We start from the raw sequence: 144,179 nt of genomic DNA, 5'->3' as shown, positions 1-144,179 counted from the left end.
TGGGCAGAGCGTCCACCCTGATTTTCTAACGTGGAAGCTGAGACTTACAGAGGCTTCCTGGATCGCCCAAGCTCACAAACCAGAAGAGAGGACTCGGGCTCTTGCATGTGACTTGTAAACCCACGTACTTTTCCTTTTGCAAAACCGTGCAGTGGTCTCTCAAGCTGGCTTTTCCTTCTTCTCCCACTTCTTGAGGCCCCTGTCTCACAAACCCAGCCAAGCCCTGGGATTCTCGTGGGTAGGACACAGTCTCTTCGCAAGGTGAGTCTGGGGTCCACACCCCGGCAGAGCGGCAGAGGGGGGTTTCAGCCACACTCTCCGACCCCTTTGGAAGCCCACCGTGGTCCTCTGGTTGCGTGGCTATGGCCCCAACGTGTGGGGAACCAGGCTTGTGGGAGATCTGGGTACCCAGGCAGCCTGGCATCTCCTGTCCAGCTGTAGGGCCTCACCTAGCCTGGGCCTGGCCATTGTCACCTGTAAATTAAGCGGGCGGGGCCAGTGATTTCCAGAGACACTCCCAGCTCCCCGGCTTCCAGGGTTCCATGATGGACAGGGGACAAGGGTGGAGAATTTCCCTGGAGGGAGCCTGTGCCTCTGAGACCCTTCCCTCCAAGCTTGTCCTGCTGTCAGCCTGGAGCTGGGCCGGCCCTGCCTGGCTTGGGGACCCCTTTGTGCAGCATCGGTTGAAGGCTGGGTGAGGGCGGGCTGGGGCCAGCAGGGGGGAGACCCACTGGGGTATTTTTTTCAGATGCATATGTCCCCTCTCAGGCAGCCCTTTCAGCGCTTGGGACAATGTGCTCTTTTTGTCCCCAGCTCTTTCAGCCGCCTGTTCATTCTCTTTGCATCTGCTGTCACACAGGACATCCCGGCTGGCAGGCGACCATGGGGACACATTGTGCTCCCTTAATGAAGCATGGGGCTGGGGATATGGGGGTGGTTGGGGGCCTGTGAGGGCTAGGGGTGAGCCAGGGGCGCCCCATCTTTCCACTCCAGGCTCCTCTAGAGGAAAAGGACCCTCAGCCCCTCTTTTACCTCTCACTGCCCAGATGGATGTGACTAGTTCCACATCAGAGGCTTTGGAGATGGGATGCTTGGTTTCGGGGGGTGGATGTGAGCCGGAAGACAGAGGGTGCCGCTTCCCCTCAAGGAAACTGAGGCACAGCTGGGCAGGTAGGAGGGAGGTCCTGGGAGAAGGGGGGTTCCACCAGGAGCACGGGGCCTCCATCCTTCCCACAAAGAGATTCCCTGCGCCGTCCAACATCCGAGCAGGCAAGACAGGACGCTGGGTGCCCTCTTTCTTTCTTTCAACCCACCTGGGGTTAGTTTCCGAGGGGCAAGCTTTGAAGCCAGGGTGGTCGGGGGGATGCTCTCTTGGGGTCCCCTCAGGCCCTCATGCGTTAGAGTTGGAGGCCTTCTCCATCCAGGTGAAGAAGGAAAAGCGGGATGGCTACAGAGTTTGCAGGAAGTGGCCAAGGGCCGTACAACGTACAATAGCACACAAGTGGGCAGCTGGGGGAGATGGCAAGGTTGTGCATGGGCCTTCCCCTCACCCCCAATGTTCTTTCAGAAGGTCCTGTCATCGCGCTCCGCACCCCCCAACAGTAAAGAAAAATGAAATCGCTGAAATCCTGGGGGAAGAGAGGCCTTTCTCCCTTTGTGGCTTGTAGACACACATCTGTGATCTCTGCACCAGAGATGATGATGCTACCAGAGCCTGCGGCTGTCTGCACGGTGGGCGTGGCCAAGGCACCTCCCCGTCTCCCATCCTGGTGCCAGTGGGCAAGGCAGCCCCGACGTTTCCAGACAGGGCTCCCCTTGGTCGTCTGCGGCTCTCCGGGCCAGCAGAAGTCCCTTTCCCCAAAAGGGAGCCCCTCACTCCAGGCCCTGCCCTACTTGCTAGAGTCACCTTGCGTACGCCAGGCTTCGCTACGACGTTCTGGCCTGTGCAGATGGCTTCCGGAGGGTTCCTGCAACTTCAGAGTTGGTCTTTCTGGTGTGTTTCCCGCCCCAGTCCACCCCTCACTCCTCCTGGCCTGCTTCCCCGCCGCCCACCACCCTAAAGAAAAAAGCCTGGGCCTTGTCCAACAAGGCCCCCTGTCCCCTTTAACAAGCAGAGTGTGCTGGCATTGCGATTGGTGGTCTTCTCCCTGAAGGTCGTTAATTGGTACAGAATGTAGACTTTAGTTGTCTTGCCAGCCCCGATGAAAACGCAGCTGGCAGGTAGCCGAGACAGAGGAATTTGTCATAGGTTAGATCAGCCCAAGCTCTAAGAACCAAGTGTACGGCTTATGCAAATAGTTTTGCTTAGCATGGATCCTGTGTTCCTCTCCCCCTTCGCTCCCCCCCCCCCCCCCCCCCGCAACGTTTTTCCAACTGAGGGTGGGAGGGGTACAGGGGAAGGAGCAGAGCAAGGACTTACTTGCCAGATCTCATTCTACATCAGAAAGGAGCAAATTGCTTTCCCTAAAAAAAGAAAAAGGCAGGGGGAAAAGAAGACAAAACACCCATCCTTTGGGCTAATGTACAGAGCCTTTGAAAGCTGAATGGCTCAGTAAGAAGGGCCAGCAGTGGGTGTATTTGGAGAGAGACTATTATCCCCCATCAAAACCCATTCACGCTCTCTGGGAGGCCTGCAGAGCACCTGGGTGGGGACTTGGAACATGGGGACCTCTTCTTCCCTTGGCCACGATGATGTCACCTCCTCAACCCAGATGCTGACGCCAGCCTCACTTGGCCAGAGCATCTGGGCACCTGCAAATCCCAGCAGAGAGAAGGGTTGCAGTGGCTACTCTCAGCATGTGTATCCAGCAGATAAGCCAATTCCAAGCTGTGTGATTTGGGATACATCACTTAACCTCTCTGAGCTTCAGCTTTCCCATCTGCAAAAACAGGGGTAGAACCCTTCCCACATATTGAAGTACTACACCTGGCACATAGTAAGGGCTCAGTTAATACCTAATGAGAATGAATAAAGCAAGATAACAAGAGGAAGTAATGAGCTCGCTGCCCTGTAAGCCATAAACAGTAAAATGTTGGCTGAATCGTGACTGGCTCCTAAGGTTGGTGAAAAGGCCAAAAACTAATCAAGAGAAAAGTTGAATTTCAAGGTGTCAAGTTGGTTCAACCCTGGTTGTATTGAAGATGGGGGCGTGGGGTGTGATTGGGGAAGAAAACTGCGAGGTTAATCTAGGACAGGGCTTCCCAGCCTCAGCTACTGACATCTGGCTGCATGGCTCTTTGTTAAGGGGGTGCTATCTTGTGCCATTAGGGTGGTTAGTGTTCTCTACCACCTAGACGCCTGTAGCAGCTTCCCCGGTGGTAACAACCAAAAGGGTCTCCAGACATTTCTAAACGTTCCCTGGAGGACAAAATCTCTGTCGGTTGAGAACTACCACTGGTCTAAGAGAATCTCCCCCAGGCAAGCAGATTAGTGAGCTGGAGAGCCCCTCGGACGTGGCCATGTGATGCTTACACTTCTGCTGCTACCTGACACTACGGCAGAGAGAGCAGCTCCTTGGTTAAGGACCACCATGAAGGTCAAGGAGGGTGTGAACTGGATTTCTGTGCCTGCCAAGGATGGAGAGGGTATCGTCGACTCCCAGTATCTAGTCTGTCCTGGAAAGAGCTTGGAAGTCGTCACTCCATCCAGCCAACAAGTAGAAAGCTGAACAATGAACAAATCTTAGATCCATCAGAGAGGTGAAGTCAGAAGGCAAAGCACTGCCCCCCAAACTGGAGAGACAGACAAGTGAGTACAGAAGAGCACAACTTAGAGGACTAGAAACGCACCAGCCAGGGCAGGAAAACCTAAACTGTAACTGACGGATGCCGGAGCCTCAGGATGGACAAGTCTGAGACTCCGGGGGGAGCCCCTCCCCATTTTTGTCAGTTCTACCTCCAGGATCTCTACCAGGTTCTCACGGTGATTACTGAGGGAGGGGGGAGGGAAAAGGAAGAGTGTTCTGCTCTTCTTAACAAGGTCTGGACTCAAGAGAAACTAGTTTACTGGAATCTATCCTACTGGGGTCTGATCACAGCCCAACCAGTGGGGGAAGGGAAATACCTACAGTCCACTCTAGACATCGTATCCCCCCTAAAGCATGGAGGTGGAGGACTGAGAGGTGCTTGTGGAGCTCACATTCCAGGAACACAAGCTCACTAAAGGACTCAGATCTATTAGAGGACCATAGAAGTCTTCCTCTCCCCCTAGCCTCACCACTACATCCCTAAAGTCTTTGCACCCAGGATATCATGTCCACTCAGCAAGAACAAATTACAGGGCACACTAAAAGGCAAAGACAAAGTTTGAAGAGGTGGAGTAAGCATCAGAACCAGACTGGTATGTGGCAGGGATGTTAGAATGATCAGACTAGGAATTTAAAACAACCACGATTAATAACCTAAGGGCTCTAATGGATAACATAGATGGGCAATGTAAGCAGAGAGATGGAAATTCTAAGAAAGAATCTAAAAGAAAGGCTAGAGATAGAAAGCACTGTCACAGAAATGAAGGATGCCTTTGATGGGCACATTAGATCCCATACAGCTGAGGAAAGGATCTCTCAATAAGCAACAAGGTCCTAGCACAACAAGGTGTAGTATGGGGAGCTGTATTCAATACCTTGTAATAACTTACAATGGAAAAGAATTGGAAAAAGAATATCTTTCTATATATATCTCAACTTGAGGATATTTCAATAGAAATTTCCAAAACTGAAAAACAAGGAGAGAAAAAGACAGAGGAAGAAGAAGAAGAAGGAGAAGGAGAAGGAGGGGGAAGGGAGAGGGGGGAGGAGGAGAGGGGAGAGGAGGGGGAGGGGGAGGGGGAAGAAAAAGTGGCTAAGACCTGTGCGACAACTACAAAAGGTGTAATGCCTGTGTAATGGGAATACCAGAAGGAGAAGAAAGAAAGAAAGAACAGAAGAAATATTTGAAGTAATAATGACTGAGAATTTCCCCAAATTAATATCAGACACTAAATCACAGATGCAGGAATCTCAGAGAATATCAAGCAGGATAAATGCCACAAAACTATACCTACACAGATCACATTCAAACTGCAGAACATCAGAAATAAAGAAAAAATCTGGAAAGAAGCCAGAGGGGGGCAAAAAAACCCCCCTCATCTATAAAGCAACAAGGATAAGAATTACATCCAGGGCTTCCCTGGTGGCGCAGTGGTTGAGGGTCCGCCTGCCGATGCAGGGGACACGGGTTCGTGCCCCGGTCCTGGAGGATCCCACGTGCCGCGGAGTGGCTGGGCCCGTGAGCCATGGCCGCTAAGCCTGTGCGTCTGGAGCCTGTGCTCCGCAGCGGGAGAGGCCACAACAGTGAGAGGCCCACGTAACGCCAAAAAAAAAAAAAAAAAAAAAAAAAGAATTACATCCAACTTCTCAAAACAACATGCGAGCAAGAAGACAGTGGAGTAAAGGCATTTCAAGTGTTGAGGAAAAAACTCACTAACCTAGAATTCTGTATCCATCAAAATTATCCTTCAAAAGTGAAGGATAAATAAAAACTTTCTCAGACAAACATTAAGGGAATTCATCGCCAGCGTATCTGCCTTGGAAGAAGTGTTAGAAGAAGTTCTTCAGAGAGAAGAAAAACAACATCAGTCAGAAACTCGGATCCACATAAAAAGAGGAAGAGCATTAAAGAAGGAATAAGTGTTCTTAATTCATCTAAAAGATAACAGTTTGTTCGAATTAATAGCAAGAATATATTCTATTATGTATGCTTATGTATATATATATATATGCTTATATATAAGTGAAACGAAGGACAGCAAAGATACAAGGTATGGGAGGGAGGAATTAGGATTATTTTGTTAGTATAAAGTACTTATACATGAAGCACTACAGTGTTATTTGAAAGTGGACTTGGATTAGTTGTAAATATATATTGCAAACTCTAGGGCAACCAATAGACGAGTTTTTTAAAAAAGAAGTATTACTGATACACTAAAAAACTATAGAAAATAGAATCATTGTAAAATGGTCAATTAAGCCCACAAAGGCAGTGGATATTACACTGAGATCACAGGAAATAAAAGCAAAAACTGAGAAACAGAACTACATCAAACTTCAGCAGAACAAAGGGGCTCATTAGCAGAATTCAAAGGCAATCTATAGGATGGGAGAAAATATTTGCAAACCATATATATGATAAGGTATTAATATCCGAAAAAAAAAGAAACTCCTAAAACTCAGTGGCAAAAAAAAATTTTTTTACCTGATTTAAAAATGGGCAAAAGACTTCCATAAGCATTTTTTCAAAGAAAGCATGAAAATGGTGAATAAGTACATGAAAAGATGCACCACGTCCCTTATCGCCAGGGAAATGCAAATCAAAAACCACAGTGAGAACACCTCACACCCATTAGGATGGCTACTAGTTTTAAAAAACACGCACAGAAAATAACAAGTGTGGTGCCGAAGGTAAAGGAATTGTAACCCTTGTGCACTGTTGGTGGGAATCGAAAATGGTGCAACTGCTATTGAAAACGGTATGGAGGTTCCTCAAAAAATAAGAATAGAACCCCCGTATGATCCAGTGACCCCACTTCTGTATATTTACCCAAAGGAATTGAAGGCACAGTCTTCTCCTTTTTTTTTTTTAATTGGAGTACAACTGCTTTACAATGTTGTGTTAGTTTCTGCTGTACAATGAAGTGAATCAGCTATCTGTACACATATATCTCCTCCCTCTTGAACCTCCCTCCCACCCACCCCCATCCCACTCACTTAGGTGATCACAGAGCACAGAGCTGAGCTTCCGGTGCTTTATAGCAGGTTCCCACTAGCTATCTATTTTACACACGGTAGTGTATAAGTCTTGAAGAAGTATCTGCACTCCCACGTTCACTGCAGCATTATTCAGAATAGGTAAGAGGAGGAGACAGTTTAAGCAGCCATCAACAGACGAAGAGACAGAGAAAATGTGGTAAAATGTGGTATATACACACAGCATAACATCAGCCTCAGAAAAGAGACTCCTGTCGTAAGCTACGACATGAATGAACTCTGAGACGTTATGCATGGTGGAAAAAGCCAATCACAGAAGAACAAATACGGCACGATCCCGTGTAGATGAGGTGTCTCAATTAGTCAAACCCACAGAAGCAGAGAGTAGAAGAGTGGTAGCCAGGGGCTGGAGGGAGGCAGATACAAGGAGTTGTTGGTCAATAAGTATAAGCTTTCAGTCACACAAGATGAAAAAGTTCCAGAACGGTTTGCATACAGTTAACACTTTCATACTGTACACTTAAAATGGCTAGGATGGTAAACTTTATGTTAGGTATTTTTTACCACAGTAAAACACACACATTCACACACCATAAAAGAGAGTGGAAAACAAAAACAGGAACAAAGAATAAAGACAAGGGATAGAAAACAGTAACATATATGGTAGGTTTTTTTTTGGGGGGTTCACGGGCCTCTCACTATTGTGGCCTCTCACTATTGTGGCCTCTCCTGCTGTGGACCACAGGCTCCGGATGCGCAGGCTCAGTGGCCATGGCTCACGGGCCCAGCTGCTCCGTGGCACGTGGGATCCTCCCGGACCGGGGCACGAACCCGTGTCCCCTGCATCGGCAGGCGGACTCTCAACCACTGCACCACCAGGGAAGCCATATGGTAGATATTAATCCAACTATATCTATAAGCACTTTAAATGTCAGTGGTCTAAATATACCAATTAAAGACAGAGATTGTCAGAGAGGATAAAAAAGAAGACCCAACTATACGTTATCTACAAGAAAACCATTTTAGGGGCTTTAGATCCCACATGCCGCGGAGTGGCTGGGCCCGTAAGCCATGGCCGCTGAGCCTGCGCATCCGGAGCCTGTGCTCTGCAACGGGAGAGGCCACAGCAGTGAGAGGCCCGCGTACCACAAAAAAAAAAGAAAACCATTTTAAATACAAAGACACATGTAGATTAAAAGTAAAAGGATAGAGAAAGATATACCATGCTAACAGTAATCAAAAGAAAGTGGTGCAGCTATATTAATTTCAGACAGAGCAGATTTCAGAGCAAGATAGGTTATCAGGGATAAGGAGGGGCATTACATAATGATAAAGGGGCCAGTCCTTCAAGACGACATAACAATCCTAAATGTCTATGCACCTAACAACAGAGCGTCATACTGTGAGGCAAAAGATTGAAAGAACGGCAAGGAGAAGTAGATGAGTCCACTACTATAGCTGGAAACGTCAACACCCCTCTATCGGAAATGGGTTGATTGAGCAGAAAGACAATTAGCAAGGACAAATTGAAATCAATGGCACCATCAATCAACTGACTATGATTGATATCTATCCACTATTTATCCAACAGTAGCAGAAGGCATATTCTTCTCAAGCTCACAGGCAGTGCTCATGAAGATTACCACATCCTGGGCCATAAAACACGTACTAACGTATCTTAAAATACAATGTCTGCTCTCAGACCACAGTGGAATTAAACTAGAAATCTGTAACAGAAAGGTAGGTGGAAAATCCCCAAATACTTAGAGAGCAAACAACACAGTTCTAAATAACAGAAGGATCAAAGAAGAAATCTCAAGGGAAATTAAAAAAAAATTTTTTTAACTAAATGAAAACGAAAATACAACTTGTCAAAATTTGTGAGATGCAACAAAAACCATGCTTAGAGGGAAATTTATAGCAGCAGATACATATATTAGAAAAAAAAAGATCTAAAATCAGTCATCTAAGCTTCCATCTTAAGAAACTAGAAAAAGAAGAGCAAATTACCACCACTCCCCAAAAAAAACAGAATAAAAGAAACAAGAAAAATTAGAGCAGAAATCAATACAATTGAAAACAGGAGATCAATAGATAAAAACTTGTAAGCCTACAGGCAAAGCAACTGCACATAAGCCCTGTACTCCAGCTGATAAAGTCATTTCCTATGGGGGTATGAGTAAACAATATGATTCTACTATAACTGTGTCCTGGAAATGGACAATCAAGTAAATGGAAGGTGGGGAGTGGGGGCCAATTGTTCACTGTTGGAGTGAGAGATTACAGATAAGCAAGGGGCGGAGGCTAGAATAAACCATGTGGTAATGGATTAGAGTTGAAGACGTTAGCATGAACTCATGTTCCCACATGGTTACACCTAGAAATCTTTACTGATATGTGTACATATGTGAGATAGTGCACACACATTTATCGCCTTGCTTTGCCAGCTGAAAGAGCCTAAAAGCAATGGCACTCCAGTAGCAATGAGCACAGCCAGTACCCAGATCTTGGTTTCTAACACCATCCTCCAGTGAAAGGGACCAGGCTTCTCAAAGAAATAGCTGATTCAAAGACTGGGTCAGGAAATACACAAAACAAGTCTGGAGCACCTTGCATTTCCAGAAAGTAAGGAAGTCCTCAAAAAGTAAAGTGAGTGAGAATTAAAGTGAGATAATATAGATGAAAGCAGTTTATACAGCATTATGGCTTTTAAGAATTGTATGTCAGTAAGAACAAATGGATCTGAGTAAGGTCTGTGAGTTGCAGTGCATGGGCAGTATGATATCTGCTTTGACTGCTCTGAAGGTTTCCTGGTTCTAGGATGCTGAAGTTGTAGAATAGGCAAGTCTGAATAGAAGAGATATCACTGTATTTAGAGAACAGGTCCTTGTTTTTGTAAATATCTTAGTACACAAATTATCCCATTCCCAGTTCACATAGAGATAAATAGCTGCTTCTCTTACATGTGCATGTTTTAGATTTATCAGGGCTGTGAAGCCTGAATCATAAACTCTAAAAAGCCTGGAACCTTCGGCAAACATCCAAGAGGGGCGTCCTGCATTCTAAGCACCGTGGTATTTTCTTTCTTGACAAGGAAGCCAATTCATTGCCCTCAGTGTCCCCCATCTAATCCTGCTCCACAAAGATCGACATGAAAAGGTACAAACATTCTGTTTTCTTGTCTAAAACTCTATACAGTAAGCCCCCTACATACAAACGAGCTCCCTTCCGAGAGCGTGTTCGTAAGTCCAATTTGTTCACAAGTCCAACAAAGTTAGCCTAGGTGCCCAACTAACACAATCGGCTATATAGTACCGTACTGTCATAGGTTTATAATATTTTTCACACAAATAATACATAAAGAAACACAAAAAATAAAGAAAACTTTTAATCTTACAGTACAGTCCCTTGGAAAGTACAGCAGTACGGTACAACAGCTGGCATACAGGGGCTGGCATCGAGGGAAAAGGCAAGAAGAGTTACTGACTGGAGAAGGGAGAGGAGGTGGGCGATGGTAGAGCTGAAGGATCGTCAGCAAGAGGAGATGGAGAACAAGCTGCAGTTTCACTCACGTCTGACGCTGATGGCACAGGTTCTGGTTCCTTGCTGGATTCAATTCTATCTACCCTCTTGAAAAAATGATCCAGTGATGTCTGGGTAGTAGCTCTTTTTTTCTCATCATAGATGACGCGGTAGCCCTGGATTGCATTCTGAATGGCTGCTGCAACCTTTGTGCACCGTTCTACGTTCGGGTCCTGTGCCTCAAAACCTAACAGTGCCTCCTCAAATAAAGAAAATCCCCTTGCCATTTCCTGTATCATGAATCTCTTCAGTTCTTCAGTTACTTCTTGTTCCTCTTGCCTCTCTTCGTCCTTTTCTCTGGGCCTCCAATTCCGTCAGGTCTTCGTTACTCAGCTCCTCGTGTTGCATGGCAAGGAGTTCAATGAAGTCCTCCTCCTGCAGATCTAGCTTGAAATAAAGACACTGTACTGCGGTACTCTACACAGCACTGTACAGTAAAGTATACAAAAGCACAACCACTTGCAGAGGACGCACGCACGTGACAATGTACGTCAGACACGTGAACAAACTTACGTGATTGGACATGCAAACGCACGTTTGGATGTTTGAAAGTTCGAAACTTGAAGGTTCGTATGTAGGGGACTTACTGTAATGGCTCCTTGTGGTCAAAAGAAGGGCTTTTCTAGACATTCCTTTGAACAGCAGCACAGTTTTTCCACATGAAATATTCACTAACCCATTAAATATAACGAGTAACAGCTGGAAACAACCTGCTCCACCACCCCCTTGATCCTAGTAACTGCTCTTAAGGTACCTCCAAAGGATCACTGGCTTCACATGACAGAGCTTGAGAAACAATGGCCTAACAGACAAGATGCCAACTCCTTAGCATGACACAGAATGCCCTTCACAATCTGGCCCCAAGATGTCCAGCCTTCTGCTGTGCTACATCTCATACCCTCCCTCCACACATGTGAGCATCTGTGTTTCCTCATCATTAAAATGGGGATGATAAAGCTGTTGGGAGACTCAGTTCAGTTCCTACACTTAAAGTGCTCAGATAGTGCTTGGTACTTAGTAAGCACTCAATAAATATTAGTCTCTATTAATTTTTTACATTAACCTTTGACACAGCCCTACAGAACTTCTTATTGTCTCCAAACAAATAGTGTTTTTTAGAGCATCTGTATTTTGCATATGTATTCCTCTACCTAAAACCTCTTGTCTCCTTTCTTTCCTTTACGGCCTAGCAAACTCTTACTCATCCTTCAAAACCCATCCCAAATATTTCATTTGGGATGCTCTTCTAGTTTTCAAGGCAAGAGTCAAGTTGTCATCTTTTGTTCTCCATAGCACCCAATACATACCTCCACCATGGACTTGCCACACAGTACTGAGGGTCAATCCAGGCCAGTAGTGACATATGCATCCACTAACCATGAGTTCTGACATCCAGCAATCATGCAAGAAACTTCTACTGGGGAGAAATGCAGTGATAAAGGCAAAATGGGGCTTCCTTAGTGGCGCAGTGGTTAAGAATCCGCCTGCCAATGCAGGGCACACGGTTTCGAGCCCTGGTTCGGGAAGATCCCGCATGCCGCGTAGCAACTAAGCCCGTGAGCCACAGCTACTGAGCCTGTGCTCTAGAGCTCACGACCCACAACTACTGAGCCCATGTGCCACAACTACTGAAGCCCGTGCACTGCAATGAGAGAAGCCACCACAAGGAGAAGCCTGTGCACCGCAAGAAAGAGTAGCCCCCTCTCACCACAACTAGAGAAAGCCCGCGTGAAGCAACAAAGACCCAACACAGCCAAAAATAAATAAATAAATAAATTTCTTAAAAAAAAATAATAAAAGCAAAATGGCCTGGTCACAAACTGGGAAAGGATTAACTTTAGATTTTACTGTAAAAATATGCCCACAAGAGGGCAAGAGGTGCTTAAGAATGATTTCTTTAAAAGCGGCTTTGAGGACTTCCCTGGTGGCGCAGTGGTTGAGAATCTGCCTGCCGATGCAAGGGACGCGGGTTCGTTCCCTGGTCCGGGAAGATCCCACATGCCGCGGAGCGGCTGGGCCTGTGAGCCATGGCCGCTGGGTCTGGGCGTCCAGAGGCTGTGCTCCACAACGGGAGAGGCCACAGTAGTGAGAGGCCCACGTACCGCAAAAAAAAAAGCGGCTTTGAGGGCTTAGCTAAAAGGGCACAACTGAATGTTTTAGCGCTGGAATTATGACCCAATGGCAGCTTAGCAAGGATGCTACTCCCACTGGCTCAGAAAAGCCCTCAAATCAGTAATTTGGGGTCCACTGCCTTCCCTCCTGGAATGTCTCTCAGCTGTTTGGATGACCTTGGACACCCAATGCCCACATTCCACTGCGTGCTCATGGAACCCTCTGCTCGAGACCTACCTCCTCAATAATGCTCTGACTTGGACCCTTCTCTGTCTGCTACTCATCAAAACTTGTTTGATACCCCATCTATTCAGAGACTTTGAAAGATCTAACTATAGTTTTTTTTAAACAACGTTACTGAGATAACTTTGACATATAAAAATTGCATATATTTAAAGTGTACAACTTGATGTCTTGATATATGTGTTCACATCCACAGAAAAGTTTAAGAGGAGGAGGGTGTGGAGCAGGTAGACAGGACCACGGGCAGCCCTTTGCCGGCACGGGCTCCTCTGGTGCTCTTCTGTCCGTGTACTGGCCTCACCCATCCTGCAGGACACCCTACTTCAGGAAAGCTTAGAAAGACTGCATGACAGTGGCTTCTCCGTATCCCCACTCCTAAGCTAAGATGTGACTAAGCACTCAGATGCTGACCATCTTGCTGTTAGTAGCCTAGTCAGTCCCGGCCAGGATCTGACCACCAGTTCTGGTCAGACACGTCTTACTTACATGTCCATTGATGGAAAACCGTATTGGACCCCAGAACGGCAGGGCCTGTGGACTCATTCGTATCCTCAAAGACTTCTCAATCTTCTGTTCTCTTCTCTGAGTACTTCTGGTGTCTTTCTTCCCAAATCCCATGGTCTGCCATTTGGTCATTTCCAGAGCTTTCTTCTAGATCTTTACACCCTCACCCTTGCATGTAGTTGCCACCCCTTCCACTGCCTTAGGACAAGCATTCCATCCATTCATCACCACATTGCCTACTGCCCCCTCTCGGCTCCTCTGCTGATAACCTATCGAAATCATCAACAGAAGTTTAACATCTTTATTAGAGTATAATTGCTTTACAGTTGTGTGTTAGTTTCTGCTGTATAACAAAGAAGTAGGTTATCCACTCTGGGAATCTGTTTTCTTTGACTCTAATCACCCTGGTTGACTTCTCCTTCTCTGACACTACAAGACTTTCTCCTTTCTCTCACAGCCATCAATCGATTTGTCATCACTGATGCAGAATAATTCTTCTATGAGTCTAGACAGACCGTGCATGCACACAGACAATTCTTGCCAACATGACACTTAATAATAATAATAATGACAACAACATCACCAAATGGTGCCGCCTGGACTTTTTTTTTGCGGTAGGCGGGCCTCTCACTGTTGTGGCCTCTCCTGTTGCGGAGCACAGGCTCCGGACTCGCAGGCTCAGCGGCCATGGCTCACGGGCCCAGCCGCTCCGCGGCACGTGGGATCTTCCCGGACCGGGGCACGAACCTGTGTCCCCTGCATCGGCAGGCGGACTCTCAACCACTGCGCCACCAGGGAAGCCCTGGACTTCTTTTTTATGAGGAGGGAGAGACAAAAGTAACCAGCTGATATCATAGACTATTTCGAGTAGACAGAGGGTTTTTATCTATTTCAGTAGAAGCCTTCTGTGAGCGCTCACTCCATAGTCTGTCTGCTCCCAAAGTAAAACGGTTCTGTGTATTCCAGTGCCTGAGAGAGGGGCTCGAGGCAGGTGATTTAAGACGACAGAGCCAGACCCAAAGGTGCCGGAGCAGGAACTGGTTCCCCTTATGCTGTCTCTCTTCCTTGGGGGAGAAGCTGACAGTGGCTGACCCTAGTTGTGACCCAGGAAGAAAGGCTGAGCAGAGGAAGTGTTGCTTCCTCTCGAGGTCTCCTTCCTTGGACAAGATGGAGCAGATTCCTTTGCCTGTTGTTCTCCCTTGGAGCCCCGCAGGAAGAACACCCCAAGTGTGAATGCTTGGGTAGGAGGGACCCAGGCCTATTGTGGAAAGTCTGTGGGTGTGGGGAGATGGGGGGGGTGTTGAGGTAGAGGATGGGGTGGGGAGAAGCAGGGTGGAGATTCAGAGGAGATCAAGTGTACAACCACTGCATGGGGTGGTTAGAGAGGAAGTGAAAGGCTCTTTGCCCCAAAATATGGCTTCCCCAAGCCTGAGAAAATAGCTGGAATGCCCTCATTACACACCCTGCTTCTTTCATACAGTAAGAGTTTCTGATAAAATGCAAAGATTTAATCGAAAAGAAGTAGCATCTTTTAAGGCTGAGCCAAGCATAAGGAAGTGAGACAGCAGACAGGTAAGTTCTGACAAGGCAGGAAGGATGGCTCAGAAGAGATGCCCAACGTGAGGAATTGCCCAAGTGATGGATGCAATGTGATAATAACATGAGCCCAAGTGGGGGGAGATGGTGGCTTTAGGAGAGGTGGAGGGACACCTATGACAAGACTCACCCATTCCCCTACTTTGCTTCAGCCATCCCAAGCCCGATGTGAATTTCACTGTGCATGTCAGTTACTCAGGGGGACCCTGAGCACGCATCTGGGTCAGGTTCTCCACGCTCACCTATGCTCGGGGCACTCATCTCAGACTGTGGCCACACACTCAGGAGGGAGAATGTTGACTAATGTCTCTCTCCCCTGCTGGCCTGTGGCCTCAGGAGAGTTTGGAGGGGGTGGGGGGTGGTCTGGTGTCCCTCCTCACTTTATTATCAACATCTGGCATGGGGCTTCCTGCACTGCGATTGAATGAAAGAATAAACAAATATGCCAAAAAAGAACACACAACATGGAGAAGCAATTGCCAAGTGAGAGAAAAGGTAAAACAGCATAGGAATCTGGAAAGGGGAAGATATCTGGAACACTCATACTGTTGTGAAATCACAGAATTACAGAGCTGAAAGCGCCTTGGAGACTGAATGTGCAGCTCAGTATATAACTTACTACGACAAACGCTAGCCCTGTCCATTGTCAGAGAACGTTAATCTTTGGAAACATCCTTCTCAAATTGAGCCAAAGATTGCCCCTTTACTTCTACCTGTTGGTCCCACTTCTACCTTCTGGAGTTAGCCATTTCATAGTAATAGCTAAATGTATTAAAGTTTATGTGTGAGACCTTGTCTTAAGAATTTTGTATACATTACGTCAGTTAGCCCGCAAAATAATCCTATTATTATCTACATATTACAGGTGAGAAACTAAGGCTCAGAGAGGTTAAGTACCACATGCAAGGTCACACAGCTAAGTAAGTGGTAGAGCCAAGATCCAAACCCAAGCCTGACCGATTAGGTCTCTCTCTTACCTTCAACACCTCATTCTGTAAGAGTGATTTCTTTATGTGGCATCCCAAATGTGTGTTGGCAGTTGTGATATCTGTCCTATGACAATTCTAACTATGTCGTCGTTGCTCCATTGTTCACATGTCAGAATAATAACAACAACTTATTTTTGTATTTAATCACATGTCAGGCATTGTAATAAGTTCTTTAATATATTATCTCACAACAAACTGTAGAATAGATATTCTTCTTCTTCTTTCACAGATGAGGCTAAGAGACACAGAGCGATTTACCCAACATGAGACAGATAGTAAATGATAGATTCAGGATTGAAACGTGACTCTCTCTCACACCAAAGGGAAGGTTTTCGTTTATTTTTTTAATGTTTCTCCAGTTACCATCTTGACTTGGCCAAAAACTGAGATCCTCTAGGGAACAAATTTTTTAAAACCATAAACTTAATTGATAGACAAGAAATATGGTTACTGAAAAGAACAATAAAATAAATATTTGCCAACTATGTTAAAGAAAACTATATTAAATATTTCTAGAAACTTAAGAATGAGAAAAGAAACATAACAAAAGATATACTGATATTTTTTAATTGCGAAAGAATACCATATATAATTTTGTAACAACTTTAACTTAGATGAAATAAATGATTTTCTAGGAGACTTATTCAAAAGATGTAGAAAACCTGACTTAGAGCAATAATGACAGCAAAACTGAAAAGGTAATGAAAGATGTAACTCTTAAAATGGCATCAGGAAATGCTCTAACCTTTTTACTTTCAGTAATGGAAGCTTGTTCCAGCCTGTTTTAGACCAAAGCTGTCCCTGAGAACAAGTAGAAGAGCTGGATTAAAAGTTAAATAAATAAAGAAATAATCTACTCAAGGCACTGGAGAGCCACCAGGGCAGCAAATATTTGTAAGAACAAGATCCCAGAGGGAAGTCCAGATTGGTGAGTTCAACACTCGATGTGGCTCTTCCCTTAGCGACATTTGATCAAAAATTGTGGCTGTGAAGCTGAGAGCACTTTCACCACCTGTCAAGGTTTGGGGAACAAAGTTTGGAGATCAGAACCCCCACAAGAGGAAAAACCTGGTTAGCCTCCCTGGTTTTCCACTGAGATCCCAAAAGACTATACCTTAGGGGTAAGGGTGAACCAGAACCATACTGACCCCCACCAACACGAAAGCCCACTTCAAATCTCTAGTTGGATTATTGATCAGCCCTAATCTAACTGTCTACAGAAACAACAACAACAAAATTCTATGGAAGAGGACACTACATAGAAAATCAAATTAGCTCTCCAATATTTTATATAAAATATCTAGATAAAAAAATATACAATGAAAACACTAACCCAAACAAAACTTGCAGCTGTATTAATATCAGACAAAGTAGATTTTAAAGCAAGAAATATGTCTTTAGTAGAGACGAGGAAGGTATTTTAATATGGTAAAGGAAGTCATTTCACCAGGAAGACATACAACTTGTAAATTCGTATTTACCAAACACAAAAAAACCAAAAAACCACATACCTTCAAAATGCATAAACAAATATTGACAAAACTTAAAGGTGAAATGGACAAATTCACAACCACAATGAGAGATATTTAGTGAAATTCTTATCAAAATATAGCATATACAGAAGAGTACAAAAATTGTAAGTGTAATGCTTTATAGTGGGAGATTATAATATGTTTCTTAGGAACTATAGAATAAGCAGACAGAAGTCAGTAAGATTATAAAAGATTTAAACAACATAATTAACAAACTGGACTTAATTTACATATACAATGTATGATACCCAACAAATGCAGAATTCAAGTGCATATAGGCTTGACAAAATATATTTACCAGAACTGACTATATGCTAGTTCGTAAAGCAAGTCTCAAAACATTTTCAGATTATGCAGAATATGTCCTCTGATCACGGTAGGTTAAACTAGAAATCAATAATACAAAGATGGGGCTTCCCTGGTGGCGCAGTGGTTGAGAGTCCGCCTGCCAATGCAGGGGACGCGGGTTCGTGCCCCAGTCCAGGAAAAGCCCACATGCCGTGGAGCGGCTGGGCCTGTGAGCCATGGCCGCTGAGCCTGCGCGTCTGGAGCCTGTGCTCCGCAACGGGAGAGGCCACAACAGTGAGAGGTCCGCGTACCGCAAAAAGAAAAAAAAAAAAAAAAAAAAAAAAACAAAGATAACGAGAAAATCTCGATGTAGTTGGAAATTAAGCAACATGCTTCTAAATAACCTGTAGGACAAAGAAGAAATAGTAGATATTTAAAAATTAAATTATTATGAAAATATGACAAATCAAAATATATGGGATACAGCTAATCTAGTACTTACAGGGTAAAGTGTATAGCCTCAAGTGCATATATTTGGAGAGCTAAGTTTTTAATCTAGAACTCAATGATCCTACACATAAGGAAAAGACAACTAAGTGGGGAAAAAAATAGGTAAACATCCCAAATAGGCATTCACAAAAGACGATATCCAAATTGCCAGAACATGTAAGAAGATGTGCTCAACTCAGTTATCAGGAGCAGCAAATTTAAACCCACTGAAATACAACTGAACACAGACCACAGTGGCTAAAATAAAATTTAAAAAAAGACTCATAATCAAGTGTTGGTAAGGATACTGAGCAACTAAAGCTCTCATGCGCTACTTCTGGGAATATGAATCTATACACCCACTTTGGAAAGCAGTTGGTGGAACCTAGTAACGGTCGACATATGCACATTCACTGACCCTATTTTTCCACTCCCAGTAGAAATGTGTGAGTGAATGCCGCAAAGACATGTGCAAAAATGTTCAGAGCGGGGTTACTCATAACGCCCTAAAACCGAAAATCATGCAAATGCCCCTCAACAGCAGAATGAATAGATAAATTGTGGCATATTTTATACAGTGAAATACTAGACAACTAAAATGAACGGACTCTTGCTTCACACCGCAAAAGAACACAAGAGTATATACACTGTATGATTCCATTTATATAAAATGCAAAATCAGGCAAAACTCATCCAAGGTGATAGAAGTCAGGGCAGCGATGATGTCTGGGGAGGAAAGTGGGGGGCAGAGGCTGGGAGGAGGCAGGAAGGGGCTTCTTGGGTCTAAGTCATGCTCTATTTCTTGGGTCTAAGTCATGCTCTATTTCTTGGGTCTAAGCCATGCTCTATTTCTTGGGTCTAAGCCATGCTCTATTTCTTGGGTCTAAGTCATGCTCTATTTCTTGGCCTGGGTGGTGGTCCTAGGAGAATGTTAACTCTGGAATAATTCATCAAGCCAAAACTTATGAATTGAGTGCTTATCTCTGTGTATGACATACTTCAATTAGAATGTTTTAAAAAAAATTTAAAGTCACTAGACCCAGATGTATCCATGGATAAACTCTACCTGACCCTAAAAGTTGCAGATAATCTTTGTGATATATAAATTGTTCCAGAGCAGAGAAAAAAGGTGAAGGACACAAAACTCATTTAAAAAGTTTAATGCAATCTCAAAGACAAAATCTGACAAAGAAATTATAAGCCAGCCTTACATAGATGCAAAAAACCTAAACAAAATATAGGCAAATCAAATTCAGCCATATAATATAAGGATAATAGCTCATGACCAAGTAAGATTTATTTCAGGAATGCAAAGCTGGTTCAACACTAGCGGCATAATTTATATATTAACATCATAAGAAAAAAAATCCCATTTTCAAACTAGGAATACAAGGAAATTTTCTTCAGTGTGTGTGGGTTATCTACCAGGAATGGTGAAAACAGAAGCCTACCCGTCAAAATGAGGGACAAAAAAAGCATACCTCGATTACTGCTGTTACTCAACATTTTACTGGAGATCCAGACAAATTCTGTACACACAAAAATATACACAGAAATAATAAAAAAGACAAAACTGTTGTTGTATGCAGATTGCATGGTCATCTACCTTGAAAATCCAAGATTATATATATATATATATATATGTAAAATTATCCCTGGAAGTCCAGTGGTTAACACTCTGTACTCCCAATGCAGAGGGCACGGGTTCAATCCCTGGTCGGGGAACTAAGATCCCACATGCCGCGAGGCACGGCCAAAAAAAAAAAAAAAAAATGGAATCAATAGATGTCAGATAGTGCTAAAAATATACAAGAACTAATTGCTTTCCTATAAATCTAATAAATAATAAATCTAATAATAATTAATAATAAATCTAATAGCGTTTACTATAGCAACAAAGTCCTAAAAATAGGCACATACTTAATAAGAAACATATAAGATCTATAAAGTGAAACTATGACACTTTCTTTACTGAACAACATAAAAAAGATTTGAGTAAAAGGAAGTTTCTGTGCCACGGTAAAAATGTTCTATATTATAAAGTTAATTTCCCCAAATTAATTCATGAATTTAAAAAAAATCCCAATGAAAATTGCAACAGATTTTTTTAACGTTATCTTGACAAATTAATTGTAAAATTAATCTAGCAGAGAAAATAAACAAATAAAGGCAGAACTTTTTTGATATAGAACAATATTACAATAAAGGTGTCAATGAATTTTTTAAAAAATAAATTTATTTATTTATTTTTGGCTGTGTTGGGTCTTCGTCGTTGGATCTTCGTTGCTGCACATGGGCTTTCTCTAGTTGCGCGAGCAGGGGCTACTCTTCGTTGTGGTGCGTGGGCCTCTCACTGCAGTGGCTTCTCTTGTTTCAGAGCACAGGCTCTAGGCGCGTGGGCTTAGGTACTTGTGGCTCGCGGGCTCTAGAGCGCAGGCTCAGTAGTTGTGACGCACAGGCTTAGTTGCTCCGTGGCATGTGGGATCTTCCCGGACCAGGGATCGAACCCACGTCCCCTGCATCAGCAGTCGGATTCTTAACCACTGCGCCACCAGGGAAGTCCCCCGTCCATGGATTTTAATTAGGCCTGTTAACTGGTTGGTTAATAACTTATAGTTTATTGAATCCCCTAATAATTAAATAATGTGGTTTACAATAACAAATACAATTGGCATTCCTAGGTTTGGGAATGGAACCGACTGGTAGGATACAGTTCAATGGGCAGGAGCGGAATGATTCAGGTGTCCTAGACACCTAAATTCAGTGAGTATTCAGTGTATCACATACTTAGTATACTTAACAGAATGGAAAGGGCAGGTTAATCAGGTAAGTGATCACTTCCTTTAGTGAACTCCTACTGTTCAAAATAATGGTGTTTAAAACACTATGGGACCTCCCCACCCCTTAGGTATGGGCTATGCATAGTAACTGTTTCCAAAGAGATCAATATGGAAAGAGCGGAGAAAAGAGTAAGTTTACAATGAAGAAACCAGAGAAACACTGTTACAGCCAGGTGATCCAGGCCAACGTCAGCAGTTACAGGTAATGTTGATAATATGCACATTGATATGATGTGAGGAAACCGGCACTTTACTTCTGTGATCTTCCTCCCCAAATTTACAACCCCAGCTAAATCATGAGAGAAACATCAAACAAATCCCAATAAAGGGACATTCTACAATATACCTGACTATAGACCCCCACAAAACTGCCAAGGTCATCAAAAACAAGGGAAGTCTGAGAAACTGTCACAGCCAAGAAAAGCCTGTGTGACATGATGACTAGATGTAACGAGGTTTCCTGGATAGGATCCTGGGGAAAGGACGTTAGGTAAAAAATAAGGACATCTAAATAAACTGTGGACTTTAGTCAACAATGTATCAGTATGGGTTCATTAATTTCAACAAATGTACCACACTAATGTAAGATGTTAATAACAGGGGAAATCGGGTAAGGTAGTATATGTGAACTCTCTTTACTATCTTCTCAATTTTTCTGTAAATCTAAAACTGTTCTAAAAGGTAGTCTATTTTAAAAACAAATAAGCAAAAAACAGTATAAACGATATTATTACAAATGACCAGAAACCTCTCCCTGGGTGATGGACTTAAAGAGAAGGTTCAAAAAGCTCTTCTTTGTGTTTTCTGCATATTTAAAAGTTTCCACAATTAACATGCATTACTTCTGTGCATAAAAAATACAATTTAAAGCCAAAGCAAAGCAAACTAGTATCCTTTTGTCTCCTTCCTCCTCGGCTCCCTCATCTCCCCTCAGTCCTTCGCATATTCAGCCTCATCCTAGGCTTTGAATCTGTACCAAACCCCAGCAGAGGGGCCTCGAGTGAGGCAGTAAAAGGGAAAGCTTGGCTGGAGCAGAGGGTTTATCTTAAAAAGAAATTGTGCAAACAATGCCCTTCCTTGCATGCTCCTCACAGCGCAATTCACAGTGGCCAAAAGGGGGAAATAACCTAATGCCCACCAATAGATGAACAGATAAACAAAATGTTGTCTATCTATACCATGGAATACTACTAAGCCATGAAAAGGAATGAAGTTCTGATCCATGCTACCATAAGGATGAACCTCAAAAACACCATGCTCAGTGAAAAAGCCAGACACTCTGGGTCACACAGTATAGGATTCCATTTATGTGAGATACCCAGAACAAGAAAATCCATAGCGTCAGAGCAGACTGCTGGTTGCTAGGGGCTGGAGGGAGGGGGAAAGGAGGACTAACTGCTTAATGGGTACTAGTTTCCTTTCTGGGGTGATGCAAATATTTTGGAAGTAGATAGATGTGGTGGTTATACAACACTGTGAAGATACCAAATGTCACTGAATTGTTCACTTTAAAGTTGTTAATTTTATGTTATGTAAATTTCCAATAAACATTTTAAATTCTCTATAAAATTTTAAAAGAAGTTGTGGAGATGAGCCTCTCTGGGCCCTCTGTTTCCCTGGGGAAGTGGTACCTATTCCGGTTTTGGAAATCCTGGATGCCTCTCCAGGGAATGTGCGTGAAAGGCAGAACTTCTGACTCAGTCTAAGGACTTCACAACCTACCCAGGAGGGAAAGGTGAGTGAATGTAGTGGATGGAGTCAGAACAGTGGGGATGCAGGCCCGTAAACAGAAGGCTGCAGAGAAGGCTGAGCTAGCTGGAGGGAAGGAGGGTCAGTCCCTGGTAAAAGCGTGGGCTCCAGGTTCAGAAAAATCTGTGTTTGTATCCCAGCCCTGCTCCCAGCTATTGGAATCTCTTTACCTCTCTGAGCATCAGTAACTTAAGAATACTGATATACCACAATCTCTCATCCACAGTCCCCGAATCCCAACAGGAAGGTCTACCGTAAGTTCAGTGCAAACTCATTTGGTTGCAAAACCGGGCTTGACCAGAAGTAAAGCTATTTATAGGCTTTATTTATTCCACTTAATATGAATATTCATACATTTCATTTTAGACATATTAATGCATTTGATTAAAGAATGCTCCCCCCGACCCAGCTGAGGGTGTCTTATTCATGTACAGTGCAGGTACCTCATTACCTTTCTTATATCTGCAAAATTAATTAATAAATTAATTCCAAAACTCATCTGGCCCTGAGGGTTTTGGATAAGCACTGAGGACCTGTAAACGATCAGATGTATTACGTGTTTGTTACAGGCTCGTTCAGTGCCTCACGCTTTGCATAGGTTTTCTCATTTGATGCAACAAGTTGGAACTCAATAAATATGAGCTGCTCTTATGCAGTGGCATCAACATGGGGAATCTCCATAGAAAAAGTGAACATTAAGGATTTAAAGGTGGCGAGTTGGGAGGGGAATGGTGGATAGCGTGGGAAAGGCTTCTACAAAAGGTGGGAAGAGGGGCTATTTCCATTCTCATTTTTCTCTCATCTCAACCGCTGAGAAAACAAAACAGCTGGAGACAGTCAGGAACCCATGGCAAGGAGTTTGTATTTGCTAAGGAAAGGTGGGAGGGTCTGAGGAGGAATGACCATGTATTACGGATTTCATAGTCCAGCTGGAAACTGGATTTCCTTCATTTCCCCTCACTCTAGTGCTTCCACATAAAATCAAATGAAGATAAAATGTAGACACTACCAGGATGTTTTGTGGATGGAGGAAAAACATATGTGGGTAGTTCTTTAAGGATATTGAATTCAACGGCCACGTTCGTGTAAGACGTGTTGCAGAAGGTGTCCTTCCTAAAAACCTGAAAATATTTATACCTTAGCGCTTGATGGAATATTCATCAAGGTATTCCTGGATAATTGAGCGAAGGCACAAAGAAAAGAAAAATCAGAGTCAAGATTGAGGACAACAGATTCAATTTCCAGCCCAAGGTCACAGGTCTGCCTAGAATAAGGCCACGGAGGGGACTCAAATATCCTTCCTTTCAACAACAGATGTATTCACTGCTCTAGGGTACACTTAGAAATGGTTGAATCAAGGACAGTTCTGGGGAGGATTCACCAGAGAAGCCCCACTCTTAACACCAATCCCTAGCAGCTGTTCTAAGTGTCTTCTTTTGTCATAGGTTACATTATCCAAGTTTAAACCAGACAACGAAAGATCCAGAAAGATCTCAAAGGAGAGCCCACAGAACGATTGGCAATGAAAAGCAAAACGGTTTTGCCTGTCTCCCTGGATTTATGGCATGCGGCAGAGGTAGTGCCCAGCCTAACCCCACCACCAGCCCCTTGGATGTCCTCGGGCAAGACCCCTACCATCAAACAAGAGGATTTAACAACTAATCGCCAAGACCTCTTTCAAAAGTCCTTAAAATGTAACTTCAGATATATAGAAAAGTTGTGAAAATAATACAAAGAATCCATCTACACTCTTCATCCAGATTCCTCAAAGATTAACTTCTCACTCTGGTTTATCCTCTCGTGTGTGTGGTGTGTGTGTGTGTGTGTGTGTGTGTGTGTGTGTGTGTGCACTGTGTGAGATTAAATCGCAGACATGAAGCCCCTTTACCCCTATTTACTTCAGACTGTCTTTCCTAAAAGTAAGACATACTCTAATACTACCATAATACAACTCTATAAATCAAGAAATTAGCATTGATAACAATACTACTATCTGAATTACAGACTTGACAAAGATTTCACCAATTGTCCCAATAACGCCCTTTTATTGAAAAAGAAAATCCAGACTCGTATTGTGTTCATTTATCATGTCTCTAATTTAGTCTCCCTTAACCTGGAACAGTTCCTCAGTCTGTCTTTGTGTTTTCATGCTGTAGACATTTTTGAAGAGTAGAGCTCAATTTGTTTGTAAACCGTCCTTCAAGTTGGGTTTGTCTAATGTTTCCTGGTGATTAGATTCTACCCATTTGGCAGGAACTCCGTTTCAGACAGCACATAGTCAATGTGTCCCATTATTGCTGACGTTAATTTTGATCACTCATTTAAGGGGGTGTCTGCCAGGTTTCTCCACTGCAAAATGACTATTTCCCCCCTTGTAATTAGTAAGTGTATGATGGGTAGACATTGAGAGTATATAAAATTTGAATAGTCCTCAAACTTTTACCGATCGGTTTTAGCATCCATTGATGTTTCTTGCCTAAATCAATTATTATGATGGTTGCCAAATGGTGATTTTCTAATCCTGTCATTTCTTCTACATTTATTAGTTGGCTTTCCATGATAAGGAAGAGCTTTTCTTTCTTTCTGTTTCTTTCTTTCTTTCTTTCTTTCTTTCTCTTTCTTTCTTTCTTTCTTTCTCTCTCTCTCTCTCTTTCTTTCTTTCTAGTGTAGATTCATGGATTCTTAATTATTCCCTTAGTACTATTATTCATTTTGATGTTCAAGTTGTTCTAGATTCTCTAAGACCTTCTTTAATATTCTATAAGAAGAGAAGGATGAACATTATGTGTTTGTAAACACTCAGTTATTTTTAAGGGTGATGTTTAAATTATAAACCAAATGTTGAACCACAGCCTAAAGTTCACCAAGGAAAGAGATGCCATGGTTGAGTACCCAAGCCTTAAAAAAAAGGATTGAATGCTTTGAACCTAAGTGTTTGTGTGGGGCTGGGAGAGAACAGCTATGGGAAGGGGGCCCTTGAGTACAGCTAAGTCCGTGAACTGTGGAAACCTCTCTGATACAATGGGAGGTTTGAGTTTCCCGTTTCACTCAGGTCATAGCTGAAGGTTATTTACTTAAGCTTTTCCAGGAGCTGAGTCTGATGGGCCATGCAACCCATCCACTCTTGTATTTATTCTGACTGTATCCAGTTGGCTTAATTTCCTCCCACTTCTTCCTCCACACCTGCCCACAACTAGCAGGAAATAGAGCCTCTGGCCATCACCGTGATGCTGAATGAATTATTTGGAAATGGTTTCTTCAAGCACTTGGAATGGCATTTGTAACTTCTGGGTTTGGTTCATGTGAAAAATACGAAAAAACTCACTGGGTAGGAGAACCCAAAGGTAATCTACAGGGCTACAAACTGTGTGCCCCTTGTGTTGGTCAGAACTTGAAAGTGTCATTCACGGTCCACCCTCATCCCACCCCAACTTTAGATAAATCTACACATACGTTGGTTCAGGCTGGAAGGGAACGGTTCTCTTCTCAAACTGGGCTCCACTAGGAAATAACGGCATGCCTGAAAATCACTTGGAAAAAATAAATACCTCTGCCAAAACCCAGTCATCTAAACTGGTTTAACATCTTTGGGCCGGGGCAGAGGATGACTAGTCGTAGGCGCCTAGGTAACCTGCATTTTCTGGACTCTCTGGACAGGATAAAGAGGTGGGGTGCGTGGGTGGGGGCAGCCTCATTCCCTCTTGGTCACCCAGCTTAGTGGCCAGGCAGCACAGGACTCTGCACACGTGCTTTCAGGAGACCAAGGAGCCTGTGCTTCAGTGGTGGCATTTAGATGTTCCTCTGAAATGCTAATAAAGACTCAATTTGGGGATTGCTGACAAAGTTCTCAGACTTGTTAATGGATCACTCCCTCTGAAGGTCAGAGACAGCAGCGTGAAACAAATGGCTCAAAGTACGCAGAAAGGAATTACTGCCTCAGCTGAAAGACTTCCAGGGAAAGACACTTCCTGGTTTTCATGACGGCACGTTCTGCTCACTCAGTTTTCTGGCCGCCAGTATGTTGGCTGCATCTACCCTCCATCTCTCCAGCTGATTTGAACCTAATTCCCAGCTCATCACCCTTCTAAAGAAATATCCAAATGCTCTCTCTCCTTTCATGCTATCTCCCTCTTCTCAGATTAAGGAGAAAAGGAAATTGAGGGGCAGGAAGGACATGGAAACTGAGACAGAGTGCTGCTAGGGTCCGGCTGTTGAGCGGTTCTTGCATTTAATCCTCACAACCAATGAGGTAAAGCTAAGGAAACTGAGACTTGGAGAAAATATGTGATTTGCCAAGAGCTCTGAGATCCAACCCTCTTTCCGGGTGCTGAGCTATGTCTGATGAGTCAGAGGACTAGTCTATGGTCATAGCTTGGCTACAGGTTTTCTGTACAACTTTAAGCAAATCATATAATTTCTCTGAACCTGTTTTCTCAACAATAAAATAGGGATTTGTTTGTATGTATACAAATGTATATAGAGAGATAGATATGACTATCCAAATGGATATCCATACATATCTCCACATATATTTGTGTAAATATATCTATATATCTATCTCTCTCTATATCTCTATCTATCCATCCATCCATTCATCCATCCATCCATCCACCCATCATCTATCTATCTAACCATCATCTATCTATCCATTCATCCACCCATCATCTAACCATCCATCCAGCTATCATCTATCCATCCACCCATCCATTATCTACCTATCTATCCATCCATCCCTCATCTATCCATCCATCCATCCATCATCTATCTATCCATCCATCATCTATCTATCTGTCCATCCATCCCTCATCTATCCATCCATCCATCCATCATCTATCTATCTGTCCATGCATCCATCATCTATCCATCCATTATCTATGTGTCCATCCATCCCTCATCTATCTATCCATCCATTATATATCTATCTGTCCATCCATCCCTCATCTATCTGTCCATCCATCCCTCATCTATCCATCCATCATCTATCTATCTATATATCTATCTATCCATCCATCCATCCATCTCTCTATCTCCCTCCTAGAAAGGATCTGCAGAGCCTCCATCTCCTTATCTCCTACTGCCTAATCAACCCACTCCAATTTGCCTTCCTATCCCATCACTCCAGGAAACAGCTTTCTTTAAAGTCATCAGTGACCTCCAGGTTGCTAGTTTCAATGGATATTTACAGTCCTTAGTTTTTCATTATATTAGTTTCATACAACACAATGATTTGATATTTGTGTATACTGAAAAATAATCACCACAAAAAGTCTAGTTAACATCCATCACCACACACAGTTACAAATTTTTTCCCCTGTGGTGAGAACTTTTAAGATTTACTTCCTTAGCAACTTAGCAACAAAATATATAATATGGTATTAACTATAGTCACCATGCTGTACATTACAGCCCCAGGACTTATTTATATCATAACTGGAAGTTTGTGCCTTTTGACACTTTCATCCCTTTTGCCCACCCCCACCCACCACCTCTGACAATTACCAATCTGTTCTCTGTATGTATGGTTTCCAGTTTTTAGGTTTTGTTTGGTTTTTGGGGGTTTTTTTAGATTCCACATATAACTGAGATCATATGGTATTTGTTTTGTCTGTCTCACTTACTTCACTTAGCATAACGCCCTCAAGGTCCATCCATGCTGTCACAAATGGCAAGCTTTTCTTCTTTTTTTACAGCTAAATAATATTCTGTTGAATACATATACCACATCTTCTCTAACCATTCATCTGTCAGTGAATACTTAGGTTGCTTTCATGTCTTGGCTACTATAAATAATGTTACAATGAATGTAGGGGGTACATATATCTTTTCAAGTTAGTGTTTTCATTTCCTTTGAATAAATACCCAGTGATGGAATTGTTAAATCATATATGGTAGTTCTATTTCTAATTTTTTGAGGAAGCTCCATACTGTTTTCCGTAGCGGCTTCACCAATGTGCATTCCCAACAACAGTGTACAAGGGTTCCCTTTTCTCCACATCCTTGCCAACACTCGTTATTTCTTGTCTTTTTGAGGATAGCCATTCTAATAGTTGTGAGATGATATCCAACTGTGATTTTGATTTGCATTTTACTGAAGATTATGATGTTGAGCATCTTTTCCTGTGCCTCATGGCCATCTGTATGTCTTCTTTGGAAAAATGTCTATTAAGATACTCTGCCCGTTTTTAAATTTTTTGGTTTTTGTTTTTTGTTTTTTGGGTATCAACTCTCTATAAGATATACAATTTGTAAATACTTTTCTCCCACTCAGTAAGTTGCCTTCTCGTTTTATTGATGTTTTCTTTTGCTGTACAGAAGCTCTTTAATTTGATGTGGTCCCACTTGTTTATTCTTGCTTTTGTTTTCAAATCCAAAAAATCATTACCAAAACCAATGTCTAGGAGCTTACTGCTTATGTTTTCTTCTAGAAGTTTTATAATTTCACGTCCTACACTCAAGTCCTTAAGCCATTTTGAGTTAATTTTTGTGAATGGTGTAACATAATGGTCCAGTATGATTCTCTTGCATGTCACTGTCCTGTTTTCCCAACACCATTTGTTGAAGAGACTCTCCTTTCCCCATTGTATATTCTTGGTTCCTTGTCAAAAAAAAAATTGATCATATATGCATGGATTTATTTCTGGGCTCTCTATTCTATCCCATTGATTTATATGTCTGTTTTTATGCCAATACCATACTGCTTTGATTACTATAGGCTTGTAATATAGTTTCAATGAATAGTTCAATGAATAGAAACAACATCCACCCCGTTTTACAAGTCAGAAATTAAGTGTCATCCTCGATCAGTCATCACCCTCCCTCCATATCTAATCTATCACCAAGTTCTAAGTATCCTCTTCATGTCCATCATCACAACCCAAGTACACTAACAGCACGTCTTCCCTGGACTACTGCTGATTTTCCAAACCACTCTTGTTCCCCTCCAGTCTGTTCTCCACACTGCGGCCAGAGTGATCTTTATGAACTGGAATCTGATAATGTCATATTTCTTGCTTAAAATCTTTGGTAGCTTTCCTCGCTCCCATTGCAAAACCCATAATCCTTAACATGACCCATAAAGCTTGCCAGGTCTTTCCCTCCTGACTTCTCTGTGCTTCACACCCCACGATTCTCATTCTGTACGCTCCAGCTACACCACCTTCTTTCACGTCTCTGAATCTGCTGTAAACCCATCCTTCCACAGGACCTTTGCACATGCTCTTCCTACAGCCCTGATCATTCCTCTCTCTTCATCTAGACAACCCCTACCTTTATTTTTATTTTTTTAAGCACTCATCTCAGTCATAACTTCCTCGGGGAGGACTTCTATGACCTCCTTGGCCCAAAGGGAGTTGAATCTCCCTGTTATGTGTTCTCATAGCATTAATAACAGTAGAAATTCATTTAACCAACCTCCCCTTAACTGACTTTCCAGATTCACTAACACTATCCACCTCTCTGTGTTTGGTACCCATGATACTCTGAATGCTGGAAGCTGGTAGGCCACTCTTTAACGTGATTGAATATTTCTGCTTCTCTCTTGTTTAGAGTTTGCTTATCAAGGGTCATTTGTATTTGTTCCCAAATTGGTTCACGCTAGCTGTGCACGCTATTGTAATTTATGTAACTGAATTAAATATTATGCAAGCCAATGAAATGTGAGTACAAAAAGTATTCATCTGTCTGAGAATTCAGTTGAATCATTTGGGAAGACTTGATAAAGGTAAGGCACCAAAACTTGCTTAACAGTGAGTGAAACAACTGTAAAAAATTGGGGAGGGCATTATCAAACTACAGAAGAACTCTGCAGATTTCTTTTCAAGTCTGTCTTTAACTTCTCCCTCCCCTTTCAAGAAATGAAAACAGGAAATCATGGACGATGCATTAAGGGTGTGTTTTATACAAGAAAGATGACAGAAAAGGCATTAGCTCTGAATCAAAAGATTCATGCAGATGTGTGTGTGTGTATGTACACACATATATCTTTCATGTTAAAATACATATTCGTGGTATATATCTTTTCTTAGAATTCCTTCCTCCAGATCAAACCTTCATACAGGTAGTAACACTGGAACATCCCCATCAGGACTCATCATAGAATTCAGAGCCCAGTGTAAATGGAAATATGGGCTCCTCATTCAAAGTGTATTAGGTATTTCAAGATGGCGACAGCACAGCCTTCAACCAAGTGTGGCGCCCTGTGATTCAGCAAAGGTCACATCCCCATGAAACAGGCTCTGGTTCCCATCTCCTAGCACAGAATTTGGCATGTGATAAGTGATTCTTTCACTCAGTAGGTATTTATCGAGGGACTTCAATGTGCCAGGCGGTGCTCTAGACTCTGAAAATATAGTACAGAACAACAGAGAATCAGTGATGTTTGAGCTACAAATTTGGCTCTGAGCTTCCTGGTAACCAAAGCAAAACATGAGATACCATCAATCACATCATTCTTATTATCAGAAAGGAGGAAGCAAACCAACGTCCCAGGGATAAAAAGAGATAGCAGTCTACCTCTTACTCCCTGACAGAAGCAAATGAGATGGCAGCTGTGAAAATACCCTAAAGAAACAGAAGGTGCTATGATACACAGGGAGGTATTCGCATTAGAATTCTTTCTTTCTATTTATTTATTTATTTTTGGCTGCGTTGGGTCTTTGCTGCTGCACACGGGCTTTCTCTAGTTGTGGCGAGCGGGGGCTACTCTTTGTTGCAGTGTGCAGGCTCCTCATTGCAGTGGCTTCTCTTGTTGCGGAGCATGGGCTCTAGGCACACGGGCTTCAGCAACTGTGGCACGTGGGCTCAGTAGTTGTGGCTCACGGGCTCTAGAGCACAGGTTCAGTAGTTGTGACACATGGGCTTAGTTGCTCTGCAGCATGTGGGATCTTCCTGGACCAGGGCTCGAACCCGTATCCCCTGCATTGGCAGGCGGATTCTTAACCGCTGCACCACCAGGGAAGCCCCTAGAATTCTTTCACAGGATGAAAGGGAAAACTTTTCATTGTGACATCTCTGTTTTTCCTGGAAGGGTGCTCGGTAAATTCATCTTCGTAGGCAAAGAAACTTTCAAGTCAGCTAACGTTTTAATGTTGGAGCCCAACCATCACTTCAGCCTACAAAACTTTCAACCAGTCTGTACAAGTTTCACCAGTCTCCCTTCCTGACCCTTACAAGAGGAAGAAGGCTGCCCAGTGCCAGGCGGGCAGACATTAAAGATGCCCTGGGTCTCAGTCCTCCCCTCCCCTCCTCCTCCCCCACTCCAGGAGGATGGAGGCTGGAGATGCTGGAGTCTTTTCCTGCTGCTCAACCCTCATAACCCCAAGGCCCCAGTGGGTCCATCCTCAGTGACATAGACAGGACTTGTGAACAGACAGACATGGAGCCAAGACAATGTTGCTAAGGGCAGAGAAAAGGAACCTCTGCCGTCCTCACCTTCCTGCCATTTCACTTCTCTCTTCCTCTCCTCCTGGCTTGCTACCCATTTCTTGGTGTTTCTGTGCTCTCTTCTCACCACCATCACCACCATCATTGACTTAGAGGAAGTCCTATGTAGTCTATGTTTCACAGAGACAGACAGTTCGGCAGGACAGACATAGGCAGGCTGGCTTTGCCTTTCTTTGTGGTTGTTACCCTGGTCTGTGTATCTCTCTCCCACACACAGACAAACCAAATAAAGACCTGTGTGTACTTCAGAGAGAGAGAGAGAGTTTGATGGGAAACCAACAAATAAAAAATACCAGCTATCTTGACTAATACACTATCTTTTATCTAGATGGAAAAAAAACAAACCAAAAACCTCATTAGGTCAGAAACACCTTAGGACCCTAAATGGGGCTCAGAGAAGTTCATTTCGTGACTATTTGAAACGTTAAACAATGAGCCTACAGATTCCCTCAGCCACCTGTTTTAGGCTTTTCAATACCAAACATCAACCCATAGAGACCAGCTACAGCCAGAGAGAAAAAGATCTGAGCATTTCCACCAAAGATGTCACCAGACTATGAATCTACTGCCCTTTGAAGTCCCCCATAAAATGTGAAAGAGAGAGCATCCTCACCAGCCACTGGCGTCAACAATTGACACAGGCCCCTTCGATGGGTACCCACTTAGGTATCAAAGAGACACCTTTAATGAGAGAAGAGCTTGCTGCGGGATTTCTATTTTAGGCCTCGTGCTAGTAAATATAATTCTGTTTACACAGTCTTGGGTCTGGGACCAGCTCGAGCTGCAAAATGACTGTTTGAAGTGCACCTTAAGTGTGGTCTTTGAAGCTCTGAGCTGTGGTACATGTGGTCGTGTCTCTTTCTTTTTCTCCACCGTGGCAGAATTGTCAACTGTTCTTCAGTGGCTTATATAACATCCATGTGAACAAGGCGAGGACCTGGGGGCTGGGGGCCCAGCCCACTGGAATTGTGGGTGGCTGTCCTTGGCATTGGAAGAGAGCAGCACCCCTGGCCTCCACCCACTAGATGCTTGTAGATCTGCCCATAGTCGTGACAAACGAAGACATCTCCAGGCGTTGCCAAATGTCCCTGTGAGGAGCAAAACTGTCCCCAGTTGAGGACCACTGCTCACAGCACTTCTTCACGACATCCCTCAAGCTTTATGAAGTAGGATTTTAAGTTTTGTTCTAAGGCTCACAGATCTCGAAATCAAACTTATGGTTACCAAAGGGAAAATGTGGGGGAAATGATAAATTAGGAGATTGGGATTAATATATATACACTACTATATATAAAATAGATAACCAACAAGCACCTACTGTATAGCACAGGGAACTCTACTTAATATTCTCTAATAACCTATATGGAAAAAGAATCTTAAAAAGAATCGAGATATATAGATATAGATATATAGATATATCTGATTCACTTCGCTGTACACCTGAATGAACACAACATTGTACATCAACTATACTCCAACAAAAATTTAAAAATATATATAAATAATAGATTTTGTTCTAAATATTTGTTCATTGATATTATGCTTTTTTCTTTAACCTATGAATCAATTCGAAAGGTTTTAAATTCTAGACATATCTTGCTTTTTTTTTAGTTACCTTTTGTTGTTCATTTATAACCTAATTAGACTGGGTCGGGAAGGTGGGCTCTACAATCCTTATTCTTTTGCATTTGTGGAGACTTGCTTTGTGGCTGAGTACCTTGTCGGTTTCTGTAACCATCTCTTCTGTGTTTGAAAAATGTGCATTCTTCAACTGTTGGGTACACGATTCTACACAGGTCTGTTAGATCAACTTGTTCATTGTGTTATTCAAATCTTAGACAGTCTTGTCAATTTTTATGCCTCCTGACTTATCAATAACCAGAAAGGTGTATTTTAAAATCTCCTGTAACGATTTGTCAGTTCCTCCCTGAAATTTGGTCAAATTTTTGCTTTTGTACATTTTGAGGGTCTAAAATAGGTAAATACAAATTTGGATGTGTTATACCCTCCTGATGAATTATTCCTTTTATCACTATATAATGACCTTCTTTTTGCCTTAAAGACATTTACTCTGCTGCAGCCTTCTAGTTAGTTTTGTTTTGATTCGTATTTGCCTAGTATACCTCTTTTTATCATTTACTTTCAATTGTTTTGAATCCTTCTGTTTTAGGTATCAATATGTATTTTGAAAGCGGCATAAGTAAGTTTTCTTTCTATTTTTTTCACATCGAACCTGACAACTGTCTTTCAACTCGTGAGTATAATCCACTTAGATTTATTGTGTTTCTTAATATATTTAGATTTATTTCCACCATTTCTTGCGGGACTTTCTATTTAGTCTGCTTTTTAATGCCTTTTCTTCCTCTTTTCCTGTCTTCTTTTGGATCGATCAAGGTTTCCATATTTCTCTCTTTCCCTCAATTAATTTAGAAATTACATGTTCTGTTTCTACTCTTCCAGGGGTTATCCTGAAACTTTTGTCAAGCCAGTTGGACCTAAATTCTAAAGTTACTATTACTACCCTCTTCCTAAATAATATAAGGAATTTAGAATATTTTAACCCATCTTACATATTATCGCTATCCAACATTTTAGATAGTTCCACTTTAGTTTTATACCCTAAGTGTTATTATTTTCATTATTGTTGGCTTTGAGCAAATTAATGCATTTTTTGGCTTTGCCTAGATGTTTATCAGCATCTTTAATAACCATCCCTTCTTGCCTCTGAATCTTTCCCTCTGACTTCAATTTCTTCTTTCCTAAAACACATACTCTAGAAGTCTTTTCCATGAGTGTCCTTGAATCATACATTTTTTTGGTCATTGCTTTAGAATATCTTTATTTCCTTTTTTTTTTTTCTTTTTTTTTTTGCGGTACACGGGCCTCTAACTGTTGTGGCCTCTCCCGTTGCGGAGCACAGGCTCTGGACACACAGGCTCAGCGGCCATGGCTCACGGGCCCAGCCACTCCGTGGCATGTGGGATCCCCCTGGACCGGGGCAGGAACCCGTGTCCCCTGCATCGGCAGGCGGACTCTCAACCGCTGCGCCACCAGGGAAGCCCCTTTCCTTTTGTTTTTAAATGATAGTTGAAGATGGTAGAAATGAAGACTGACCATTTTTTTTCTCTCAGCACCTTAAAAATATTATTTCATCGACTTCTGGCTCCACTGTTGCTTTTGAGAAGTCAGTTATAAGTCCAATTATGATTTCTTAGTGAGAATCCATATTTCTCTCTTGCCGCTTTTAAGATCTATTTCTTTTTGGTTTTCAAAAGTTTTTCTCTGATGTTATGGGTACAAGTTTCATTCGATCTTTCTTAGGACTCATTTCCTGCCTCTGAAGATTTGTTTCTCTCATAGGTTCTGGAAAATTCTCAGCCTTTTTCTCTTTGGTTGTTTTCTTTCCTCCTTCTCTTAATATTCTCTACCTGAAGTTCTATTACTCATACGTTTCCCCTCTCTCTATCCTCCATGTCTCTTAATCTTGCTTTTATATTTTCTATTTATGTATCTATGCTGCATTTGGGGCAGTTTTCTGAAATCTGCCAGTTCTTAAACTCTTACTTCAGCTATGTGTAACCCATGTCATTTACTGCACTGTGTTTTTCTAGGTTCTATTTGTTTCTTCAAATCTGTCTGGGTTTCTTTTGGTAGTGTCTTAATGATTTTTTTCCCTTTATATATATCTTTAATGATTTAAAGAAAACACTAATTTCTAGTCTGTCTCCAATAGCTCTATTTTCTGAATGAAGATTCTTGGTGGTCTACACCTATTGTTTGTTGTATATGCCGATGTTTGCCCGTGGGGGTTGTGAGACTATAACTTCAGGGTTGAGAATTCACTACGGTGGGAATGAGGATTCTGAAGGGGCTGCACTGAGCGTGTGTCCTGCAAGGGCCATCTGTGTACAGTTCTCCATGGGATCCCTGCAGCACTGTCCAAAAGATGGCTTCTCGTTATTTTGTTGATTTGAGGGTTCCTGGACCACTCAAGTAATGTCAATGCAAACCCCTGCTCCACGTGAAGGTCAGCGTGTAATTATGAGATTACAGGGGACACTTGTTTTCCTTCCACTCGTAGCCCAGGCTCAACAGACAAGCTTATATGGCATCTCCCTTTGTAGCTGAGCAGAATGTTTCCTTATAAACCTCTTCCTCGCCTTACGTGAAAGCCTTCATTCCAACTCTCCGTCTGGCACAGACCCAAGGCCTCATATTCAAATTTCTGTGGACCTAAAACCCAAACTAAATTAGAAAATTTAAAATCCTAAAAGCCTACAAACCCAATCCTCCCCATACCTGCCCCAGCATGCAGGGTCGCCCCACATCCGTTCACTCATTTTCAATTCCTGCTTGTTTTCTCCTGGGGGATCTTTCTTACTTTCTGTGAGCTCCTCTTTGCGTGTAGAAAAAACAATTTTTCTATATATATATTTTGTTCAGCATTTCTAGGAGTTTTGAGATAGGAGAGTTTTCAGGTCATCTAATGTACCATATTGTAGAAAATAAGGATCCCCCCCTCAGACATAACAGTCAAAAGCACTAATCTGATGATTCCCCATTACACAAACAGTAACTACCCAGCTCATTAGCATGACCTGGAGAAAACAGTCTGGCTCATATGTGCTTCTCCCGTTCCGTTTTCCATCTCTCTCTTCTTTTTAAAAAATTCTTTTTTATTTTTACATAATTTTTAAAGTTTATTTTCCATTTACAGTTACTACAAAATATTGGCTATACTCCCGTGCTGTAGAATACATCCTTGAGCCTGTCTGACACTCCATAGTTTGTATGTCTAAATTCCCCACCCCGATATTGCCCACCACCCCTCCCCACTGGTAACCACTAGTCTGTTCTCTATATCTGTGAGTCTGCTTCTTTTATGTTATAGTCACTAGTTTGTTGTATTTTTTTAGATTCCACATATAAGCGATATCATATGGTGTTTATCTTTCTCTGTCTGGCTTATTTCACTTAGCATAATGCCTTCCAAGTCCATCCATGTTGCTGCAAATGGCAAGATTTCGTTCTTTTTTATGTGTAAGTAGTCTACTTCTTTATCCATTCATCTGTTGATGGACACTTAGGTGTCTCCATGTTTTTGCTTCTTGTAAATAACACTGCTATGAACAATGGGGTGCATGTATCTTTTTGAATTAGTGTTCTGTTTTTTTTTTTTTTTTTTTTTCCGGATATATACCCAGGTCCATCTCTTCTTAATGCCCTATATTCTAGCCACACAGACAGCTCATGGTTCTACCAACTTCCACACACCTACAACTGCCAGACTTAGGCTCTGCCGCATCCTTCTCTCATTTCACAAACTGCTGTTTTCTGGCCAGAGCAAACCCCAAATATTGGCTCCAACACCCCAAAACATAATTAATCAAGCCCTCCCCGATGCTCCCACTACATACGTACCTTGTTTAGAATCCTTATCCCATAGAACAAAGCATTTTTACATCTTTAGCTAGATTCAGATCTTTTATGGGGCCAAAGCAAGATTTTATCCATCGCCCCCAACATGTAGCACAATACCTGGCACATGGTGGACACGCTAAGATGCTCTAGCAATTGTCTTGAATTATGAGGCTAGAGATATATAACTTGCAATTGTGGTAACTTTGTGTGTCATAAGCAGCCTTATTTTTGAAAATTTCTGCAAAACTGCTAATTGTCACTGGGGCTAGGTTAGTCACAATACAGGGCAAATAGGCTCGGTCTAGCCTCTGCCTATAACTTTTATTAGATATTAGTCCTGACTCATGACGAAATTCCATTTCGATAGCTAAGTGAGGGGTCACTTAGAATCTAGGACAGACAGTACAGCTGCAAGACATGAAAACAACAATACAAAAACAGAACCAGGCTGTCTTACTCACTGTTGTAACCCCACAGCACAGTCACTGACATGGAGCAAGTGTTCAATGAACACACGAATAAACACGAATGAGTGGGCAAGAGATTATGTGATAAAAAAAGAGAAACTTTAGCCAAGTGGCAGACAGAGGAAGTTAGAAGGTATGTCTGACCACTGGACTTATGGCTTGGATCGCATCTTATTCGTCACGGTATGCGTCTCGCATGTACAACACACTGAGTTGAGTGTGGACCGAGCCAACACTTCGTTTGCTTGGATGGATGAATGAATGAAAAACTTAATTATGTGCAAACTGAATGAATGAGAAACTCCCAGATCTGGAGTTATGGAGAGAGGGAAACCAAAAGGTCAACATGTTGGATAAGAAGGAAAAAAATAATTGTCATAAACCTTTTGGGTTTGGCCTCATCCACGCATGCTAGCCTTACCTGCTTGACCCTCCTGTCCACCCATCCATCTATCCATCCATCCACTTATCATCCATTCACTCAAGAAACATTTTCTAAGCACCTACTGTGTACCAAGCACCGTGCTTGGGGTTTACAGATTTCAGTTTTGTATTGAGAAAAACTTGCTGATTCTCTAGCAGTACAATGGTCCCACCGGCATGCTGGGAGCTGATAATTCTCAAAATTTTCATTCATTCCTCCTTCATTCATTCATCCGGCAAAAATCTTTGAGCACATCCTCTCTGCCAGACACTGTGAGGCACCAGGGATTCACTCCTTATTTTATGTATTTATTCATTCAATAAACAATGTGTGAGCGTCTAATGAGTGCCAGCCATAGATGGGGCCTCTGCTTTCAAAGAGCTTAATGTTAATAGTATGAAGACTCAGGCAAGAGACAAGTAAACAAATAAATAAACTAGTTGAGATAATGATAAGGCAAAATAATAATGAATCAGGATGTGCTAGAGAGTGATGATGTCATATGCATAGGATATGAAATCACTGTGGCCCCTGCCCTCAGAGGCAGAGACTTCTAAGGAAGCAGAGCTCTCACCAGATGCTCTGGGTGCCGCCTACCTGGATCCTGCGGACAGGCAACCCTGATGTGAGCACACGGCGGTGTGACCTGGCCTGGGGGCAGAGAAGCGGGGTCTTGGAGAGAATGGACCACAAGGACGAGCCCCGGTAGAGGCCTCTCTGCCTGCACGGCGTGTCACCAGGGACACAGCTCCTCGCCCCGTGGCCCTGGCCGACCTGCCTGCGCCGTCTTCTGAGAGCATGAACATCTGCCTTCAACCCATTCAAATGAACCACCACGGCCTCCTTGGTCAGGAACTTTGACTCCCGGTGCACCTGGTTTAGAACTAGTGGGTCTGGAGGTGAATGACACCATATCTTGTTACTAATTCCCTACGGCCACCACTTCTTCCTGCCAACCCCTAGCAGGAGGGCTGGGCGGGGACGGGCACAGAAGTTCAGCCAGGGGTCCTGGGCGTATCAGTCCACCCAGCTCTGGCCCCCGCCATCTGGCCTCCTGCTTCCCCCCTCCCCCGGCCCCAGTGCTTTAGCCTGGCCTGACCGCGCAGGTTTTGGAAGAGGCCAAGGTCACAGTGGGCCGACCTCCCCAGATGGATGCAGCCCTACACCGCAGCTGTGGTCCAGCCTGACCACGGATGCTCGGGGGCACTTACGCCAGATGAGGGCTGGGCCTCCACCAGTGAGGCTCTGATTAGACCTAGAGACCACGGCTTGATTCCCCTCCTCACACACACTCCCAGTTCCTTCCGGACCCCAATCTCCTTACTTCCCAGCCCTGCTCCTTTTCCTGCCCCTCAAGACACCATCAGCCCTTCTCTGAGGTTGGTGTTCAAGGCAGAGGCCCTCCACCCAGGAACCATCATTGGGCACCATTCCGGGGGATCAGCAAGTGGTCCCCTCAGTTCAAGGGGCCATGGAGGAGCCCGGCCCTCCTGGACTGCAGGCTGGCCAGTCTCCTCCAAGGGGCCAGGCTGCAACGGCTGGAGGCTGAGTCGGGTGGTGGTCTGGACCCCAGAAGCATCAATTCTTGTTCTAATGGGCATATTTGCTCTGTGCTTTGACTGCACCCATACAGCTTGGCCTAAAATACATTCCTTTTTGTAGGGGCTTATGATCCAGGGAAATGGAGGTGCTTCGTCTTTTCTAAAAATTACAGCCTTGACCATCACCCTTTGAATACGTCTGTAAGCGCATGTATCACATTGCACTGAGATATTCCCCTTGTACATCCATTTCCTCCACTAGACCGTGGACTCCTCAAATACGAGGACCCCTTCTTATTGGTCCTTGGCCCTCTCTTTGGTGACTGTGGAAGGAAATGGTGAGGATGACAGCTGCGTCACTAGCCCAGAGCGAATCCAACTTTCATTCCAGGTCTCTTTGGATTTACCTTGGAGTTTATTTCAACTATGGTCATATCCAATGGTTCAGACACTAAAAACAATCTGGCATGAAACAATTAAAATCAACATTTGCTGGAAAGATAGATTAGGGTGTGGTGTCTTAGTTTACAACAAATTAATAAAATGGTGAGACAAACACTGTGTGATATCACTTGCATGTGGAATCTCAAAAATACAACAAACTAGTGAATTTAACAAAAAATAAGCAGACTCACAGATATAGAGAACAAACTATGGTTACCACTGAGGAGAGGGAATGGGAGAGGGGCAACATAGGGGTAGGGGATTCAGAGGCACAAACTACTAGGTATAAAATAAGCTACAAGGATATGTTGTACAACACAGGGAACATAGCCAATATTTTATAGTAACTATAAATGGAACATACCCTTTAAAACTGGTGAGTCACTATGTTGTACACCTGTAACTTCTATAAAATTGTACAGCAACTATACTTCAATTAAAAAATAAAAAATAGGGCTTCCCTGGTGGCGCAGTGGTTGGGAGTCCGCCTGCCGATGCGGGGGACGCGGGTTCGTGCCCCGGTCCGGGAAGATCCCACGTGCCGCAGAGCGGCTGGGCCCGTGAGCCATGGCCGCTGAGCCTGCGCGTCCGAAGCCTGTGCTCCGCAACGGGAGAGGCCACAACAGTGAGAGGCCCGCGTACCGCAAAAAAAAAAAGAAAGAAAAATAAAGAAAACTATTCTATCAATAACTACACATTTTGTCTGGGAATAAAGATTATCTTTTTTTCAAAAAATAAAATAAAAAATTAAATTGCAGTGAAAAAATAAAATAAAATAAAATGGTGAGCTTCAAAACTGTGTATGATTCTGTTCAGATAAAGTTAACTGTGAGTGAGATTTTCTTCTAAGATGCTCTTCTCCTAAGATGCTCTGCTTCGGATTCCCTTCTACTAAGGTTTCTCTTAGAAATCGGGTCTTTTCTAAACTGAGAGGGGGCATCAAGGCTCCATTGGTATCCCTTTTCTATCTGGGCCCTGGATTTAGAGCGAGAACCACAGCTGGAGAAACAACACGTGACTTCAAAAAAGGGGGCCTCCTGGGGGCCTCTAACCAACCATTTCTCTTTACCTGCCAAGGGCAGATAACCAACCACTGAGTAGGCTGAGTGACGTGGGCCGATCCCACAGCCCTGCTGAGCCAGGGCAAGCCGTCTGCCCCGAGAGGCAGCTTGTGTCTGGGCTGGTGGCAAAGCTGTCTGCTTCTACACCTTCCTAGTGTGGGAGCCGGAATCTAGAAAGGGACTCTGACCGGAGGAGCTTGAGTCAGAACAGCTTCCTTCGACTGGAAGCTTCTGTAAGTCCAGAGATCATCTCCATGCTTATGGACAGGCTATGGCCCTGGTGGCTGGTTGTCTGCTGAGCTGGAGAGCGGATGTTCCTCCCGTGAGTTCGGCTCTAGCTGCTGCTCCCCGCTGCCCTGAGGAAAGATCGTCCTCACCTTCTCCTTACCAGGCACAGTGACTCAGGGGGAGGCTTGGAACCAGACCCCAGGACACCGATTCCCAGCACACAGTCTCACTGGCAGAGGGACCTTGGAGTTTGCTGTGAAAGGCATGGACTTTGGCGTCAGGCAGACCTAGATTCACATCCCAGTTTTGCCGGTTACTGGCTGTGTGACTTTGGGATAGCTATTTGATCCTCTCTGTGCTTTGGTTTACTCATCTGTAAAATGGGCATAATAACAGCTACCTCGTGAGATTGTTGTGAGAATTAGGGATATAATGTTTCTAAAACACTGAATAAGACACCAGAAACACAGTAAATGCTAAATAAATGCTCACTAAGTAATTCCGTGGTGCCGTCTAGCTCCCTGGAGTCCTGAGATCTTTCCCAGGAGTTTAAGAGCCCCTTGGATGGGAAAGGGGGCAGGGAGGAGAGAACAAGTGAGCTGGTTATCAGCCCCCCTTTTGCTAAAGCAAATGCTCTGTTTCTGTTGTCTCTGTCTGTTCCACTTCGAAGTCTGATGCGTCTACTCTAATCCAATCCCCTCACATGGCAGATGAAGAAGCAGAGGCCCAGGGACCGTAGGGATGTCCCTTGGCTGGTCCAACATGAGGCTGGGAAGCAACATCCCGTGGTGTCTAAGAGCACAGGTTCTGCAATGATGCTGCCTGGGCCAGGTGTCTGTCCTATCACTGCCTATCTTTGTAATCTCGAGCTTGTTTTGTGCCTCAATTTCCTCATCTTTAAAATGCCTGCTTCTATGTGGTACACACACGCGCACGCGCACACACACGCACACACACACACAATGGAATACGACTCAGCCATAAAAAAGAGTGAAATAATGCCATCTGCAGCAGCGTGGGTGGACCTAGAGACGATCACACTAAGTGAAGCGAGTCAGACAGAGACAGATATCATATGATATCACTTACATGGCATCCAAAATATGACACAAATGTACTTATCCACAAAACAGAAACAGACTCACAGACATAGAGAACAGACTTGTGGTTGCCAAGGGGGAGGGGGGTGAGGGAGGGAAGGACTGGGAGTTTGGCATGAGCAGATGCAAGCTATTATATGTAGAGCGGATGAACAACAAGGTCCTATTGTATAGCACAGGGAACTATATTCAATAGCCTATAATAAACCATAATGCAAAAGAAAAAAAACTGTAAAATGCCTGCTTCTAAGGGTTTTTGTGAAGATTAAGTAAAATTTCATATCTAAAATGCCCAGAATGTCATCTGACGTAGTGCTAAGCCTTAGTGATTATTGTTAGAACACCTGACCCTACTTCACGGTCTAGGAAAATTTAACTGTGAGTCAGATACTGACTTTAATGCGTGCTCATCCTTCATGGCAAACAGGATGCTTCCTGAGGTGAAGAGAGCTTCAGCAGGCTGTGACCAACACAGAGGAGTGTCATGTCTCCTCCAGCCCTGAAGGTTACTGACTTGGGTCAGACACTTTTGCTCAGAGAGTGAGTGGACAGATTTAGTTTAATGAAGAAGGAAAGCCCGCGGAGGGCAAAAAAAGGAGCGGCTGGAAGGACAGAGGCTCTATTCTAAGCAATTTCTTGCTCCACCGTGATCTCTGGGGATAGGTTTGTGAAGTAGGGGCATGTGGGACCATTTCGGTGCTATTTTGACCACTAGAGATCCGTGGAATGCTTGCTATCCTGAGAGGGTGGATTCCCAAGGAGAGGTAATGTCCACAGCAAGATTAGCCATGGTACCACCACCCCCGTTCCCTTGCTGGACCTGGGTTTGGTCTGTTTTCCAGGAATCCAAGTCATCCACTTCTGTTCCCTGGTTCCTTCTGTGACCGGGTAGCATTGGCAAGGCACAGACAGCTCTGGGCCAAGGATGGAGAGAGGCTTTTCTCCTTTAAAGCAGGCTTCCCAAATGTTCAAGACCATAGGTGCCCACATTTTCTAACCAATACAGTCCAAACTCTTCAAGGGCCTCCCGAGGCTGCCTTCCCTGAATTCCATCCTCCCATCCCCAACGTCACATCACTCGATCCTCTCTGCCCACCTTCACTCTTTCTCCGCTCTCTCCTTCCCCATCACACACCCATCCTCAAGATTCTCACCCGTTCTCCAACGCCTGCACTGAACCCCATAATTGGATGAGCTCCATACCGGGTATCCTATAACACACTGTCCCTCTCCTATACCATTTACCACGTACTGCGAGCGAGGAGGTCGGAAATTTAGCCGAGGAGCTTTCTAAGCCAATGTAGAAGCAGCAGCTTGATTCCTCCTGACTCTCTACAGCAAAGAGTGAGGAGACAGAGAACACGAAGAGAGGATTGTAAGCCAGGAAAAACCCAAAAAACAAAACACAGAACTTGGAAGTCTGGGAGATTCCCAGCCTGTCCATACTGCAAAAAATAAAGTTTGTTCTGAGGAGAACACTGAAGGCCGGGCTGGGCGATGACGCGACAAGGAGGCGGTGAGTGGGACTCACAGATTCACCCAGCCTGCTCAGGAGAGGCAGCATCAGAGGTGGGATCATGCCAGCAGATACTCCAGTATGAACCAGAGGGGGCAGAGGAAGAGGCGTGGGGTAAACAAAGGCTGTTAGACGTCCTGGATGCTACAGGCTGGGACCATAGAGCTATCTGGCTCTATGTGTGCTATCCTTCCAGAAAAGGGGGGAGGGACCCCAAAGGCAATTCAGAGATGACCAGGGCTGCCACTCCCACCACAAGGCCCAGAGAGCACAGGCCAGGGGCCTGAGGGGAAAGGGGAGGGAGAGGCTATCTCCCCCTCCGTGTCAGAGGAGAGGCCTGTGGCCCTCAGCAGAGGCCCACAGTGTGGGCTGTCCCCCCATCCCCCAGACAGCCACCTTACGGACAGGGCCCCACCCGGAGCCCCTGCACCGTTGTGGGGATGATGTTGTCACCCTGATGGGGCTGGAGGGCAGAGCACTGAGTCAAAGAGGATTATTCTTGAAGCCTCGGATCTCATGGAATTTGCCCTGCTAGGTCTGGGACTTGCTTGGGACCCATCACCCCTTCCATTTTCCCTACTTCTCTCTTTTGGAGGGAAGATATCTGTCCTATGCTTGTCCCATCATTGTAGTTTGAAATCACATGTCTTGTGTGGTTTCACGGGTTCACGGCTAGAGAGGAATTTTGCCTCAGGATAAATAACACCTCAAATGTTGTTCATATCTGATTTAGAGGATATTTAGATGAGACTGAACTTGAGACATAGGAGCTGATGGTGGAACGAGCTAAGAATTTAGGGGCTGTCAGGATGGAATGTATGTATTTTGCATGCAAGAAGGACATGATTTGGGGAAAGGGAGCAGAAATCTATGGACTGAATTGTGGTCCCCCCATTCATGTGCTGAAGTCCTAACCCCCAATATGATACTATTTGGAAATGGGGCCTCTGGAAGGTATGAGGTCATGAGGGTGAAACCCTCATGATGGGATTAGTGTCCTCATGAAAGGAGGAAGAGACCAGGGCTCGCTCATGATCTCTCTTGCTCTCTCTCTCTCTCTGCCATGTGTGGACCCAGCAAGACTCCGCAACTGTGAGAAGTAAATGTTTGTTGTTTCAGCCATGCCATTGATGACATTTCATTAGAGCAGCCCAAGTACATGAATACAACAGCCAAAAAGGTTTTGCTGGGACCCTCACAAAGAGAACCATGGGCTACACAACTTACAGTAGAGAAATCAACAAATGACATTCATGGGCGGAAATTCAAGAAAACACATGGAACTTGGAAGAGAAATCAGAAACACAAGTCATGATCTTTATAGGGGTCAGAGATAACCAAGGTATTTCGGTTTTGAAAAAGGGGGGTTAAGTGCCAAGGGATTAGGCATCTCCGATGTTTTTCAAAATCACTTCCTTTGGGAAGTCTTCCCTGGTCTCCTGCTGGTTTCTCCATGAAAGTTTAGCAACTTATTCCACAGAGGTATTTCCAGGACAGCATCATCTACCCAGCCCTGTCTGCGCAGAGTGAATGGATGCGTATCCTTTTTCGGTCCCCACTGAGTGCCAGGGAGAGCGAAAGCAAGATGCTCCTGTTCACTCATCCGAGGATGCTGTGTTGGCAGCAATAACTGAAGTGCTCTTCACAGTTTTTATGACACTTTTTATTATCTTCATCGATCCTCATAACAAACCCTGGAAGGTGGTTGGTGTCATCATCCCATCTTACAGATAAGAAAACTGAGGCTCAGAAAGGTGAAGTAACTTGCCCGAGGTCATTCCATTCATAAATGGAAGAAATGGGTTCCTAGCCCAAAGCATCTGACTCTAGAGATCACACACTCATCACTGTGCAGGACCGTCTCTCAGGCATGTGTGTGTGTGTGTGTGTGTGTGTGTGTGTGTGTGTACACAGGCACACAAGTGAAAGAAAGGCATGTGGTGGAAGGACGCGGGAGTCATTTATTTCTGTCCTTTCAGACTCTTTGAGTGAGAGCTCCACACTTAAGGGGTAGATTGCAATTGCTTATTAATAAAATAAGTTTTATTAATACATGTGTTTATAAAATACTTTTTATTTTGAAAAACTCTTTCTTCCAGAAATGAGGACTGGGGAAGGGGTGTGACACAGAGGCAGCTGGGGTGGTCATGGACATTCATTCATTCAGAAAATGCCAAGTCCCTTTCCTGAGCTAAATTCAGTGCAGGTGGCGGAGGCCTCTCTGGACATCAGGCCCTGTCTCTGCTCTGGCCCACTGTGCTCCAGGCCCCGCACTAGGGTCCTCTTCCCGTGATGCTGACTGGTGGTCAGCCTCGGTGGGGTTGCTGGTACCTGTGCAGACAGTCTCTGATGGAGACTCTGCCCAGGCATTCAGCGGCGACAAGGAAGGAATGTGCTTTCATTCTTCGCAGGCTCTACCTGGGTGCGCTGGGGCTGCTGTCACCAGGAGGCTTCTGTAAGTAAAGCTGCTTAATCTCCTTAGCCGGATGGTGGTGTCAGCCGCCGGGAGCCGGCAGGAAAGCAGCATCGTGCCTCGGATTCCCCAAATTGTTGGGAGCGGTGGGTGATCCCACACAATCAGAGGGGCCTGCACTGGCTTGTCCGAGGGAGGGGAGCTGGGTTCGGGGTTTTCTCTCCGTCTGCTGCTCCGGGCATGCTCCGTGAGGCGTCTTCGCCAGGCCAGAGGGGCTGGGCAAATTCCCTGGACGTCAGGCAGCTGGGTGGTTTCCAGAAGCACTAGCACTGCCACTTCCTCCCACTGGTGAGCTCCCCAGGGGCTTACACGAGAAAGCCCAGCTCCCCAGCCCAGCCCTTGAGGCTCATCACCCTATAAAGTACCCAGAGCTGTGCATCTGTGGGTCTCTGAGGCTTTTGCAATTTGTGAGGCCCTCTTTAAGAAAAGGGACACCGACCAGATAGCTGGAGCCTCACCAGGTTTGGGGAGGGGTCCACGGCAGCCAGGAGGCCTGAAGCTCAGCTTCATTAGAACCATGGAAAGACCCCCATTGCCCACACTTGCCTTTTCAGTCTCTCTCCTGACTCCTACGTGGACCCCTCCCACCCAGCTGACATCTGTGCTCAGCGGGCATCCTCCATATTCTGTCCGGCATCCTCACTCGCGCTTCTGTGAGATGAGTAGACATGTAAACGCCACTTAGCTCCTTGAGATACCAGATTAACGACAATTACGATCAGAGTAACTATGCTTCTGGGTGCGTCGACTTCGTGCTGGATGCTTACACCCCACAAGGCAGGGAGAGATTACAGGCCACTCTGTTCCCAGGAGGCGCCACACCTCAGAGACGTTAAGTCACTTGCCATGGGTCCTACGGCTAGTAAGTAGCCCAAAAAAGGCGTAAGTTAAAAACCACATCTTTCCGACTTCAAAGTCTAGGCTGTTTTATGCACACCAAACTGCCTTTATTCTGTTCCGTGTTCTCTGTAACGTCCTCCGTGAAGCCCAGTGCCGGACACACAGTAGTATTTTCCAAATCACTTACACCTGGATGAGAATGTTCCTTAGAGGGAAACAGGGCCACATATTTGCAATTGGGTCCCAGAAAAATTCAAGTCTTAGTGTTACCACTATACTAGACTCCTAAATGTTGACTATTTGATGCTTATTCACTGGCTTTTCCATCAGGCGCCCCATTTCTGCTCTTCACATGCAGCCCTTGCCTACATGTACTGAGCAGCTATATCACCATAATGGCGAGGGGGTGGGGAGAATCCCCTGAAATTCAACAGTGTGCAGCTCTAAGCATCTGCTTCCTGCTCTCGCCTCCGTGGCTCAGCTGGGCCTGGCTTGATTTCTGCTCGGCTCCATGTGTCTCGCTTCCTCCTTGGGCCAGTGGTTTCCCAGGGTCAATGCATCTCAGGGCAAAGAAAGGCACACAGAGGACCAGCCCCATCGCTAAAGCACATTCAAGCCTTTGCTCGTGCTACAACCTGCTGACCAAAGACGGTCATATGGCCAAGATCAAGGTCCAGGACAGGGAAGTCCACCCTGCCTACCATGAGAACCCACAAGGGCAGAGATGCCTGACATCACTGCAGGGAGACCAGTGATCAAGGACCTCCGCGCAAAGTCTAAGAGAAAGATGCCCCCAGCTAACCTTCAAGCTCTCAAAATAGGTTTCCAGTCCATTCAAAGGGTGTCAGGATAATTCCTTTCAAAATTCTCCAAATCACTTTAACTTCAAGTGCCAACAGATCTATGCTATGAAGTATTTTGAGAGAAGAGTAGGAAGAAAATGGCAAGCACTGAAAACTCAAAAATGCTGGGTGACCCAGCTTCCAAGAGAGAGCAGCCCACAGAAGTTGAAAACTACTTTTTAGTAGGACTCCAAAGGCACATAACTGGGGAGTAACTCAAGCTCATTTCCAAGTCTCTTGGTCTCGAGTAGGTGGGACCATAGTTAAAGGAGAGCCCCCCACCTCTCCACCTATAAAAGTTTCTGCTGAGGAACTCTTTCAGTCATTTGATATCAAGAAGGGAGGCAATTTTCATTCTTTCCCTGCACCGGGCTGTGATTAAAAGTTTGGTGTCCTACCTGTATTTGAACTAGCAATCTGTCTGTTTAGTTGGACTAACTCTAGCCCGGGGGGGATGTCAGGTAAACAGAGGAAAGCAACTGGAATTCACTCACAATAAAACAAAGGAACAAAAGGTAAAAAAAAAGCACTTTGGAATTCGCCAAGAAGAACCCCACACTTAAGTTGTCAGGGACGCATTCTCCTTTCAAACTGTTCTGTCATTGTTCCTGGAAATCAGTGCCAGTGATTACTTTTTAAAAGTAGAGAGGGATAAATTAGGAGGTTGGGATTAACATACACACACTACTATATATAAAATAGACAACCAACAAGGACCTGCTGTACAGCACAGGGAACTCTGCTCAGTATTCTGAAATAACCGATATGGGAAAACAGTCTGAAAAAGAATACATATATGTATATGCGTAACTGAATCACTGTGCTGTACACCTGAAACTAATACAACATTGTAAACCCACTATAGTTCAATAAAAAAAAGAAATAAATAAAATATCTTTTGAGAAATATGTGTAGTAATTATGCATCTTTTAATGCAGAAACAGATGCAGCAAAAATAGTCAGGGGGTTATTTCTACGCATGGAATCATTAAAATAAACAGCTATTTATTTATGTAATATATGATGTTATTTCTCCTTTATTTTCTGTTTCTTCTCTATTAGCCATGTGTTAATTATATACTAAAAAGAGGAAAAGGTTAAAATAAGAAAAGGAACAAGCTTACAATTTTTCTTCTTTTGGAAATGGCAAGTCATGGAGAAAATGTGTTTATAATGTGTCCCGAAGTGTGTTCTGCAGACACTGGTTCTTCATGCATTAATGAAGGTCCTTGATAATTAATGGGGTCCTTGATAGTTAAATTTGGAAAGATCTGTCTTAGACCAAATTAAAACCTTTAAAAACTGCAAGAGGGAATAGCCAACAAGAGGGCAGAGTAAGCAGCATTCCCAACCCTACCAGACCAGTGATCCTTTTTCATCAAGAAGCAGCCCTCCAGAGTAGTGCATCTTGGGAATTACTATTTGAGGCCATCAGTGCCGAAGCATCAGTTCTGGTGTAGAGACAACAAACCATTTAGCAAGACTGGTGGACTGGACCGCTGCTAGCCACGATGCCAAGCAGGTCTGTGTTGCCCTCTCCTGGGTTTAGTGGACCCTACCCTACCCCGCCCCAATCCCATCTCCCGTCTTCTCCATCATGCACACGCTGCCCTCTGCCCCGCAAAGCTTCAGTGTCAGAGCCAAGATGGGAGAGTGGACACGTGAGAACTCTTCCGTCGAGGCGAGATGCCGCCGCTCTGCGCTCTCATGGCAACTTGGGCTGTGCTTTTGCATAATGATAATACATCTCATCTCCTTCAGCCTTTCAACCCCAGTGTTCATTCAAAACCATGGGCTTTACATGAGCAAGATGCTGCACTAGGCACTAGGGATGCAGTGGTAAGAAAAACAAACACTCTCTTTACCTTCCTGGAGCTTAAGTTCTGTCGAAGAGAATGAATAAGCAACAAAAGAATCTGTAAGATTGGTCCTGAGTTAATGATTGTTCAAACTGGGTGGTGGATACACAGAGTTATTTTTACTATCCTCTCTACTTCTGTATATGTGTGAAATTTTCCATAAAAAATGTTTTTGAACATAAATAACAGAATCACACAACTAAATGCAAAATTCCATCAGTGACAAGTATTCTGAAGGACGGAGACAGATGGTATGATGTGAGCACTTAAGGGAGAGAATCACGGTAGGTGGGGAAGGTTTTCTCAGAGGAAGCAATGAGTGAGCTGATTTCTCTGGAAACCGGGTCACCAAATAGCTACAGGACGGGGGAGGAGACCTCCAGCAGAGGGGACAGCAAGAGCACAGGGCTTGAGTAGAGAGCATCACACACATGGGACCCAAGGAAGCCGAGTGGCTGGAATCCTGGGGTAGAGAGGATGCTGGGGGAGAAGCCAGAGAAGTGGGAGTGGCCTGGCCAGGGCTAGTCTGGGACCACCCAGGAAAGCAATAAGTTCTGCTCATCTCTAGCCCTGCGTAGCCTCTATGTCTGTGGAACAAGTCTGCAAATGAATAAATAAAGCATGAGTGAAATGACCAAGGTGAGACAGAGGAGGGGCCAGGGCCAGGTGCAGCCAGGTAGTCGAGGTCCTCAGATGTTCTGCCCTTTAGGGACCCACTACCCTGGTCCATCCATTCCCGCCTCTGAGATGAGCCGTGGTTGGAGGAGAGTATCTTCCCGCTCTGACACTTCCTTCCACCTGGAGCTGTCACTGGCCTCCCTGACACCCCGCCTCTCCACCTCCCCACACCCACTCTGTCCCAGGGAGGTGGAGGGTGTATTTCATTGGCAAATTTGGAAGGAGAAGCTGGGCAGCCCTTTCCTCGCTTCTTCTTTTGGAAGCCGGCTGCCCACACAAGCCTGCGTCCTGCCCGCTACTCTCTGCTCTCAGTTTTCCCAGAGGCCTGGCCCCAGAGAAGGCAGCACAGCCCTGCTGCGGCTGAGCGGACAGTCTGCCCAATGCTGGTGTTTCATAGCGTGAGCCCTCTCGCCCATAGACATAAATCGCTTTCTCCAATTTGTCAATAATGAAAAGGACAGTTCAGCTCCCATCACTTCCTCCTTCGCCTTATTCCCCTGATGGCTCTGAATCAGGATGGGACGGAGGAATGTTATTTACTGAATCAAGGCTCCCACTGTGTCTCCTAAAGAAAGTCACCCTGGGGGGCTCCCAGCATTGGAGGGGTCACCTGTCCAGGACCCCCCAGGTCACAGTCCTTGCTCTCCTGAAGCTTCTGCTTACACTTCCTGTTTCTTTGCTTTTAGTCCTTGCTGGAAGATCTGACTCTCATTCTTTTATTCATTATTAAGTAAAGTGGAGAAGGTTCCTTCTCCCATGGGGCTTACAGTCTACTGAGAATCCACAGAAAGAAACACAATAAAAAGCCAACATAGGGAATTCCCTGGCTGACCAGTGGTTAGGACTTGGTGCTTTCACTGCTGAGGGTCCGGGTTCGATCCCTGGTCGGGGAACTAAGAACCCACAAGCTGCGCGTCATGGCCAAAAGAAAAAAAAAAAAACCAAGATAATTTCAGAGAGTAACAACCACTATAAAAACAATCTAAGGCAACATGATAGAGTATCTGTGGGCAACTTTAGATTATGTAGCAGGAAGTGGTATTTAAGTGTAAAAGCAAATGACAAGAAGGAAGTAGCCATGCAAACTTCTGGGCAGAGGGAACAGCATCTGCAGATGCCCTGAGGTGGGAATGAGCTTCATGTGTCTGAGGAAGAGAAATAATGATGTTACGGCGCAGGAAAGATGGGGGCAGGATGCAGGCTGAAGGCGGGTTGGCAGGAGCAAGCCACATGGGGTCTCGTGCGCTTTTTTTATAACATATCAGGAAGTACCCTGGGCCTTTCCCACAATTGTCACTGTGTCCATGATGGGTCATCCCTCTTATTCAGTAGAAAATTTAGATTATAAATGAATAAGAGCTCAAAGTCTGAAGCGCCGCCCTTTCAGTCATATCCATGGTTGCTTGTTGGGTTTTTGTTTGTGTTTGTTTTGACTTTTAAGAATTACAGTAAAGGGTCAATGCTTCACCCAAATAAGTGAGTCACTAATAGTAGAATTTCAGGCAGTTCTGGGGAAAAACTTGGAGATTCCTTCAAGTCTCCAGACTAGGGTCATAGGCAGGGACAAACTAGGACTGAAAAAATGCAGTAACAGTGGGAGGAAAAAGCAAAACAGAATGCCAATTATTTCAGTGAAAAAGCAAAGACACGAGCAGTGCATCCCGCAAAGAGAGAAGCACGTGGTGACACCTCTGGGGAAGTTCCCTCCGTCACCTGCTGAGCGCTTGGAGAAGCACACCTGAAGAGCAGAGGGGAGGGTGCCTCTGTAAGCTGCCTTTGGGGGTTCATTGTTCAGAGCCGGTGCTGTTGGGGAAGATGGGTGTGGGGAAGATTCTCACGCTCAGGATGGAAAATATCCCACCCGAACTAAAAGCGCCGTTTTTCTCACTCTGCCCTGCCAAGAACCAATCTCTAGGCGCTGCAGACACACAGGAGAGGGGCGCCCGCAGGCAAGCCCCCAACCCTCCAAGCAGCCAGAAAGCAGCCTTGCACCCAGCTAACCTGACGGGCTGTGGAGTCTTCAGACTCACCTGTCACTTCCTGCAGGTGCGGATGAGGTTTTGTTTCTAGTAACCAAGTCTCCCCACCGGGAGAAGCCTTCCGAGGTCACGGTCTGTGTCTATCACAGGATAGTTGGGATTTCCCCTCATCTTAAAAAGCCCCAGCATCCCGGGGGTCTCTAATTCCTACATCTGCAGAGACCTTCAGCGAGGTGCCCTGTACTCTTCTCTGAGCTGCAAACCTGCTAGATTCCCACACTCCCCAAATAGGCAGAAGTTCCCAGCGTGCTTTGGAGCACTCCGTCCTTTGACCTGGGTGCCGCTGTGCTCTCAGGAGCAGAAATCAGGAAGAAGCGCTCTGCTTTGCCACACAGCCAAATGAACGAGCACGAACTCCCCTGGACGGCCCCCTTGGCTTGCGGTGCTGGGGGCGCTGATTAGCAGGGAGCGCAGGAGAGCAGCCTGTTAGCCTGTCTTCTTCCCTCCTTGGTCTCTATCTACAGATTGAAGCCTGAAACCTGCCCTACAGAGAGGGAGAGCGAGCTCACAGGGGAGACCCGCATCAGGCGGGAACCAGCGCCATCAAAAGCGAACAAATCTATTCCGAAAAGCCAGGGCGGCGGCATGCAGGGCTGTCCCCCACTGTTTGAGTTTAGTTCCTCTCTGAGCGTGAGGCCGGAAGGGCTTTCTGAAAACAACCCCCCGCCTCCTTTCCAAGTTCAGTTCATTTCCATCCAGCAAACTTCCACTGAACGTCTGTAATGTTCCAAGCTGACTCTGATACGCTCTCCCCTCCGGGAGCTCCTGGGGAGGCGGAAGGGGCAGCTAGAGTGAGGTTTGCAAACTGGTGCTTCCCGGGCCAACGTGGTCCAAGGCCTGGTTTTACAGGACCCGCCAGCTTCTTACTTGGTTTTGTAAAAATCAAAAGAGGAATTGTATGTGGGGGCATGTGGAAATTGGATGAAATTCAGATCTCAGCGTCCACAGGTAAAGTTTTATTGGGACACAGCCCTGCCCTTGGTTTCCCTGTGGTCCATGGGTGCTTTGGTCCTAAGGTGGCTGCAGTGAGTAGTTGCGACAGAGGCCACATGGCCCACGAAGCCCAGAGTGGTTGCTCTCTGGCCCTTTACCGAGCAAGTTTGCTGACCCTTGGGCTAGAGTTCTGTCTCCAGCAGTAATAACGTAAGGTCATTTCCAAAGATAAGAAAATTCCCATGCCGTCGAAGCGTTCTTGGGTCTCTTATTATTTATAACAAATGACTTGATGACTTGGTGAACTGCCACTCTGCTATGTGGACGTGGGGTTTCTACTAGTCTGGGGGGAAAGGACTCAGCCTCTCCAAAGAAGGTTCTGAAGTGAGATTACAGGAAGTACTGGAGAGGGAAGAGTGTCCTGGGTGACACTCAGAGTCAGACCTCCTGGGCGCCAATCTGAGCCCCACCACTGGCCAGAGGAACCTTGGCCAAGACGCTTAACTTGGCTGCTTCAGTTTCTTGACCTATAAATTGGGCATAAGAAAAATATTTACCTACTAGGGCTTTCCTAAAGATTAATTGAAAGATATAAAGCATTTAAAAGATTGCCCATGATTCTTAGTGAGAAATGTCACAACTCTTGCATTTCTCTAAAGCTTACATGCTCGTACACTGTCATTTAGTGACTAGTGAAGCTGGCTAACATCTGCTATGCTCTTCTAAGGAAGTTGGTTTGCTTGTTTGTTTTGAAACAATCTTTGGCTGGAGAAAAGGGGCTCCTCGTGCGTCGTTGGTAGTACTGTAAATTGGAACAGCCGCTATGGAAAACACTATGGAGGTTCCTCCAAAAATTAAAAATAAAACTGCCGTATGATCCAGCAATTTCATTTCTGGGTATTTATCCAAAGAAAATGAAAACACATATTTGAAAAGATATATCCACACAAGTGTTCACTGCAGCATTAGATACGGTAGCCAAGATACAGAAGCAACTTAAGCGTCCATTGATAGATGAGTGGATAAAGAAGGTGTGGTGTGTGTGTGCGTGTGTGCGTGTGTGTGTGTGTAAAGGAAATACTACTCAGCCATACAAATAGCTCTCATTGTCACAAATAGCTCTTACCATTTGTGACAATGTGGATGAATCTAGAGGGTGTTACGCTAAGCGAACTGAGAAAGACAAATACATTAGGATCTCACTTACCTGTGACATCTAAAAAACAAAACAAACAAAAAAACAAAATGAAAACAGTCTCCTAGATACAGGGAAACATCAGTAGTTGCCAGACGGAAGGCGGAAATGGGAGGGCAAAGAAGGTGAAGAGGTACAGACCTCTAGAGAGAAGATACACGAGGCACAGGGATGTAATATACCACAGAAAGCATACGCTCAATAATATTGTAATACTTTCTATGGGGACGGATGGTTACTACATGTATTGCGGTGACCATTTCATAATGTATGCAAATGTCCAGTCACTATAGTACACCTGAAACTAGCATCATATTGCCAACTATGTTTCAATTAAATAAAAGAATGTAAACAACCTTTAGCAGTAAGTTAAGGGAAGTTAACCGGTTGTACAATGAAGCTGAAATGTCTCTAGAGAAAAAACCATCACAAAGGAATGACGTAATTTCATTCACTGTAGAGAATAGGGGTCAGCTGAGTGCTAAACCCAGCGCGATAAGCAGGATGTGTTTTTCTGTTGAACATTAAGAGAAGTTTCTTGTGGCAGCAAACTACAGAGCAGAGGGTTACAAGAGGTAAAGACTCATTATCCCTGATAACCAACCACAACAGAACAGAGAAGAGCTAGTTCGTGGCTGTTAAAAATAAATCCGAACGCCCCACTTAGTGAAAACTGTATTCAGAACTGTGTGATGAATGGGAAGTTAGACATATACACTACTATGTATAAAATACAGAACGAACAAGGACCTGCTGTACAGCACAGGGAACGCTACACTGCTCTGTAATGACCTATGTGGGAAGAGAATCTGAGAAGGAGTGGATACATATAGATGTATAACGTTCACTTTGCTGTAAAAACTGAAACTAACAAACATTATAAATCAACTGCATTCCAATAAAAAATGTTTTAAATGTGAAGTTAACTACAGATACACTTAACGTTTTTCTGTGTGTTGTAGCATTTTTGAGCTTTGATCTAATTGGCACAAGCAGACATCAGGGAGTGATTTCAATGGGTGTTAAGACTTTCATACAGAATGACATTTTTGTAGAAAATTCAAGAACTTTTTAAAGTTACCTTCGACTGTAGGCAAATCTTGAGGCCCAGAGACCCCCAGCAGGCATCATTGTCCTTTGAGGTGGTAACTCCCCCAAGGGCACAGGGACTGCTAGGAAGAACGCACCGCGTCTCCAAGGCTTGCTTCGTGACCCTCAACCTTTTGAGTCACTGTCAATATCCCAGTGCGACAAAGAGGGTGGTGATTCTGGTGAAGGAGCCACGAACATCAGCCCCGTGACCTTCAACAACCCGGTTACCTCTCTGACCTCAGTCTTCTCATCTGACAAAAGCGGGCAGCCGACGAGTTGAACTTTGGGTTTCCTCTGAGTTATTAGCAGCCATGACCTTTAAGTTGCAAACTGTCATCTCTGCTACTGTATTTGGTCAACGTTGGAGGGTCTATAGCAGGGGCAGGTATGGGGGAAGGGAACGGGTAAAACGATGATTTACAGATATTCTAACACGTATTTTCTCTTTCTGTGAAAGAAACTCGAAAGAAACCGAGAGGGTTGGTTTCAATTTGAACTTTCTGCCTTCTGTTAAATATCTGATGTGGGCTGATCTGAACATGACACGGTCCCTGATGGGAGAATTGCTTATCACCGTGTCCACGTATTTCTGGATTAATTCATAGCAGGATGGCGAGGAAGGAACCAGGAAGAACCTGGGTAATCCCATGAATGCATCCCTTTAGTTAGATAATCTATAGTATTTATGAAATGGGGGAACCACAACTTGGCATGCCCCGTTTCTTTTCCCAGCCTCATCTCTTCCTACTCACCCTCCTGCCTCTTAACTTCAGTCAGGGGAATCTGCTCCTTTCCTTTGCCTCTACTGAGGTCAGACTATTTTCTATAAATCAGGGTATGACACTCAGCCCCGAGGGCAAGAGGGATGACCTTAGCCACCCGCTGCAATTACATTGCTTAAAAAATTTAGGTGTGCCTGGGCCACTTCTGCTACAGTCCTGTTAGAGCTGCACTGCTCAGACTTGGGGGGTCTATAACACCCTTACTTTGAAACCAAAAAAAGAAAGATCAGTGCTTTGGGCGAGTGTCTTAAGTCAGTTCTTCAACAGGCACCCGGAGATGGAGGTTGACAGGGGAGTGACTGTGGGAAAAATACTTATGGGGAAGTAGGACAGTCCCAACAGCCCCAGATGCTCCCACAGGGAATTCTGAAGAATAACTGAGATGCCTTCTAAGAGTTGTCCTGCCCTGAGGAAAGGGGGCCAGGCCTCCATATACCCCCATCCACCTGTCATCGGATGTGGGCTGCCCCTTTGGAGTACATGACCCTGGGTCAGGTGGCTGTCTTCAGCAGAGGGCAATTCCCAGAGATGCACCAGCCCACTACACTTCCAGCATCTGGGAGAATGAGCGCTTCATCTGGAAGGTGGAGTCAGCGCAGTTTGTCACCGCACACACCACAGTGTGCTTTCACTGTGAGTTTGGAGGAGGGAGGGGAGATTTTCATCACTTGGGTACCACACACAGGAGGTGGCTGCTTGTTTCACCCTGGGTTCCTCAGTGGCAGGCCACGGAAACCAAGGCAGGATCCCTTCATCTACTGATGGGACCAAAAGCATAGGAACCTGCAGAACTAGGTGTGGACGCAGAGGAGAAACCAGGGCTAGCATCACCACAGCTTCTGGAGTCCTCATCCGGCTACTGGCCCGGGAATTAACACCCTCCGGTCTTTGTGGTAATGGTGTTGGTTCATCCTTCCAGCTCTCGGCTCAAGACCTCAAGGACTGGCAAAGAGTCTGATTGGCTTAGTTTAGTTCACGTACCACCACTTAGCTAGGGGCGCACAAAGGATGGTCTCCCCCAAACTGCACACAATGGGGGTGGGATGCCACGAGGAAGGGGATATATATGCTGAGACACACACACACACACATTCACATATGTACACACAAACCCATAAACGTTTAAAAGTGGCCCATAATTAGCCAGGAGGATGCATCCCTTTTCCCATCCATCCTCGAAAAGGTATGAACAATCATTGTGGCTCAGACATCATTCTGGCGCAAAGAGGATGCAGGACACCTTGGTGAAAGTGACATCACACCCCCAGGTCCCCAAAGGAAACGGCATTTCAAAATGAGCAAGATGAAGTTCTAATCATCGAAACAGGTTTCTTTCTTAAAGAAGAAAAACAAAGGCAATGTCTTCTCACTGGGAAGTTTCCCATCAGAATTTTCTAGAGACCGAAACAGCAAAACAGTCTTCAGTAGAGTCAGAAATTAACACTGGACTTGCCCTGCAGTTGTTTTGCTGCCCTTTCCCCCCTTTATCGCAGGGAGGTTAAGACTAAGGCAGGTGACGCCCAGGAGATGGGAGTTTCTATTCACTGCCCGCGGTGCCAGGTGGGCCAAGGTTCACAAAGGGTATCTTTAGGTCACTTCTTGCATGTTGTAAGTTATACAACAGGCAGCTGTTTCCCCGGGGAAACAGGGAGACCTCTTCACTAAGTGTTGCACGGCGCAGGCTCTCAACGTGTGTTGGAAGGAAGGAAGGAAGAAAGGAAGGAAGGAAGGGAAGGAGGGAGGGAGGGAGGGAAGGGAGGGAGGGAGGGAGGGAAACAGAAAGGGGTAAGGAAGTCTACCCTTGACCCATCAGCATCTAGATCACAGGTGGATCACACATCCTACTCAGGCATGACCTTTTCTGACTAGATCCCCTGTGCAGAGATCTAGGATTATTGAGGACCCTCCCCCTCACTAACAAAAGAGTATGGGTTTAAGTCAGGGATAGGAAAGAGGTATCCTGGAGTTCTGCTGATTAGTGATTTATCTGAAGAACTAATGATGGAGAGGCTAACAGTTCTATAATAGAAATGTGTAAACTCTTCTAATCCAACCATCTTATTTTACAAATGAAGACACCAAGGGCTAGAGAAATAATGTGGGACTTCTGCTTCCGGCCAAAACGGAGCAGCATTTTGGACCTTATTTATCATGTGACTTAGACCAAAAAAAAAAAAAATCTCTCTGGATCTGCATGTCTTTCTTTTCTCTGAAAACCAACTGAGGACTGGAGAGCAGGGCTGGGACTAAGGTGAGGCATTCCCGCCCAGCTCTGAGGGCGAGGGCCACCTCGGTCTGCCCGCTGGGCACTTTGCTTGCCTCCAGGGGACAATCGTGTGCGACTGAGGTGAGGGTCCAGGGAAAGGTCTCGGCTGGGAGCTGCATTTCCTGCCTCCTCTTTCATGTGGCTTTGGCTTGGACTCTACCTTTCATAAAGACGTTCACTCCCATCAGCCTCCCTGCCACTTCCACCAAAGCCTCGCCCCATCTGACCCGCCTCCACTCAGGCTGCCGGTGGCTTCGGGGGGGTGCCCCAGTGTGGCTGTTGCCTTGAGCCCCGCCCACTGTGCTTGCGGTTGCCTCCCCTCCCCCCCCCCCACCCCAAGAGGTCCCTGGAGCACCGGCCACTTGGCGCTTCCTTGGACCTGTCCTGATCTTTCTCCCCAGCTTTGCGTGTTGTGCTCCTGGCCTGGGTCAGGCCTGGGCAACACGGACTCCAAGTGGAGAGGAACTCTGAGCAGATTGGACTGGACCAGCCTTGTCCCTTCTTCGGAGACACTGATGCGGGGTGACAGGTGGAGTTTGGGGAGGTGTGGATGGGGGGAGGATGCCAACAGGCCAGCTGAGTGCCCCTGTCGCTAGAAGGCTCTGTTTCTAGCAGTCGTGGGACAGCGGGCCTGCCCCCTCTCTCTAGAAGTCAAAACAGAACTTGCAAAACCGAGTGCAAACAGCCTTCCCGCATGTCCCAAGGCCCCCGCTGATCTGCTTGGAGCTCGAGCCCTCCACAGATAGCAGTTTCTAGCCGGCACCCTGGGTCACTCCCTATGTGATGGAGGGAGGGGGAGGGAGGATGGATGCTTTCCCTTATCAAAGCCAAGGTCAGGAGTGATAAGAGAATCTTGGGCTGAAAAAGCCCCCTTAAGGGTCATCTCTCGCACCCCCCTCCAGCTAAGGCTTTCCGTCCTCCTCTGCAGATAGACCCCTGGCTGCGGGCCTCCCCTGAAGCAGCCCCTGCTTTCACACTCCAGCGACGGGCAGCTCCATGACCATGGCACAGACAGGGAACGACACCTTTTTGCGATCTGGGTTAGATGTCGCCTGCTCTAACACAAGACCAGCCCCTCCTGTCTTATCTCTTGCGGAGAAGGGAACAGAGCAGCAGCGCGCTGGAGGAGGAGGGATTGAAGTCAAAACCTAGGCAGCCGAGTCCAAGGCTGAGGACGCTAGGCTCCGTCTAAACCCTGGCTCCTCAGATTGTGGTCCACGGCCCAGGAGCATCTGCTTCCCCTGGGAGCCAAGGAGAAATGCAGAATCTCGGGTCCCACCCCACACCTACTGATTTCGCTTCTGCAATTTTATCAAGATCTCCCAGTGACTCATTTGTCCGTAAAAGTTTGAGAAGCGCTGGGCTAGGGCTCAGTCTTGGGGCAGGAGCCTCGACCCAGAGCCAGATTCCTACACCACACCCTTCCCTGAGCTCCCGAGGGCAGCGGGCTCGGCTCCAAAATCATCCCAGCCATCTACCCCGAGCCGGGTGGGTGCGGTCCTCCAGGCGATGGGTCCCTCCATCGCTGTTCCTACTGGAGAAGCCCGAGCTTCACGCCCAGCTGGGGTCCTGCTGGCTGCAGCCCCACGTCGCCCCACTTTGGAGCTGTTTTTGCACGCGGTACAGGGCACTCGGTTTTGTGGGGTGGTGAGGGTTTTTTTCCTTTATGCGTGTGTGATCCACTTGGCTTGCTTTCTTTTTGTTTTAAACAAGGGGTGGGTTTTGTGTCTCTGAATGACACCCTTGTGGCCTGTGTCCCCGCCGGCCTGCTTCGAGGCGAGGCCTCTGTTTTTAAGCATCAGGGCTCTGCCACCCAGACCTGGGGAGGCATACTTAAAGCTGTTTAAATCGACAGACCAGGCAAACAGGATTAACTCTGTGGGCCCAGAAGGGGAGGCAGGGGCCAGAGGGGGCCACAGCACGGCCTACATGATGAGCAGGGCAGCCAGCCGGGCTGGGCCGAGCCGGCCAAGAATGCTCGATCTGGGAGGTAGGCAGAGAGCTTGCAATCTGCCGCTGATTGGATTAGACATGGTGTGAAATTCGGAGCAGGGCCCCACGGCTGGGGCTGGGGCCCAGGCTGCTGTGCGGCCCCAGACCGCGTGGGGATGCCTGGCCTGCCCCAGCAGGCCTTGGAGACGGCTTGGATGTCACGGCCCTCACAGGCTCCCCGGCGCCTGGCCCGGCATCTTCCCGCCCCACTGAATCTCCCCTGCGTTCTCAGGGAACATGGGGCCCCAGGCCCCTGCTCAGAGCGACCCTCACTCAGCCGTGCTCTCAGCAGAGGCCCAGCTGCCGAGGAGGGAGAGGCCCCATCTATCAGGCCTCTCTCCTGCTACCCTCCCTTTGCCTTTTGCTTTGTCTCTTTTCTGTCTCCCTCCTGCATGGTCTAGTCCGTTCAGAGGGTTCTGCTCCATCTGGATCTGTTCAAGACGCCACTTCGACTTGTGTTTTCCACTTTCTCAGGGGTTGGGAAGTTCTGATGGACACATCTCAGGATTCTGCAACTCCTTCCCGAAGCCTGATCAGGCTGGGGGAGCCGGAGGGGGCGTGGGATTTCTCATCGCTGAGAAGTCGACAAGGTTTAAGCCTTTTTGGCAAAGGCGAGAACACCAGGTGGAGAAAGGGAAAAGAGGGACCAGAGGAGGAGGTTGAGTGGGTGGAACTGGCTTTTAATGGGCATTCCCAGACCCCAGCCAGACCCCAGCTGGGAAAGGGGCTGTTTTAGCCAGAAGAGTCAGCCTCTGGCTGGCGTCGGTGATGCAAGCCAGTGGTCAGAGTATGGACGCCTGGATCCCAGGCAGAGGGCTGACGCCCGTCATCTCCTGCCCTCCCTCTAACTCTTGTCCTAAAAGGCAAATTAAAAAAAAAAAATCTCTAAGCCATCCTGCCACGCGGAGAAGTCTCTGATTCTAAGTCTGCCCCTTAACTGCGGCCCAAGTACAGCGTTGGCCAAAAGTCCTTCCTTATCTGTTTCACTGCGTCTGAAGCAAGAAGGTCAGGGATCACACCCCCTTCATCTGCTTTGAAAAGTCGCCCATCTCTTGCTATAAGAAAGACCTCCACGGTTCAGCTAGTTCTAGAACCACAGCATGTCAGAGCTGGAACAGGGCACAGAAACAAGCTCCCTTACTTTACAGACGATGACACTGAGTCCCTGGGGCCCCGGCGTCACATCAGAGTGTCCAGACATCTCTCCAGCTCCCCTGTTAATGACCAGCCCTGTCACTAGTCAGGGGAGAGCATGCCATGCCCAAGGTCTCCTGCCCCTGGTGCCTCACTTTCCTCTCCTGCTGGCGCCATGACTCCACCTCCAAGGACACCTGAGCACGGTTCCCAACAAACCACAGGAGGTGTGTTCCCCTGTGGTACCTGGGAAACACCTGTCAGGAGGGCATCTTCCTCCCTCCCCCTGACCTCTCCCCACCCCAGCAGCAGCTAGACTTTCTTTCTTACTTGGGGATTGGGAGTGCCTCTTCAGTGCCTTTCAGAGAGGACAGCCTATATTAGTGTATAGATTTCGAGGCATGCTACACTTCTGATCTGTCTACACTGTCTACCTAGGTTGTGTGTTAACAAGAATCCCAAGGTTTGCTAGGAAGAGTGGTCCGAATGTCTGCTATGGGTGAGGGGGAGAATGGTGACTCAGACTGCAGCCCCTGAATTCGGCATAGAAACAGGCAAGCCAGTGCACCCGGGAAGAACACACGCCCCCAAGCCTGCAGGGCTCCACCCTTAACTCCAAAGACGTGCCCTCCCTTTCTCCAGCCCACGGCAAGCGTGCTCGGGGCTCCCCAGCCCTTGCTTGGCCATCGAGACGAGTGATTTTCCAGTGGAGAGAAAAAGCTTTTTGAACCTTCCAATCCCCAGTATGCAAAGAGAAACCAAATTACAGAGACACCAAGAGCCCCCGGGTCTTATTCAAAATGTCCCCCAGTTCTGCAGGCTCCTCCTACCTGCAGTTTTCTGTCCACTGTTTGTGGATGCCAGTTTCCAGCACCGCCCCCCCCAAAACTCTCCCCACCCTGTGCTCGTAGGCATTTCTCCCTGGTGGGGAGATGAAGTCTCTTTCCTTTCCTCTTGATCTGGGCTGGCCTGTGACTGGCTTTGACCTACAGAATTTGGCTAAAGTAACCTGGGACTTCCAAGCCCTGATTTTCAGAGGACTGGGAGCTCCTGCTTCCTCTCTCTTTGGAAGCCAGCAGGGATGGAAAATGCCAGAGAGCCCAAGCCCATGTGCTATGGGGAAGCCCAAGGCAGCCAGAGGAGAAGCCGTGTGCAGGACCCCCAAGGCCCCAGACACAGGACTGAGATCTTGGTTTCCCACCAGCTCAGTGCCAGCAGAATGCAGCCAATGAATGACCCCAGATGCCTCCTCATGGCCAGAACTGCCTGGCCGAGTCCTGCCCAACTTCCTGACCCACAGAATTGTCGCTTTAAGATACTAAGTTTTGGGGTGGTTTGTTACACAGCAGTAAACACACTGAAACACTCTGTGATCGTGTTTGTGGCCCGACACCAGTGAAGCCATGACTTCTTTCGGCCATGTTTCAAAGTCAGTCTACCACTGACTGCTGCATGGGCTGCTAACCACCCATAGGACTGCCTCACTCCTCAGAACGGAAGGAATCACCCACGCATCTTGACACTGTGTAGACAGGACCAGGAGCGCGTTGGAATGCTCTGGTGCAGCTTTGGAAAGGACAAGTGGGGCTCTTACATTTCTTTTAAGTCTGACGGTGTTCCATTCCATCCTCGTTTCTTTGGCCCCTTCACCGCCTGGGCTCCTGTGCCCATCCAAGGACTATACAGTTTCAATTCCCTGCAGGTGATTTGTAGCACATCCCAGGGTCATTGTCTCCATCCATCCGCCCAGAAAGTCCCATCATTCTTCTCCTCGGAGTTCTGGAGTAAAAGTTCTCTTTACCGAGCCAGGTGCCAAGTACGAGCAGACCTTGTCCGAAGGTGTGGCATTCTGCCCACGGCCATGGAGAGCTTGGTCCCGCAGTCTGCTCTCCTGGGGACATTCGCAGAGCTCTTAGTGTGCAGTTGGCACTCAGAAGTGAGTCCCCAGGCAGTAAACCTCCGATGGTTCAGTAACACTATTTCAAACCGTATTAGATAGTGAAAAGGGTGGGGAGAAGAAGGGAGCAAAAACAGTGTACTAAGATGAGCTCAAACGTACTTATTCTTTAAAAAAAAACCCTCGTTCCCATCAATAGGAGACTGGTTATATAAACCACAATATTCTCACACAATGGAACATTAACAGCTATAAAAAGAATGAGGAAGTTTTAAAAATATATTGATATGGAAAGTTATCCAATGTACACTGTTCTGCAAAAAAAAGTTTCAAAATGTGTACAAAGGGTGCTTCCTTTTTGTCTAGTGGGGAAGGGCAACAATAATGTATATTTACACGTGTTTGCATTTGCATAAAGAAACACGGAGAGAATACACATGAAATTAACAACAATGGTTTCTCCTGGCAGAGGACAGAGGAAAGAGGGACATGAGGGTAGGTGGATGACAGGGTGAACTGAAATTTACCATAAGCTTCTTTATTGTTTTGATTTTGGGCCATGTGAATTGCATTACCTAATCCAAAAAAATGTTAGGGGGAAAAAGGATACGTACTTTGCCTAATTTGATTAAAGAAAAGCACAAAAAGCAAAGCCAGGATCAGAAGCTTTGGATGGAACCATGCCTATTTAAGTTGCCCAGGAAAACCCCAGGATTTACAAAGAGCTTGAAAATCTTAGGAAGGAGGAGAGGCAAAGGCAGCGCTTCATCATGGTTTCCAAGAATCTGAAGCCACACTGGGGTCTGCGGGGCGAAGCGGGAGAAACAGGCTCCTGCACCTGAAGGAGGTGTTAGACTCTGAGAATCGTTAGGAGGGGTTTCCATCTGGACTTAGGAACCTCACACTCTGCTTTGGCTGAGTCTTGAATGAGCTTCCAGACCCACGATTCCAAGATTAATTATTCTAGTCCAGATGTTCCTTGACAGTGAGAAAGAGCTCCTTTCTCCAGCTGTATCCTAATGGCAGGTGAAAACTGGCAGGTCTGAACCTGAGCTCCACGGGTCAGGGGGCTTGTGCCTTGGGTACTAAACCTGGACAAGGTGAAATGACTTGCACTCATTAAATCAGCATTCCTTTCCTCCGTTTAGAAATAGAAGATTATAACTTCCTTGAGAGCAGGGACACACACGCCCTTCCCATTTCTGTTACTACTTGTGGAATGAATGAACGAATGCACTGTCTAAAACCTATGAAATACAGTTTATTTGCAAGTTGTGTGGAAAATCATGCAATAAGCCATCAAATTATTTTCTGAAGCAACAAAGGTTCCAGGCGGTTTCTAACACTGGGAGAAGGTGATGGCTTTGCCAGTAGAGGGCAGTGGTGACTTGTCAATTAATACGAGAGAGAGAGAGAGAGAGAGAGAGAGAGAGAGAGAGAGAGAGAGAGAGAGAGAGAGAGAGGGGGAGAGAGAGAGAGGGTGTGTGTGTGTGTGTGAGTGTGTGTGAGTGTGTGTGTGTGTGTCTCTATGAGTGTGTGTGTGTGTCTACGAACTGCAGCCCACACTCTTCTCTATTCCTTCTCTCCAGAGTCAGCTTCTCCTGCTGTTTCTGTCAAGACAGAATGACCTGCCTTCGGTCAATACATACACTTCAGTGATGGACAGTTGAGGTCATAGTCCTTGACCCACAAAACCCCCTTGGCTGGACTTGGCAAACCCACTCTGTGCTGGAATGAACTTGAATTCTACATTAATACCTTCTTAATAACATTCAGAGACCGTGGGGATTGTTTTCTGGGAAAAGAAGATGCCGCCTCCTTCCCTCTTCCCCTGGGGCCTCTGACCCCTCTTTATCTCCTGACAGGCACCATATCTAATCACAGGAATGAGGGGCAGCCCAGCAAGACCTGGGCGCTTTCCGGGTGGAGGGAGCCGGCAGTGACAAGCTCTCAGCCAGGATCCCAGGATCGCAGGCTGCTCAAATATTTAAGGGTACAAAGAAGCAGCTGTCAAGCACTTGTGCATTCGGGAGGGAGAGGGAGTCGGGGCATAATTAGCCTGCACTGGTTCCCCGAAAGGACTTCTCCTCCCCTGGGGCCCCTTGAGCCCAACCGACTGCATGCAAATCAGTACCAGAGGAGGTTGTTTCCCTGCATTCCTTTCCTGCAAAACTCTGGGAAAGAAGACTTTCTACTCCAGGGTAATAAACGAGTACTCCGCCACAGACCTGGCGGACGTCCTTCACCCCTGACTTTTTCTGGACCTCAGTTATTTCATCTGATAAATGGGAGAACTGAATTCACCAACTCGCCACTTCCAAACTGAGGAGCCACGCGGTACCCAGCAGAATGCAAACAGTGACCCTCTGGGACAAAACTAACTCCAGAAAGTGAGGTGTGTGCAGGCTCAGGCCAGGCGTCACGGGGCTGAGCCTGGTGTGCACTGGAAGCCCTAAGGGCGGGGGTGGGGGAGGGGGGAGGTAGGTGTCATACAGGAAGGGAGAACAATGACAGCCAAGTAATCATCCTTCGATCTGTGTAACTGCTTACAAAGCCCGCCTCCATGCCCGGCACCTCCGTGAAACCTCAGAGCAGCGACGGCCCCATGTTAAAGATGAGACTGGAGCAGACACAGGGTGCGCACCCTCCCCTTGGTTCTCTGGTGAACTGATGTCACAGCCAGCTCTCCTGTAACAGATGGGTAGAAGGCACTGGTGGAAACAAACAAGGTGCCCGGCTTCCACACAGAGGTGGCAGGAAGCTCAGGATGGGGGATTCGGGCAAGACCTTCTGGGGTGGGAGGTTCCCCGTAGGTAACCCCAAACCACCCCAAACATTGTGGGTGGGAGGGGGCTCACTGGCTGTAAGCTGCTGGGCTTACAGAGCTGCAAGGAAGAGCAAGAAAGGAAGACGCCGTCAGTCTTGGGTTTCAGAGGTACAGACTATAAAGGCTGGTTGGTGCTCAGGGTTGACTTGACTCCAACATGGCAAAAAAATAAAACCCTCTGTGTACTTAGCCTGAAAGGGGCTACGTCAAGGGATGGATGGCACTGAGTGGTCCAGTGTCCAACTCTCTCCAGCAACGAAGAACGACAGTCTTTATGGGGAGCCTTTAGGGTCATGGCTGGAAGCACGGGTTTGCCTGTGACCTGGGAGAGGTGGAGGGAGAGGTGTGGCCAGGGGCAGAAGCCCTGGTAAATGTAGGTGGAGTCAAGACCCAAAGTTGTGCATGGCTGGTGCCCATCTCTGTCCTACAGATGTTTTAGAAACACCGTAGGGCACAGTTAACTGGGTACCTCACTCTTCTCAGGTATGAAATCACTGAAAATGATCGTAACGATTATTGTCGTATTACTATGCCTTGATATAGGTATCACGTTTCCTAGTCTCTGTACACATATTATCTCACTTGATCCCCCCAAACCGGGAACACGTGCAAGGCAGGAACTATTACTGTTCTTTTACAGAGGAGGAAGCCGAGTCCCAGGAATTGAAATGATTCGGTCAAGGTTACACAGCTGGAACATCACTGAGCTGAAGCTCAAACACAACACTCCTGACTCCATCTTCCAAGTTGGGAAGAGGAAGAGAGCCAGACCCGGCAGCCTGGCCTCCCAGCCCTTTCCGAGGGCCTTGCTGGGTGCAGCTCCGAGTAAAGGCAGTACAGAGCTATGTGTGCAGTCCCCGTGACCTCAGGAAGCTTGAGTGGCCTTTCCCCACTGGATCAGGAGGAAGAGGGAAGGAAGGATGCAGTGAGGGTGCAGCATAGGAGTGCGGAGGGAAATGAGAGAAAAAGCAATGGACTGGGAATCCACGGCCCTTTTTTTTTTTTCAATTGAAGTATAACTGACGTACAGTATTATATTAGTTTCAGGTGAACCACACAGTAATTCAATATTTTTATACGTTCCAAAATGGTCACCACGATAAGTCTAGTTACCATCTGTCTCCGTACGAAGTTATTACTACATTATTGGCTATGTTCGCTATGCTGTACATTACATCTCTGTGACATTTAAATTTTATAACTGGGACCTTTCACCTCATAATCCCTTTGCCTATTTTGCGCATCCCCCCTTCCCTTCCCTCTGGCAATCACCCATTTGTTCTCTGTATCTATGAGTCTGTTTCTGCCTTTTTGTGTGTGTTTGCTCCTTTGGTTTCTTTTCTTTTTAAGATTCCCTATATAAGTGAAATCATATGGTATTTGTCTTTCTCCGACTTATTTCACTTAGCACAATACCCTCTAGGTCCATGCATGTTGTCGCAAATGGCAAGATGTCGTTCTTTTTTGTGGTTGAGTAATATTCCACTGTATAAACATATACCACATCTTCTTCATTCATCTACGGATGGACACTTTGGTGTCCATATCTTTGGTCCACGTCTTGGCTATTGTAAATAGCGCTGCAGTGAACCTAGGGGTGCGTGTATCTTTTCAAATTAGTGTTTTCATTTTCTTCGCATAAATACTCAGAAACGGAATTGCTGGATCATATAGTAGTTCTATTTTTAATTTTTTGAGGAACCTCCATACTGTTTTCCACACTGGCTGCACCCATTCACGCCCACCGACAGTGTAGGAGGGCTCCCTTTTCTCTGCACCCTCACCAACACTTGTTATTTCTTGTCCTCTTGATAACAGGCATTCTGACAGGTAGGAGGTGGCATCTCACTGCGGTTTTGATTTGCATTTCCCTGATGATTAGTGGTGCTGACCATCTTTTCATGTGTCTCTTTGCCATTTGTATATCTTCTTTGGAAAAATGTTCAGATCCTCTGCCCGTTTTGTAATTAGATTTTTTTTTTGATATTGAGTTGAGTGCTTATAAATAACTTTGGATATTAACCCCTTATTGGTTATATTGTTTGCAAATACCTTCTCCCATTCAGTAGGTTGTTAATGATTTCCTTCACTGTGCAGAAGATTTTTATGTTTGCTTTTGCTGCCCTTGCCTGAGAAGACAAGTTGAAGAAATATACTGCTAAGACTGATGTCAAAGAGCTTACTGCCTATGTTTTCTTCTAGGAGTCTTATGGTGTCGGGTCTAAGACTCTGTGGTCTCGGAGGTTAGTCTGACTGTGCTTTTAGCTGCAACTTGGGGAAGGTCATTGCATCAATCCGAGTCCCAGGCCCACCCTGCGCAAAATAAGATGCTGGAACAAATGATTCTAAAGTCCCTTCTGGCTCTAAAACATTAGGATTAAATATTCATCTGTGTACACACGGACACACACACACACGGACCACTGCACCCAGATTATGAATGTTAACCCTAATTCATTCATTCAGTAGTTGCTTGTTATATGCAAAGCAATGTTAGTGCTCAGTTATGACTTAGAGATGAGCATAAGCTAGTTGTATATTTGAATTTCAAAGTAAACCAAACTATTTACACTGGTATTTCAGCCTGTCTGTACCAAGAAGAAGGTTGGAAATTTAGGATGCGTTATCAGTGACTTGAGCTTTGCGGGAGATGATGGGTCCCCACGTTCAAGCTAGCTACGAGTAAGCTCAGAGAGTGTATCTTGCTTAGGAACTGAACCACGTATCCAGCACACAGTGAAGCCGAACGCACAGACTTGATGCACTATTTCACGTGCCAGGTTCCCCAACAAGAGCTGAAATTGCCCTTAAGACACAGATCCTCCTAAGAGGTACCACGTCCTGTGGACTTTTTCCCACATTAGTATAGTGAAATAACTGCAGATGGGAAGGGGTTAACCAATGGTGGTATTTTGCTGGGAGAGAGGATGTTATGAGCCCTGGCAGGGTGATCATCTCTCCTGCCCACTTCTGCCTAGTGCCACCGTGGAATGAAACACTTCCTTCTACTTTCCAATTGCATCTGCCCCCCTAAGCTCACCAAGAGGCCGGGGCTGAGGGTGGAAGCCAGGAAGGAGAGACAGCCAGTTCACCAAGACACAGAGAGGTTGAGCCAGTGGTCTCAGCCCACACAGGAAATCAGATGCAGGGGCCCTGGCGCAGCCCTGGAATTCATGAGCTCCAGGCTTCGCTTCTAGACAGATGCTTGTGTTTCCTCCGATGTTTGTTTAATGTCAGAAACATTTCAGTGGAAACCAGAGACCTGGCTTCTCTGAGGCTCACCTGTTGCTTTGGAATGTATTTATTTGTACACGGGGCCCCGTCGCGGCAGACTGTTCCCTTCCTCCAGCCAGAAGGCTGATGTGCTAACGTCACGGTCTCCACGGCAACGGACCCTGATATTACAGACGGCAGATTGTGCCTCCAGGTAGATACAAAGTGACCCCGGCAGGTAAAGTGGGCCAAACAAACTTCCTGGTTCCGGGCAAAGGTCTCAAAGACGAACAGTAAAATGTGCCCTCACTCCCCACGCCCGGACACGCTCTACTCCGGGGCAACAAACACCTCACCTTTTGAGGTCTAGTTTTTTTCTCCCATTATTCTTGCGAAGAGAGGCAAAAGCATTTCTGCTTTCCTTACTGATCACCGCCCCTCCCTCAACCCCTCTGCCTCCAGGTACTCATAAAACTAAAGACAAAGATGAAAGAGCCAGCTCCCCTGGGTATGGTCGTGTCTGAGCGCGGACCCTGGGCATGGAGGTGTGCGTCCTGGGCATGGCGGTGGTGAATCTTCGTGGGTCTGTGCTGATTCATCCTCGAAAGGAAAGGGAAGGAGAGGAGAAGGGAGGAGAAGAAAAAATAACAGAACAGAACACTGGAACTATGGGAAGCCACTCCTCCCGCGGCCAGCACATCTATGCACCACGAAGCCCCGAGCGCCAGGGGTCCTCCTCATGGTTTGCCTGCAGTGTCCCCGACAGCCTGGCCATCGGTTCCTATGGCCTCCAGGGCCAGGGGACCTGGCCCTCTTACGGCCTCTCCCGGGCACTTATCTGCTTTGGTGTTTCCCGTGTCCCTAAGCTTGGACACCAGTCCTACGCCAGACCGTGGTTCCAGGGCCCTGGAGATGGAATGATGGGCTCGGGGGAGGCCCGGCTCCCGGCCCCCTCACAACCACCTCCCTAGGCTTCTCCTAAGGCCCGCCTCTGAGGCCTGGCCACAGCTGGCGGGGCCATCTCAATCCAAGCCTCCAGTCCTGAGGAGCTCGAGGAACTGAGCTGAGATGGCCGTCGAAGTGTATCTACCTCAGAAACCAAGGGCTGGCCTGGTCCTTCCTCTTTCAGCTTTGGACCATAACGACATCCCCAAGCCACCTGCATCTTATACAGAACACACTCCTGCCCGCAGCGAACAGCTACGGTATCCACAGCCTTGGCAGGGGCTGGTTAGTCATCACACTGCCAGGAAGTGGACATCTTACCAGTGGTCTGGAGAAAGGCAGACCCGGGAGAAGGCACTCTCTGTCCCCACCGGGCCTGCACGTCCAAACCTGACCCACCCTGCAAGACCGCAGACAAAGCCCACTCCCAACAAAGCTTCCCTGAAACACGCCTGGCAGGGACCTCCTCATGCTCTGCACACCCACAGCACCTGATCCAGCCCCTGCCCAGGTGTGTATCACTGTATCTCGTGTTCACAGGTAAGCTACATCCTACCTTCCCTACCAGGCTTCATAAGCTGCATATGGACAGGGTCTGTGTCTGATCATTGTGTCCTCTTTTGCCTTGAACTTAATAGCTGCTTAATAAACCAGAGTAAATGCATAAATGACTATAATGCAATGGGCCGTGTGTGACTTCACTGTCTGGACTACTTCCACCCACATCCTCCTTCCACTCCTAAGGGCTCTTATCCCTGCCCCCCTGCCGGCCACACAAAGATGCTACTTCACACCCAGCTGTGGATGTATGTGCTGTAAGGCTCCCCTCCTCGCCTTCCCAATCCTAAGTGTGACACATAGGTTAACGTTACCTAGTCAGCTCCTTTGGGGCAGTGACCTTCCCAAAAAGGCATTTCTTTTTATTTTCCAATCAATAAAAACAGAGCTCCCCTTTTGAAATTTTTCTTTAAGGTTCTAGACCCTGGCCTTGAGCTGTAGGCAAGAGACCGCCTCTTCCAAGATGACGAGATCCTTTCTTCTACGCAAATTAAACTATAAGCTCTCCTAATGGAGCAGATCTCTAGAACTGGCTATTTCTTCCAAATGAACCACGTACTGTCTTCTTGGTACAATTAGTTTTAGCTTTGACTGCAAGTGACAGAAATAGTATTGGCTTAAACAAGATGGAAAGTTACTTCTCCCTCCAATAGAAGTCTGGAGGCGTTAGTGCAGGAGTGCCAGGGAGGCTTCCTAAGGTCATCAGGGACCTAGGATCCTTCTATGTGGTCTGTTATTCTCAGAGCTTGGCTGCTACCTCATGGCTCAGAATGACTGCTGAGCTCCAGCTCTCAGGCCGGCAGCCCACCTGCCGAAACAAGGAAGCAGTGAAGAGGGACGCACTTCTTCCCTTTAAAGACACTTCCAGGAACTTGCCCACTACACTTCCCCTAAACTCTACTGGCCACAAGGGAAGTCGATAAATGTCATCCTTCTGTTTAGGTTACAGACTGCGATTCTAAGGAAGAAGCAGGTAATAGCTACTAGAGACACTAGCAGACCTAGCTCCACTTTGTCCTGAATAATTATTTTTCCATCTTTGAGAGACCAGTTTTCTCATTCCTCAATGGCCAGGACTGGCAGAATCTCTAGGTCCACCTCTGCTTTTTTTTTTAAACCACTGAATTATACACTTTATTTATTTTTAAATTTTTTTTGGCTGCACCATCGCACAGCATGTGGGATCTTAGCTCCCCGACCAGGGATCGAGCGCGTGCCCCCTGCAGTGGAAGCGAGGAGCTTAACCACTGGATCGCCAGGGAGTCCCCACCTTTGCTTTTCATAAGCCAGGTGTTTAGATGGAGCTGGGGGATCCAAGGTACAGCAGGTCAGGTGGTTTTCTCAAAACACGCAGCCAACTAAAGCCGAGACGGGAGGGACACACGGCGGTCCCGACCCCCGGGCTCACTAGAGTCACAGCCTTAGGAGGCTCAGCTGGGTCTGAGTCAGGAGAGGAGGCTGTCACTGCACAAAGCCCTGGGTGCCGAGGAACGCCAGGACCGGGAGAGACATCGAGGCCTGGCTGAGAGCAACCTCCGGAAGCTGTGGATAAGAAATCTGTGCCCGGAGGCGCCGGGTGCCAGGGGCACAGGGACTGCGGCTCCCTGGTACCATCTTGGCCCTCAGCGCCCCACTCTCCTCCCAGGGCAAGACCTGCAGCGCCTGCTCCAGCAGGGGCAGTCTCCTACCACCTGGCCGGGAGCTTGGGACCCCGAGGGGCAAACCCCACAGCTGCAGCCATTCTTGGGGGCACCGAGTTTCCAGGTGAACACATCCCTGCCTGGGCTGGTAGCTACGTGCAGACTTTCCTGTTATTGTCCTGAATCTGGCCCGGCCCCTCCAGCCCCTGCCTCCCTGAGTGGCGCGTGCCGTCCCACTGATGGGTTCTCCTCCCCAGGGCCTCCTCGGGAAAGGTATTTGGGCTGGCGGTTTGCCTGCCCCTTCTCCCTGGGTGCCAGGCCCTCTGAACATCCCACAGACTGTGGGAAGGATGGTTTTGAAAGATCGTACACACGTAGGCTTACAGTGTCCTACAAGGTGGGGATGTGCCAGGTCCGGACTAGCTTGGGCTGGAAGGCAGGATGCCCGGCTTCTATTCAGGGTTAAGTGGACCCACAAGGGAAGAAAGACACTGTCCTGCTCGAAGTTCCTTTCAGGGGAGAGCAGGGGGGAGCCCATTCAAATGGGGAAATGGAAGCTCTCCAGGCATCCATCCTTCGGAAGTGCAGCCTCCCTGCCTGGGCCGGAAGATCACCTCCGACTTCAGGTGAGTAAGTTATTCTCACTCCCCTTTCACAGGGGGAGAACACTGAGGCCCAACCATTAGGATGGGGTATAATTTCCCACTTCATCTGTATCTTGCACAGCTCACAGCCCCTCTCTAAAGAGGTGCCGGGCCACCATCCAGGCATGCCCTCGTGCTGGATCTGCAATGGTGAATCCTCTTTTTTTGAAAACCCCAGTGTAGGAGAGTTAACTCTTTTTTTTTTTTTTTTTTGCGGTACACGCGCGCGGGCCTCTCACTGTTGTGGCCTCTCCCGTTGCAGAGCACAGGCTCCGGACGCGCAGGCTCAGCGGCCATGGCTCACGGGCCCAGCCGCTCTGCGGCATGTGGGATCTTCCCGGACTGGGGCACGAACCCGTGTCCCCTGCATCAGCAGGTGGACTCTCAACCACGGCGCCACCAGGGAAGCCCCCTGAGCTCTACTCTTGCATGGTTAGAATTAAGAATTTTCTATGTCCTGTGTTGTCTTCATATGAAATATGAAAGGAGAATAGATCTTATGCCTCCTTGAGACTTCTAAGTTTAAAAGATTCCCATTTTGGAAGGAAGGAGCTAGGAAGGAAAGTAGCAACAGGCATTGGAAACACTGGTCTTCAAATCCACCAACTGTGGTCTTCGGGCAGGTTGTGTTTTTTGCTTTTTTTGTTAATTGGTTGTTTTTTTAACATCTCCAGTTCCTTACCTATCTACTTAATTTTTTCCAGTTTTAATACTGTTTTACTGAAGTATAGTTGACCTACGTGTTAATTTCTGCTGTATAGCAAAGTGATTCAGTTATACATATATACATATATTATTTTGTATATTCTTTTCCATTATGGTTTATCATAGGATATTGAATACAGTTCTCTGTGCTATACCATAGGACCTTGTTGTTTATCCCCCATCTACTTTAAAGTAATTAAACGGATCTGAGGATTAAATGAGATGACACTTACAAAAGGAGCTAGTTTGAGACCTGGCACATGATGGGTATTTGGTAAACAGTGCTTTCATAACCAGTCTCACTTTCTTTGAGAGGCATGGTCTTGCCCCAATTAGTTTAATCCAGTGGACATCATGTATTTTTTAAAAAATGAAATTTGGGACTTCCCTGGTGGTCCAGTGGTTAAGACTTCGCCTTCCAATGCAGGGGGTGTGGGTTCGATCCCTGGTCAGGGAGCTAAGATCCCACATGCCTTGGGGCCCAAAAACCAAAACATAAAACAGAAGCAGTATTGTGACAAATTCAATAAAGACTTAAAAAAAATGGTCCACATCAAAAATTCTTTAAAAAATAAAAATAAAAAAAGTGAAATTCTTTCCACACGTCCAGGTTTGTGGACTGTCGACATAACCCCCAATCTTAGTGGCAGGCTGGAAGGTTTTAAAAAAATGTATGTGACAGTGGTCCATTGAGCAAGCACCGAAAATGAAGTGGACAGCTGAGGCGATTTTCTAGATAATCCCCACCCCAAATCGGGGATGCCTGGGGCTGAGTGATCAGGACAGTTGTGCCAGTCCCTGCCCTGTCTTGCCCGGTACAGACCTGCTTGTTTCACTGATCCTTTCCTTAATATATTTATTTAAAAATACAATGTTGATTCACTATTTCAAACTGTATGCAAAGGTTCTTCGGAGGAAACTAAGAGGGTTGTGTCTCTTAGCACCTTAAGTGCTAGTTTTTAACAGACATTAAATCTGGATTAATAATCATAATAGCCTGACTTGCTGTTGCTTTTGGAAAAGCCAGAAACCCAGCCTTGTCTGTTGCCTCGTTGTTTTTTTTTTTAATTAAACTATAGTTGATTTACACTATTGTGTTAGTTTCAGGTGTACAGCTGCAGATTCTTTCCCATTATAGGTTATTAGAAGATATGGAATATAGTTCCCTGTGCTCTACAGTGAATCCTTGTTGTCTACCTAGCCTCCTTGGTTTCCACCATGTCTCCATAAAGGGCCCAAGGTGTCTATGAACACTGCCAATTTGCAAAGAGAAAATTGAAACTCGGAGAGGTTATGGGACTGGTCCATGGTCACACAGGGAGGCTATGATCACATCTGAACAACAGTCCAAGTCTCCAGATTTCAGGTACATTTGAGAACATTTGAGAAGCCTCCTCCCATCCTGTGGGGAGGGTCCAGCTTCACAAGAGAGAGCTGATGCCCTGACAGCCTGATGCAATTTAAGGAATGCTGGAGGACCAACCAGTCTTCCTCCCTCTCTACCCTCTACACCCAAACGCATTCCTCCCACTTAGATGCCTGAAGTGATTCATTCCTTGGAGGATTCCCAATCACTGGTCCAAAGATGATCTGGGGCTGGTTGCGCACTGACGCAGTCTGCCGGGGGTGGAGAGCAGGGATTCACATTTGTTAAATGGTCCCCTGGTGACCCACAGCCAGGTTTTAGTTCACTTTGATTTGAGCCTTGCTTTCCCAGCTGTCCTAATTTGAAAAGGAAGGACACCTCAGAGGAATGAGCCCAAAGGGCTGGGACCTTAATGCAAAATTATCCTGGTCCTGAGAGATGGCCCTCGATAAAGGGTCTCCCTGATCAAATATGCGTGGCAACGCTAATCACACTTTTTGCTTTCTTGCAGATTTACTGTTAATATTAGCGTGGTAAAGGCTCTCGAAATTCTTGATAAAACTTGGTCAGCACAGCGTTTCCCAAATGCAGTTGACCCAGAAGCCTCCCCCATTCTTTCCCTAACACCTGTTAGTGTTCCACAGGACACACTTTGGGAAACGCTGACTTTGTGTAAACCACTTCTGCAGCTTTCTCTCTGGATAATCCAGAAAAGTAAAGGGAGATTAACGGGAGCTGGAAAAGTTCCAAAAGGTTAAAAACATGACCAAGTGGGGCTTCCCTGGTGGCGCAGTGGTTAAGAGTCCGCCTGCCAATGCAGGGGACACGGGTTCGAGCCCTGGTCCAGGAAGATCCCACATGCGGCGGAGCAACTAAGCCCATGTGCCACAACTACTGAGCCTGCACTCTAGAGCCCGCGAGCCACAACTACTGAGCCCACGTGCCACAACTACTGAAGCCCGCGTGCCTAGAGCCCGTGCACCGCAACAAGGGAAGCCCCTGCTCGCCACAACTAGAAAAAGCCCGCGCACAGCAACGAAGACCCAACATAGCCAAAAATAAATAAATAAATTTATATATAAAAAAAACCATGACCAAGTAAAAATTTCATGTGTTTCATAGTCGTGCTTGAGACCAGCTCGATTTTAAGGTCTCATGCACATACCGTGCAGGAGATTCCCACAGACTTGGGTGTGAGCTTTCTATATTTTCCCTATGAAGTGAGTTTTTGTACATCAAAATTGTTTTCTACAAATATTGATATTATTTGTAGGTGGTTTTAGAGTTGATGAAGTCCTCAATATGTTGATATAATATATATGACTTGGAGGTGCATATTAGTATCTAATTTTATGACAAGAATGTTGATATTCTGTAAGCGTAAGCAACTCATTTGAGAGCTGGAAGCGCTCAAAAATAATTTAGTCCAATGTTCCTAAGCCTGATTCCACATCAGAAGTACTTAGTGCCTTTGTTGAAATCATGGGCCCTGGAAGTTCTGCTGCAGTACTTCTTGTGTAGGGCCCAGGAAGCTGTCCCTTTCATTAACCCAGGTGATGCTGATGCTGTCTGCCTGTGGACCCATGTTTGGGTTTAATCCTCTCTTTTTTTATTAAGAAAACTTAGACCCAGAAAGATAAAGGGAAGGACCCCAAATCACAAAGCCAGGGCTCAAACATGGATTTTTCCTATTCCAGGTGTACTGTTGTTGCCCCCGAATGCCTGCTGCCTTACCTTGGAGCAGAAGGTGTCAGGGTGGACCGTGGTGGGTGGACCGTGGTGGGTGGATCGTGGTGGGTGGATCGTGGTGGTTCATGTAAGATATTCAATTAGCACATCTGGAGGCAAGAGGGAAAGGCACTTTGGGGGGGGTCAGCTAATCTTTATAGGCGTCATACCTGTGCAAAATCGTTTTCTTAAATGAATAAAATAAGATTTTCACATTCGACATTTAATTATTTTCCCTTTAAAAGTGACTCAGCAAGGATGTAGAGAACAGATTGGTGGTTGCCAAGGGGGCAGGGGCTTGGGGGAGGGATGGAGTGGGAGCAGATGTAGGCTTTTATATACAAAATGGATTAACAACAAAGTCCAACTGTACAGCACAGGGAACTGTATTCAATATCCTATGATAAACCATAATGGAAAAGAATATTAAAAGATTTATATATATGTATAACTGGATCATTTTGCTGTAGAGCAGAAATGAATACATCTTATACTTCAATTAAAAAAATACTAAAACAAAAAAATAAAGAAATACACGTGATTCAGCCTCTCAAAATCTGTCTCCACACTTCCGTCTCTCAGAAATCCTTCCTAGAATCATCCAGCCCACAGCCCAGGCTTTGATCTCACCCCTCGTCAGCAGCTGGATATCCTACTACCCTTGAAGATGGACTTTTGCTGATCTGTTGAATGTAAATATTCCTGAGACCTTTTCCTGACCTGTGTCCAGCCAGAGGTGAAGTCTCCGTCTTTCCTCACTCTGGGTCCCCACTGCGTCTATACCAAGTCAAGGAACATCGTCAGCCAGGCGTGGCAGAAAAATGTAGCTGAGGGTCAGGAAGACTGGGTTGTCATCCCAGTTCTGCCACTAACTGGCTGGTGGCCCTCAGGCAATTCCTTCCTCACCCTGTGCTTCCATTTACCAGGACACGTGGGTCTCTACTGCACGATGCCTCAGAGCCTTGACCATTCCTCATGCATCTCCACGGTGGGGGAGGGGTGGGGTGGGGGGAGGGGGGTGGATTGTACAGAACTCTTGCTGGGGAGGCATCCTGCTAGGTTAATGGGCAGGACTAGCTCCAGGGTCCCTTCCAGGATGAACAGATGTGAACAATGGACTAAGAAGTGGGCCAGAAGCCAGGAGACGGGGGTTCAAACCTCCCCACTTACAAGTCGTGTGACGGCCGCTGTCTGAGTCTGTTTCCTCAAGCACACCTCAGAGGGCTGTGCTGTGCACCGCACCTAACACCTGCCTGGCCATGAAACAAATGCTGCAATTCTACTAGGACGTGGCTTTCTCACCAGCTGGCGTTCGAAGTCTTACCTCCCACCCAGGTCTTCGTCAACTGCTCCACTGGATTTCCTTTCTGAAATCGTTCTGTGCATCGACCCTAAAACTGCCTATTTTATTTTATTCTTTTAAATTAATTTTTATTGGAGTATAGTTGCTTTACAATGTTGTGTTAGTTTCTACTGTACAGCAAAATGAATCAGCTATACGTGTATATATATCCCCTCTTTTTTGGATTTTCTTCCCATTTAGGTCACCACAGAGCAGTGAGTAGAGTTCCCTGAGCTACACAGTAGGTTCTCATTAGTTATCTATTTTATACATAGTATCAATAGTGTATATATGCCAATCCCAATCTCCCACCCCAAACTGCCTCTTTTAAAGAAGAGTTTGCGACGGTCCTGACCACGGACTCAACCTGCCCCTGGGCATGAGCTCCCTTTCCTTCGCCTGTTCTCTGGAAGGGGGAGCTTACAACCAGACCTGGCACTGAACACAGCCAGGTATGCGTTCTAACTCCAGGCTCGAGAATGTGTGCGCCAAGGCCCCTGAAGCTCTTCTAACCGAGCCAGATGGCCTTGGGGAGTTTGCTGGGATGCCCGGCCACCTGATGAAGGGGTCCTAGGCAGTGAGCAGACAGGATTGCTGCTGACACGTAGTGTAGCCCACTCAGGCCTCAGGAATGCTGTCATCTGGCCTCCCCGGAAGGCAGGTGTTTGTCTAGGCTGACCCAGGGTCAGCCCGTCTTTCCCCTGGGCTGAGCCTCCACATTCTGACCCGGTCGGGGTCAGGGGTCACAGGAGATAAAGGTCAGGAGGCGCTGATGGTGGTGGGGAGTGGATGTCCAGTGCATCTTGCATTCAGGGAAGACCCAGAAAAAGTTTCTCCATTAACAGGTATATCAGCGTGGCTTGTTGGGAAGCAGGACCTCAGTAACTTAGGATCGAAAGGTGCTGTTCTCAACGCCGATGCTTCCGTCAGGGCAGGCGAGCACCGCCGGGCACCGTTCTAAGAGCCTTCCACCTGCTCAGTCCTTCAATCCTCCGTATGCTAGGAGGCAGCTCCTATTCTTTTCCTCCTTTGCATATGCACAGAGAGGTTAAGTAACCTGCTTAAGTTTCCACAGCCACTTAGTGGTGAATCTAGGAAGTGGGTTCTAGAACCTGAGGTCCCACCCACCTTGCTAGCCTGCCTCTTGAAACTTAACGAGGGGCTCACTCTTTGAAGCCCAAAATGGGGCTGTAAAAAGGCAGGTTTGTTCAAGCTAGTATTTCACAGAGCAAGGCACCGTGACCTTACAAACAGGGCAGGCCAGGAAACCAGAAAATGGGACCCAAGGGTTAGCACCCACGTGAATTCCATTCCGCTAAACTGTCTGCCCATTACTTTACTTCCTGGACTTCCCTCCCCTGGGGCACTGCACCCTCATCCTGCCTGCACCGTCATCACAGGCGGCCAAAATAGGTATTGAAGGCGCTTTAAACTTTGCCTCCTTTCTCCTGGAAATAACTTGGAGAGGTGAGAAGGCCAGCACAGGCGACATGGCCATTTATTTCTTCATTGAGTCAACAGTATTTATAGACACTCAACCAATGCAAGAAAAATGAGATCAGGATCATTCCTGTTAACAGCTCCCAGACTAGTAAAGGGAGAAAACAACGACGCAAGCATGGGACTACAAAAGAGAGTCTTAAGTGTCCCCAGAAAAGCTCTACAGGACTTGGGAAGGGAGCACCTGGCTGGGCAATCCCAGAAGGCTTCCTGGAGGAAGTGAGATTGGAACTTCTGCCATCACCAAGCAGCTGTTCTAAGCTCCAGAGCCAGTCACCAGCCCTCCTGGAATTCCTCGCAGGATGCGTCACAAAGTTCCGGCTCCCAGCTGAGAAAGTGCAGCCCCCGGCTGAGGCAGCCCAGAGCCCCACCAGCCACAGGCCCCGTCACAACTCTGAGGGGCCTGTCGGAACTTCCTGAAGAAACAGCTGCTTTAAAGCAGGGGATGAGAAAGAGCTTTGCCAGTTAATCCACCAGCGTTTTGCCTGCCTCTCCTCTGTGTTGCCAGGCCCCGTCCCTAGGAGAGCCTAACTGTGCAGGAAGGCAGAGTGGGTGCTGCCTGGAGACAGGACAGCAGAGAGGGAGATCAAGGTGCTCTCTTGGGCCTCACTGCCCTGCGGTGACTTGTCCAGTTCACGTCTCCCCCGTCAACCTCTTCTCTTCCCTTCCCTCAACTCTGCTTGCTCTAAAGGCCCCAGAAGGATAGGTGATCATGTTCATAGGAGACTGGCCTGGGAGGCTGCTGAAGGCCTATGTCCCAGGCTGTGATCGCCTTCTAGCTCTCCTGTAAGATGCGGAGATTGGGGACTGTGGCGCTTCACGCCTCAGATTGGGGGGCAGGCAGGTGGAGGAAGAGAAGGTAAGAGGCATCGCAAAGACCGTACGGCAAGCTGGTACCCAGACCCCTGAAAAGTACCCAAGCCCCAGCAGCTCATATAAGCACTGTTCCCATCGCCGATGGCTAATCCGTCACTCATCCATTTCTCCACCCCATAGAAATATACCCAACACCTAACAAAATACAGACGCTACAACCTAATTACGCTCTGTCAGCGGCTGGAGCTCTTTCTCAAATGTTCATCTCCCTAAAAACTAACCCAACATAAAATAGGAAAGTCTTGCTACTTTTTAAGGCCCAATTCAATTGTTTCAGGGCATGGTTTCCATGTGCCTGGTTCAACTCCTTGCGAGACAGTGACACTTCAGAATCAATGAACTGATTCATTCCCTGAGGACAGATGCCCACATATATTTGCTGCCATTAGCAATGCATTTATTCAGTCATTCCTTTGGGAAACATTTTCCACGTGTTGTGTTTCATGCTGCTGCTGGGGAGGAGGACAGACACGAGGCTCCAAAACAGGGAATTCCTATCTTTTCGTTGTTGTTCGCACTTGACATCTGCCCTCTGTGCAGCTCCCCGCTAGCCCTAGGAAGGGGTGCCGCAGGTCCCTCTGTGCAGCTCCCCGCTAGCCCTAGGAAGGGGTGCCGCAGGTCCCTCTGTGCAGCTCCCCGCTAGCCCTAGGAAGGGGTGCCGCAGGTCCCTCTGTGCAGCTCCCCGCTAGCCCTAGGAAGGGGTGCCGCAGGTCCCTCTGTGCAGCTCCCCGCTAGCCCTAGGAAGGGGTGCTGCAGGTCCCTCTGTGCAGCCCCGCTAGCCCTAGGAAGGGGTGCCGCAGGTCCCCTGGTGCAGCTTGGAGAGTTTGGGTAACTGCGCCAGGGACCCAGAGCAGCAAGTAAGTCACGGGCACAGAGAAGAGACTCCCACGTGGGCAGGCACGGGAGGCACACGTGGAGGAAGCAAAGACCGCTGCCTTCCTACTGGGCTGCCATTCAAGGCCCTTGGAGAGAAAGGCAGGAAGCGATCTGACCCGAGGAAGGAAGATCAAGATGACGTAGCCCTTCACAAAGGTGTGCGCCTGACCCCTCCATGGCTTTGTTCATCATCCCTAGAGGGAGATTTGCACAAACACTCAGGGTGGGGAGAGGAAGAAGGTAACCAGAGGCTGTACAGTTTGCTGACTCAGATGGACACCAGACTTGCCCCATCATTCTCCACTGTGTAATAAAAGCAGAGTGGAGGAGGAAAGCCTTTGGAATAACTTTCGTAAATGACTCAGACCAAGGCATTTAGGTGAAGGGGGTGGGAGACTCATGGCGGGGTGTGTAGCAGCAGAGAGGATAAAGAGGAAATGGCCCCCTGGCCTTGGCCTGCCCAGCTCCAGCAACCTCAAGGTCATCCCAGGGGCATGTCCAGGGCCACAGACAGACAAGGCTCCCATTACTCATTAGCCAGCCAGGGCACTGGTCCCCTTGTCCCTGTCCTTGGCCACAAACAGAGATGAAAGCCGAGCCGCCAGCTCGGGGAGCGGGGGCCTGATAGCTCAGTGGCTGCCTCGGCCACCAGCATTATCAGAGCCTGGGACAGCCAAGAGCAAGGGGGACGCTGGGCTTCCACACTGCGCCCTTCACACCTCCGCCTCACTCAAACAAACGTGGGCAAAAAAGCCATCATCAGGGCTTCCCCGGTGGCGCAGTGGTTGAGAGTCCGCCTGCCGATGCAGGGGACACGGGTTCGTGCCCCGATCCGCGAGGATCCCACATGCCTCGGAGTGGCTGGGCCCGTGAGCCATGGCCGCTGAGCCTGCGCGTCCGGAGCCTGTGCTCCGCAACGGGAGAGGCCACAACAGTGAGAGGCCCGCGTACCGCAAAAAAAAAAAAAAAAAAAACCCATCATTAGTGGAGAGCAGATTTTAACAGCAGCTCCCAGGGCAGATTCCTCGAGCCAGCTTTGCGAGGACACGCCAGGATGTGCTGAGGAGAGGGAAGGAATCCTTCCCAAACCCTTTCCCCAGACCCACGGGATGGATGTCTCTACTCTCCCCTCACGGCTGAGAAGAAAGCCCCCGGGGTCAGGTGCAGCCACACAGTCCCGGCCTCGGTCCTGCCCAGCCTCTGCTCCCCACCGCGCCCCTCACCAGAGGGGTGTGGGTAGGTACCCTCGCTTTTCCAAGCTTCTCCCACCCATCCCTCACCACCTGAGATCACGGGAGTCTAGAAAGCAGCAGGTCCTTCCCATGACCTTGTCTGAGTGACGCAGGTGGCCTCCTAAGTCCCCGATGCCCCACGCAGAACCGGGCCTGGCACCAGCCACGTCTCAGGGCTGCTGTCTTGGCCCCGGGCCTCTGCCCACGACCCTATCAATGGAAACTTGAGGCTGATATTCTAGGCAGAGAAAACGAAGCCGAGGACAGGAAGGGGCTGGTGTTCAGAGCCTCCGGAGGGCCTGGTTCTTGACTCTCAAGCTCTTTCTTGACTAACAGCCAACAGGGGCTAAACGATCAGGGTGGCAACAGGAAAACCTCATCCATCCCACTTTCTCAGCATTCGAGAGACATCTGAAGAGTGACTGTAATGTGTCCAGTGTCAACTGGGGTACATACGAAGATCTGCTCCCTGATCTCGAGGAGGTCCTGACCTTGGAAGAGAATAGGGTAAACAGACCACACTTATAACCATGAGAGCTGCCATCGACTGAGCCCCTAGGAAGTGCTCTGCCTCTCCAGCCATCATGTAAGATGCCACACTCATGCCCTGTTTCCTTTTACAAATTAGGACGCTGACGCTCAGAGTACAGGCCAGGGGGAAGGGTTGGCAGCCACGCCCCAATCTGGTATGTGAGTCTCAAGCAGCGACAAGACAGAGTTGACTGAGGCAGCCACCTGGGAATTTACTTTCTCCCCTCCCACTGCTTCTTTTCCATCTCCTTTGCGTCTCACCTTTGCCCTCTGACCTTTGATTCTAGATTTGATCCCCGCCTCTCTTGTCTTCTGTTACCCTGTTGCTTAAATCCATTCCTAGGGTTTCAGGCATCACCTTTTTTTTTTTTCTAATTTTATTTTATTTTATTTCTATTTTTATTTTTTGGCTGCATTGGGTTTTTGTTGCTGTGCACGGGCTTTTTCTAGTTCCGGGGAGCGGGGGCTACTCTTTGCGGTGCAGGGGCTTCTCATTGCGGTGGCTTCTCTTGTTGCGGAGCACAGACTCTGGGCCCACGGGCTCAGCAGTTGTGGCTTGTGGGCTCTCAAGCGCAGGCTCAGCAATTGTGGCGCACGGGCTTAGCTGCTCCACGGCACGTGGGATCTTCTCGGACTAGGGCTCGAACCCGTGTCCCCTGCATTGGCAGGCGGATTCTTAACCACTGCGCCACCAGGGAGTCCCAAGCATCACCTTTTAAGTTACAATCTCCAAACCTGGAGCTCCGGCTCACACCTCACCTCGTGCTCCAGACCCCCATTTCATCCCCAAATCATTTCAGATACTTAACACCATCTTTCCATTCGCAGGCTACTTTTTTCCAGATCTCTTTGCCCCTTGCTGGGATTTCAGTAACCTGAATCTCCTGTGTCATTTTATTCTCTCCCCATCCCAAGACTCTTTACCTATGTCTTCTTGAGTTCTCACATCACTAGCTTACTCAAATTTTTTCCATGTTCCCTGAACACCTACAGAACATGGCCAGATGCCTACAGACACCTCTGTGCTCTGGTGCCAACCTACTCCCTACTCTCTTCTCCTCAGATCCTAGACTCCAGGATTGTAACCTACGGGGGCTTCCCGGGGCAGACCTCTCTCCCCTATCCTCTGCTTTAGGTCCTCTCTGAAGGACTTAGATAATATTGGGTTGGCCAAAAAGTTTGTTCGGGTTTTTCTGCAAGATGTTACGAAAAGCCCAGAGGAACTTTTTGGCCAACCTGCTAGTACCTGATGCACATGTCCCAAGTTGATTTACCGATGTGAAACCGCCCCCGCCCCCCATCAAATGGGAGAAGCTAACTACTTGATGACCATGAGCACATAGAGCCCAGGACTCCTGGAGCCTAAGGATCGATGTGAACCCCTGTGACATCACCCTGTTACCTCACCATCAGCCAGTTAGAGAATTGTGCATGAGCAGATCACATACCCCGGGACACCCCTCCCTTACTTGGCCTTTAAAAATGCTTTGCTGAAACCCTTTGGGGAGTTCGGGTGTTTGGAGCACGAGCCGTCCCCGACTCCTTGCTTGGCACCTGCAATAAACGCTGCCCTTTCCCTCCCTGCAACCTGGGGTCAGTAGATCGGCTTTACTGTGCCCGGGCGAGCGGCCCCACGTTTGGTTCGGTAACAGGATGACTCACTATTTCTCTGGTGCACCTCGGTGCTTCTGCTCCCTGCGTCCCCCTGGGCGTCTCTCTCCAGAGATGCCCGCCCCCTTGGATGCCCCTCCTGTTCCCAGAGCGAGGTGGGGGTGCTCCCTCCCCGGGCTCCCCCGCACATGGCTATTTCACCCCCTTTGGCACTTGGGCTGAGCCTCGTCTTGCACTGTGGTGCTGGGGAAGGAGCACGGGCCGTGAACTGCGAAGGGGTGTAAACTCTGGCTCAGCAACTTCCCAGCCGTGTGATTTTGGAGCCTCTACTAGGAGCCTTTCTTCCCCCATCTGTAAGACTGGCACCAGAATATAAACTTGCTGTGAAAGTTAGAAACAGTGTATGTAAACACCCCGCACGAGCAAGTGATCGACGGGCAGTCATTATTAATAATATGGTGCACTTATGGATTTCCCACTAGAACATAAATACTTGGAGTTTTAGGGGCACCAACTTCTTTTTGTTTTGTTTTGTTTTTTGCATCAACCTTAGTCACCAGCACAGAGCCAGGAACACAGAACTCTTCCCAGCAATGCTAGCTGAATCCTGACAGAACTGGAGGAATCAAGATTTCCTCTTGTCTCCTTTGCTGCTGCCCTGGATGGGCCCGCTGGCGCCCTGGAGTCAGAAGCCTCCAGGATCACGCCCCGCCCAGCTCCCCTCGCCCCCGGAAGTGCCTCTGTTTCCCCAGCCCAAGTGCCTCAATACCCACCCCCGCACCACACATATGAGATGTTCTGTAGGGTCGCTGCATGGAAGGACTCGGCTGTAGGTGGAAACGGAGGTCGAGAGCTTCTCAAAGGAACAGGAGTCATAAATCACTCTGAAGTTGTGATGCAACCCCAGGAAGCCCTGCCATGCAAACCACAATTCCCTAAACCTCTGTAAGAAGTGGCCTCGAACCCCCTGGAGACCTGGCAGGAGATCCCTTTCTCTCAGTTGCTTGGCACTTGGCCGTTCTAATTCTGGCTGAACCCCAGAAGCCCAGAGGCAGAGAAAAACTAAAAGCCGGAACACCCCTGCCCTGGGAAATACTGGCTGACTAGGCTTCTTTATCCCATCCTCGTGGCTTTTCCTAGAACCGAGGCCGGAGATGGTTCACATGGCAGGTGGGTGTCCCAGCTAGAGGTGACACCGCAAACCCCAGTCCCTGGCCTCCGCAATTGTGCTGCGGAATGCTGGAGGCCAGGTCTTGGAGCCTGGGAGGAGAGAACACTGGTTGCAGATGCGAGCTTGCAAGAAGCTTTCATGTTCCGAGCAAGGCTGGGAGGCGAGGGAAGTGAGACTTCTGTTCTCCGGAGCTCCTACAGGCAAAGCCGCCCAAGAGCCTATAAGCCCCAGCATAGCCTAAAGGTGCTGGCCTGACTCTCTTGGCCCAGAGTAAATCGGGGCCAGAACCGGAGAATGCACTGGAGTCAAAGTGGAAAATGAGACTGTGCGGGAGAAAGCGCTCCTCTCCTAAATATATAGGCATCAGAGTGCCCCTGTCTAGCTGGGACAGGAGCCATCAAATGCAAATGTAGGTTTGAGAACGCTAATGTTGGAATTGGAGAACAATGCCAGACAGACTTCTCCGCTGGGAGAGGGCCCCAGGGCAGGATGTGGGAGCCGAGTGGGGGCAGGGATGAAAGGGGCGAAGGAAGTGAGGGAGCCGAGAGGAGAAAACAGCAGGAGTCAATTGAGGTTGAAAGACTGCTGGGCCGGCCGGGAAAAGGGGAGTGCTAGAGGGGACGGGTCAGAGAACCTGACCGCTGACCGCTGACCTGAGGCTGTGCGCCCAGGAAAGGGGAGGGGGGAGCTCAGCCCAGGGGGCGGGGCGGCAGGACGCGCCTGGAGTCTGGGCTTGGACTTGAGGTCAAGGCCTGCGGAAAGAGACAGAGGGACCCGTGTTTCTGAAAGGCCGGTGATGCCAGGAGACGTGCTCTGCTTGGGTGCAGCTGGCCTGAGAGGCTGAGAGCAAGGGGGCCTGGGAAGGGGGCCTGAGAGCCGGCGCGGGCCAAAGTCAGGCTTCGTTTGGGAGCTGCTTCCCAGGGTTTCCATTCGGCTCTTGCCCCTGTGGACGGGTTGCTCCCTCCCTGGGCCTCACTTTCTTATCTGTAAAACCAAGACCATGGGTGCTGGGAGGACCAAGTAAGTCAAAACCAAGCCTGGCACAGGGAAATGGCTTGTGATGTTGGCTGTCATTGTCGTAGATGAAGAAACCGAGGCTCAGGAAGGCTTGAGAACACGTGCAAGTCAGACAGCAGGGGACTGACAGAAACTGGATCCAACTCCACTGTCAGACCTGCGCCTGTCCCCGTGCAGAAAGCTGACCCCCGACGTGGGCCGTGGGACCCCAGGGAGGCCGTGGAAGACGTGAAGCCTGGAGCCGGTGCAGAGGCAGCAGGAGAGGGGCTCCTCCTGAGGGTGGAGTCCTCCTCTGCTGCAGGGTCACCTCCAGCCCTGGCCTACAGTTACAGCCCTGGCCTACAGTTACAGCCCTGGCCTACAGTTACAGCCTGGGCAATCGCTCTGCCACAGCTGACTCTCCACCCGGATGGCGACTTCCAGAAGACGAGGACAGTGTCCTGTACCCGCCTTGGGTCCCCCAGGGCCGTGCATGGCACGGGGTGAATGGTCGCCAAATGGGTTCATTCACTGAACGCGCTCTGTGCTCAGAGGCGGGAATACACAGATGCATAGATATGACCCTGCCTTCGGGTAACTCTTAGCCTGGTGAGCGGATGAAGGAAAGAATGAATGGAGCCTGGGAAGGGCCAGTCAGGAGAAAGCGTAATACTATATAACAATCTAAAATGATTTTTTAAAACCCCATTGTGTGGTGATGGAAATGTTTTGTATGGGTATATACAACCGTTAAAACTCATGGAACTGTACTCTGAATGTAGCTCATTTTACATAAGTCGTTTCTCAATAAAGTTGAAAAGTTCCACCCCTACCAAAAAAAAAAAAAGCCTTCTGTACACTGCTTTCTCATCAGAGTCAAACCCATCAGGCACCCCGCTTTCTCTCCAGCACAGACCCGAGCCAGACCCACTTGCTGGCTGTTGCTAAGTGGACGCTGTCAGAGTCTCAGAACTCCGAACAAGTGCTGCCTTCATAGAAAAGGGGATGCTCACCCTCCTACACACACCGCAGTCGGGAGGGCCCGGAGCTATTCGCATTGCTCACCTAGACGCTCTTGGGACAGGGACTGCCGGGGGCCCTGGGTGGCAGGAGGCCAGGGGAGCTGGGATGATGCTCTCTGGTATGGAGCTCCCTGTCCCCGAGGCAGTGCACTGGGTCTTCACTGGGATCCCCACCCCAGGGAGCCGGCCAGTGGAGTTCAGGGCTTGGCTACCCAAAGATCTACCTTTTCAGGTGGAGTGAGCAGAAGGCTTCCATGAAGATGGTGGTTAGAGGGCAGCTTTGTGAAGTAGTCAAGGAAACACATGTGCGCACATTTTCTCATTTAGACAAGACTCATTTCGTGCGGAGCAGGTGATGTGTTCCCTCTTGGGTGGAAACACCACAGCCTGAGGCTGTGTGTGTGTGTGTGTGTGTGTGTGTGTGTGTGTGTGCGCGTGTGTGTGTGTGTGTGTGTGTGTGTGTGTGTGTGTGTGTGTGTGTTTGAGAGAGAGAGACAGAGACAGAGACAGAGACAGAGACAGAGAGAGGGAGAGGCTGGGGAACTGAAAGTGAATCAGGCAAGGGGCCTTGCTGGGGCTCACAGGAAGGATGAACAGAGGGCCAAGATGGGCCCAAGAAGGGAAAGGCTGACTCCAGGAATCAGGTCCATACAAGGGCCCTAGGGTGAACGTGGAAAATGGCCTGCTCGCTACACCCTTCCCCATCGGCTCTGCCCACAAGGAGTCCACACTGCAGGCTCTCACCCTTCCCGACGTTACCCACAACAGAAGTCAAAGCATCAGAAGCAATACTTGCTCTGGAAGTCAGTTCAAGGGAAAGGCAGACATCCCCTCCCAAAGCGCCCACAGAGGCGACGATGTGTGGGGACTTGTTCACAGCCAGGGGGACAGTGAGAGAAGATACACATATATTTTTGTAGACTCTCAGCTCTGGGATCCACGTTGGGTGTCCAGAATCCACAGTAAATGGGAACCAGTACAAGCACATATAGACCAAGTCTGGTGCAGTGTCAGGTATGGAAAGGGCTGAGGTTTACAGTCTCGCATACACTTTTTACTGGGAGAAAATGGAAAAAAAATGAGAAACTGGGCTTTGAAGATAGACCAGTGTTGATGCACTCTCTCCAGTTTAGACAGCTTCTTGCTCTTCCCCTCCGTCATCACCTCTTCCCCTCCGTCATCGCCTCTCCCCTCTCCCCCTCCATCATCAACTCTTCCCCTCCATCATCGCCTCTCCCCCTCCATCATCAACTCTTCCCCACCAACATCACCTCTTCCCCTCCATCATCGCCTCTTCCCCTCCATCATCGCCTCTTCCCCTCCATCATCGCCTCTTCCCCTCCATCATCGCCTCTTCCCCACCGTCATCGCCTCTTCCCCTCCGTCATCGCCTCTTCCCCTCCGTCATCTCTTCCCCTCCATCATCATCTCTTCCCCTCCATCATCGCCTCTTCCCCTCCATCATCGTCTCTTCCCCTCCATCATCACCTCTTCACCATCATCTTTTCCCCACCATCATCACTTCTTCCCCATCACTATCATATCCTCCCCACCATCATCATCCTAATTCAAGTTCCCAACATCTCTCACCTCCCAACCTGTCGTCTCACTTCCACTCTGTTAACTCATGCCTCAGCTGGAAATATTTCCAAAATAAAAACTGGAACATTGAATCCTCCTCTTAAAACCCTCCCGTGGTTCCCCATCGCCCTCATGATCAAGACTGAAGTCCCCAACATGTCCTTCAAGGTCCTGCACCACTCGGGCCCTCCTATCCTCCCAGCTCTCTTCCAGCCACGCTGGATTCCCCTGGTTCCTTCAGTGTGCAGGAGGCTTCCTGCCTCAGGGTTGGTGCACACGCCAATGTGATCACCCGGCGGCACTCAGTTCAATTTGTAATTCATGTGTATGGTGATTGTTTGATCAGTGACTATTTAATTGATGGTTGTATCTGCCACTGGAGCGTAAGCTCTCTGAGAACAGAGACCATAGTTAGTTTTATTCTCAATTGTAGTCCCAGTGCTGGACAGAGTGCCTGGCCTATAGGAGATGATTAATAAATGTTGCTGAATAAGTAAAGGAATAAAGTAATGGAGCCAGTTCATTTTACAGATGCTTCATAGCTGGAAAGCACTGGGGCCAGATAAGGAGCCTGGGGCTTGGAAGGGCAGAGACTTGCCAGAGATCACATGGCGTGGCTACATGGGGGAGCTGGGACTTGGTCTGAGTATCATCTCCCTTCCCTTTTATGTCATTTTGACTCAGCCATTTGGTGGTGGCAGTGGCAGTGGTGCTGGTGGTGTGCGTGTGTCCTTGGTGCAGCTGACAGCACAGCCAGCTTCTAGATCACAGCTGAGGGAATGGTACCCAGAAAAGCCTCTTGCCATGTGTACCTTTCCCTGCTGTAGCATCTTTCTCCTTTAGAAATAACCATGATTGGTTCCCAGACAACACTGCTAATCCAAAGAAACAGTAGGTTAAACTTTAAAAAATATATTCCAGCTTTGGGAATGCATTTTTTTAGTCCAGTTAAAAATACAGGTTAAGCCTACTACATACCAGAACAGACACTGAAATCAACAAAACATCAGAATAGATGACCCAATTTTTTTACTAAATGGACAGAGTAGATTCTGCGCTTTGGTAGACAAGGCTATATCTTGTGGTCTGAAAGTTCACACTTACCAGTAAGTTCTGGAAGGGAACTCTCCTGTTTAACCTTGGGCTGCTGGGCTCATCATAGTCGATGCTCCATAAGTATCTGTAGAATGAATAAGTGAATGGAACTTTCAATGGGCTGGAAAAAGTCCTGGATAGCAGAAGGAAAACCACAGCACCCAAAATGCTATAACCGTCTGTTCTAGTATTTATTTGCTACCTCTTGGAAGGCCTATGATCTCCTAATACAATTGCCTAACAGAAACCGAAGACCAGAGATAAGTTTGGTCACCTTTTGACCATTTGAATGTAGGTAAGTTACTTAACCCGTCTGAGCTTCCACAGCCTCATCTGTTAAATGGGTACAATGATTCTTTACTCTCCTGAAGATAATTTTTTAATGAATTCAACCTAATATTTACCGAGTGGCAGGCACTGTCGTAGACACTGGGGATGTGGTACAAAAAAAAAAAAAAAAAAACAGAACTGGCCTCTGTCCTTTCTAGTGGAGGAGACATTAAGCAAATAAACACAAATAAACTTATAAAATTACAGTTTAGGGTGTGTGCTATGATGGAAAACCACAGGGTGCCGTAAGAGGGAATGGCAGTGGGACCAATTCAGATCAGGGTGACGTTTATGCTGAGACCTGGAGGAGTTAGGAGTTGGCCAAGGGAGAGGCTGGGGTGGGGATGAAGGGAACAGCAAGTGCAAAGGCCCTCGAGGGAGGAAAGAGGTGGGGGTGGGGGAAGGGGACAAGTGTGGCGGGGGGGGGGGGGGGGGGGGGGGGGGGGGGGGGGGGGGGGCTACTTGATTCCATTCATGTGTTAAGAAAAGCCCTTGGGCTGCCGGGTGGAAAGTGGTTTGGCCTGAGAAGGAGAACCAGACCTCAATGTTCCTCTAGGTGTTGAGATAAGAACCAGAATCTTAGAGGTGACAGGGGCCCAGACCTCTCATTCTAAAGATGAGAAAAATCGAGAACCATAGTTGTGAAGAGACTCAGCCAGGCTCACACGTGTATTTATCTGGGAACACAGAGAGACCTCGGACGTTTGATATCTTTCCAGCACCTGCTGCACTCTTGATGGGTCTGTGCCTCTTCTTGCCTTCCACAACTGGAGGAGAAAAGACTGGCGGGTTGTGGAGCTCTGGGGCAGCCTGGAGCTGGACTGTCAGCGGCTCCCAAGGACGGGTTCCCAGGGATGCGCCCCGCGCCGGCGCCAGAGTCCCTGGCAGCTCGCGTCAGCTCACGTGCCGCAGTGGGACCTTGCGGCTCAAGGCCCTGAGGCAGCCTCCCTCCCTCGTAGGCGGCTCAGCCCTCACTCTTCACTTCCCTCCGGGGCCCTACCTGCCTAAACACACAGCCGGAGCCTCCCGCTCCGCCCCCGCCCGCGGGACAGAAAACAAGCAGGAACCGCCTTCCGCCGCGCCTCCCTAGGACCCGGGCCCCGGATAGCAACCGGCTAGGCGGCGCTGCGATTGGCTGGCCCGACTAAGAGACGCTGCGGTTGGCTGCGCCGGGCTAAGCGGCGCCACGATTGGCTGGCCCGGCTACGCGGAGCCGCGATTGGCTGGCCCGGCTTAGCAGCGCGGCGCTCGTCCAATCGTGGGCCGGGCCGGGCTGGGCCGGGCCGGGCAGCTGCGGGGCCTGGCGGCGGGGCCGTGGGGAGCGGGGTTTGACATGCCTGTGGTATTTGCTCAGAGGGGCATGACCACTTTGGGCAAGTCTTTAAATGTGAGTCAGCTTTCGGCCGATCCCTGGGAAAAATTCCTTCGGTGTTGTCAGGCAGGGTTCGCTCGCTGCAGCTTTTTTTTAAAAAAACAATTCAAAAGGCATAATCCCACTGAATGGGAAAAGGCCTTCGGACCCGGTCCCCAGCTTCCCGAACAGGGGCCGCGGGCGGTGCTGGGGGACCAGGCACCCCAACCTGGGCGGGCGCCCCTGACATGCCGGGCCCAGGGGCTGATTGTCAGCAGGATCGGGGCACCTTCCTCCCCACCCTGCGCCCCCATCCCGGTCTCCAGCGGGGCACATACTGGCGGGGCGGTACGAACAGCGTCCCCTGGAGTTGTTCAGGCGTCTCCCGCCGCGTGGGAAATGGCTGGCCAACCCCTTCCCCGTCTCCCTTCGCTGCCGCTCCCATCGCACTGTGGGTCCAGTACTGAAGCCCGCACTTTGTAGCTCTGGGATCATGGCTGATCTCTTCACCTCTCTAAGCTTCAGTTTCCTCATCCGCAGAGTCAGAGGCAGCGGTCCAGAAAGTGAACTAGTCCGGGAGAGGGGCCACTTAGGGTGCTCTCCTAGCTTGGGTTCCCCAATTGCAAGGGCAAGTCGTTCTGCACTCCGGGCCTCATTTTCCACATCTGTAAGATGAGGGAGTTGTTCTAGAAGAGTCCTTAAGGGGCGTTCCAGATCTATGAGGGTAGTTGCGTCAGGCCACCCCTGTAACACCCTCGGGGAACCTGTGCGCTTCGGGCGGACGCGGCCCTGGGGCTCGCCCATCGGCTCCAGCGCGACTCCAGGATGCTCCCCTAGACGGCCCAGCTCTCCCTGCCCGTGTGTCATCTCAGAGACTCGCAGCAGACAGGGTTGGGAGCAGAGAGGGGAAAAAAGACCAAAAAAGGCCAAGGGCTGAGGGAAATGAGCAGAAACTGGAGGGATTTATGTGCAATTTGATTTTAAATGAACATCTTGTGCAAAAGAAGAGGCAGCTTGGCACGAGTTACTGGTGAGTTCATAGCTTAGGCACTCTTGGTCATAGGGATATGATACTGTGAAGATCAGCTTAGCTCATGTGGCAGCAAATTTTAAGAAGGTTGACCAGAGGGAGGCTGTAGAGTCTCTGCCTGGGAATCTTTCAAAGATCTGGGAGGCACCACACTGCTTCCTAGAGGGGCTTTGAAATGCAGGCTGTGTAAAACCGTGAGAGCCCTCTGAACCCACGGGAACAGGGGAACTCTGGGCACCCGTGTGTGTGAAGCAGGTTTGATAGAAGAGCATCCCACTCAGCTGCTAACTCAGGGATGTGACCTCGGCCAAGTCACTTGCCTGCCTTTTGACTTGCTGTGGGAGGAGGGATAAGGCTAATTGACCTCTGAAATTTCCCTCCAGCTCTGACACCCCATAGTGAAATGGAATAATGTGTGGATGATTGCTCTGCAAACAACAGAGCACTGCGGGGTCTTTCGGTTAAACTCTGCGACTAGTTGTAAATCAGGGCCTCTATCAGGGCCTCTACTGCCTACCATCTTAGGCGGCCACAGGGCCTTTGTTTGGCATCCGGGTTTGCTGCAGCCCGTGAATCAGTATTTATGCCGTTCCTCACGTCCGCGCCTTCGCCAGTGTTCTCACTCTGCCTTGGTTTCTCCACCTCCCCTTGCCTCTTCCAGCCTCCTGTGACTCGGATGGATTGCGTTGTGCCTCTACCAAGCTTGGACTCCCTGTCAGTCTGGAGGAAGAGACACTAGAACCAGATTGGTTCGCCACCACTAATTTTGACCACAGGCCTCTTCCTCCTAAGCTGACCTTCGCATTCTCCTGGTGCTTCTGAGCAGCGTGGAGATGGTGGTGGGGCGAGAGGTAGGTTGAAGATAAAGAAGGAGGAAGACAAGGGCCAATCGTAAAGGAAAGAAAAGACCCAAAGTGGTATTTTTTTCTTTTAAAGTTATTTCTACCAATTCAAAAATAGAAAAGGCCAGCTCAGCTATGACAAGGAGGGTCAGATGATCACTAAATGCTAAGCAAAAAGGGAATTCCTCAAGACCGTGGGAATCTAGTGGAGAGTTTAGCTCTGCTTGGGAAGGTCAAGGTAGTCTTCAGAGGAGGTGACATCTGGGATAGTTCTTAAGCATGGAGAGGAGTTTTCCCTGCAGCGAGAAGCACATCTATGCTGAGGTAGGGCGCAGGCAAGGCAGAGAGATGGGAGAGTGCACAGTGGGCTTGAGGCACCTAGGAGAGGCAGGTGCCAGGTGTGTTGGGAGCATAGGGTGTTTAGGTGAAGATGGCAGAACTGAAATGGAAGATAGAGACCATTTAAATGGTCTTATCTGTCGTGTTAAAGAATTTGGGCTTTATTTGGGAGGAAATGGAGAGGAATTGCAGGCTTTTGAATCGGTAGGCAAGATCAATGCTGAAGAACATAGTTCAAAGGTCAGGTTATACAGTGAAATTCAGGTCATGAACAACTTAAAAATGGAATGGATAAGTATAGAATGAAATAGAAAATATCAAAGAACATGCACGTAGTAAGAAGTATATGTCTTTGTGTGTATGATTGTGTGTGTGCCCTGGGTCACGATATAAAATGTACTTATCACTGTCAGTCATGATCTTAAAAGTCTGAACTCCATTGCATTTGCAGCCCCTCCAGGGGGGTGGGCTGGAGGGCAGAGACACAGGAAGTTCTTGCAAACAACAGGCGACCTGCATTCTCTCCCACTTCAAGTTCCTGAGAAGGAAGTTGCTTAACTTTTGAAGACAGTTAGCTGATCTCTTCCAAGGCCTCCTCTGCAGAGGAAAGGTGATTACACTTGCCCTCCATGACGGAGGGGACTATTGAAGTATTTGGTAGCCTGCTGCATTGGCAGGACACCTGCCTGACAGAGCACATAACACGGCCAGGAGCTGGAATTCAGTTCCTTCCAATCTCTGCCCCAGACCCTCATGATCTTGGTACAAATCATCATGCTGTGATTAAAACCATGGTGTTTTTCCATTCTTCCAATGAAACATGATGCACTTACTGCAGCCATCAGTGGGGGCCAGTAGATGTGTATGGTTCCCTGATGTGGTGTGATTGGTATCTGGGTACCAGTTCAGTGAAGATGGGAGACAGACGTCATCCCCCACTCGTGAGTAATGGACTTATGTTTAAAGCACTGAAGAAGATGACTTCACAATGTCTGTGGTCAGTAATACCAGTATCTTAACAGACCTGAGTGTAGGGAAGCCCTGTGGGGATAATGTATGTCAAGTGAAAAAAATGCACAACCTAAAAGTTGAGAATTATGTTTTATTTGGCAGACAAAACTGAGGACTTAAGCCCGGGCCACAGCATCTCAAGTCACACCGAGGGACTGCTCTGAAGAGGTAAGGGAAGAACCGGGATCTATATGGGTTTTTGCAACAAAGACTGGGTAGCCGGAACATCAAGAGATTTTTGTTAATTAAAGAAAAACCAGACATCTCAAGTTAAGGAATTTAGCGCTCTTCTATGCAAAACTCTGGGCTCACTGGAGTCCTTCCTTTGATATGCACTTCAGCTATCCGGGGCTGGTATCCTGTGCTTTCCCACCGTGAGTCCTCTCAGAGTGCACCGTCGGGGGGTGGCTGCAGGGGCTGATGGTGGGCATCCTGTTTCCATCCTGAGTTCCATCAGCGCTCACCATCGGGGCAGCTGTAATGTGTTGGTTTGGTGGCTGCAACATCCTTGGTTCACTGATACGACGGCACCGTTTTTCATTCACATGTAGTTTCCCATTTATGCAGTCATAGGACATCTCCCTTCTGCTGGCCTCACAAAAACCAGAGCTGCTGCCACCATAGGCCCTAGGACATACTCATTGCTTTAAGACTGGTTCTCAGGGTCTACGTTTGTCCTAACTCGGGCAGCCTTACGTGCAACAGGGTTTTGTTCCTTTCCAGAGTTCAGCCACGTGGAGAATGTTGCTCCCTTGTTGTAATGCAACATGGTCCAGTCTGTTTCATTATAAGGTGACTGACACTGCCTGTGATGACACACTGTGCACACCCACGCCCTCCTCTCCCTACCCCAACCAAACCCTGTGGTACAGATACCAGCCCATTTATGTAGCTCCAGATATACAGCTTCCTGGTTACAACTTCAGGGCAAACATATCCACGCCTCTCTTGGACTCCATAAATCTGCATATCCTTCCTATCCGAGCTGGGATTTTTCCAGTTCCTTTGTCCCTTGTTCCTGACTGGTACCAGATTTGCAATAGCAAGACCAATCAATCGTGGTCTGAACGCCACTCTGTGCCACACCCTATACTGGACACTTTATATATTCAGCAAAGTTCCAGGAGATATTATTATCTCTCTTTTCCAGATGGAGACACCAAAACTTGGACACTGTTAAACGTTTCACATCTAGTGAATGATCAAGCTGTCTCAAAACCAAGTTTCTCGAGATAGTAACCCATGCTTTGACCCCTGAGATGTGCTGCATCTCCTGATTCCTCTCAAAACCATCCTTCCCCAAGAGCTGGGAATACCTTCTCTCTCTTGGCCCATTCTATCTTAGAAAAAGCAGGAAAACTCACTTACCTCCTTAAGATAGAAGGTCTAAGTGGAAGTTAGTCTTGCACTGGGACTCATACAGAGGAAGAATTTCCAAAAGTTGTATGTTCAGACTTCTGCCTTTTGATGGAGTTCCCTGGTTGTGAAACAAAGGATTGTTCTCAGCGTCAGATAGAAGAGAGGAAAGGAAAGTGGCCCAAATTACACAGCTCCTGATCTAAATAAGCTTGAACTCTGAGCCAACCTATCCCCGTTTCTTCAGCACTTATTCACAGCTTTGCCCTCCATCTCTGCCTTCCTCTGGACATCACTATTGTGTCAGAAACACCGATCAGTCATTCCAAAAATATTGGAGTGAGTCTATACTAGCCATCTTTGATGTGCATAACCCTACTCTTGGCATAGAAGTAATTATTCAAGGCTTAAGCACCAGCGGCTCGATGCGCAGAAAAAAGATCAGAGGTGGCTAGATGCATAAAGAGCATGTGATGTAGGAAAGGTGTCACAACGGCCAGGTTGGAAAACAGACCATCCTTCTCACCAGCCTGACATAACAATGCTTTCCCTTTTGTCCCTTTGCTTGGAACAGAGAATAATAGAATTTCCTGAGTTGGAAAGGTTCTTGTGGGTCACCGAATCCAGCCTTTCCCACCTGATGCAGGAATCTGCACTGTCACTTCCCTTCTATCGCTCAGCCGACCTCTCCTGGAACACTAACTGCTAACTGCTGTTTGGCATGGACTACTTACTCCGTCTGGGGGAAGCTTTCACGTTTGGAAATCGCAGTCATTCTCTAGCAAGCTTGATCTGATTCCCCAATTCTGCCACTCATGAGTCCTCTTTCTACACCTTGGGGTGATAAAAGTCCTAATCGTAAGAGTCCTTCAAATATTTGAAGGCAGGGATGGTGGCATTCTTAGTCTTCTCTTCCTCACGCCCAGTCTGTGCCAGTTTTGCAATGGTGTTGCTACTCTCCGTAATGTCAACTTCACGTGTAGGGCAGATTCTAGTAAGTGTGTGAATCCTGAGCTTTGACCGTGTGCCAACTCCCTTCAAAGACATGATCTCATTCAATGCTGCATCCAGCCTCTGAGATAAGAACACTTTACCTTTTATAGAGGAGGGAATTGTAGCTCATGAGGTTAGGGGTTTAGGCCAAGGCCATATAGTTAGAAATTGACAGAACTGTCCCATTAACCTGAGCCTTTTGCCAAACACATGTGCATTAATTTTTTTCCTTGATATACGAGTTTCACCAGGGCAAGGGTGGTACAAGACATCCAAGATACCGGCCTTCTTATCCTTAGCTAGATATAAATACTGAGAAGAGGTGATGTCTTTCTGAAATCTCAAGTCTGACTCAGTAGAGCCCATTTCTCCCTCTCCTTCTCTCCCACCTGACTCTGGCTGTGGATTGTAACAAGATATGCGGCCACCTCTCCATTTTGGCAGATAGAGGAACGGAGCAGAGAGGTTGATACTTTCTGTCCATATTGACTCACGGACCCTGTCGAAATCAGAATTGAATCTCCAAGTCTCAAAGACAGTTTTCTGTACGCATACACAGAAAGGGCTAATTTCACGTGTGTATGCTCAGAGTGGAAAATATTGGAGACATTTGCCACTTTTCCATAATATTTTTGGAATACAGGAGCCCTCTGGTGGCCAAAATAGCAGGATGGTGTCCTTGGGAAAGGCTGAGATTTCCTGCCAGGACTCCCCTAAGTCATCTCTGGCTTCATTTTGAGGTCACTCCTTTGCCATTTAGCCCTTTTCCTTCCTATGTTCACGGCGGGTCCTTTGCTTTCTTTGCACATTCTCCTTTCTCTTTTCCCCGTCGAGTTCCTCTCCGCACCTTCCCCTCCAGCCCCAGCTGTCGCCCCCGATCCCCCTGGAATCTCTCCTTCCTGCGGTCTTTGGCCTCAGAGGACCCTTTCTGAAATCTGGCCAGTTCCCCTGTGGCAGGTGCCGATCGACAGCTGCTGCCTCTGCTGCTGCTTCAGTCGTGTGGAATTCAAATCCCTTGTGGGTGGTTAGAGCCTGCAGATGGATTAACTAATGATGCCTGTTCATCAACGAACATTTGCAGCATCCCGTTAAGCTCACGGGGGAATGCTGCTCATCACCCAGGACCCAGCTTTCTTAGAAGAGCAGATGACTTTCCTCTCCCTTAAGCCCGAGGAGCTGACCGCACATCACCTGGTCCCTGCGGTGGGCCAACTACCCAAAGCTCGGCCATTCCAAGTTTCTGTGTTCAGCTCTCTGTGGCGCAGAAGCCTGCTTTCCTCTTATAGTTTGCACTGAACGGCCTGGCTTCTGGAAGTCCTTGCAGCGCTGATACCAACCAGGGTCCTTGGCCTTCTCTAATCAATAGAAATTGACTAGAGGCCAGACAAGAAATTCAGGCAAGGCTTTATTGGGGTCCCTGCTGCAGCAGGGGGGAGCAAAAAGAAGTAACAAGTTCCCTTGCTCACTCCCCAGGGTGGGGATGCAGCAGGCTGGTTCCTTCTATGGGTGAGGGTGTCGGGCCAGAGGGGTGGATTAGGGAGGGGGCTTGCTCACCTCTCCGGTAGCGTTGTGTGCAGCGGGGGGGGGGGGGGGGGGGGGGCATGCGCAGTACCCCGCTTTGGCTCCCAACACCTTGTGTTTGCTCCCAACTCTTCAGAAGTGGCAGTTGGGTTTTTTTGGTCTCTTTGTGTCTTGTTGTCCATAATTTGGCCCAACTGCACATGCACACAGTTATTTTTAGTCCCTCATGGTTTCTTTGTAGTTTGTTGCTCCAGGAGACATTTATCCAGGTGCAAGCACTGCAGCAAAGGGTCCCAGGTCCCAGGTCCCAGGTCCCAGCCTTAGGACTGTGTCTCAACCCATCAGCAAATAAAGACCCGCAAAATAGCCATTCTATCTGTGGATAATTGAGAATCGACCACCAATCCAGAGGCAGATAGGGGTGGCTTCAGCGGACCACAGTGAACCACATAAGGGGAAAGGACGCTAAGGTAAGACGAGGCAGAGGTTTGGGTTAAGATTTTCAACACTGTCTTGCTGGCTTTTCGTGTAATAAGGGGATGGGGCGGTATAACACTTGGGAAGCACATTGGACTCGGGGAAAAAGAGCTCCTTTAAAATGAGCTGGTGACTATTACTTTACGATGCTCAACTATTAGTGGCTTAATCATAGGGCTATGATATTGGCCAGTTCATGACCCTCACTCTGGAGACAGTCAGAAAAGCCCTCCAGAGGATCCAGAGTCTGCCACAGGAGGGTGGCCGGGGTTGGATGTAGAAACAGTTTTTCTGGGCTTGTATGACGGTGAAGCAAGAGGAGGGATCTGGTAGGATCATGAAGTTTGGAAAGCTGCAGCTCTCTATAATCTGCAGAGGAAATGGCTAGAGAGGGTGGAGAGGGATACAGAGGGCATAGTTAATATGGTCCAGCTCAGTGAGGGATGGTGCGGTAGCGCCAAAATGCAGCTCAGTTTCTGCTTCTCCTCCCTCCAAGGCAAGCAGGAGTGGCCATTGGATGAAGCACGCTGAATCGAGGCTCCCGGGGATGAGGGTTAGGGCGGCATTGGAGAGTGCTTCCTGCGGGCTGCAGAATTCTCTTCTCTCTCGATTTTAAGACAGTGTAGATAAGTCTTTTTAAAAGCCTGCAGGTGTATATGGGTGGAGACCTTCCTCCAGGAGGGACGGGCTGGCCTCTGGGGGTGCTCTAGAATGCTCTCCAAACCCGGCATTCTAGAACCTCCTGAGGCTTCCCGTTTCCTGGCATTTTATGGGTGTTTAAAGTGCATGATGTCTAGGGGTTGGGGGTGAAAGCGTGGTGCCGAAGCGTGTGCAAAGTCTGTCATCTGGACCCAGCGTCTCTCAATAGGCTGCCTCCTTGCCTCTGTCACCGCCCAGCAAACCACAGCTACTCTCCCGTCTCTCCGTTCTGACACGACTTACAGGATTTGCTAGAATGTCATCATTCCACCAAGAACCCTCGCAGCACAGCAGCACGTGGGTGTCTGCATTCCCCTCGGTCAAGTGTATGTGCTGTGACCACGGCATCCTTTCCAACAGTGCTGCCGGCGTGGATGCGTTCAGCCCTCTGTCCTCACGCGAGACTCTGGGCAAAGGGCCTGGACCAGGTCCATCAGTTGTGCTTTGTTCAACTCCCTCCAAAGACAGGTGCTCAATCCATTATTTGTTATCGTGATCCTGATGTCACGATGAAAAGTGCACTGGCTTGAAGTCAGAAGCTCGGGTGGAGTCCCTGCCTGCCCCCCATGAGCTGGGCGACCTTGAATCAAGTCTCGCTTTGCTTCTCCAGTCTCCGGGTTATTCAAGGAGGAGATTTGGACTAAATCACCTTGTAGGGCACCTACAGCTCTGAAATCTTCTGCTTTCGCAGGGGTACCCCGCTCCAGAAGACTGTAAGCTCCTCAGGGGCAGGGGAGAACCTCACCTACAGGGTTCCTGGCATGACCAGCCCTTGAAGGTGGTGGTGGAGGGGTGGGAGATAGATCCCGCCCACCCAGTCACCTTCCAGGAGGAAGCCAATGATGCTTTAGGAGCAAGAGGCACTAGGAGAGGCTGGGGGGACTGCCACCTCTTGTTCGCATGCCTACCGTGCACCCCGTTCTTAAACTCCCTCCATCAGGAGATGCTGAGAGCCAAACACCGGGCCGGATCTGGAAGAGTAGGTCAGCCCATGCACCTCACACTCCAAACCGGAAGTTGGGGCTGAGCTGTCAAGACCTGTAGAAAAATGCTCCCCACCCCACTAGGCATTGGGAGAACTCTGCTTTCTCATGACAGGACGAGATTTAGGCTTTTCTATGAAAATGTTAATGTGAATGGAAAGAATAGGCGAGAAAGTTCGGGCATGGAGCCTAGGCTTTCGTAAAGGGTAAGATTCCTCAGCTGTCATAAATAGCAGTGGGAGGGGGAACAGGTGGTGAATCCCTGCTTTCCTTACACAAATATTTTAAGTGCATCATAAACCCCCTCTGTTCTCCCAACCAGTGAGTCCTCGCAATGTTCTCTGCTTGCTGCTTAGAATGCCAGGAATTTTTTTTCCCAAATCAAACCGGTGCATCGCTCTGCTAGTGACTGCTGGTGTTTGGGGTAAATAGACTTTGGTTCTAGGAGGAGGGCTTGGGTCCTAATTCCCTCACTTTGATAACTGATGAAGAGGCTGGCCCGACCTCCTGGGCTTGATGCTCTTATGGGCTGTCGATGGAAACGTGTCCTGCTTCCTTTCCGATACCCGAGCCCTGGCACACAGGAGTTATGTTCGCCAGACAGGCGAGGTGGGAAGTCGTGGCAGCAGCTCTGGGCGAAACCAGGAGGACGTGATGGGGCCAACTGAGAGAGGGCGTCGCTGGTTTCTGATGAGGGGGTGCGTGTCAGGGGAGCAGAACCTGGGGGAAGCCTTTTCCTGGAGAGGCAAATGAGATCCAAAGGGGGATCCCACGACCTCTTCAGAGGAGGGAAATGCTCTGAGAAGTAAAAAGAGGTGTGAAGCGAGGAGACAATATCTGAGGGTCTTTTGAAGTCATCAAATCTTGCCGAGAGAGAGGCACGTGGTAAAGCTCATTATGTGAGCATGAGATGATTCTCCTCGCACCAAGGCAGAGGGGAGAGAAAATCTAGAACTTAAAACTGCAATGTCTCTTAGAGGTCTCCGGGTACTTTATTTTATCCATAGTAGCTTGTATCTACTACAAACTACTCTGTATAAAATTTTAAAAAGCAACAAGGATATATTGTACACCACAGGGAAATATAGCCTTTATTTTGTAATAACTTTAGAGTATCATCTATAAAATATTGAATCACTGTGCTGTACACCTAAAACTAATATAATATTGTCAATCAACTCTACTTCAATAAAAAAAAATTTCTTGCATTTTTGAAAAAAAAGTTCTCTCGGGCCAGTGCCTTCATTTTACAGGTGAAGAAACCAGGGCTTATTCCAGGAGTAACTGAGAGGACTTTTTCTAGGACAGGGCATGTTTAGTACAGACTTGAGTGGGAATACCAGCAACCTCAGATACTAACTGTGACCTTGGAGGATGAGAATGCCTACGTCTTGGGGCTCTCGAGAGAACTGAATAAGGATGTACTTGAAAGCCCCCCAAACTTGGTGTGTGCCTAACAGACCCCACCTGACGGATGGTCACAGCTCCTTCGTTGTGACTGTGACCCTCTTGATTGAGAGACTGTACTATCTCGAGAGTCAGTGAACAAAGGGTAACCGAGCTGCTGCTGTCTGCCAGGCGCACTGCTGTTCTATTATAAGCATTTCATTAATTACTAGGATCATATTAGTCTAATGAATCTTTGTGAAACCATTAGCCATCGTGCTGATAAACAAATAATAACAGCCGTGGTGGTAGCAGTGGTGACAATGACTGCTCTAGATATTGCACGAGAAATGAGGCCAGGAAGAAGAAGTGCTTTGGGGACCTAGCCCTCGAGTTGGCTCCAGTTTTTTGTTTTCGTTTTTGGTTTTTTTGGCGGTATGCGGGCCTCTCACTGTTGTGGCCTCTCCGGTTGCGGAGCACAGGCTCCGGACACGCAGGCTCAGCGGCCATGGCTCACGGGCCCAGCTGCTCCGCGGCATGTGGGATCTTCCCGGACCGGGGCATGAACCCGTGTCCCCTGCATCGGCAGGTGGACTCTCAACCACTGCGCCACCAGGGAAGCCCTGGTTTTGGTTTTAAAAAAATATTTATTTATTTATTTGGCTGCGCCAGGTCTTCGTTGCGGCACGCAGGATCTTTAGTTGCGGCATGCAGGCTCTTAGTTGTGGCATGCGGGATCTAGTTCCCTGACCAGGGATCAAACCCAGGCCCCCTGCATTGGGAGTGGGGAGTCTTTTTTTTTTTAATTAATTAATTAATTTAGTTAGTTTTGGCTGTGTTGGGTCTTCATTGCTGTGTGCAGGCTTTTCTCTAGTTGCGGTGAGCGGGGGCTACTCTTTGTGGCGGTGCACGGGCTTCTCATTGTGGTGGCTTCTCTCGTTGCGGAGCACGGGCTCTAGGCGCGCAGGCTTCAGTAGTTGTGGCACATGGGCTCAGTAGTTGTGGCTCACAGGCTCTAGAGCACAGGCTCAGTAGTTGTTGTGCACGGGCTTAGTTGCTCCGCGGCACGTGGGATCTTCCCGGACCAGGGCTCGAACCCGCGTCCCCTGCATTGGCAGGCGGATTCTTAACCACTGCGCCACCAGGGAAGCCCAGGAGTGGGGAGTCTTAACCACTGGACCACCAGAGAAGTTCCGACTCCAGTTTTTAGTTGCAAGTGATCTGAGGAGTGGGAACTCTCCGTGTCACTCATTCACTGGGCAAACATTTATTGAGCACCTACTATGTGCCAGTCGCTTTCCTAAGAACTGGTGACATAGGGGTAAGAAGTAGGAGCATAAATGGATCAGGGCCAGGGGACAGAATAGTCGGAGGGATTGCTGCCTAGTGAGGGACTCTCTCTTGGAGGAGGTGTAGATGCCTGGATGGGAGGGAGATGGTCACGTGATCACCATGGCATGGGGGCAGGGGTGGATTCCAGGCCGAGGGAGGTGCTCTGAGGTGGAACCACAAGGAGGCCACGTGTCTGGAATGCAGCTTGATCCCTGGCTAAAGGTGAATGCTCTGTTCCTGCCTGGTTGCAGGAAAATGAGTGATTCACTGCTGAGAGGCTCTTCTCTGGAGAACTTAGGGACAGGCCCGGGGCAGGGCAAGGCCCACAGTGGAGATGCAGGCCAGAGGGACCACGCATCTTGGAACTTTCCAAGAGATGAGAAGAGGCCATGAGGACTGCCTGTGACTTAGCAGGGAGTCTGAGAAATGGCCTCGTGCGTCAGAACACAGAGCCGCGTGGTTCTGGCTCAGTCCGGGGTCTGTCACCGTCCAGTGTCCAAGGCAGTTTTGGTGGAGGAAAGGCAAAGCCAGTATCAGCTTCAGAGGACTGGGAAGCTTTCCCCAACTCCCCACTTTTCCACTAAACTATTTGGGATCATCAGATATGACTTCCCAGTTGCCTTTAAAGATTTTTATTTTTCCCAATAGCATCATCTCTTAAAGTAGACCCATGAGGGCAGGGGCCCCGTCCAATCATAGAATTCCCCTGGGAAACAAAGCACTAGCACAGAGGTGACACGCAGTGGGGCTGGGTGACCCCGCTATTTCTTTTTTTTTTTTAATTTTATTTATTTATTTATTTTTGGCTACCTTGGGTCTTCATTGCTGTGCACGACCTCTCTCTAGCTGCGGAGAGCGGGGGCCACTCCTCGCCACGGTGCACGGGCCCCTCACCATGGTGGCCTCTCCCGCCGCGGAGCCTGGGCTCCAGGCACACAGGCCTCAGCAGCTGTGGCTCGCAGGCTCTAGAGCTCAGGCTCAGCAGCTGTGGGACACGGGCCTAGCCGCTCCGCGGCATGTGGGATCCTCCCGGACTAGGGCTCAAACCCGTGTCCTCCACATCGGCAGGCAGATCCCCAACCACTGCGCCACCAGGGAAGCCCTGCTATTTCTTATCTAATTAAGATCCACAAGCTTACTTCCCGCTCACCTCATAAAAGTCCCGTCTTCTTGTTTGTTCCCCATTTTATCTCATTCAAGCTTCAACAGTTACCCTGGAAGGTAACCTATAGGTTTGTGAAGGCAGAATATTTTCACCAGATCTGGTCCTTTGGGGCTTCGCAAACTTGTCTCTATTCGCAGCCTTCTCTCTACCACTGATGGATCCTTCCAGATCCGTGGCACAGTGACAAGAGCACAGGGCCGGGGGCACCATTTCTAACCTTTACTAGCCCTGCACCCTTGGAAGCCAACCTCTGGGAGCCCAGGTTTCATGCCTGCATTTTATAGGGTGCTGTCCTAGATGTTAGGAAGACCCAGTCAGTATTATACCCATTCTGTAAACCCTGAAGTGTACACTGAGGCTGCAGTCATACCAGCGACATTCTCCCACCACCCTCCTCCCGATCGATCGTTGAAACTGCCTATTCCTGAACTTCCCGGCTGTGGAATTTTAACTTTTTTTTTTTTTTTTTTTTTGCGGTACGCGGGCCTCTCACTGTTGTGGCCCCTCCCATTGCGGAGCACAGGCTCCGGACGCGCAGGCTCAGCGGCCATGGCTCACGGGCCCAGCCACTCCGCGGCATGTGGGATCTTCCCGGACCAGGGCACGAACCCGTGTCCCCTGCATGGGCAGGCGGACTCTCAACCACTGCGCCACCAGGGAAGCCCCTGGCTGTGGAATTTTAATTTTTTTAAATGGACAAGTGAACACTGGATTTGTCCGAAGGATAAATATTTTCCCCCTTGATTCTGACCTTACCTCTCCTCCTCTCCTCCCTTCCCTTCGGGAATCCCTGGAGCCCACTGGGTCGATGGCTTCAGGGAATAATCTATAATGATCCCTAAGTTTTTCCCAAGGACATAAATATTCAGAGCCCATTTCCCGGTCATTCAAATAATTTCAACTCAGTACACATGGCGTGAGCTTCCAGTCTGGGTTGTGTGTTATAACTGGAGGCTGTGAGGAGTTGAAGGTGAATAAGGGGACATCACAGAGCACGGGTCGAACAGGAGTGATGGGTGCACACGTCACGGGGAGACCTTGCACAGTAAAGCAGGTGAAGCCCCATCAGAGCGAAGTGCTGGGGGACCCGGAGGCCTGAGGGGATGAGGGTCCCTGAGGCCTGAGGGGATGAGGGTCCCCTCCTCAAGGCGGCCACTCCTCTTGCTGGGCCATTGCCTGTGTCTCTTCTGTACTCATCTGCAGCCTGATAAAGGCTGACGGAACAGGGCAGGGGCCTTTCTTACCCTATGGGGAGAGGGTTCTATGGGGAAAGGGTACCCCATCCTGAGAGCAAGAGCCCCTGAGCCAGTGGATGGAAGACCAGGCGGGAGGGGCGGGGAGGTCGGATCAGGGCTTGGAGAAAGAAAGGAACTTGGCCTGGCAGGGATCTGTCCTGTCCCAGGACCGCTTGGGGTTTTACTCCAGGGCCTGGACTGTGCCACTCTGCTTACACCAGCCCTGGCAGGAGGCTCCAACGCGCCGTGAGTGAAAGGAGCCCGTACCCGTCATTAAGACTGTCCAGCCGGGCTCTCTGTCCTTTGTCAGGCCCGGGAGGCTCCGTATCATTACTCCAGAGCACTGGCCCCCCTCTGCCTCATTACGCAGTACATTAGCTGTGGGAACTAAACCCATTACAGAAAGGAGGGGGGAGTATTGGCACACGGGGAAAGAAGCCTTCTCAGATCCAGCTAACAACTTGCGCCTATTAACTAAAGAAGATCATTAGAAAACTCCCATCTCCTGCTCTCCTCTCCCCTGCGTCCCCCCAACTCCCCGTCACTTGCCACGTCAGACATGGAGGGGGAGGGGAAGAGAGAGAGAGAGAGAGAGAGAGAGAGAAAGCAAGGCTCACACTCAAAGATGGTGCTTTTTGGCTTGGTGGAGACACTGCCCAAGATAAATTAAGTCCCAGTTCATGACTACTCTCTATCCCCCGCCATAACAAAACAGACCGGAGGTATGCCTTTCTATTTTCTTTCCTTGTGATGAGAACTTTTTTTTTTTTTTTTTTTGCCACACCACATGCGTGGTTCTAGTTCCCTGACCAGGGATCAAACCCATGCCCCCTGCAGTGGAAGCCCGGAGTCCTAACCACTGGACCACCAGGGAAGTCCCGAGAACTTTTAATATTTACTGCCTCTAGCAACTTTCAAATTCACAATACAGTGTTATTACTCTAGTCACCACACTGTACATCGCATCCCCTTTGTGTTTAGTTTCTCTGTGGAGAGATAAGCTTCAGTAAGTAACAGCCCAATGTGCTTGTCCACAACAAAAGCGGATTTTAATTTAAGGAGAATTCTTTGGTTTTGTGTTTTGTTTTATGTGTTTTATTGAAGTTTAGTTGATTTACAATATTGTGTTAGTTTCAGGTGTACAGCAAAATGGTTCAGTTATACATAGATGTATCTATCTAGTCGTTTTCAGGTTCTTTTCCCTTATAGGTTATTACAGAATATTAAATATAGTTCCCTGTGCTCTACAGTAGGTCCTTGTTGGTGGAATGCTTTTATTTCTACTATTCGGTAATGTAAATACCAGGGCTGGAAAGTCATTTTGAGATTCATCAATTTAAACCTGTTTCTGCAGATGAGGACACCAGAGCACAGAGAGAGTAAGTGATGTGTCCCATCCCTTACGAGAGCTGCGCATGAGTTGTTTGCAAACCTGGGGTTCTTTCCTTTCCGACAAGCTTCCTCCTGTTTGCTCACCTTCTCTTTCAATTTTCCTCCCTCCTTCCCAGCTAGGGGTTTGAGAATATCCTCCAAGAAATCCAGTAAAGCACCTTGGATATCAGGCCACAAGGGATTCGGAGCACCAGCTGTGGCCTTGCCACTTACTCTTCCTCTCCCCCATGTTAAAAAACAAAACAAAAGACCAACAACAAACCCTCTACGTAATACGGTTCGTGCCGCTGGTCTCAGGGCAAAGGTCCACCTGAGCTTTCTCTGTGTTTCCCAACCGAAGCAGAAACAAGCTCATGGCCCCATTGCTACCTGGACACCTCCTCTGGCGCCCTTTCTAGTTCCCGCGGCAGCCCCTAGCCAGACATGGAGCTGATGAATGTGCCTTCGAGTGTACGTGCACTTTTCCCCCTCCGAATGTTCCAGCTCAGTCTGAAACCGCTCAATGAAAGAGGGGACTGTGGAGAGGACAAGCCATGCGTGGCTGTCCCCTGGCCTCCTTGGATCACTGGAGGAAAAGCGTATCAGGAGAATGTCAGAAACCCCAGCATCCTAGCAATGTGGGATACTGAGAAAAGATATTTTTCTCCTTAAACCAGAGCCCTTTTTAATTTGTGTGCATGTGCGTGCGTGTGTGCATGCGTGTGTGTGTGTGTGTTCACTGTACTCTGCAAAATGGTCTGATTAGCATTTCCTTTTCAGTTGGTCCTTCTCTATCCCAGCTGCACCAATTGTGGTCAAGAAAACAGAATTGGTGCAGCAGCCATTCAGGAAAGCAGCTGAAAGGGAAAGAGTGGGGATGGGGAAAAGACAAGGGGTGAGTTTTCTTACAGCTTGAAGAAACTCTTCCAATAAAAAAGACAGAGAAGAGATGAAATGAGATATTTGGAGGGAGTAGACAAAACGATGCCAAAGACTCAGGAACCTGAATTAAATGATACGAGCGGAGAAAGGTGACTACAACTACCTATGGGAAATAAAAAAAAAAACACGTAGAAAAATGCAAAAGAAATTTCTTTTTTTTCAGAACAATGGGACAGAAGAAGCTGGTGTTTTGAGAAATGAAAAAATAGAGATGGAAATTTGCTTATTTCCTTTCTCTGTTTTTTTTTTTTTTAAATTAATGCTTCTTTTAACATATCGTTTTCTGATAGAGGGAAATGAAATTGTCTGGCCTTCAGCCCCAAGAGAGGCGGCTTCTTGCCTTTGAGTGACTCAGTGCAGCAGAGTTAGAGTTGATCTAACCAGCCTTGCTTTGGGACGGGATCTGGATTCTTGTTTCCTAAGTTTCCCCCTTGATCTCGAGCTACTTCCTTCTGCTCAGTTGCCTTCTTCTTCCCTCTGACATTATTGGGATGTTGGGAGAAGTAATCTGAGATCAGCAGAGTGAAGGCTCCGGAGAAAGTGTAAACCACGTTCATAATGATGATTCTTGGGATCCTTTTTTTTTTTGCGGTACGCGGGCCTCTCACTGTTGTGGCCTCTCCCGTTGCGGAGCATAGGCTCCGACGCGCAGGCTCAGCGGCCATGGCTCACGGGCCCAGCCGCTCCGCGGCATGTGGGATCTTCCCGGACCGGGGCACGAACCCATGTCCCCTGCATCGGCAGGCGGGCTCTCAACCACTGCGCCACCAGGGAAGCCCAGCTGTAAGTTTTGAAAGCTTTCCAGGTGATCCTGACACCACGCCAGGGCTGACAGGAGAACAACACAGTCTCAGAGGATTCATTAAGTGTGGACCCCTAGACAGGGAACTGAGATTCCTGGCTTCTGCCCCTAAGGAGCTGCCTGGCACTGGCAACGACACCTCTTGGCTGGGTGAGAATCCCCGTCCGGGAGGTATTATTCATCCCTCCAGTTCATCTCTTAAATACTTTTCTCAAGCTGCTGGGCTCTCAGTGACCCTCTGGGTCTTCCCACCACACCCCTCCTAGGTCACTGCATGGATTCTGCTAGTTCATTCCCAGGCTGATGGGGCTCTACCTGGCACCACGGAAAGAGGCCACATGGGAAGGCAGTGTGCGGGGACCTGGGTGACGATCCAGTGACCGGCTCTCTGAGCGACTTGGAACTCGGTAACCGTGTAGCTCGGGGCTCCTGATAACAGTCATGGCTCACACTTACTGAGCATTTACAATGTGCCAAGCACTGTCCTAAGAGCTTTAACTCTATTGTACGGTGTAATCCTCACACAACAGCGGGGTGATGTTCTTCCCATTTGATAGCTGTAGATGTGGACTCTAAGGTTTAAAGAGATTAAATAATTTACCCAAGATCACAGAACCCGTATGTGGGGCAAGCAGGGCCACGCCTCAGTCTCCCGGGCTCCAGCATCAAGGCTTTCCTCTGCCGGACCACGGGACCTCTAGGAAACAAGTCGCAGGCATTTCTCTGTGCCATTGAGCGGATCACACAAGAGGGTGCAGCTCTCTTCCCATATAAGGCAGCGCGTTTGTTACCTCGGGTCTAAAGGGGTCTCTAGAAGCCATTTACCCCTTCACCTGCCCCGAGGAACCTTCCCCAACCTGCCGCAGCTAACCTCCCCCGTCTCGGGACCCTGCGACCACCGGGGTTTGTTCGAACTGAGGGTGTGCTATAGGTGGAAAGCACGCACCAGATTTTAAAGGCTTAGTATTAAGAAAAGGTCTAACAGCACACTCATAATTTGTATGTTGATGCCATGTTGAAATGATTATATTTTAGAAATTTGGGTTAAATAAAATATTATTAAAATCAAGTTCACCTCTTATTCCTTTTCACGTTTCATGTGGCAACTAGACTATTTAAAATTACGTACGTGGCTGACATCCGTAGCTCACATGATATTTCTAGGGTCTGGAATGAAACCACCAGCGTTTGCGACTCCGCTCTGCCACATCCTCCCAGTGTGACCTTGGGCAAGTTCCTGAATCCCTGTGGGCTTCCATTTCCCCATCTGGGAAATGGGGATAAGAATAAGACCGACCTCCTAAGGTTATTGTGAGCATTTAATGACTTAAGTTTCCTCTGTTGGAAGGCGTTCCACTTCCCCTCCACCTCTTCGGGATCTGCGTCTTCCAAAACAGCATGGTTTCTTGGAACTCCTGGGACTTTAGATGGTCCTTGACTTTCTTGCCTTATTAGCTGACGATTTCAGTGCTCATGCCTGAAGTAGCATTTGAAGTGGTCCGTGAGTTCCTTGAAATCAGGTCCTATGCTTTTATCTTTGTATTTCCCTTCCTGTCAAGTCTCCCGAGGACCTAACCTAGGGCCTGGTCAAAGCGGTGTTGCATAAATGCTTATTAATGGACAGTTGATTAATATGCGTGCCCTGCCCCCATGCCAGGAAGTTGGCAGTGCTTAAAAGGAAGTGATCGCCTTTCCCCTGGTCCTTCTCAAGCCATCTCTCTTGGTTGTTTTCTCCAGCACAGAACAACCCCATCTCTTTCATTCCAATTGCGCTGCCGCTTCTTAGGCTTTCAGAGTGGACAGTGGCTTTTTTTTTTTCAGCATGTGACTATTAAGGCTTGAAGGAAGTGGCTGTGGGTTCATTAAATTCGAATTGCGCTGATGGGTAGGCAAGATAGTTGCTTTAATTAAGGAAGCCCTCCCTTGGCTACTTCTATGGTTCTGGTGGTGGTAGAGAGGGATGCTGACAGCAATGATTACTGATGTGGTGTTGAAGGGAGTTCAGAAGCACCAATGCTCACCACCCTCCGCAGCTCCATCTTCACGTCTGCCGAGCATCGCAAGTCTGCCACTACCCTTTGTGGGAACTTACCCAGGAGGGGAAACTTTCACTAGCTTTGGATCTCGCTCAAAGTTCAGGGAACATGTCTTCCGGGGAAATAAAATTCCCCCGAACAGCATACCTTTGAGGGAAAGGATTCTGGCTTTGATTTCTCTCTAACAATCTGGACTGATACGGAAATTGCACCACTAACGGCCTTTTCTTTTGAATTAAACATGGCATCCCTTGGAAACACCCTTAAAATGCTCCTTGACATTTAGGAGATGGCAACATAGTGAGTTCTGAGCCCTTAGTATGGAATCGTACGGAGATATTGAAGCTCCGCGGTGCTAGAAGGAGAGGGGGATGTAAAAGATGCTGGAGAGGACCGTGAGGGGCACCATGGGAAGATTCTGCCAAGTTTTCCCAAGCCCAGTCCGAGAGTAGAATCTAGGTGAGCTATGAAGTGTCTGACTGACAGGTGTAGGAGATGCTGCGTTGTACTGCTCAGATCTCCCTTCTGGACCAAAGGATTTACTCCCCTTCCCGGCAGGGATGCGGTGGCTCACAGCACTCAGCTCTCAGCTGTCTCCGGAATTGCCCTTGCTGAACAGAGATGCCTCCTCCATGGACAGGTCCCCTTCCCAAGGCAGCCTGGGCAGTAAGGGTACAAAGACATGGCCCCATGACTCAGCCTGAGACACCTCTGGGGGCACGTCCCCTGTAACTGATGGACCAGCTGAGGCCTTTGGGACTGCATTGCAGCCCAGCCCACCCTCTGCTCCTACCTGCTTTCTTCTCTTCACCCGAAGGTGGTGATCCAAAGAGCATTTCCCAATAAATGTCCTTCACGCTAATCTTCATTTCAGAATCTGCTTCCTGGGAAGTCTGACCTACAGCAGGTGGCCCCCCTCTCGGCAGCCAGGTGACTGCGTGTGGGCCTCTAACACCCTTACTACCCATCCACCGCAGAAGCTTTCAGAATCTGCCCCTTCTCTTGCTCTTGGCTGCCTGTGTGAGTGGCTCTGACATCACGTCTGCAGCTCCACACACTAACTTTGAGTTCAGTCTGCGTCGTAACAGATGAGCGTGCACTGCTGGCATCTCCCGAGGTCTCTCACTCCGTGTCAGCTGGGACCCCCCCGAGGGAGAGAACTGCGTCTCCAACGCTCATCGTACCTCCGCACCAAACTCAGTTGCAGACTCATTCGTCTTTGGGGGAATAAGTAGTGCCGCCTGTCAAGCCTGGCTTCCAGAAGCCTCTGGGACTTAATGGTGCCCTGAGCCCATACCAAAGCAAAATGTCAGAGACTGGCCGTCAGTTTCTGAGGACGTTTCGTCCACTTCTCACTGGAACAGGTGTCGTCCTAGGCATCCCTGAAAGGTAATTGTACTTCGCTGGCTTTTTAATCAAGAACACTCACGGTGTCAGCTCGACTCACTGCCAAGCAGGGGTCCTGAACCAAGCCTGGCACCTTAGCATCTGTCATGAATCCCAAACAGGGCAGCCTAGAAGGGCTGAGTCCACTGACAACAGCACTCAGGCAGCCAAACTGTAAGACGGAATTATAATAAAAGGCCAAACACAGTGTATTTTGGTTTGCTCAGTGACGCACGCTGAAAATGCACATCTAAATCCCACGTAGCCTCGCCAATGTGGAATGATCCTTCCCGGAGCCAGCTACAGCATCTTCTGCTTAAACCTACAAGCCCAGAGCAGTTATGCTTATTCTTTAGACGGAAAGAGTTTCTCCAGACTCCCTGGCCACCCCTCCTGGTGCCTTTCCACCCAGACAGACAGGTAGGAAGTTCCTTCAGTTCTCCGATCAAAATTCTCTTGGTTTCCGCAACACCTGTCCTCCAGGAAGGGCAGGGAAGAGCGTGTCCTTCATTCCTCACAGACTTGCCTTCACTTGCCTGTCAGTCCTTCCAGGGAAATGGCTTCTCTGGTGGGTGCCTGTGCGTCCACAGCACCATTCCCCAGGGCCAAGTGCCAAGTGACGAAAGTGTCAGGGCTTTTGAAATTGTCAGAGAAACTGATTTCCTTGTCAAGTCTCGTCCTGTACAGTTGGAGGGCCAAATTCTACTTTCGTGTCAGCTGCCACGCAGATCAAAGGCTGCTGACAAGGAGCTGAAGCGTTGGTGCCTGGCCTGCTTCAACCTTTCCTCGACCCAGCATGGGGAATGCTCCTGGCTTTCGGCTTCCTTGAACTCTCTTATCAATCCTCCATTGTGGGCCAACAGATGAAGGGCCTGGGAAATCGTTTTGAGGGACATAACTCAGAGAGAGCATTCTTAAACTGCAACACGAGACCCTTTTCTGGTGCAGTGAACTCCATCAGATGGAAGTCCCAAATAGCCATCTTTTTTTAATTTATAAGTCTCTCTGGAGGATTTTCTTTTCTTTTTTTAAAATTTTATTTATTTTTGGCTGCGTTGGGTCTTCATTGCTGGGCGCCGGCTTTCTCTAGAGGTGGTGGGCAGGGACTACTCTTTGTTGCCGTGAGTGGGCTTCTCATTGCGGTGGCTTCTCTTGTTGCAGAGCACGGGCTCTAGGCACACGGGCTTCAGTAGTTGTGGCTCGCAGGCTCTAGAGCGCAGTCTCAGTAGTTGTGGCGCACGGGCTTATTTGCTCCGCGGCATGTGGGATCTTCCCGGACCAGGGCTCGAACCCGTGTCGCCTGCATTGGCAGGCGGATTCTTAACCACTGCACCACCAGGGAAGTCCCTGGAGGATTCTCTTGGTAGATGCTTTAATAGTTACTAAATTTCCCAAAGGTTGGTTATTAAAAAACTGAAAGTCTCCAATATAGCTACCCTGCCATTCATTATTATTGTTGTCTTTGTTATTAGTTTAACAAAGTATTAATAAAATTTATGGTTGGAGTCAAGTGCAGAAAAAATTTGCAGAAGGAGGGAGGCCAGAGGAAAGAGGAGACAAAGATGGGAATGGGCAGAGTCAACCATGCCTTGGGAAATGCAGGCGTATCAGGAGTCCAGAACTGGGGGCTGGGCTTCTGCGGCAGCATCAGAGGAGGTGAGATACCAGTCCTGGTGGAGAACCTCCACCCATGGATCCCACAGAGGAAGAGTGCGTTTTTCCTCTGCTCATTGTTGGGTGGGACACAAAAGAGGTGACTTCTGAAGCCCCTTCACGTTTATCCTAAGACCATGAGGTAAGTGAGTGATGGACAGGTTCACGTTACCAGTAACCGCAGATGTATCTGAAGGTATATCAAAGTCAAGGTTAAGACAGGGGATGGGATGCAGATGAGCAGTTGTAGAAAGCATCCAAGTGCCCCAGGAAGGAGGCATGACAGTCAACTGAGAGTGTGGAGCGTGGTACCCGGAGCGTGTTCTTCTGGACTCAACAGGACCACTGCTGGCTTCTTAATTCGAGCTTTCTCTTCAATCTTTTGGCCCATGCTAAGCAACATCCCTTGATTGCCCTTTCCTTTATACCTACTTCTCCTCCCAAATACCCCCAATTTGTCTGACTAGTGACTGGCCATCTGCAGGACTCAACTAAGCCAAACAGGGGAGATTCTCAGCCTTTTCTTTGAAACTACATTCAGGTGCTACTGGCGACACCAAAGTCTCAAAAATGAAAAAAGAAAATATCTCCAGCTGAGACTGAGCACAGCATTGACACACTTAGCCCACAAAGCTTCCTTTTTTTAACCCAGCTTGGCTATTGGGAGCTGTCAGATCCCAAGACCAGGGAGCCTTACTCCTCTGGGTGGCCATTCCTTCCTGCCCATTCTCAACTCATTCTCCTCTACAGCACTTACAAGAGTGTACTTTCCCAGTCTGTTTAGGTCTTGAGTCTTAGCAAGAGGTTGGATGGTAAATTTGTGTAGAGAGGAGTCCCACACTGTCTTAATCTGTTTGGTTTCTGAATTTCAGGTAGCAAGCTGTGAGAATCCAGACAGCACGGTGTGTTCCAAAAATTTATCTGAGTCTCTTAAGTTCTCGAGTTTAGGCAGCAAAGTTTACTTGTACCTTTATTTATTTCCATAAAAGTGTCTCTCCCTTGACAGTGGGTTTCTTGAGGGCAGACCACCAGATTTCTCTTTGTTTCTGCCTGGCCCATCATGTACTAAGTACTTGATAAATAAATCAAATTATACAAACAAAAGTAGAAAACACCGGTTAGACATTGGGATGGGTAAACTGGATCAGATAGGATTGGACACTAGAGTATGAAAAACACATTGAAAAGATTCAGAATATGAAATGAAGTTCTCAATCCCAGTCGTCTATTAGAATCATCCAGAGAGCTTTTAAAACACACTCTTGGTTGGGCTCCATCCTGGACCAATGAAATCAGAATGGAGCTTTTGGAAATGGGAATCCAAGGTTGAGAACCACTGATTTAATTTAACCTAATTTGCTAAGCCCCATGGTGTGCCTCTCCTACTGGCACTAAGTTTACCCTCTACCAGTTGACACGTGTTAAGAAAATCTTTCCATTTACAGACATTTGTTTATTTGCATGGAGCCAGACAGGTAACACCCAAGTTTGGTGAAGCATTTGGGCCGTTGAGAATGTCAATATCACTTGATGACTGTGTCCATTTCATGAGAATTTACTAAGCCCAACAGAATGCTAGATGCAGGGAGGGTTATGAAAGGACCTAAGACAGGGTGCCTTATTTCCAGGAGAGAAACTAGGCTAAGGTGGTACCTGTGAGCCTTTACAATGCAATGCATCAGCAGTCACATGCCAAAGTGAATGATGGAGATCAAGATGGTGGTGGGAGTTCAGAGGACATGGCGAGTTACAGAGGGAGGTCAGTCTTGAGCTGGACCTCAAAGGAGGAGTAGGATTTGAAGAGGTGGAAGTGAGGGAAAAGAATACTTCCAGTTGCAAGCACTGGTAGTGTAGGGCTTGCCGATGATGAATTTCTCTGATCCACTCTGGCCCTTGAAATGCATCTAGTTCTCAAGGGTCCCAGGTGAAAGTCCAACAAGGATGCAACATCTTTCAGATTCCCTTCCTTTGGTCCTCTCATCAGCTCCCTGATGCTCTCACTTCCTGGTCCTTCACATCTGGGCCAGAAACTCCCCCGGTTCCCTTGAGTCAATGATAGATCTAGACTCCTTGGTCTTATGGTCCAAAGCTTGGCTCTTCACTTTTTTGTCTTCAGCATCTCTGAGATTGTTAACTGAGAGACATTCTCTCCTATGAGTGGCTCCTGGACCTCTCTCCAGCTGGTCTAGTCCATCCTTCTCTCCTCCCCACCAGCTGTACCCCAGAATTCTAAGGCATTGTCTCCACCAGAGCAATGAGGAAGGTAGCAGTGGATGTCCAAACCTACAAGAGAGCCTCTCAACCATTTTCACGTCGTGGAACACATAGGAAAAATAATGATATCCACATAGTAAATGGAGCTCCCTGCTCTCTGCTATCTTGCAGAAGTGACTGGCCCTGAGGGCTGAGGGGATGGTTATCTCTCCCTGGAACTGGGTTGCTGGACGTCAGAAGGAAAGCCGTGTTCCAAGCAACTCTGCTGCTAGCTGATACCCTAACCTCTGCCAACCTCCAGACCAGTATAGCCATTCTCAATTAGGTTTCCCCCATCTCTGGAAAAAAAAAAAAGAGGAAAACTTTAAAAGAGATACAGACATTAAGGCCAAAAATGAGATATTTTGGCTTCAAGACTAGACTTTGATCGCTTGGTAGGACTCAGAAAACTGGTTCAGACTTGAGCAAGAAAGTGCCTCTTGTCAAAGTTCCTGGAAAAGATGAAAATCTTAAGGATGCAGAGCAGTTGTGCTTCTCCCAATTGGGGCAGAACCCTCCTCTTGCTAAGGTGACATGTTGTCCAGTCATTTTCAGCTGGACCCTCTCAGCAGCCATGGAGGAACTGTGATCAGGAAGAAGATTCCCATGACTTAGTGGGACCAAGATGAGATGGAGGCAAGGTCCCAGCGCTGCGGCTCAGAGGTTCCATCTGCAGGGCAAATCGGTGCTCAGGGGTATGTACAAAAGTCCACTGGGGTCCAGACAGGACGTGGATGACATGACATAGTAGACATAGTAGAATGTCCCAAGGATGGCCAGAATGTCCCAACAGGTGAGGGAGAAAGGCGGCAAGCAACTCTAGAAACTTAATGCCCAGGCAGGAAGGTGGATAGCCAACACAGCCAGACTCCTGAACCTCCAAGGCTAAGAATTAGCAAGGGCACCAAAACTACTTCCTCTCCCCTATGCTGCTGCCATGCTGGGGATAGCCCAACGGGAGGGAGTCCAAAGCCAAACTGGAGAATCCCATCGCCAGGGGGGTAGTCTGGATGGACCAGCCAGAGAGAGAGAGAGACAAGCCTGGAGCTGGAGAAGAGAGGAAAAGCTAAACTAGGGTACCACATGGGATTAGAAACAAAGCAAAGGAGCGGCCAAGAGTGATCGCTTCCAAGTTAGGAATCGTGTCTTATGTATCTCTGTGTTCCTACATCTAGCACAGAGCTGCCATGAGGTTGAATTAATTTTTTTTTGTGGGGGGGCATCTTAGTTCCCCGACCAGGGATCAAACCCATGCCCCCTGCAATAGAAGCGCGGAGTCTTAACCACTGGACCACCAGGGAAGTCCCGAATTAATTTTTTTTTAATCAAGGGATCACTATAGAGCTGAGCCCAAAGTCATAAGGATCAAGTGTCTCGGCCACAGAATCAAGGGCTGCAAGGGCTGAGAAAGCAAGTCAGGCTGGCTTGCTGTGTGTTAGATGCCTGTGCAGGTTATCTGGTCCTGTGGCAAGGAGAGCTTCATACTGCAGAGAGAACCAAAACACAGGGCCAATACTAACAACATCACTGCCTTACGAGATCCCGAGATTCCGGAGTGCTTTCCGGTTCACAGGGGACACTCAGTAACTTATCCAGTGCATCTGATCTGCACAGACACCTGCTGAAGATATCCAATAGTGGGTGAGACGCGCTCCCCTTCTTCTGACCGGGCTTTGCTTTCCTGACTGCCAAAAAGATGGAGTGGACGCCAGCGGACTGTTTACCTACAACACGTGTGCAGTGGGAAATCGGGAGGCCCATAGGAGGGACCTTGTCTCCATCCGAAAGCCAGCTGTGCAGGGAGCCCTGGTGGACGAGAGACTGGGGAACCAGAATAAATATTGAACTTTCATTTTGAAGCACTGTGCTGGTGCGGCTGTTGCCCTTGTGATGGGCCAGCCGTGAGGGCTAAATATTTACACTTTCTAATGGTTCCCACCAAACTGCTGGATGCCCTCACTCTACTGTAAGTTATCTATTTGTTCGTTCATTCATTCATTCTTTACTTACTTTCTTATTTTTAAAATGTGTTTGTTATTTTGGGAAAGAGGTTGGGAGGGGGAGGTGTCACACAGACACAGATTCTCTTCCATCTCAGAGAAAGGAAATAAAACCACAGATGGAAAGTCAAGGTAGAGAAAGTGCTGACTGGCTTCTAGATCATTTACTCACAGCTGTATTTAAAAAAAAAAAAACACAAAACTTTAATTTGGAATTATTTTACCAAAATGTTACAAAGACAGTAAAGAGAGTTCCTGTATATCTCTCAGCCAGCTTCTCCCGCCGTTAGCATCTCACTTAAGTGTGGTGCGTGTGCCAAAACTAAGACAGTGACATTGGTGCCACGCTACTAACTAGATGCCACAGTTTACTCAGGGTCACCAGTTCCCGCATTTCTGCCCTTTTTCTGTTCCAGGATCCAATCCAGGATCCCACATTTCATGTAATCGTCATAGCTCCTTAAGTATCCTTTGATAGATGTCAGTTTCTCAGTCTTTTTCTTGTTTTTTTATGACCTTGACAGCTTTAAAGGGTGATGGTCTGGTATTCTGTAGAATGTCTCTCAATTGGGGTTTATCTTATGTTGTCCCATGATTAGACCAAGGTTATGAGTTTGGGGGAAGAATACCATGAAAGCGAACTGCCCTTCTCACTGCATCATAATGGGGAATACACACCGTCAACATGACCTATTACTGGTGATATTAACTTGATCACTAGTTTAAAGGGGTATGTTTCTATGGAGTTCCTATTTTTCTATAGAGTTGTTCTTTTTTCTCTTTCTTTATTCTATTCTTTGGAAGCAAGTCGCTAAGTCTAGCCCACACTCAAGGGGAGAAGAATTAAGCTTCACTTCTGGGAGAGGGGATTATCTAGACCTACTATTTGAAATTCCCCTGTAGGGGAAATTTGTTCCTTCTCTCTCCTTTGTTTGTTTAATGATTTACTTATATTAGTGTATCAGTTTCTCAGCACCACCATAACAAGTTACCGCAAACGGGCTTAAAAGAATAAAAATGCGTTCTTCCACAGTTCAGGAGGGTGGAGGTCTGAAATCAAGGTGTTGGCAGGGTTGGTTCCTATTAGAGGGTCCAAGGGAGGACCAGCCCGTCTCACGCCGCTCTCCTGGCTTCTGGTGGCTGCTGGCGATGCTTGCTGCTCCTTGGCCTTAAAGGCATCCCTCTGGTCTCTACCTCCATCTCTGTATCACCTTCTCCTCTTCCTACAAGGACACTCTAAATTCAGGATGATTTCAGCTCGAGTTCCTTAACTAATTATATCTGCACAGACACTGTTTCCAAACCAAGTCACATTGCGATATTCCAGTGGACATGAATTTTGAGGGGACACGATTCGATCCAATACAATCAATATGGACTCAGGAAGATTTATTGTGTTCTTTAGATTCGAATCTGTTTGTTTGTTTCCTCAAATGGTTCCAGCTTTGGCCCTGGGGAGCTCTTCCAGATTAGCGTTTGTACCTTTTTCGCACGTCCCCATCTTTCCTTCTCTTTTCTTCTCTTTTCCTTCCTTTTCTCTGTCTCTGTCTCTCTCTCTCTGTGTGTGTCTTCTTTACTTCCTGACACCAAAAGAGGTTCCAGGCTCATCTTATATTTTCCCTGTCCTAGCCCTAGAATCAGCCATTTCTCCAGACAGCTCCGATTCCTTTTACTGGAAAATGTTATATAGAAATAAGGATCCAAGCGTTGGGTATGTTTGTTGCCAAGAGGGTGTGGCTGCTTCTGGGTCCTCTCTACAGACAGAGTTAGAAAATATATGTATATGTACTAAGTCGTGTACACACACATATCTATATTCATTTCTGTATCTCTAGATCTATATACGTATTAAATAAGTTCTTACCGCTCTCTCCAACTGCACGCTGGACTCTGGCCTTCCCTCCAGTGAAAATGTAACTTCTTTTTCTGGTGGTGAGAAATTTGGCTCTTTTATCCGCAGTTTATTTACTTATTTGTTCAGCCCTGGTTTACACGTAAAGTAGTTTCAGAATTGCTAAACTGTACCTCTGTGAGAAACACATTTTCCAATGAGAAGACAGTGTTTTGTACAGTGCTTTCTGTCTGTAGCCTTACCGTTTCCAGTTAAAACACCATTTCCCACAGTTACTTAAGTCAGCTCCTTCCCCCTTTCCCGTCCCCCCCGACTCCCCTTCAGTGTGGTTAAGTCATACATTTGCGATACAGTTATTAGATCCATTTGTCAAAGTCTCCATGACACTCTAGGATCCCCCAACCTCCTGGTTGGTTTTTAAAAATAGCCTTTATTGTTGAGAGCAGTCTTAGGTTCACAGAAAAAATTGAGCAGAAGATACAGAGATTTCCCATACAGCCCCACCCCACACATGCACAGCCTCGACGTTATCAACGTCCCTCACTAGTGTGGTACATTTTTTATGATTGATGAACCTACACTGACAAGTCATAATCACCCCAAGTCCATAGTTTAGCTTAGGGCCCACTTTGGGGTTTGGACTCATGTACAATGACATGTATCCATCATTATAGTATCATACAGAGTATTTTCACCACCCTAAAAACCCTCTGTGCTTAGCCTTTTCATCCCTTCTCCCCCTCCTCCAGCTCCTAGTGGCCACTGATCTTTTTCCTGTCCCCAATTTTGCTTTTTCCCTTATGTCATATAGTTGGAATCACAGTATGTAGCCTTTTCGTAGCTTGATAGCTCATTTCTTCTTAGTACTGAATAATAGTCCACTGTCTGGATGGACCACAGTTATCCATTCACCTACTGAAGGACATCTTGGTTGCTTCCAAGTTTTGGCAATTAGGAGTAAAGCTGCTATGAACATCTGTGCAGAGTTTTGTGTGGACATAAGTTTGCATCTCCTTTGGATAAATGCTAAATAGTGTGATGGCTGGATCCTATGGTAGTGTACGTTTAGTTTTGTGAGGAAAGTACCAAGCTGCCTTCCAAAGTGGCTGTACCATTTTGTATTCCCATCGTAGTGAATAGAGAGTTCCTGTTGCTCCACACCCTTGTCAGCATTTGATGTTGTCTGTGTTCTGGCCATTCTAACTGCTGTGCAGTGGTATCTCATTGTTGTTCAAGTTTGGATTACCCTTGATGACATATGATGTGGAGCATCTTTCCATGTGCTTATTTGCCATCTGAATGCCCTCTTTGGTGAAGTGTCTGTTAAGGTCTTCAGTCCATTTTTTAATCAGGATGTTTGATTTCCTATTATTGAGTTTTAAGTGTTCTTTGTATATTTTAGGTAATAGTCCTTTATCAGATTGCCTTTTGCAAATATTTTCTCCCTCTGTGGGTGGTTGTCTTTTCATTCTCTTGCCAGTGTGTCTCACAGAACAGAATTTTTTCATTTTAATGAACTCCAGCTTATCAATTATTTCTTTTGTGGAACATGCCTGGGGTATTGTATCTAAGCAGTAATTACCAAACCCAAGGTCATCTAGATTCTTTTCTATACTATCTTCTAGGAGTTTTATAGTTTTGCATATTACACTTAGTTCTGTGATCCATTTTGAGTTAATTTTTGTGAAGGTGTAAGATCTGCACCTGGATTCTTTTTTTTGCATGTGGATGTCCAATTTTTCCAGCACCATTTGTTGAAATGTTGAAAAACCTGTCCTTTCTCCTTTGTATTGCCTTTGCTCCTTTGTCAAAGATTGTTGACTATATTTATGTGGGTCTGTTTCTGGGCTGTCTATTCTGTTCCATTGATCTATTCTGTCTTGATTACTCTAGCCTGATAGACTTGAAGTCTGGTAGCATATATTCTCAACTTTGTTCTTCTACTTCAAAATCGTGGTGGCTATTCCAGATCTTTTGCCTCTCAATATAAACTTTAGAGTCAGTTTGTTGATATCCACAAACTAATTTGGGGATTTTGATTGAAATTGCTTTGAATCTATCGATCAAATTGGGAAGATTTAACACCTTGCAATATTGAATCTTCCTATCCATGAAGATGGAATATCTCCCCATTTATTTAGGTCTTTGATATCTTTCATCCGAGTTTTGTAGTTTTCCTTGTACAGATCTTGTACACATTTTGCTAGATTATACCTAAGTATTTCATTTTTAGGAGGATGTTTATATTGTTTTAAATTTCAAATTCCACTTGTTCATTGCTGCTATATAGGAAAATGATTGACTTTTGTGTATTAATCTGTAACCTGCAACTTTGCTATAATAGCTTATTAGTTCCAGGATTTTTTGTAGATTCCTTTCTACCTTTTTTACATAGATGATCATGTTATCTACAAACAAAGATTGTTTTATTACTTCCTTCCCAATCTGTATACCTTTTATTGTTTTATTGCATTAGCTAGGACTTCTGGTATGATGTTGAAAAGCAGTGGTGAGAGGGGACATCCTTGCCTTGTTCCTGTTCCTTTCGGGAAGGCTTCAAGTTTCTCACCATTAAGTATGCTATTAGCTGTAGGTTTTTTGTAGATATTCTGTACTGGGTTAGGGAACTTTCCCTCTTTTCCTAGTTTACCGAGACTTTTTATCATGAATTTGAGTGTTGGATTCTATCAAATGTTGTTTCACATCTACTAATGTGATCATGTGAATTTCCTCCTGTAGCCTATTGATATAATGGATTACATTACTGATTATCAAATGTTGAACCAACCTTACATACCTGCCATAAACTCCACTTGGTCACAGTTTTATAAATCTTTGTATACCTTGTAGGATTTGATTTGATGATATTTTGTGAGGACTTTTGCATCTATGTTTATGAGAGATATTGTTCTGTAGTTTCCTTTTCTTGTAATATCTTTGTTTGCATTGGGCATTAGGGTAATGTTGACCTCACAGAATGAGTTAGGAAGTATTCCCTCTGCTTCTATCTTCTGAAAGAGATTAGAGAGAATTGACATAATTTCTTCTATATTTTATTTTATTTATGTATCTAAGAAGAGTTGCTGATTTTTCAGTTTTTTCTTGTTAGGACAGAGTGGTGGCTTCCAAGCTTCTTTCATGCTGGATCAGAAACTGGAAATCCTAATTTAAAAAAAGAAAAATTGTGTATGGTAAAGTTTACTCTTTGTGGCGTACAGATCTGGGGGTTTTGACAAATGCTTGCAGTCAGATAACCACCACCCCAATACTATACGACACAGTTCCGTCACACACACACAGTTCCCTACTTTCCGTAGTTTAGTCAATGAGATGCATTGTTTCTTCAAGATCCTACTCTGAATAGGTAACCGTCACGAAGAGCACTTTCCCACCTACTGCTGAGGACCCTGACTGCTATGAGGTGCACAACCATTTCATTGCTGACAGTACAAGGTGTGGAGTGGCTCTTCAAGGGGGTGTAGAAAAGAAATGAACTTGTAGGAGGCTGAACAAAATTTTAAGTCAAATAGAGCTTTCTGAAACTAATGGTTTAGCTATTAATGATTTATTAATGTAATGTAAGAATAAACAGATATTAATTATTGCTGTCTTATGTACTCATCTGGTGCCGGACAATTTGAGAAAGACAGGAAACTTACTAGGATGAGAGATGGGGGCTAGTAGGAGGCCCTTCTGGTTAAGAGATTTGGATTGAGGGCATCAACATTTATGTCCATTCCCTTCCCAAACCCCATCGACACGGTGGAATAGAATAAACAGATACACCCTACAAGGGCAAAAAGAGGGATCCACACAGGTAAAAGACTTCAACTAAACGGGACTGTCCCCCAATCCATCCACATGGCTCCCCTCCCTCCTTCAGGTCTTTGATCAAAGGTCATCTTGTCAATGCCACCCACACTCTGTCTACCCTATTTAAGATTACAACCCAACACCCTCCTCCCCACACTTCTGATTATCTTTTCCTGCTCTAATATCATACATAACATACTTACTTATTATACCCACTGCCTGTTTTGTTCACTGTTATATCCCAAGCACCTAAAACAGTATTTATCACATTGCAGGACCTCAATACATTATTTGTCAAATGGATAAATGATGATGGTGGTCAATGGGTGAATGGATACTGACTTCGCTGAGCTGAGCAATCCGTGGATACCTATGGTGGAGCCATGAACAGGAAACCTGTCCAGCAAACCCAGGAGCGGAGGCACCAAGTACCTCTGAAGGTGGGACCAGAGACCAGGGCTTCTTCACAGATTAGATGAGAATTCTCCCCGCATCCAGGCAGCCAGGCAACTGCTCCTTTCCCACCCTTTTCTCCCACATGAGCAGAGGATCAGAGAGGAAGGTCCCTCTAGAGGGAAATTAACTGACCTGAGATGAAGACTGACAGACATTGACATTTGAAGATCAATAAGCAATGTCTAAAAGTGAAAACATCAAGAACTAGCAGGATAATTATTCTAAGTTTTATATACTGTCTGACTTTTCAAACACGTATTAGCTTGACTTAAATAAAATCAGACTGAAAGAAGAAACATCCTGGGGACCCCTATTTTGTTTGACATCATCAAACAATTAAGTTGACTTCCCAAATAATTAAAGTTTTACTCTGAAAGCCATAACTTCTTTTTTTTTTTAACTTTTATTATGGAACTATTTAAATGTACATGAAAGTAAAGAGAACAGTATAGAGAATCCTGATGTACCCATCATCTAGGTTTTTTTTTAAAGTTTCCAATACGGTTTCATTTATTTTTATCTATTTTACTTATTTTACTAGAGAATTTTAAAACAAATTCCAGACATCTTACAATTTCTCACCAGAATACTTCATATTATATCTTAACAAATAAGAACAATTAGATTACTCGTCTTATAAAATTTCTCTGACTTTGTCTGATTCTTTTCTTGTGCTGTTATTTACAGTTTCCCTCTTTTTATTTGCTGCAAATGTGTCGAGTTGGGATCCCACGTAGATTCGGGTTCATATTTCATAGCATCAGGGGGCAAATCCCATTCTTAGTGACGTGAAGTTTGATCAGTGGGTTTAGGGATTGGCGACCTGACTCATCCATTACGATGTTTCCTACCAGAAACTTAATGGTTTCACCATCCAGTGATCACATTGGTTTATCAGACATTGCAAAATGCCATTTCTTCTAGATGTGTTCATTGGTATTCTTATATAAAATAGAACTTTCAACTCTTTGGATATCCTGGGAAAATCAGTATAAATTCATAATACTTTATTTATTTAATATTTTACCTATTTAATCTCTTTATTTTCAGAATAATAATAGGTGCCCTAACAACTTCCAAGGACATCCAATAAAAGATGTTTGTTGCTTTGTTTTGAGTAATCATTATGGACAGTTTTCTATTAATAAAATCAACTTTATCAAAGCATAATTTATATAAAGTATACTGCCCTCATTTTGACAAATGTATAACCTACTACCTAATCACTACAATCAAGATACAGAATATTCTATGACCCCCCCCAAAGTTTTTCTCATGCCCCTTTGCAGTAATTATCCCTCCACTTCCATCTCCAGGCACCCACAGATCTGCTTTATTTCACTCTTAATTGGTTTTGCCTGTTCTAGACTGCAATATAAAAGGAATTATACAGTATATACTCTGTGTATGGCTTCTTTCTCATTGCATAATGTCTTTGAGATTCATCTGTGTTGTTACATGTATCAACAGTTTGTTTCTTTTTTTATTACTGAGTAACATTCTGCCTTATGAATATACTACATTTTTCTTAACCTATTCATCTGTTGTTGGACATTTGGGGTGTTTCCACCTTTTGACTATTGTGAATAGTGCTGATGTGAACATTCAGGTATGAGTCTCTTTGTGGAAAAATGCTTTCATTTTCTCTTGGAGTAGAATTGCTGAGTTGTATGGTAGGTGAATATTTAACTTTATAAGAAACTGCTCAACCGTTTTTCAGCGTGGTTGTACTCTTGCACTCCCACCGGCAACATATGAGAGTCTTAGTTGTTCCACATCCTTTTCAACACTTGGTTTTGTCAGTTTTTTTAATGTTAGCCATTCTAGGGGGTACGAAATGATATCTCATAAAGTTTTAATTTGAACTTCCTGATGACAAATGAAATTTTGAGCATTCTTTCATGGACTTATTGGCCATTCATATGTCTTCTTTTGTGAAGTGTCTGTTCAAATCTTTTGTTCGTTTTTTATTGGGCTACTTGTCTTATTATAGTGTTGGATATTCTGGATATAAGTCCTTTGTTTGATACATGGATTGCAAATATGTTCCCTGAATTCATAGGTTTTTATATATTTGATGTATTACTGTCCACTGCAGTCATTATTCTTTTTAATGGTCAAATGGTCCTATTTTTAAGACAAAGTTTTTTAAAAAAGAACATGTATTTGAACCATTTTGTACAGGAATATGTGAAACGCATCCTTGTGGTTTTAAACAAAATCTCCTGAGCCCACAGATTTTGATAAATCATGAGTGTCATCTTATAAATACTCATGATTCCCTTCGGGTCTGACGAGGGAGAAGATGCTGACCGCCTCCTTAATAGATGATGCCACATCACCATGGGATATAACTCTAATGAAATAAAGTTGGTTTATAACAAACATGCCAGAACTTCCCAAACAAAATGTGACTTGTTCTGCATACAACCCGAGAGACGATCAACCTATTCCAAAGAAGCTGATTGATGCAACTCAGCCCAATTTTGAACCCTGCTTTGGATGGCCTTCAGATTCCATTTGGGCGTCTCACAAGAACATCGACTTGTGCCCTTCAACCTTAATTAAAACTCCTAAAATACGAGACTTGACTCTGGGCCAGGCACAGGACTAGAGCCTTCTTATCCATTATCACACTTAATCTTACACAAATCCTGGGAGATGGGCGTAATTAGCTCTATTCTACAGATTATGAAACTGACATGGGTAAAGATGAAGTTACACGCCTAAGGCCACGCAGTCACCGGGCGGGCGGCAGAGAGTGATGCAACCGAACCTGGTTCTTAGTGCCCCCAAGGCTGTACTCATCACAGCATACCATGCCTCCCAGCTCTTTTACTGGTTTCAGAAAAATAAAATCCGCTTTAGGTGGCAGAAGGTTGGTGAGGTATAGCTCGTTACACACCGTGGACTCCAAGGCGTGTTTGGAAGAGATTTCAAAACTCTTCTCAGCATTAGTAGCTCCCAGAAGAAGCGACCAGTCTCCCAGAGTGACTGCTTGAGAGGGGCCAGGACCAAGTGTTTCTCAGGGTCACCACCTTATTATTCCCATACCCGCTTTTCCTCTTCCTTCCTGTTCTATTACATGTCAATTCTGACTCCTGCGAATGCTTCCTGGTATTTCTAATCCCGTGTTTTTGATTCTCTTTTTGCAGGGAGAGGGCTTGAGCTGCCACAGATACTAGGATCTCTGTGATCCCTGTTGACACTGAGACATTCTACGTAGTCTGTTGCCTGATTTTGATGCCTCAGTTTGGGACTTTCACTTTTTTTTTTTTACTTTTTACTTTTGAGATAATTGTAGATTCCCCTAATCCAGGGAAGTCCGATGTACCTTTTGCCCAGATTCCCCTCGTGGTGTCATCCTTCAACATTACAGTACAATATCCCAACCAGGATAGCGACAGTGATGCTGTCAAGATACAGCCATCTCCACTCCCACGAGGATTCTTCGTGTTGCCCTTTTTTAGCCACACCCACTTCCCTCCCTCACCCACCCATTCCCAATCCCTGGCAACCATTCACGCCTTCTCCATTTCGATGATTTTGTCACTTCCACAATGTTCTAGAATAGAATCATACCGTACATAACACTTTGGGATTGGCTTTTTCCACTCAGCAATATTCATTCAGGTCTTGTAAGTATCATATCAGCAATTTGTTTCTTTTTGCTGCTGAGTCATATTCCATGGATGGACCATGGTTTGTTTAACCATCCATACAATGGAGGACACCTGGGTTGTTGCCAGTCAGAGGCTGTTACAAAGAAAGTCTTTAAATATTCACACACAGGTGTTTGTGTGGACATAAACTTTCATTTCTTTGGCATAAATGTGTTGCAGTGGAACTTCTGGGTGTCATTCAATTGTTGCATGTTTAATGTTTCAAGAAACTGCGAAACGGTCTTTCAGGGTAACTGTACCATTTTACATTCCCACCCGCAGTTATGAGGGATCCAGTTTCTCTTCTCCAGCATTTGGTGGCCTCACTTTTTTTTTACATATTATTCTTTTAAATACACTTTTAATTTTAGAATCGATTCAGATAGAAAAGTTGCAAAGATGGTACAGAGAGTTCCATGTACCCCTCCCTCACTTTCTCTATGGTGAACGTCTTACATTTGTGGGGTACCCTTGTCACAGCTGAGGAAACCACACTGAAACATAACTTTTTACTAAACTCCACAGTTTACTCGGATTTCACTCGTTTGTCGCCAGCGTCCTTTTCCTGTTGGAGGATCCCATCCAGGGTACCACATCACTTTCCTTTGTCACGTCTCCTTAGCCTTTTCTGGTCTCTGACAGTTTCTCGGACTTTCCTTGTTTTTTGATGACCTGAACAGTTTTGAGGTATGTTGGCCAAGTCTTTTATAGCATATCCTTCAATTGAGGTTTCTTTTGTTTTTCTCATGGTTAGACCAGGGTAATGGATTTGGGGGAGGATAACTACAGAGGTGAAGCTCCATTCCTGCCACATCACGTGGAAGGTACATGCAATCAACGTGATGGATGAGATTAACCTTGACCATCCGGGTAAGGGAGTGTTTGCCTGGGGTCTCCACTGTCAAGTTACCTGCCCCCTCCTCCTCCGTACTTTACCCTCTGAAAGCAAATGGTCAGCACAGCCCACACGCACAGGGTTGGGAGCTTAGTTCCACCACTTTGGGGAGGAATTATCTACATAAATTATTGGGGATTCTCCTGTACTGCTTTTTATTTTGGCCATTGTGATCAGTATGTAATGATATCTCATTGTGATTTTTTTCTTTAATAAATACAAGCGTCTTTAATAAATGATGCCAGGGCAATTAGATAACTATATGGAAAAAAATGATGTTGGACTACACAAAATCAGTGAGTGCACATAGACCTAAATGGGAAATACAAACGACAGGCTTTGGGAAGATAATACAGAAGAATATCTTTATTAACTTGGAGATAGAGAAAGCTATCTTAGACAAAAATTTCTATATATTAAGGAAAATGATAAATCCAACTACAGTACAATGCAGCATTTCTGATTATCTCATTGTGGTTTTAATCTGCATTTCCCTGACGGCTAATGATACTGAACATATTCTCATGTGTTTAGTTACGATCCACAATCCTCTTCAGTGAAATGTCTCTTTACGTCTCTTGCCCATTTTCTAATTGGGTTGTTTTTGTTTTGGCTGGTTTTTTTGGTTTGTTTTTTACTGTTGAGTTCAGGGAGGTTATTTTTATACATTTTAGATACAAGAGTGTATTCAGATATGAAGTTTGCAAATATTTTCTCCCAGTCTGCCCTTTCATTCGTTGAACAGGCTCTTTCACAGAGCAAAAAAATATTTGTTTCATTCTGATGAAGTCTAATTTATCAATTTTTCCTTTTATGCATCATACTCTTTCGGTATCAAGTCTAAGGACTCTTTGCCTAGCCCTGGGTTGTGAAGATTTTCAGCTATTTTTGTTTTTTCTACAAGTTCCGTAAAAGACTTACATTTAAGTGTGTGATCCATTCTGAGTTAAGACTTAACGTTGAGGTTCGTTTTTATGTCTATGGACAACTAATTGCTTTACCACCTTCTGTCGAAAAGACTATCTTTCCACCAGTTGAATTGCTTCTGCACCTTTGTCCAAAAAAAGTTGGACATACTTTTGTGGGTCTATTTCTTGGTTCTCCATTCTGTTTCCTTGATCTCTGTGTCTATCTTTCTGCCAGTAACACATCATTTTGATTACCCTAGCTATATAGTAAGTCTTAAAATTGAGAAGACTGATCCTCCCAACTTATCCTTCTTTTACAGAAGTATTTCAGCTATTCTAGTTCCTTTGCTTTTCCATAAATTTTAGTATAATACTGTGTATATCCAACAAAAGCCTTGCTGGGATTTTGATAGGAATTATTTTAAATCTGTATATTAATTTGGGAAGAATTGACCTCTTTATAATGTGGAATCTTCTATTCCATAAATATAGTACATCTTTCCATTTATTTAGATATTCTTTGATTTCTTTCATCAGCATTTTATAGTTTTCAGCATAGAACCCTATACATGTCTTGTTAGACTTACACCTAAGTATTTCATTTTTTTAGTAAGTATAAATAGTATTGTGTTATTAATTTTGGTGTCCACATGTTCATTGCTACTATATAGAAATACAATTGATTTCCATGTGTTTGCCTTGTGTCCTGCACCTTTGTTAAACTTACTTATTAGTTTAGGAATTGTTTTGTAGATTGCTTTGGACTTTCTTTGTAGACAGATAATCATGTCATCTGCAAATTCAGGTAGTTTTCTTTCTTTCTTTGTAATTCATATGCCCTGTATTTCCTTTTCTTGCCTCATTGCACTGGCTACAACTTCAGCACTATGTTGAGTGAACATCCTTGCCTTGTTCCTGATCTCAGGGAGAAAGCATTCAGTTTTTCATCATTAATTATAATGTTAGCTGTAAGTTTTTTGAAGATGCTTTTTATGAAGTTGAGGAAGTTTCACTCTCTTGCTTTTTTTTCCCTTGGGAGTTTTTAACATGAATGAGTATTGAACTTTGTCAAATACTTTTCTACATTTTTTGATATGATTATGTGATTTTGTTTCTTCTTTTGCCTGTTGATATGGTGGATTGACTGATTTTCAAATATCAAATCAGCATTGCATCCCTAGAATAAACCCCACTTCGTTATGGTGTATATTTCCTATTACATATTGTTGAACTCTTTTTGCTAATATTTTTTAAAGATTATATGTTGGGATATTGGTCTGTAGTTCTTTTTTGTTTTGTAGTGTTTTGTCTGGTTTTCTGATCAGTAATACTAGCTTCACAAAATGGATTGGGAAGTTTCTTCCTCTTTTATTTTCTGGAAGATATTGTGTAGAATTAGTGCTAATTTTTAAAAAATGTTTTGTAGAATTCTCCAGTGAAACCATCTGGCTCTGGAGATTTCTTCTGGGGGAGTTTAATAATTATGAATTCAATTATCTTAATAGTTGCAGGGCTACTTAAAATTTGAATTTCATATTGGGTGAGTTGTGGTTTGTATTTTTAAGGAAGTTGTCCATTTCATCTAAGCTTTCAAATTCACATATGTAGGGTGCTTTGTAGTACTCCTTTATTATCCTGTTGATGTTTGTAGGACCTGTTTCATTCCTGGTACCTTGATTTCATTCCTTAGATAAACACCAAGGTCCTACTCTAAAGCACAGAGAACTATATTCAATATCCTGTGATAAACCATAATGGAAAAGAATATTTGAAGAAAGTATGTATATATATATATATATATATATATATATATATATATATATATATATATATATATATGTATAATGGAATCACTTCACTGTACAGTACAAATTGACACAACACTGTAAATCAACTATACTTCAATTTTAAAAAATGATTTAACTCCAAGCAAGAATATTCTCAAGTGGCCAGGCCACCGGGAAAGTCCAGGGATTCCAGTAGCTGAAGTAAAGGGCAGAACATATGGGCTGGTCCTTCTCTACAAGCTCCCGTTTGTCCTCTGAGCTGGTTCAGCCCTAAATATAATTTCTAATAACATGAACCCAGGACTGTATACAGCAGTTCACCATACAAAGTGCTTTCAGAGTCATGACCCACTGACTCCTCCGTGAGCCCCAGTGAGATGGGGTGAAGGGCTTCCCCTCCACTTTTCAGGTGAAGCAGAGAAGACACGGCTGGAACACACCTGGCTGTGGCTGCACTGTTGGGGGCTGGGACCCCAGATCTTCTGACCCCAACCCCAGGCTCCTTCCTTGACACCGACTACTTAAGAACAACTTATGTCCTTGTGTGTTTCCTAATGTAACGAGCACACATTTGCCTCTGCCATTGTATAGCTGTGGACACTGTGATTGAGGTGGGGGACAGGCAGAGAGGCCAGCGGGCAGACCGTGATGAGGCCTTTATATTGGGCTGTAACAATGCCCCATCACACGTTCACACTGCAGTCCAGCTCCCGGGCGCTCCGTGTAGATGAGACCCAGGCCAGCTCTGGCTGCCAGGCTGGGAGGGTGGGTACCTCTTGTTTCTCTGCTGTCCCCTCCACCTGCATGGCCCACCGGAGCCCCTCCCGCTCCCCATGGGACCACAGACGCCCCCAGCAGCCCCGACGTAAATCACAAGAAGAAGGAGAGAGGTTCCCGTGGGACTGCCCTGAGAAATGTTGTCTTTTCCCAGGAAATATATTTGACAACAGATAAAGGGCCGTGTGGAAAACAAACTTCCCAATGCTGTGCTTGCTATCACTGCTTGCGCCTCCCCTCTCTGCCCTTTCTCTCACACACACTCATGCGTCTGAAGACACCACACTGGAAAACTCCCTTTCAGGGGATTTGCTTTCTGGAAAGCATCCCTCTCTGGGACCACTGTCCTGGTTACCTTCTGGGTTCGACACCCCCAGGTCCCGCTGCCCCTCCAAATGGACAAAAGCCCCTAACGTTGCTCACAAGTATCCCAGGGAAATACAGCTCTTGGGACAAGCTGGCTTTGGAGACTTCTTGGGAATAGTGACCCAGATGCTGAGAACTTGGGAACAATCCTTAACTTCCGGCCCAGTTGCCACCAGTGCCAATGGCAGCAGGTCTGGTGGTCAGCCTCCTCCTGGCCCTGGTGGAGTGAGCTCACCCAGCAAGGACTGGAGCAGAGGCTCCATCTGTCCTGCCCCTTCCCCCCGCAAAGACGTGGGCAAACGTCAGAAGATAAACAACCAGCTTCTAGAAGAGTTCTAGCAGGGTCACTGAATAACCAACTTGAGTTTTCTGTGGCAAATGGGACAAGATCTATTTCTGCTTCTTCCAAGAAGCCCTCCTTGATCTGCCCAATTCACAGAGAACTCCCCTCTTTAAATTTGGAACGCTTGTTGCCTATGTCACTCATACATGAGGCCTGGGGACATTTGCTGGTTGGTATGTATTTCCATAATTCAATAAACCACCATTTGTCTGGCAACATGCTGGGTATTCGGTATATATGCTTTTATTTTAATATTCCCAGCATTCCAAGAAGGAGGTTTTATCATCCCCACTTCAAAGATGAGCAAAGTTAAGGTTCATGATCGTTTGGTGATTTCCCAACGTCACACAGACCAAGATTTGGACCCAAGTCGGTGATGGAAGCTTTGTGGGCAACAAGTCCTGGGACCGGCAGTGCTGGTTCTACCTTGCTGCTGCTGAGGCGTCCCCACTACTTCAGTGACCCCCTTCTGCTTCCCAAACCTGGGCTGGTCCTCCTGCTGTAGGGGACCGTGCAAGGGCCAGCATGACTCCTGCGGTCTGTAAATCTTGCTGTGAGCAGACCGCCCAGCCAGCAGGGGACTCGTAAGGAGCCCTGTCCTTGCTCTGCACCAGGGCCCTACGTCGTCGTTCTCCAGGCAGCCCTCCCACCTCTGGGCTGGGACAGCTGGTGAAATGCAATTTCCCTCCATTAATGAAAAGGGCTCCAGTTGCTTCCTAACAGAGACCCAGGATGGTCATCCAAAAGAGCTTACAAAACACTTTCTGGATCCCTTACGTGCTGAGAAGTCCAGACCAGCTGGATGACGTTGTTCTCCCAATGCTCGTAAACTACAATTAGGAGGAAAGGGCTTGGCACCGTGGCGCTGGGGCGGAGCTCGGCTCCGCTCTGCAGAAGCTGCCCAAGACCCTGGGCGACCTCCTCCCTCTGCCCCGCTGTGTCCCCTGACCTAGATGTCAGGGCCCCTCCCCCTGCTTCCCAGTATGGTGCCAAAACACTGTGTGGCAGTGGTGGGGACCCTGGCTGGTTTTGGTTTCGTTTCTGCAATCTTACAAAGGAGGTAATAGAATTAAAAAAAATGGGGATGAAGAGGTGCAGATTTAAGCCCCGGTTAGTGACCTGTTTTGCCTGTTTCAGAGCCTGCCTCAATTCCCATATCTGTCAAATAGGGGGAAAGCCCAGGTCTCGACCTCACAGCATGTCATGGGGCAAAGGGAATGGTAGGGTGATGGGGATGGTTCCTTGAATTTCCTGTGAGCCCTTGAGAATCAGCACGTAAATCAGTCATAACAGCCCTGGGTTGCTTCCCCATCCATCAGTGGGAGGGCGCTTAGGAAACAGAGTTCTAAAGTTACCCTGAGGAAACTCTAATTAGGAAGACAGATCTGCTCTGAAGACATATATCATCGAATAACAGGGCTGAAAGGAACCTGAAATTCATTTATCGTAATGATACCAGAAGTAAATAGAAATCATGTTTAGGGCTCTTCCATTCCTTCAGCACCAGGAATGGGGACCTGATCAGGTCACAGCATCACCCTCTCCCTGAGGACCACCCTTCATAAGGATCATATATTGTCCCACCAAGACCCCCGTGGAGTTAGAAGGCAGACAGGGATCATTATCCTAATTTTCCCAGACTTAGAAACCGGGGACACAAAGACAGTAAGCGGCTTTGCCGGAGTCACACAGGAAACCAAATGTGGAACCGAAATACAGTTCGGGTCTCTTGACCCCTGATAGAGAGTCACGTACAACAACTACAGTGAGCTCAGAATTATAACAGTGCCCATGTCTGAAAAGGATACAGGAGCTGCTTGTCACAAAGGATAATTAGAACAGGAAAAGGGCCCCTAAAAATAGATCCTGGGATTTTACGGTAAATAGTAAAAAAAAAATGAAAAATTATATTACAGATTATGAAAGCACGCAACGAAAAAAATGAAATGTGTGTTGTCGTTGCCGCTACCTGTGAAATCACAGAATAAATAGTGATTGAAAAATCGACTTGTTTGGGCATCATTTTTCTTGCACAATTTTATAATGGTACCATAAGCCAGCTTTCAATTAATTTTTGCCTTCCAAAATGAAATTGTACAGACAGTCACTTCATCACTTATCTCAAGGGCTCTTCCTTAATCCTTTGATACTCAAACCTTTCTCTTTGGAAGCCCAGCCCCCTCTTTGGGGGTGGCCCCTCAGTGCCCCCCCCGCCCCCTCCCCCTTACTAGATAACTGAGCCAGGTCCTCCCCTGCTTGGTGGCTCTATCTGGAACTTGAGTGGTTCTCCAACATCACTTTAGTCAACCTGATAGGATTCAGAGTCTTTTGCGAGGTTTGTCACTTTATTTTGTGAAGATATACGTGTACTAAGAAGGGATGTTTGGTACCCCGGCAACTAATATAATACTGTAAATCAACTATACTTCAATTTTAAAAATAGAATAAACTAAAATAAAGTTTGAAAAAGTAAGGGCTGTTTGAAGGTGGATTAATTTGAAAAGAGATCAGCTCATTCATGAGTACTTTTGTGCTGGGATGACTCTCCCCCCCTTGTTTATCTTACTCGAGGCAGGAGGGGTAGGCAGGACAATGAATTTGCAGATGACAAGGGCTGTTCCTTTACGTGCCTTCTTTTTCCTAGCCAACCCCAGGGAGGTCTGGCTGGTTGGATTATCTTTGAAGTGAGCCATCTGAGCTTGTACTGACGTCCATGTCCACACTTGTTCCTCTTTGGAGCCCCAGTACTTGGGATAGACTCTCTGCTGGAGCAGATGGTCTCGGAACCCCTACTTCTCTTTGCCCAGAACATCATTTCCAGGCTGAAAGTCTGTGTTCCCTTGGTACCATTGCTATTTTCAGTAGTCATCCCCTTTGGGCCATTAGGCCAGTCTAGGACTGCTGCTGCCCAGGTAGAGGGAGGGAAGGCAGAGCCTTGAAATTCTAGGCCAGAGGGTAATGCTTCCTCTCCACCACTTTATTCAGTCATTCGTTCACTTGTCCACTCATTTATTCAATGAATATTGGTTGAGTGACCTGGAAGGAAGCAGTTTCCCTCAGTCAGGTAGCATTTCATCCTTCATCCATTCAAGTATTCAAGTCGTTACCCACTCAAGAGACATGTATTGAACAGCTAGTAAGCGGCTAGTAATCATTCTCAGTGACGTGAGGGTAGAAATGGGCATAACATAGTCGTTATCTCCATGGAACTTAAAATGTAGTTGAAGAGACAAGATGCATACGTGAGCCGTTGGTTAATTGTTACTTCTAGTTGTTGCAAATAGTTACATTTGGAAAATGTATTATTATTTATAAGTATCTCTTTTTATCTCCCAGTCATTCTGCAAGGTGAGTTGGGTTCATATTATTACCATTTGATTTATAGATGAGAAAACGGAGGTTCAGAGTAATTCACTTGTATCTGGAAGAGGCAGGTGTCTCCTCCTTGATTCCAGTGCTATTTCTAGAACAACCATGCATTGACCTTTATAAAAATACCAGTGTCATTATTCAGCCATAAAAAGAATGAAGGATCGATACCTGCTACAACATGCAAGGACCGCAACGTGATGCTGAGTGAAAGAAACCAGACGTCGAAGGTCGCATGTTGGGTGATGCCGTGTGTGTGCGGAATATCCCAACAGGCAATTCCATAGAGACAGAGAGCAGATTGGAGGTTGCCAAAGGCTGGGGCCAGGGAGGAGTGGGGAGGAACTGCTCGATGGTACGGGGCTTTACCTGGGGTGATGAAACTGTCCTGGAACCAGATAGAGCTGGTGGTGGCACAACATGACGGACGCCCTAAATGCCACTGCATTGTTCACTTAAAAATCGTTAAGTGTATCTTCTGTGAATTTCACTTCAGTTACAAAAGGATGTCAAGGATGCCGTGGAAGAGGTGACAGGAGTCCAGGTCGGATCGAGGCCAAGGGACAGGTCCAAGGCTGTCTGTGCATATCACAGTGACTTTGCTGTGATAACCGGCTCCCCCTTGTGACTGAGGACCTAGATCGGGTGGTCCAGGTTGCCTCTTCCCAGTTTCTCACGACCCCCTGGACTCCTCCTCTGTGACACTGACGAGCTGTTGGATGTCTATCTTCCCCATTCACTGTTAAGCTTCATGAGGGCTGGACCTTCTCAGCACCCATTGCCACAGTGCCTGGTACGGAGCAGGGACCAAACAACTCTGGTTCTCGTCTCTTCCACCCCTTATTGGCTGTGCTTTTTAATCTCTCTGGGCCTCCATCCCCACGCTCGAGCCCTGTGCTAAGTCGTCTTCCTCAGCCCGGCAGACACACAGCAGACCGTAACCCTGGCTCACACGTGGCTGAGTTCTTCCCTAACGTTGTTAGTGTTGCCCTGACGTCAATGCCTCTGGATACTTCATCACTGCCAAGGACTCCGTTTTGTTCTGAGCGAATGACACCAATACATTATTTTTGTGGCACCAGTAGGCATTTTCTTCTCGGAGGGAATATTGCCAACTCCCACTGTCTTCCACAAGGACAGAAGAAGCAGTGGCGATCAGGCCTTATTTCCATAAGATTTAAGAGAGTTTTTAAACCTCCTTAAAATGCTGACAATAGAAACTGCTGGGCCCTTTACACCTTGGCCTCTTCCTGGGCACAGAGTTCATTTCCGTTTTGTGTTAGGATTTAATCTCAGGGCAGCAAGGCAGAACCAACCTCCCTCATTTTATAGGTGGGAAAACTGGGACCCGAGGCGACTGATTCTGATTCGCGAGTCGGTGACCCGAAGGCCACGTGCTCGGGCCTCCCCTGGAATGAGCCGCTGAGTCAGGCTCCGGGGGTCTCTCTTGGCGGTCTTCAGCAGCTGGGGACAGTCACCATCTGGAACCAGTTAGTTTCCCTCCTGCCTGGAGGCTGGAGGATGGACTCCATGACCCCTGCAGGTCCTTTTCTTCCCTAGGCTTCTCCAATTACCTTCTCTGGTTTCCAGCAAACATGCCTTCTCTGGGGAAGAATGAATCCGGGGCTCCGGCTTCCCTTGGGAGCCTGTAAACGATTTCACTTTCCGGGATGGGGAATCTGAGCTCCATGAGAGAAAATACTTAGTGCGCTGTCAGAAGGAAGCACTTCAACAGCAACACGCTGTAGATCTCGCTTCTTCCTAGTGACTCACGCTCTTGGTGGGTGCAGAAGCAACTGGGAGGTGAACCTGAATCCTCTTCCTGGGCCCGGCCCCCTCCCAGGGCTCTAAATTGGTTCACTTCCCTGCTTGACACAAGGGCCTCCTCTTCCGCAGACTTTGGGCCGAAAGCTCTGCCCCTCCCGCCTGGCCTGGGCGCTGGGGGTTAATGAGGCCACTGCCTCTTTCCCTGGGGGACTTCAGAGTCTCATCAGCTCTGAGAGTGTGGGCCATACTTTTTCCATATTTTTTTTCCCGATTCTCTCTTCTCCGAATTTCTATTTCTTGAACCCCACCTAGGACACATGGCCAGACAGAGGCTTTCTCCGATGCTTCTGGGTTTAAAGATGATAATAACTTCTATTTCAATGTTTTCCAAAATATCTATTTTGCTGAGCCCTTAATGTGCGTGATTTCATTTCCTCTCACAGCAACCATGTAAGCAGTGAGGTTCTGAGACCTCGCTGAGCGAGGCGTCCGAGATCACCCGGTTAGCAAGTGGCAGAGCGGGGACTGCCATCTGGTCCTGTACTCACCACTATAACACTCAACTCAGAGGTGTAATTACAGGCTTCTCAGAGTGTCACGTATCGTTTTGACACCAGGACACTGGCATTTCTCAGACCTTTTTGTTTGTTTGTTTGATTTACACTAACAGTGTTTAGTTGTACAGAAAAGTCACAGAGTAGGACATAAACTCCCATCCCCCGGGTTCAACAGTGACCAATATTTTGCCGCACTTACATCTCCCCCTTTTCTTCTTTTCCTCTTTCTTCTCTAGTACGTTAAAGAAAATTCCTGACATTTTGTTGTTTTGAGCCTAAATACTTCCATATGTAGCTCTAAACAGGGGGGAAAGAGAGGGAAGACGGGATTTCTGACAGAATCGCAAAACCAAACACCTAAAGCAGATCAAAGTTTCTTAATACCGCCAAATAGTTCAATTCTAATTTCTCCTCATGTCTCAGAAGATGCCTTTTTACATTTGGCTTGTTTCAAGAAGGATCCAAGCAAGATCCACATACTGTGTTTTGTTTTACGTCCCCTAAGTCTCTCCATTTAGAATTGTATCCTCTCTTTTCTTTCCAGCATCATCGTTTGTCGAAGAAACGGTGCCCACTCGCATGAATGTTTCACTCCCTGGGTTATGGGATTGCTTCCTTGAGGTGTATTTAACTTGTTCTTTTGTCTCCTGTACTTCCTGTAAAGTCGAGATCCAAAGGCTTGACGAGGCGCGTGTTTTAGCAGGAGCACACACAGATGATGCCGTGTACTTCCTGCTACATCACCTCAGCAGACACATGGTACCTGGTTGTCCCAATTTGAGTGCTGAGAACCTTTCATGTGTTTAGACGGTTCCCAGATATTTTGAGGGCTTATAGAGACAAGAGATAGAATATATTTTTACCTTTTTAGTTTATATTGGACTATAGCTGATTAACAATGTTGCGAGAGTGTCAGGTGTACAGCAAGGTGATTCAGTTGCGCAGATACATGTATCTATTCTTTTTCAAATTCTTTTCCCATTTAGGTTGTTACATAATATTGAGCAGAGGTCCCTGTGCTATACAGTTGGTCCTTGTTTGTTATCCATTTTAAATATAGCAGTGTGTACATGTCAATCCCAAACTCCCTAACTATCCCTTCCCCCCGAGATAAATTTTTTTAAAATTTTATTGAAATACAGTTGTTTACAATGTAGTGTTCATTTCTGCTCTACAGCAAAGTGGCTCAGTTACATACACATATATTCTTTTTCATATTCTTTTCCATTATGGTTTATCACAGGATATTGAATATAGTTCCCGTGCTATACAGTAGGATCCTGTTGTTCATCCAAGAGATAAAATATTTAAATTTCACGTTGTCTTAGATTGTCTGGACTACCTTCTGGCTTCTCTTGCATGCCACGTTTGAAGACGAAGCCTCGTTACCTGGGAAAACCAAACTTTTTTGGCCTCAAGAGGGCTGCAGCTTTGGGGGAATCTGAAAGCCTCCTTTGCAGAGGAGAGAAGAGTCACTCTTAGGTGTGGAGGATGAGTTCTTGCCCATTGATAGATGTAGGCAACTCCTCCCTGGAGGGCTGTGGAGGTGGACAGCACTCCAGGGAGAAGTGGGAGTGGTCCACGCTCATAAGCTAATGATTCAGGAATTAGAAGGTGCCCGGCTGACGCTGCCACCACAGACGGGAAGGATGAACCAAGTCAAGAGAGAGGCAGGCACGGACCCTGGATGCTGAGGGAGGCTGTGGAGGAAGCAGCTGGAGGAGAAACACGGGTCCTCTTGGGGAGGGTAAGCAGGAGCCAGTAAGACGGCAGAATCTGAATTAAGGAATTGAAAAGACTATGCGAGGAACCTCGTGCAGAGTGAGGGACCACAGCACCTCGGGAGAAGAGTGCTTGGGACTTGGGGATTATTTGTGAAACCTGACACGAAGAGACTTAGAATCATGGAGTCCTCAAACTAAAGGGCCTGTGGACTAAGCCCACCATATCAGTAAACAAAGGATGCTGGGGCCAGCAGCCACTGCAGGCCCCACCGTGCACCCGAGGGGGTTCAGGATGGAGAGAAGCAGGATACGGGCCCCAGAGAGCTGAGGTGCACCTCAAAGGAATGATCTCAGTGACAGACTCTTGCATCTTACCATGTGCTGAAAAGCGCTAAATTCATTAACTTGAGGTGTCTGGGTTTTCTTTAACAGTAATCCTTTGATGTTCCGACTACATGTTTTTTGGTTTTAACAAAAACTCCTGTGTATCCTGGCTCCTCCCTCACCTCTTCAGAACAGTCCTTCAGAGCTGAGAGGCTGTCTCCCTTAATTCCTCAGTGTGTCCGTCGAATAAAACATAATTCTCAATGTTTAGCTTGTGCATTTTTTTTTCAGTCGACGGACCCTTGTAAATCATCTAGTCCAGCCTCTGCCTTTTGCAGATGAAGATGCTGGGCTCCCTTATTCAAGGTGACACAGGTCACCCCTGGGACAAGAATCTCGTTTCCATCAAGTTCTGTCCAAGCTCTCCCCACTCTACTGCACTGTCTTCCTTCCTCAAGGAGCCGTGGCTGGGTGGATGGGGGAAGTCCGGCTGGCCAGAGGTGGAGGAGGTCTGAACTGAGACGCCAGACTTCATTTATGGTCAACCAGCTCAAGCAGAATGTCTATGACTAAGTCGTACGCCTGTGATTTGCTTCAGTTATTGTAGTGTGTGTTCTGTGCTTCCTCTCTCTGTGTGAACTGATCAGTACAGAGGATGATGTGCTATGGATGACAGTAACTATAGAAGGATGAGAGCAGGGTGGGGCTATATAGTTCCACGGTCCAGGTTTCAAAAATGAGGCTCTTGTACACCCTCCCCATCCATTGTCTCATTACAGCAATTAAGGCTGGAGGACAAGCACAGACCCAGATACCCCGATGAATGGTGGTGTTGCCACCTGTGTCTTGGTAACTGATGCTTTACTTGAGGGCTGGGACCTTGACTCAGTCACCTGTGTCTCTCCTAGCACTTAGCAGAAGAAGTAGCACATAACAGCACATGGTACTGAATGATGCAGCTATAGTTCAATGAACGGATAAACACCCAACGTGGCGCATCATCTTCATCAGATACTTTGTTTAATCCATCCCCCTCACTCGTCTCAGAACAGTGGTCTTCAGACGTCCCTAGCTTACTCACCAACCCCTACACACACAAAATTATAAAAAAATTATGTATTCTCTTTCATTTGTAAGTTAACGTCCACAAGTTTACATCAAAAGTTAAACATGTAGTTAAAATGGATGTAATTTCAGAGTATTATAGAAATTGGCATTTTAAAACAAAATCCCTAAATGACACGTTTACCATAATTATTTGATACACATCATATATTTAAAAATTTATAAGCAAA

General features: G+C 46.8%; 2 long non-coding RNA genes across 3 annotated transcripts; one reads left to right on the top strand and one right to left on the bottom strand.

Moving 5' to 3' along the window:
* Window positions 1-30,494: 30,494 nt before the first annotated feature.
* Window positions 30,495-93,113, bottom strand: LOC141275914 (uncharacterized). Of its 2 annotated transcripts, none has more exons than XR_012324557.1 (4): window positions 92,844-93,113; window positions 91,801-91,876; window positions 77,965-78,068; window positions 30,495-31,005 (listed from the first exon to the last, which is right to left on the bottom strand). It is a non-coding gene; the product is annotated as an uncharacterized lncRNA (long non-coding RNA). The 2 variants fall into 2 exon arrangements; XR_012324558.1 differs by lacking the exon at window positions 30,495-31,005 and adding an exon at window positions 54,461-54,501.
* A 320-nt stretch (window positions 93,114-93,433) lies between these two features.
* LOC141275915 (uncharacterized) lies at window positions 93,434-101,026 on the top strand. The gene is made up of 4 exons (XR_012324559.1): window positions 93,434-93,508; window positions 95,164-95,353; window positions 96,797-96,862; window positions 100,819-101,026. It is a non-coding gene; the product is annotated as an uncharacterized lncRNA (long non-coding RNA).
* The last annotated feature ends 43,153 nt before the right edge of the window (window positions 101,027-144,179 follow it).

The sequence above is a fragment of the Tursiops truncatus genome, chromosome 11 (assembly GCF_011762595.2).
Source record: "Tursiops truncatus isolate mTurTru1 chromosome 11, mTurTru1.mat.Y, whole genome shotgun sequence".
Classification (NCBI taxonomy): domain Eukaryota; kingdom Metazoa; phylum Chordata; class Mammalia; order Artiodactyla; family Delphinidae; genus Tursiops; species Tursiops truncatus.
This window is presented reverse-complemented; position numbering and strand designations above follow the sequence as displayed.